This window comes from Mirounga angustirostris, unplaced genomic scaffold, assembly GCF_029215605.1.
Source record: "Mirounga angustirostris isolate CCGP_5_RB_7025 unplaced genomic scaffold, mMirAng1.0.hap1 SCAF_1, whole genome shotgun sequence".
NCBI classification, from domain to species: Eukaryota; Metazoa; Chordata; class Mammalia; order Carnivora; family Phocidae; genus Mirounga; species Mirounga angustirostris.
Genome location: NW_026991709.1, coordinates 66,573,005 through 66,697,240, shown reverse-complemented (window position 1 = coordinate 66,697,240; position 124,236 = coordinate 66,573,005). Strand labels below are relative to the sequence as shown.

The 124,236-nt window shown below is 40.9% G+C and overlaps 3 protein-coding genes and 1 long non-coding RNA gene across 14 annotated transcripts; 1 reads left to right on the top strand and 3 right to left on the bottom strand.

Annotated features, from left to right (window-relative positions):
* Positions 1–23,212: 23,212 nt before the first annotated feature.
* On the bottom strand, positions 23,213–46,186 carry PARP15 (poly(ADP-ribose) polymerase family member 15). Its single transcript, XM_045902994.3, has 9 exons — positions 45,402–46,186; positions 42,677–42,826; positions 40,010–40,072; positions 37,598–37,765; positions 34,844–35,050; positions 34,610–34,756; positions 30,018–30,151; positions 26,159–26,333; positions 23,213–25,847 (listed from the first exon to the last, which is right to left on the bottom strand). The coding sequence occupies exons 1-9, from the start codon at positions 45,553–45,555 to the stop codon at positions 25,558–25,560; spliced, it is 1,488 nt and encodes a 495-aa protein (XP_045758950.2). The 5' UTR covers positions 45,556–46,186; the 3' UTR covers positions 23,213–25,557.
* An 8,992-nt stretch (positions 46,187–55,178) lies between these two features.
* Positions 55,179–73,089, bottom strand: LOC123863445 (uncharacterized). Its single transcript, XR_006795555.3, has 3 exons — positions 65,433–73,089; positions 64,332–64,567; positions 55,179–57,277 (listed from the first exon to the last, which is right to left on the bottom strand). It is a non-coding gene; the product is annotated as an uncharacterized LOC123863445 (long non-coding RNA).
* Positions 73,090–79,967: 6,878 nt separating this feature from the next.
* On the bottom strand, positions 79,968–89,129 carry DTX3L (deltex E3 ubiquitin ligase 3L). Of its 2 annotated transcripts, none has more exons than XM_045902992.3 (5): positions 88,946–89,129; positions 87,457–87,668; positions 84,013–85,563; positions 83,356–83,573; positions 79,968–80,325 (listed from the first exon to the last, which is right to left on the bottom strand). In XM_045902992.3, the coding sequence occupies exons 1-5, from the start codon at positions 89,127–89,129 to the stop codon at positions 80,256–80,258; spliced, it is 2,235 nt and encodes a 744-aa protein (XP_045758948.1). In that variant the 3' UTR covers positions 79,968–80,255. The 2 variants fall into 2 exon arrangements, with proteins under 2 accessions (XP_045758948.1, XP_045758949.1); XM_045902993.3 differs by lacking the exon at positions 88,946–89,129 and adding an exon at positions 88,613–88,932.
* Positions 89,130–89,147: 18 nt separating this feature from the next.
* PARP9 (poly(ADP-ribose) polymerase family member 9) lies at positions 89,148–117,899 on the top strand. Of its 10 annotated transcripts, none has more exons than XM_045902984.2 (12): positions 89,148–89,285; positions 91,961–92,174; positions 92,270–92,381; positions 93,174–93,210; positions 95,053–95,900; positions 98,533–98,757; positions 99,920–100,138; positions 102,874–102,934; positions 106,840–107,220; positions 111,586–111,722; positions 112,370–112,544; positions 117,090–117,899. In XM_045902984.2, exons 3-12 carry the CDS (start codon positions 92,358–92,360, stop codon positions 117,455–117,457), a joined length of 2,475 nt encoding a protein of 824 aa, XP_045758940.1. In that variant the 5' UTR covers positions 89,148–89,285; positions 91,961–92,174; positions 92,270–92,357; the 3' UTR covers positions 117,458–117,899. The 10 variants fall into 10 exon arrangements, with proteins under 10 accessions (XP_045758940.1, XP_045758943.1, XP_045758942.1 ...); XM_045902987.2 differs by having other exon boundaries at positions 89,157–89,285; positions 92,047–92,174; XM_045902986.3 differs by lacking the exon at positions 89,148–89,285 and adding an exon at positions 89,408–90,364.
* The last annotated feature ends 6,337 nt before the right edge of the window (positions 117,900–124,236 follow it).

The window sequence follows — 124,236 nt, the reverse complement described above, 5'->3', positions numbered from 1 at the left end:
TAGAGCTTCCAAGAGTCTTCTCCCAGGGGGGTCACACAGGATATGCTTAATTCCTCAGGCATTGAATTGTGAAAATGCCTATGAAATGTTGTCTACTAAGGAAGCTCATTGGAGACTCGGTGCCCAAGGTTTTTTGGGGAGGCTGGTCATGTAGTCAGCCTCTGCTAAGCCCGCACCAAAATTCCAAATACCCTGAAGGAGAGCAGATGTTCAACACAAGCCATCCTGTTTGTACAAACAGTTTAGGCACTCTGTGAGCCAATTCTCTTATCAGTGAGGAATTGGGGGGAACGCTCCCCAAATCTAAGTTCAGAGACCAGCCAGGGGCCACCCTTGCAATCAGGTCTTTCTACAGATAGCAGGATAGCTCTTTTCTACACGAGCATGTTCCTGTCAAGTCAATTGGACTAAACCATATTCTTCAGAGTAGTAATATAACATGATCACCTGGGATTACAAGTTTTCTATAATTAAATCACAAGATACAGGAAAAGTGGCTTTTGACAATACAACATCCAAATCTTTTTTTAAAAATTAAATCCTGTGTCCTTAATAATTTTACTTAAAATTTTTTTTCGGGGCGCCTGGGTGGCTCAGTCGTTAAGCGTCTGCCTTCGGTTCAGGTCATGATCTCAGGGTCCTGGGATCGAGCCCCGCATCGGGCTCCCTGCTCCGCGGGAAGCCTGCTTCTCCCTCTCCCACTCCCCCTGCTTGTGTTCCCTCTCTCGCTGTGTCTCTCTCTGTCAAATAAATAAATATTTAAAAAAAAAATTTTTTTTTCAAGTCCAGTGAGCAGTAAGAGATGTCAAATCCAAACTCAGCCAAATAAAAAGTCATAGATATGCAGTTCACAGTCAGACCCCAAAATACACTCATAGCCTTGAGTTGATACAAACTTTGCCCAGAATTTGGCCACATAGCCAAAAACTTTAGAATAATTCAGAGGTTCATAAAATCCTCCCTAAAACTCCATGGAAGACTTTGTCATCTTCTTGAGTCTCCTTTTCTCAAAGATCAGTCAGTTCCACTTGAACTCATCGCCCTGGTTGGAACCCTGGTGTTTGTAGTCCAAAGTCATACTTAGAACACAAAATGGATGATCCACACTAAGACTAAGTTTTCATCTGTTTTGAAGCACTAAGCAATTTGTGGTGGTCACAGTGATGCACCACAGAGAGGGCTCTATAAGGGGGGACTTGTAGACTCAGCTGCTGGAAGTGCCATGGGCCAGCAGCCTTCAGCTCTTAGCCATTAGGAACTGTATCGGCTGCAGAGCGACATTGCCCAAGGTCATGCCCTTCCTCGGGCAGTCCCCATCCAATGACTGAGTCCAGTAAGAGTACAGAGGCTCAGCCCTTCCAGCCCAACATGGGACAACTCTGATGGGCCCTTTTAGTGCTCAAGCACCCCTTAGACTGAGGCTGATGTCAAGCCCACATGGCAGCTTGACCTCTTTTCCCAAACTTGCTTCCTCTTCTCCCTTCTACGGGTGCCGACCCCAAGGGTACTCCTTAATAAACATCCTGCACATTACATTTCACGTCAGAGTCTGATCTCTAGAGAAGCCAGCCTGTAACATAATTGGGTATGAAATTTTAAAGCAGCTTTTCATTCTCTTGAATGAAGGCAGATCAGCAACTGGGAACAAGGGCCATCTGCTCTAGCCATGTGTCTTTCACAGCCCAACCAGAGCACCTTCTGAAGAATTCACCAGGGTCCTTCCTCCTTGTAGTCTCAAATTCAAGGAATCTGGATGTTATATCTATCATCAGTCTGAAAGTACAATCTTGTGAGTTATTCTACGTACAATAAGGTGGATATCTCAAAGCCCTTACATTCTAGAAGTCATTGCTCTGTGAAAGAGGTTTGGTAAATTTTTTTCTGTTTCCATAAGTTAGTCATATGCCTGAATTAAAATAAATAAAACCTCCATCTGACATATCAGCTTCTTCCCTAAATTCCATCATCTGTCAGTGAAATAAAGACTTGAACATAAGGAAATCTCAATATAGGGGTGCCTGGGTGGCTCAGTTGGTTAAGTGTCTGACTCTTGATTTTGGCTCAGGTCCTAATCTCACGGTTGTGAGATCGACCCCTGCGTCAGACTCCACCCTGAGTGGGGAGCCTGCTTAAGATTCTCTCCCTCTCCCTCTCCATCTGTCCCCCTCCATCACTTGTGCATGCGCTCTCCCTCTTTCGAAAGAAAGGAGGAAAGAAAGAAGAAAGAAAGAAAGAAAGAAAGAAAGAAAGAAAGAAAGAAGAAAGGAAGGAAGAAGAAGAAAGGAAGGAAGGAAGGAATAAATAAATCTGGGGGCGCCTGAGTGGCTCAGCCGGTTAAGCACCTGCCTTTGGCTTAGGTCATGACCCCAGGGTCCTGGGGTGGAGCCTCCCATCGGGCTCCCTCTGAACAGAGAGCCTGCTTCTCCCTCTCCCTCTGCCTCTCACCCTCTCTCAAATAAATAAATAAAATCTTAAAAAAAATTAAAAATTAAAAAAAGAAAGAAACCTCAATATAATATAAATTACTCTCCTTTTATATGAGGCAATCAACCTCACTTTTAAAAATTCTTGGCACAGCAGGAGATGAGTACATTATTCCAGTTATCTTTTGCTGCTTAACAACCCTCCCCAAAATTTAGCGGTATAAAACAACAACAACCACTTATTACTACTATCTCTCAACATTCTGGGCTCGGCCTGGCAGTCTCTCTCAAAGTCTCTCATGTGTTGGCAGTCAGACTGTGACTGAGGCTGGCATCATCTCAAAGACTATTTTCCTCACACCTGTCTGGTTGCTAGATTGGGACAACTCAAAACAACTGGGGCTGGACCACGCTGGAGCTCCTCTGGCATCTTTCTCAGTATGTGGGCTCACCTCGTGGACCCTCCAGCATGGCGGCTCCAGGGAAGCTCAGCAACTAAGGCACGTCGAGACAGGGTGGGGGCAGGCAAAGAGAGAGAAACAGAGAGAGACTAAAGCCGTGTCATTCTTTATGACTTAGCCCTCAGAAGTGTCGCTTCTCCAGCATTCTATTCCTTAGGAGCAAGTCACTAGTCCAGACCATCCTTGAGGAGAGGAGAATTAGACTCCATCTCTTCATGCAAGGCGTATTTCAGACCTTGCAGGTGTGTTTTTAAACTATCACATCACCCACACCTTTTCCTTTTGAGCTGAAAAGCAGCTGAGCTTCCTTTGTTTCTTTCTCGGCAGGTATTCCATCAGGGCCAAGTGGTATGTTTCCACATGTATTCCAGAAAATGATAGCTAGTTACAAGAGCAACTTTACTGAGGGCTTACTGTGTGCTAGTCATTACTCTCAGTTCTCAAGTTCTCTATTCTGTTTGAATTATTCTTCACTTATAACCAAATAAAATACCCCAAGTCCCCATCCAATGCACTGCAGGAAGGTCCAGAACCCTTCCAATGTATTGCTTTCCAAAGGGCTACATTTTTCTAGAGAAAGTCCACCTTGAAATCTGCTTTTTGGTTCCTATTTCCATACTGTAGAAACCATTCTTAGCTTGCAGGCAGCGGGCTGGATCTACTTTGCAGGACAGAGCTTACCAACTCCTATGACAGGGGTAGGACTCCATATGAGGTGCTTTCCTACAAACAATGAATCATGGATTTTACCACTGCCTTGGAAGCCAGGAGCCAGCGGCAGTCAGTTTTTTGTTTTAATTAGTATTCCTACCAGACCATACATATTTAGTCCCTGTCTTGATTTCTTAGGGCTGCTGTAACAAAGCACCACAAACTAAGCTTAAAACAATAGAAATTTATTCTCGCACAGTCCTAAAAGCCAGAAGTCTGAAATCAAGTTGTCAACAGGGTTGGTTCCTACTGGAATCAACTCCCCAAGGAGGGAAAACCTTCCCGTGCCTCTCTCCTAGCTTCTGGTGTTTGCCCCCAGGCCTTGGCATTCCTTGGCTTGCAGCTGCATCATTCCCATCTCTGCCTCCATGGTCATATTATGTTTGCCCAGTGTCTGCCTGTGTCCACAGTCTTTTCTTCTTCTTCTTCTTCTTTTTTTTAAGATTTATTTATTTGAGAGAGAGAGCAAGAGAGAGAAAGAGAGAGAGCTTGCACAAGAGAGGGGAGATGTAGAAGGAGAGAATCTCAAGCGAACTCCCTGCTGAGTGCAGAGCCCGATACGGGCCTGGATGTAGGGCTCAATCCCACAACCCATGAGATCATGACCTGAGCCAAAACCAAGAGTCAGATGCTTAACACCCTGAGCCAACCCCTCGCCGCCCGCCATCTTCTAATTAAGACTCCCGTCATCAGGTTAGGGCTTACCGTAATCCAATATGAATTCATTTTAGCTTGATTACATCTGCAAAGACCCTGTGTCCAAATGACACATTCACAGATATGCTGGTTAGGACTTCAACATATCTTTTTGGGGACACAGTTCCATCTACTGCAGTTCCACTTCTGAGATTACTTTCTGGCAGTGGCTAGGACTTAGCAGTTCCTCACTAACTAGAAACCGTTCTTTTTTGCTAACACTCTCAGTTGCAGCTGAAGGGTAGCAGAATATGCCACCCCAAAATATGATTGTGGGAATTCAGGACACGCCACTCCCAAGACATGCTGCTTTGGTATATTGATTATTTTGAACATTTGTAAAACAGTAAATGCAGGGAGGCGCTTTCTCTGAACTCCCCTTATCTACCTAAAGGCAGATCCTCCAAGAGGGACTCAGTTGTCATAAATCCCTTTCCCAGGACTTTCATCAACCAGGGAAGATTGACTTCACAGGAGAGGAGACTAGAAATCAACACCATACCCAGAAAAACTTTGCCACAAACTATCATACCTTCCATGGATTCTTCTAAGGGCCCATTCATCGTTCCTAAATAAGTCATTTACTCTCTCCTAAGAGACCTACATTCCCCTAACCCCTTTCCCTATTAATGATATTTAAATTTGAATTCTGAGCCACCTGGGGTACTTATTCATTGTCCCTCGGTATCTCCCACGTATACATGATGTATACATGTTAATAAAGTTCTGCTTGCTTTTCTGTTGCTAATCTTTTATTACAGGGGTCTCAGCGGAGAACTCAGAAGGGTAGAGGGAAAATTATTTTCCTCCACTTTAGAACATTCCCCTGGAGTGGGGTGACCCACTCTGACCATCGTTTATCTCTGACTGTTTATCTGTGGAAACATAGCTTCAATAAGTTTCACGTAACTAAGTGGAACACCATCATCCTTCCATCTGTGTAGTTAAGCAGGCAGCAAATACCCGTATTTCTGTAAGCCAGTGAAATGTCCTGCAAAGAAAATCTTTCTCTCATTATAACAATTGAAATGTTTAAAAAATCTAGTTTTAACGACCCTACAAAATAATTCACTATTAAGTCTGTTGATCTTAACTAGAAACATTCCCTATTCTTTTGCCTCCTTTACCTATACATATTCATGGTCATACAATAGTTATGATGGGTATGTGCACACAATTTGGTATTCATCCTTTCATGTAACATGATTTAACCAAATATTCTCTACTTCCTGTATCATCTTCATATTTTTAGTATTTTGCTAGCGTATATCATCTTGATATACCACAATTAACCTCTATATTTCTGTATTGTTGGGGCCTTCACTTTCTTCCAGTATTTTATTATCATAAAATAAACGTTGTGTATGTGTACTTTTGGTTTTTATTAAACATTATTTCCTCAGGATAAATTCTATCACTTGGTGAGGGGTTAGGCATATTTATGACTCTTTCAATAAAGTAGCATTTTGCCCCTCAGAAAAACTGGATCCATTTGCATTGCTATCATTAATGCAGGAGCATATCTGCTTTTCCTGAAGCCTTGCAGGCTTGGGGGTCTGTCACTTCTCAAAAGTGTTTCTTATTCTTTTTCAGGTACAAAATGCAACTTCACAGTAGGTTTAATTTGCAGTTATTTTACCAACAAGGTTGACTGAATATTTCAAAAATCATGGTTAAATTCATGTTTCTTCTTGTATGAACTGTCTTTTAATCATTTGTATAATGGGCAGCTGGTATTTTTACCCATTTATATGAACTCTTCATACTTTTTAGTTATTAAACTTCTGTGTTTATGTGCAAACATTGTGTCTGTTCTTCTGAATTTTTAAATCTCAGCTTTAATTGGTCTTCCTGCCATCAAAGCTAAAACTAAGTAATGAACCTGTCCATCTTTTTTTTATTTCTATTCCATCAACAGTCAAAAAGTGATTTCCCCTAGTGCTAGTCTGTTCACATACGTGGTTTAGTGTATTTATTTTTACTTTTAAGTATTTAACTTTCAATCCACTTGGAATTTTTTGGAGAGTAAACATTTTTTGGAGAGAAAGTGTGGGTCTTTTTTTCCTTTTTTAAAGATTGATTGATAGAGAGCATGGGGCAGAGGGGCAGAGGGAGAGGGAAAGAGAGAGGGAGAGAGGGAGAGAGGGAGAGAGGGAGAGATGGAGAGAATCCTGAGCCAATTCCCCGCTGAGCATAGAGCCCGACACGGGCAGATCTCATGACCCCAACATCACGACCTGAGCTGAAATCAAGAGTTGGATGCTCAGCCCACTGGGCCATGCAGGCACCCCAGTGTGGGTCTTCTGAATATTCTCATTATTGATATTCTTGTGTACTAAGGGTCTCAAATTGGTTATGAGTACATTTTAATGTCTGGTAGCCCAAATTCTCCTAATGGTCCCTTTTGAATCTGGCCTACTGTTTGACATTCTGGCCTATTTATTTTCCCATATAAAATAAAACTTCACATTAATTTTCTGAAGCATCTTATTTCTAAATAGTGGCTGGTCATCTGAATCCAATAATGTACCGTGCTAATTTGAGGTTGAGTTGCAGCCCTGTTAAGTCTTCAGTTTACCTCAATTTTACTCCTGTCTCTTCAGGATATTCAGCAGAAATCCCTCCCCGCCCCCCGCCCCCCTCCCCCACTCCCCCGCCGGGAAATCCTGAATTCTAATCTTTGTTTCTCAAGATTTCTGAAGACTCTCTTCTGCATTCAGAGGATTTCTGCTTTTATTTTTAAATTTAACATCCCCAGAATTTAGCAGATGTTCTGAAAGGAACTCCCAAATCTCCACCAGTAGCTCCACTGGTGTGTCTCTCTGGCAGTGGTCTTCTATGGGCCCATGCCCTGACTGAGTCAGCAATGACCTCTGTGTAAAGTGGTTGTGGGAGTCAGCTTCTCCCTCAAGTTCCTCCCTCTTTGGAGTCTGAGGTTTTCCTCTTTACAGTGACTCAGCAGCAATCCTCTGCCTTAAAATAAATGATTTCTCTATTCTGTTTGGACTTTCTGGTTGTTTGAGGTGTGAGCACTCGTCTGTCACTAGTTAATCCATCCTACTTAGAAACAGAGGCTCATTTCACCTGAAACACTCTCTTTTTATCTTCTTATATTTTATCTAAACTTTTTTAAAAAAAATATTTTATTTTTAAATTTTTAAAAAAGATTTTATTTATTCATTTGAGGGAGCGAGACAGAGAAAGACAGAGAGAGTACAAGGATGGGGAGAGGCAGAGGGGGAAGCAGGCTTCCCGCTGAGCAGGGAGCCCAAGTCCTGGTTTGATCCCAGGACCCTGGGATAACTACCTGAGCCAAAGGCAGATGCTTAACCATCTGAGCTACCCAGGTGCTCCTATTTTTTAATTTTTTATTTAAATTCAATTTAATTAACATACTGTATTATTAGTTTCAGAGGTAGAATTCAGTGATTCATCAGTTGCATATAACACCCAGTGCTCATTACATCAAGTGCCCTCCTTAATGCCCATCACCCAGGTACCCCATCCCCCACCACCTCCCCTCCAGCAACCCTGTTTGTTTCCTGTAGTTATGAGTCTGTTATGGTTACCTCCCTCTCTATTTTCCTCTTATTTTATTTTTCCTTCCCTTCCCCTATGCTCATCTGTTTTTATTTTTAAGTAATCTTTATACCCAACATGGGACTCGAAGTTACAAACCCAAGATCAAGAGTTGAATTTTCTACTGACCGAACCATCCAGGTGCTTCCCCTTCTTGTATTTTAAAACCAAATCCTCTTTTTTTTATTATTATTATTGAGATATAGTTGACATATAACATTGTGTACATTTAAGGTGTATAAGGGGTTGATTTGATACATTTATGTATGGCAGTGTGATTACTAAGGTAGTGTTAGTAACACCTTTAAAATTTTATTTCTGTTTGATATATTCCTGTAGGGGAGGAAAAGTCTCCTCCTCTATTCATCTTAGGTTTTCCACCTATGGCCCTGTTTATTGGACTGTAGAACAAACAAGTTTATTAGTCTGTGCATCATGAATGTCACATATGGATGTACCCAGAGATGAGTAACTCAAAGGTTTGGCTAGAACTTGAGTTTATACAGCATCTTAACAAAGGAACGATAAATTTTTAAGAAGTAATAAGATGAAGGAAAAGGACCTTTAGTCTCTATAAATAGCAAATCATGGGATGGCAAATATATGGGAAACTAATGGTAGATAAAGATTATTTAGTATAATTTGATGTTTTAGATTCCTCTAGTGCTACCTCCAGGCTGAGAAGGGTCTAATGTTGTTTCCAGTGACATGGTAGACCTGGTATTCCTGGTAGAGAGGGGAGGGACACCTTTGTTAATTTATATCCTGTTTTTTGGCAAATAGGGAAAAAAGTAGAGAGTTTCTTGTACTTGCTGCTTCTCAATTGCCTTCAGCTCAAGATAATTCTCATGTCAAAGGGCATATTTTTGGGTGACACTCTGGTTTCCTTCATTCCTCAGGAAAGCCTCCCCTGACTTCTCAGACTCAGTAAAATCTTCAGTTAAGTACATCTTATAGCACTCTTTATTTCTCCTTTAATATTGCAATTTTGACTAATTAATTCTGTAGTTATTTCTTTTTTTTTTAAATTTTATTCTTATGTTAATCCCCATACATTACATCATTAGTTTTAGATGAAGTGTTCCATGATTCATTGTTTGTGCACAACACCCAGTGCTCCATGCAGAATGTGCCCTCCTCAATACCCACCACCAGGCTAACCCATCCTCCCACCCCCCTCCCCTCTAGAACCCTCAGTTTGTTTTTCAGAGTCTATCGTCTCTCATGGTTCATCTACCCCTCCGATTTCCCCTGCTTCATTCTTCCCCTCCCGCTACCTTCTTCTTCTTCTTCTTCTTTTTTTTTTCTTAACATATATTGCATTATTTGTTTCAGAGGTACAGATCTGAGATTCAACAGTCTTGCACAATTCACAGCGCTTACCAGAGCACACACCGTCCCCAGTGTCCATCACCCAGTCACCCCATCCCTCCCACCCCACCCCCCACTCCAACAACACTCAGTTTGTTTCCTGCGATTAAGAATTCCTCATATCGGGCGCCTGGGTGACTCAGTTGGTTAAGCTACTGCCTTCGGCTCAGGTCATGATCCTGGAGTCCCTGGATCGAGTCCCGCATCAGGCTCCCTGCTCGGCAGGGAGTCTGCTTCTCCCTCTGACCCTCCCCCCCTCATGTGCTCTCTCTCATTCTCTCTCTCAAATAAATAAATAAAATCTTAAAAAAAAAAAAAGAATTCCTCATATCAGTGAGATCATATGATACATGTCTTTCTCTGTTTGACTTATTTCACTCAACATGATACCCTCCAGTTCCATCCACGTCGTTGCAAATGGCAGGATCTCATTCCTTTTGATGGCTGCATAATATTCCATTGTATATATATACCACATCTTCTTTATCCATTCATCTGTCGATGGACATCTTGGCTCTTTCTACAGTTTGGCTATTGTGGACATTGCTGCTATAAACATCGGGGTGCACGTAGCCCTTCGGATCCCTACTTTTGTATCTTTGGAGTAAATACCCAGTAGTGCAATTGCTGGATCATATGGTAGCTCTATTTTCAACTTTTTGAGGAACCTCCATACAGTTTTCCAGAGTGGCTGCACCAGCTTGCATTCCCACCAACAGTGTAGGAGGGTTCCCCTTTCTCCACATCCCCGCCAACATCTGTCGTTTCCTGACTTGTTAATTTTAGCCATTCTGACTGGTGTGAGGTGGTATCTCATTGAGGTTTTGATTTGGATTTCCCTGATGCTGAGCGATATTGAGCACTTTTTCATGTGTCTGTTGGCCATGTGGATGTCTTCTTTGGAAAAATGTCTGTTCATGTCTTCTGCCCATTTCTTGATTGGATTCTTTGTTCTTTGGGTGTTGAGTTTGATGAGTTCTTTATAGATTTTGGATACTAGCCTTTTATCTGATATGTCATTTGCAAATATCTTCTCCCATTCTGTCGGTTGTCTTTTGGTTTTGTTGACTGTTTCCTTTGCTTTGCAAAAGCTTTTTATCTTGATGAAGTCCCAATAGTTCATTTTTGCCCTTGCTTCCCTTGCCTTTGGCGATGTTTCTAGGAAGAAGTTGCTTCGGCTGAGGTCAGAGAGGTTGCTGCCTGTGTTCTCCTTTAGGATTTTGATGGACTCCTGTCTCACATTGAGGTCTTTCAGCCATTTGGAGTCTATTTTTGTGTGTGGTGTAAGGAAATGGTCCAGTTTCATTCTTCTGCATGTGGCTATCCAATTTTCCCAACACCATTTGTTGAAGAGACTGTCTTTGTTCCATTGGACATTCTTTCCTGCTTTGTCGAAGATGAGTTGACCATAGAGTTGAGGGTCCATTTCTGGGCTCTCTATTCTGTTCCATTGATCTATGTGTCTGTTTTTGTGCCAGTACCATGCTGTCTTGATGATGACAGCTTTGTAATAGAGCTTGAAGTCCAGAATTGTGATGCCGCCGGCTTTGCTTTTCTTTTTCAATATTCCTCTGGCTATGCGGGGTCTTTTCTGGTTCCATACAAATTTTAGGATTATTTGTTCCATTTCTTTGAAAAAAGTGGATGGTATTTTGATGGGGATTGCATTGAATGTGTAGATTGCTCTAGGTAGCATTGACATCTTCACAATATTTATTCTTCCAATCCATGAGCATGGAACGTTTTTCCATTTCTTTGTGTCTTCCTCAATTTCTTTCATGAGTATTTTATAGTTTTCTGAGTACAGATCCTTTGTATCTTTGGTTAGATTTATTCCTAGGTATCTTATGGTTTTGGGTGCAATTGTAAATGGGATCGACTCCTTAATTTCTCTTTCTTCTGTCTTGTTGTTGGTGTATAGGAATGCCACTGACTTCTGTGCATTGATTTTATGTCCTGCCACTTTACTGAATTCTTGTATGAGTTCTAGCAGTTTTGGGGTGGAGTCTTTTGGGTTTTCCACATAAAGTATCATATCATCTGCAAAGAGTGAGAGTTTGACTTCTTCTTTGCCAATTTGGATGCCTTTGATTTCTTTTTGTTGTCTGATTGCTGTGGCTAGGACTTCCAATACTATGTTGAATAGCAGTGGTGATAGTGGACATCCCTGCCGCGTTCCTGACCTTAGGGGGAAAGCTCTCAGTTTTTCCCCATTGAGAATAATATTTGCTGTAGGTTTTTCATAGATGGCTTTTATGATATTGAGGTATGTACCCTCTATCCCTATACTCTGAATTCAGAGTTTTGATCAAGAAAGGATGCTGTACTTTGTCAAAAGCTTTTTCTGCATCTATTGAGAGGATCATATGATTCTTGTTCTTTCTTTTGTTAATGTATTGTATCACATTGATTGATTTGCGGATGTTGAACCAACCTTGCAGCCCAGGGATAAATCCCACTTGGTCATGGTGAATAATCCTTTTAATGTACTGTTGGATCCTATTGGCTAGTATTTTGGTGAGAATTTTTGCATCCATGTTCATCAGGGATATTGGTCTGTAATTCTCCTTTTTGATGGGGTCTTTGTCTGGTTTTGGGATCAAGGTAATGCTGGCCTCATAAAATGAGTTTGGAAGTTTTCCTTCCGTTTCTATTTTTTGGAACAGTTTCAGAAGAATAGGTATTCAATTCTTCTTGAAATGTTTGGTAGAATTCCCCTGGGAAGCCATCTGGCCCTGGGCTTTTGTTTTTTGGGAGATTTTTGATGACTGCTTCAATTTCCTTAGTGGTTATAGGTCTGTTCAGGTTTTCTATTTCATCCTGGTTCAGTTTTGGTAGTTGATACATCTCTAGGAATGCATCCATCTCTTCCAGGTTATCTAATTTGCTGCCATAGAGTTGCTCATAATATGTTCTTATAATTGTTTGTATTTCTTTGGTGTTGGTTGTGATCTCTCCTCTTTCATTCATGATTTTGTTGATTTGGGTCATTTCTCTTTTCTTTTTGATAAGTCTGGCCAGGGGTTTATCAATCTTGTTAATTCTTTCAAAGAACCAGCTCCTAGTTTCGTTGATCTGTTCTACTGTTCTTTTAGTTTCTATTTCATTGATTTCTGCTCTGATCTTTATGATTTCTCTTCTCCTGCTGGGTTTAGGCTTTATTTGCTGTTCTTTCTCCAGCTCCTTTAGGTGTAGGGTTAGGTTGTGTACTTGAGACCTTTCTTGTTTCTTGAGAAAGGCTTGTATTGCTATATACTTTCCTCTTAGGACTGCCTTTGCTGCATCCCAAAGATTTTGAATAGTTGTGTTTTCATTTTCATTGGTTTCCATGTATTTTTTTAATTCTTCTTTAATTTCCTGGTTGACCCATTCATTCTTCAGTAGGATGCTCTTTAGCCTCCATGTATTTGAGTTCTTTCCGACTTTCCTCTTGTGATTGAGTTCTAGTTTCAAAGCATTGTGGTCTGAAAATAGGCAGGGAATGATCCCAATCTTTTGGTACCGGTTGAGACCTGATTTATGACCTAGGATGTGATTTATTCTGGAGAATGTTCCATGGGCACTAGAGAAGAATGTGTATTCCGTTGCTTTGGGGTGGAATGTTCTGAATATGTCTGTGAAGTCCATTTGGTCCAGTGTGTCATTTAAAGTCTTTATTTCCTTGTTGATCTTTTGCTTAGACGATCTGTCCATTTCAGTGAGGGGGATGTTAAAGTCCCCCACTATTATTGTATTGTTGTTGATGTGTTTCTTTGCTTTTGTTATTAATTACCTTATATAATTGGCTGCTCCCATGTTAGGGGCATAGATATTTAAAATTGTTAAATCTTCTTGTTGGATAGATCCTTTAAGTATGATATAGTGTCCTTCCTCATCTCTTATTACAGTCTTTGGTTTAAAATCTAATTTGTCTGATATAAGGATTGCCACCCCAGCTTTCTTTTGGTGTCCATTGGCATGGTAAGTGGTTTTCCACCCCCTCACTTTCAATCTGGGGGTGTCTTTGGTTCTAAAATGAGTCTCTTGCAGACAGCGTATCGATGGGTCTTGTTTTTTAATCCAGTCTGTTAGCCTGTGTCTTTTGATTGGGGCATTTAGCCCATTTACATTCGGGGTAACTATTGAAAGATAGGAATTTAGTGCCATTGTATTGCCTGTAAGGTGACTGTTACCGTATATTGTCTGTGTTCCTTTCTGGTCTATGTTGCTTTTAGGCTCTCTCTTTGCTTAGAGGACCCCTTTCAAGATTTCCTGTAGGGCTGGTTTTGTGTTTGCAAATTCCTTTAGTTTTTGTTTGTCCTGGAAGCTTTTTATCTCTCCTTCAATTTTCAATGACAGCCTAGCTGGATAGAGTATTCTTGGCTGCATATTTTTCTCATTTAGTGCTCTGAATATATCCTGCCAGTCCTTTCTGGCCTGCCAGGTCTCTGTGGATAGGTCTGTTGCCAATCTAATGTTTCTACCCTTGTAGGTTACATATCTCTTCTCCCGAGCTGCTTTCAGGATTTTCTCTTTGTCTATGAGACTTGTAAGTTTTACTATTAGATGTCGGGGAGTTGACCTATTTTTATTGATTTTGAGAGGGGTTCTCTGTGCTTCCTGGATTTTCATGCCTGTTTCTTTCCCCAAATTAGGGAAGTTCTCTGCTATAATTTGCTCCATTATACCTTCTGGCCCTCTCTCTCTTTCTTCTTCTTCTGGGATCCCAATTATTCTAATGTTGTTTCGTCTTATGGTATCGCTTATCTCTCGAATTCTGCCCTCGTGATCCAGTAGTTGTTTATCTCTCTTTTTCTCAGCTTCTTTATTTTCCATCATTTCATCTTCTATATTACTGATTCTCTCTTCTGCCTCATTTATTCTAGCACTTAGCGCCCCCATTTTTGATTGCACCTCATTAATAGCCTTTTTGATTTCTACTTGGTTGGATTTTAGCTCTTTTACTTCTCCAGAAAGGGTTTCTCTAATAACTTCCATATTTTTTTCAAGCCCAGCTAGTATCTTTAAAGTGATGATTCTGAACTCTAGATCTGACATCGTACTAATGTCCGTATTGAGTAGGTCCCTGGCAGTCGGTACTACCTCTTGTTCTTTTTGTTGAGGTGATTTTTTCTGTCTCGTCATTTTGTGCAGAGGAGAATAGATTAATGAGAGAACAAAATGCTAGCGGAGTAACCACGTCCCCAGAAAATATACTTTAAACAAATCAGAAAAGACCTGAAGCAGTGGGATAAGAAAGGGAAAGAGAGAAAAAAGAAAAAGAAAAAAAAGAACAAGATAAAGAGAAAAACAAAAACAAACAAAACAAAACAACAACAACAAAAGAAAAACCAGAATGTGATCAAATATGATCAGGCTGGTATATAGATCAGTGCCACACACTAGATTTGGGGTGTATTTTGGTCTTTTAGAAGAAAGTGCCTCCCAAAATTTTAAAGAAAGAAAAACTTATATATGTACAAAAATAAGGGTTGATATGATGAAGGGATGGAATATGACTGTAAAAATGGAAATTATAAAAAATTTTATAAAAGGAATTGATAAGAAGTTGTTTGAAAAAAGAAAGAGGAGGGGGCGCCTGGGTGGCTCAGTTGGTTGGGCGACTGCCTTCGGCTCAGGTCATGATCCTGGAGTCCCTGGATCGAGTCCCGCATCGGGCTCCCTGCTCGGCAGGGAGTCTGCTTCTCCCTCTGACCCTCCTCCCTCTCATGCTCTCTGTCTCTCATTCTCTGTCTTAAATAAATAAATAAAATCTTAAAAAAAAAAAAAAAGAAAAAAGAAAGAGGAGGATTTAAAAAAAGAAAAAAGAAAAAGAAAAAAAAAAGGGAGAGGATGTGATTAGGCAGGGGAATAGAAAACACCATATACTAGAGATTTAGGGTATATTTTAATCTGTTAGAAGAAACTATCTCAAAATTTTAAAGAGAGAACAACTTATATATATAAGCCAAAAATATGGGTAACTACTATGAAGGGATAGAATATGACTCTAAAAATGAAAAATAAAAAATTTTTTTTTTAAAAGGGATTGATAAGATGTTGGTTGAAAAAGGGAAAAAGAAAAATTCAAAAAGAAATAAAAAGACAAAAAGGACAGTTAAAAAAAATTAACTTTAAAAGACTAAAGAATCATGGTAAAAAAGCCGTGAATTCTATGTGCAGTAGTCTCCTAGCGCTGGAGTTCTGCCGTTCTCATTGATCGGTAAACTTGGTCTTGGCCGGCTGTTCTCGCTGATCTTCTGGGGAGGGGCCTGTTGCCGTGGTTTCCAGATGTCTCTGCCGGAGGCAGAATTGCCCCGCCCTTGCCCCCTCCCGGCTAAGTAATCTGCCCGGGTTTGCTCTCCAGAGCTTTTGTTCCCTGCGAGCTTTCCGTACAGCTTTGGAGGCGGAGAGTGAAAATGGCGGCCTCCCAATCTCCGCCCCCGAGGAGCCTAGAACTTGGGGCCCCGCTCCTCAGTGAGCCCCCAGAGAAAAGCCGTCAGTCACTCCCGTCTCCCCGGTCTCCAGCCGCACTCCGTGCTCACCCAGCCTGTGACCGCGCGTTTCTATCTCTGGCACCCGACCCCGGGTGGAGTCTCCAAACCCAGCAGATCCCTGCGGTGCACTCCCGCGTGGCTCCTCCCGGGGGAGGAAGGTGAGTCTCCCCAGATCTGCCGCTTGTTGGGTCCCTGCTGGAGGAGCAGGGGCCCGACTGTGCCGCGGATCACGGTTTATGGCAACCCCGAGCTGAGGGCCCGCTCCTCGGCTCCATCTCTGCAGCCGGCTTCCCCGCTCTGATCCCTGGGAGCTCTGCCGCACTCAGGCACCCCCGTCTTTCTGTGACCCCGAGGGTCCTGAGACCACACTGTCCTGGAGGGTTCCACCCCCCGCTTAGCCACCAGAGTGACGTCCCTCGGCGGAGCAGACTTTTAAAAGTTCCGATTTTGTGCTCCGTGGTTCTATCAGTTGCCAGAAGCGGCCGACGGAGGCCCCCTCCCCCACCATCTATCCTCCCAAATATCACCTCGGATTCACTTCTCCGCACGTCCTACCTTCCAGAAAGTGGTCGCTTTTCTGATGAGAGAGTTGTTGCTCTTCTTTTCTTCAATCTCCTGTTGAGTTTGTAGGTGTTCAGAATGGTTTGATCCCTATCCAGCTGAATTCCTGAGAGGAGACGAAATCCAGGTCTCCTACTCCTCCGCCATCTTGCTCCGCCCCCCTGTAGTTATTTCTTTAATGTCTCTCTCAACTGCTAGACTATGTGCGCCTTGGAGGCAGGAACTTTATCTATCTTGTTTATTGTTAGATCCCCAGTGCCTAATATAATGTCAGAGATACAGTCAATAATTGTTAAATGAATCAATGAATATCATTTGTTGAATGAATGAATGATATTCAGATAATTTAAAAATAGTTTTATTTCTTTCAATTTCTTCACACATTTTGGATTGTTTCTTCTATTTTCTTGCCTTATGCTTTTGCTTGTTTTTTATAAATTTAAACTTTTTATTATTTCCTTTGCCATATATATTTAGTAATCATTAAAGATCTAGTTTACTGCTTTTTGACTTAAAAATATATTTGTATTTGATAGCTATATTTGATCAACTTTTAAATTTTGGCCTCTCTTCTCTCTCTCTCTTATTTATGTAAACCCTAAGCAGCAAATAAGTTGGTTTTGTGTGTGACATGGCAGTCTTCCCCTCAACCAGTCAGAGATGGCAAATTCAGGGACTAGCTTTGATTGGCTATTGTGATGATTAATTTTATGTGTCAACTTGGCTGGGCCATGGTGCACAGGTATTTGGTAAAACATTATTCAGATTATTCTGTGAGTTTTTTTTTTTTTTTTTTTGGATGAGATTAACATTTATTTATTTATTTATTTATTTATTTATTTATTTATTTTTAAAGATTTTATTTATTTATTTGACAGAGAGAGACATAGCGAGAGAGGTGACACAAGCAGGGGGAGTGGGAGAGGGAGAAGCAGGCTTCCCACCAAGCAGGGAGCCCGATGTGGGGCTCGATCCCAGGACCCTGGGATCATGACCCGAGCCGAAGGCAGACACTTAATGACTGAACCACCCAGGCGCCCCTATTTATTTATTTAGAGCACAAGTCGGGGGGAGGGGCAGAGGGAGAGAGAGAATCTTAAGCAGGCTCCATGCCCAGCACAGACCCCAATACAGGGCTTGATCTCACGGCCCTAAGATCATGATCTGAGCCAAAATCAGGAGTCAGACACTTAACTGACTGAGGGGTGAAATTAACATTTAAACACACAGACTTTAAGTAAAGCAGATTGTGCTCCATCATATGGGTGGGCCTCATCTAATCAGTTGAAGGCCATAATAGACAGAAGACTGACCTTCCCAAAGCAAGAAGAAAGTCTGCCATTAGACTGCTTTTGGACTCAAACTGCAATGTTTCCCTAAGTCTCCAGCCTTCCAGCCAACCCCATAAGATTTTGGACTCACCAAGCCTTCACAAGTGTGTGTCAGTTCTTTAAAATAAATCTCTATATGTATACACATCCTGTTGGTTCTGTTTCTCCAGAGAACCCTGACTAATACAGTAAGTACCTTCCAGGCTTTTTAATAGTAAAGGGCTTTTCTAACCTTTGTAACTGAAAGGTAGGAATGACTGGAAGCTCTTTTAGCAAAATATGGTCTAAAAGTTATGACAGATATGAGACTTATATATATGGAAAAAATTAACTCATGCCTAGATTTAAATTTTTTTCTTTTTCTTTTCTTTTTGAAAAATACTTCAGGGTGATAGATAGATGAATGGGAAGGAGGGAAGGAAGGAAGGTAGGAAGGGTGGAAGTGTTTGGTGTTTTAAATAGATAATACTTTGCGAGATTCAAAATTTGTAAAGTATGGAGGTATGCAATGAACAGTCTCCTCCTTATCCCATCTAGTTACCTTGCTTGCAGGAAGTCAATGCAAAAATGATATGATGCTACATTAAGTAACCTTGTACATATATCATTCTTTGCTTTTATCTGTATGACAAATTCCAAGCAGTCGGATGCTGGGTCAAGGATAATGCACTTGTGATTTTGATAGTCATTGCTTCTTGTGTAGGATATCCTTCCAGAGATATTCCATGCATATCCAAACACGTGTGGAAATTTGGAAGAATTTCTTTTATTTGCACAGGTTTATATTTTCCCTTGCATTGTCATCTACAATGACCAAAAGGCTCTTGCCCATATTGACTGCTAGAAATCTCTCTATTAGAATTTTGAAAGCATTTGCTTCACTATCTTTAAGGTTCCAGTGTTGGTGTTGAGTAATCTGAAACCATTCTGGTCCTTGATCCTTTCAATGTTTTACTTTCTTCCCTCCAGAAGTTTGTCTTTAGTGTTCCTGAAAATTTCCAACAGTATACCTTGGGATTGGTCCATTTTTTTTGTATTGTACTGAGCACTAAGTACAGACTTTCAATCTGGAAACTCATGTCCCTTAGTTTGGGGATTTTTTTGAATAATTTCTTTTATTGATGATTTCTTCTTTGCTTTCTGATCTCTCTTCCTGGAATTACTATTAATCCGATGTTGGGCCCTTTGGAGTGGTCTCCTAATTGTATCCTTGTTTTCTTTCTTTTGTTTTGTATGCTTTTACTTTCTGAAAAATTTCAGAAATTATCAACTTCATCTTCTATATTTTTCATTTCTGCTATTACACTTTTTAATTTTAAGACCTCTTGTTTGTTTCTTAAATGTTCCTAGGGGAGCCTGGGTGGCTCAGTCAGTTAAGCATCTACCTTTGGCTCAGGTCATGATTCCAGCGGGAAACCTGCTTCTCCCTCTGCCTGCTGCTTGTGCTCGTGCTCTCTGCCAAATAAATGAATAAAAATCTTTAAAATAAAAAAAAAATGTTCCTTGTGGGACGCCTGGGTGTCTCAGTTGGTTCAGTGTCCAACCCTTGATTTTGGCTCAGGTCATGCTCTCAGGGTCATGAGACTGAGCCCCGCATCAGGCTCTACATTCAGTGAGGAGTCTGCTTGAGATTCTTTCCCTCTGCCTTCTTCCCATGCATGCTCATGCATATGCTCTCTCTCTCTCAAATAATAAATAAATAAATCTTTGTAAAAAATGTCCCTTGTAACAGAATTTTCTTTCCAATAATAGTTTTTTTCTTTAAGTTTTATATTCTGAGTTAGAGGCTTTCCTTAAATGTCTGATAAACCTTGGTTGTCTATTCTCAGAAGTCTAAAAAGCTATTGGAAGCTACGAGCTAGTGAATGGGGCTTATCAACTTTGGGTTTCACTGTATGTGTTTTGGTGGTCTGTACTGGGGAATCTCTGCTATCAGTATCTTTAGGGTAAAATTTCCTCTTGACATGGACAGGTGTAAAGTAGAAATGTCCAGTCTCTTGTCTGAAGAGTAAAAGTCTGGCTGCTGCTGTCTGGGGAGTCAAGTGGGGAAAGGTGGCTTTGGGAGAGATGTCCTCTCGGATTTAGTATTTGGTTTGCATTTGGCCACTGACTCCTCTCTTTTTTGCTATGGTACCTAAGACCTCATCTGTGCCTGGTGTCCTGCTTAGAGATTCTCTATTTTACCATCTGCAGAAAAGAGCCTCCAGATTTCCATTGGGGTAGATAAGAGGTATTCACCCTGGGCAAGGAGGGTGGGAAGAGTTATCTAGGGATTTAAGTGTTTCCTAAATGGCTTTCATCCTGTCCTTATGTTAGCACCTGCTCTTCTCAGCTTCACTCAGCTCCAGAGGCTCAGATGTTGTCAGTTCCTGAGATTTTCAAGGGTAAAGCAGATGGTTCTCAGCTTTCCTCCCACTTTCTAGCTTAAGGTTGAGCTGTCTATAGTCATTAGCACAGATCTATCTGCTTTCTAGCTTCTAAAATGCTTTTTGCTATCATCTTCTCTTCTATTCTCCCTATTGTTAAGGGCTTATGTGTCCTTTAAATCCCTTCACTGAGGCTTTCCTAGGGTTTGGGAAGGAAGCAAAATTAGGTGCATATATTCAGTCTTAACCTTAAACCCCAATTTTTATGTATTTATTTATTAAAGTTTTTATTTTTGTTTAAAGTAATCTCTATACCCAGTGTGGGGCTTGAACTCACAACCTTGAGATCAAGAGTCACACGCTCCTCTGACTGAGCCAGCCAGGAGCCCCAAACTCAAACCTCAATTTTTTAAATGTTAATGTAATCAAATATATTTACTTTGCCTCTATAGTTTGTACTATTTGTGTCTTGCCTTCCAATTTTTAGTTTAAAACTACAATATATATTTTTTTCAACATAATTTTGGTAGTGTCTTATTTAACCCTGGAGAGTAGCAAGGCAGGCATTATTATCTTAATGTGTTCTAGATTCTAAAATTCCTTCTGGAAGGGGTCTTTTTTCATTATACAGAAAAATTTTATTTTTTTTGTTGACCCCAGATTTGTTCAATTTATGTTGTTGATTTTGTGTTGGTGAGTACTTTCCTTATCTCAGTACTTTGGTGTTTTAGCAGAGTTAATATGAAAGAAACACCATCTTGCACTATGAACTACAAAAGCCTACAGAGAAGCATTTTCATTCTTTTTTAAAATTTTTGCAGAAAGTTTATTCTGGTATTATGCAAATCCTTTCTAGTGTATTCTATCTGACTATGTGGGATGTGAACAAGGTGTTGTGAGGTGAAGGGGATGCTGGGTTTGGGTGTGGAGAAACAGGAGCACGTTGGGCACATAAAAGGGAAGGTTTGAACTGAAGATGTGGGGGTGGATTTTGTGGAGGTCAAAATTACTTATTCAACAGGTCTTCGTTACAGAATTATAATTGTAGGTAACAAGGGGCTTTGGAGACATAAATTACTATGTTGAAAATGTCCTTTTTAACAAGATAAGGAAAAGAAAGTTAGAGGTTATTTATATCCTGGTGCCCACAAAGGTAAGATAAAGAGGGAGATGGAGCAAAAGATTTTTAAAATTAAGTTAGTCGCTAAAAGGTCCAGCATAGGGAACATAGTCAATGATGTTGTAATAGTGTTGTATGGTGACAGATGGGAGCTACACTCGTGAGCTTAGCATAACGTATAGATACGTACATACACGCCTAATGTAACATTCTGTGTCAACTATACTTCAATTAAAAAAAATGTTATTCACTCTGTGAGTTTAGTTATAAGATTTCCTTCATACGTTCACTAAGAGTGACAGAAAAGTCCAAAGCTTGTGTGAGATAATAAAAAATATACATTGGTTTCTGCCCCTGGTTCCTGGCTTAGAGCTCCTAAAAGCCTCGTAATTTCCAAGTTGATGAGAGCAATAGAAGCAAGCATCTTTTTTCTAAAATTTGGTCTTTGACCCTACTTCCCGACACAGAGTTCCTAAATGCCTTGGAATTTCTTGGGTGTGGCAGTATCTTTTGTTCTAATGAAGTGACTTTTGCGGGTCTCCTGGATGGGAACCAATCACAAAAAAGACCAAGCCATGATTAGAAGGTTGGAGCTTTGAGCTCCATCCCCCATTCTCCAGCAAGGGGAGAGGGGCTAGAAATTGAGTTAATGATCATTCATTGCCTACGTGTTGAAGTCTCCACAAAAATCCCCAAGGTATGAGCTACAGGAGCTTCCAAGTTGAAAACAGGTGAAAGTGCTGGGAGAGTGACATGCTCTGAGAGAACATGGAAGATCTGTGACCCTTCCTATGTGCCTTGCGCTATGTAACTCTTCATCTGCATCCTTTATCATATCCTTTCAGAATAAACAGGTGAATGTAAATAAGTGTTTCCCTGAGTTTTGTGAGCCATTCTAGCAAATGGTCAAACCCAAGGAGGGGGTTGTGGGAACAAGGATTTATAGCCAGTCAGGCAGAAGTACAGGGAACAACCTGGGATTTGCTGTTGGCATCTGCAGTACAGGAGGAGGTGAGACAGTCTTGTGGGGCTGAGCCCTTACCCTGTGGGATCTGACGTTATTTCCAGGTAGACAGTGTCAGACTTGAGTGAAATTGTGGCACCCCCAGCTAATGTTGCAGAGGATTGCTGAGAGTGAGGGGAAAACACACACATCTGGTGTCAGAAGTGTTGTGAGTGTGGAAGTAGTGTGAGTAAAGGAGAGACAGCAAGAGTTTTTCCTCCACAGCTTGGAAATAGAATAATCAGTTAAGCTCAAAAAGCATGTTTACTATAAGAAACTGTATTTGTTCGCATAAACTATTGAGAAATCAAATTGATTCATATTAGCTGTAAATGATCTTACCAGCATGTGATAATTAACCCATTACCTGTAAATGAATTCACAAACCCTGTGTTCAATTAACACATCAGCATATATACTACATGGGTTTTCTTTCTCTACCATAGATGAAGAAAAAAATTAAAATGTTTCCTCTGATTCAGAGTGTGTCCTCATTCTTCCACAAATGAGGGGAAGATTGGAGGGGAAAGAAAGGAATGAGGAGAAAAATGCTAAGTAAAGAGAGAAGAGGAGAGAAGATATATGGGACAGTAAGCCGTCGGACTGCCGGTCAGAACTGTACCTCAGGGTCTCTGGTCTCGGATCAGTCAGGTACCAGCAGCCAGAACTCTAGAAATCCATAGAAAAGAAACCTGTTTTGTCAGTGATTAGCAAACTTAAAGACTTCTAATTTGGGTTAACCTGAAACAGTGGGCTATTAGGAAAGAAGTAGAGACCATTTTAATCATATGGATGGAGAATGCCAAGTCAACTGGAAAGGAGATGGACATAAAGGGTGGAAAGGCATTTAGCTTCAGACTGATGGAAGGTGGAGTTTATAATAACTATATAATTATCAACTAGCTGCGGCACCTGGGTGGCTCAGTCGGTTAAGTGTCTGCCTTCAGCTCAGGTCATGATCCCAGGGTCCTGAGATTGAACCCCGCATTGGGCTCCCTGCTCAGAGAGTTCTCTCTCTCTTTGTCAAATAAATAAATAGATAGATAGATAGATAGATAGATAGATAGATAGATAGATAGATAAATAAATAAATAAAATAATTCTCGATTGGCTTATATTTTGTTCCTCAAGAAACCATCACAACTTTAATAACATGGATGTATTATACTCGAGACTTCTTTGTCTTCTAGTGAAGTAGGAGTACAGCAAAATAAATTGGGGGGGTGGTCTTTGAGTAACAGCATTGGAGGAGACAGAAGACAGCAGTTCACATTGCAAGTAAAAGCCTACCTAACCTAAGTAAAAACGGTCCTTCTATGTTCCAACCTGGCTCACTAGAATTCTACACTGGGGTTGGGAGCCAAGGCCCATGCACTAATAGAGCATTATTTAACCTTGCTTTGCTCTCTAGGACTGTTTCCCTCAAGAAGTTCAGGATGCGCTGTCTCATCGAAGGTAGATTATGCTCTTTGCATCTCATAATCCAACCATATATTTATTTAGAAATATAGGGCACCCTACTTTGACATGACATTTATGTGGAGACATACAACAAAATACTATGCAACCATCAAAATGATAGGTAAAATATTTAATGACATGGGGGAAATGATACAGATATATTGCAAAATGAAATTAGATTACTAAACTATAAGAAAAGATGATGACATTTTAAAAACTTTATAGTTATATATACATAAAAGGAAAATATATAGTGGAATAACTTGGCCATTAAGATGATGTTTACAGAAAAAATTAATAACATGAGGGTAACACTTATAATGTTAAATGAAAAAAGGTAGATACAATATTGCATAGTTAAGTAATAGAATAAAGTGTGACTTTGCCTTTGTTGAAGGTGGATGTAGAAGAAAGGAGAAGGGAGGACATAAAAATGTTGGCAGTGGTTTCCTGTGAGTGTTGCAGTTATGAGTGATACACAGTTTGGTGAAGGGAGTTATTTTCTTTAAGCTTCCCTGTACTCCTTTTAATGTGCATGTGCTTATTTATGATTATGTAAACACTTCAACTCTTGATAAGTGATGCTTCAGGATAAGCTGCTAAGTATTTCAAGAATTTACCTAACTCTAGTATAATAGAGGGAAGAGACGAATCTGAAGGGCCACCACATCTGTGAAAGGAAGGAGATGCTCTGTGTCCTCCAGAACATGGGACAGTGATCCGCAGGCAATAGACATAGAAGAACAGATTTCAACTCAGTGTAAGCAAGAGTTTTCCAATAGTTCAAGTTGTCTCACGATGGAGTGAGTGATCCTTAAGATGTAGAGTGTTAGAAGTGGTCAAGCAGAGGCTTGAGGGCTCTAAGCCCTGGGAGTGGGGGAGGGGGAGGAGAAAGATGAGGGGACAGTGGGCTCAGATGACCTCTAGAGTCCTTTTCACTGCTCACATTTTATTAATGTATCAGTCATTCACTCATTTATACAGCCTCTAAGATGGTCCCCAACGATCACTGTCTACTGGTGTCCAGGCCCTTATGTAATTCCCGTTTACGCTGAATGAGCTGATCTGTGGAACCAACAGGATACTGTGGAAAAGATGGAGTATGACTTCAGAGGCTAGGTCATAAAAGACATCATGCCTTCTCCTCCTCTCTCCCGAATTGCTGACTGTGGAGTACCATGTCATGAGCAAGCAGCCTAGAGAGGACCATGGAGAGAGAAACTGAGGACTCCTGCCAGCCAGCAAAAACTTTCTAACTATTTGAGTGATTTACCTTGGAAGCAGATCTTCCAGCCCCAGTCAAGCCTTCAGAAGACGGAATCCCCTGCTGACATCTTTACTCCAAATCAGGAGAGACCCTAAGTCAGAATGACCCAGCTAAGCCATGCCTGAATTCCTTACCCACAAAGCCACTAAATTTTGTAGTAATTTGCTATGTAGAATTAGACAGTGGTACAACACATTTTTACCTGATTTATTCCATAACAGATTTGATTCAATCATTCTAGCTGAGCTCTGGCTACTAAGTATTCCTTCAGGAGGCAAAATTCCCAGCTGTTACAGATGCACATTAGCAGCCTATTCATTTAATAGTACAGTTGAGCCCAACACAGTTTGATGTCTTAACAGGTTCTATAAGAACAATGACATCTTGGTTTTAAAGTGATTCATCTTATTTCTTCTGCTAGACAAAAGTAATGTGCTCTTTGTTCTCCTACACATTTGGTGTCTGTAAATAGTTGTAGCTATAATTATGTCATCCACATTTCTTAGCTCCCACTCATCAATATGCTCAGAAAAGAGGTACGCTACAAATTGCAATAGAGCATTTTTAAAAGGCTGTTTTCGGCATTTTAGCACCTAACAGAGAGATTTTTATCTATGTAAACAAGCCAAAGGCAAAGACAAAAACCCTATAAATTGTTCTTATAAATAGATGACTAAATCATCTCTTTGAGATGAAAAAAAAAAAAAAGAAAGAAAGAAACAACCTATTTTTTAGCACCTAAAAGTTATGAGATATTCTGGGTAAGCTTGATTATCAGAGAATACCACAAATAGCTTTGGATTTTGTGTATCATCTGTGACAGAGTCGAACAGATCCGTGGGATTGTGAGGGTTCTTTGATGGAGGGGTAACTAATCCTGCATGTCCACGTGTGTAGACTCCTGTAAGTACTCGTACAACATAAATATGCTTTCTTCCATTGCCATCTGGTCTGGAATATGTATCATGAGCAGAATAGCTGGCATCAACAGCAAAATAGGTTCCTTTTCCATAGGCTGCACCTATAAAGAGAAAGACAAAAGCCTTCCTAAAAAACATAAAATTATCACAGTATGTAGAACCATGTCCAAACCTGACACAACATTTTTTAATGCCATTCTTGCCCACCCAAGCCACTTTTCATCATTTCTAAAATTCACTCCATCTATCCTCAGAAGGTTGCCAGCCTCCTTTTGGGTGAAACACCAAGAGCTCTATCCTGATAATGACAAGATGGCTGCCATCTGTGGTCCTGCACTGCTTGGGTGTGAATAGTCAACACTAGAGTTATCATTCACCTCATTCTGGTCAGCCAGATTCCCTGCTTCCTTACCATTCTTCCCAGCATAACTGCGATTAAAGCCATGCTGATTGACATATGGCACCGAGTCCACATCTGTCCCATGGAACAGGACTCTCTCATTAGCTGTATGGCCATTCTTCAAGTCCATGTGCTTTTTCTTTATCTGGTAGCTCTGCCAGAGGCATATATTCTGTATCTTCTCAATCTGCAAATGACAAAAAGCAAAACATTTTGAAAATGACTTTAGAGCTCAGTATACCCTGTTTGTTGTGGATTTTATTTTATTTTATTTTATTTTTTTTAAAGATTTTATTTATTTGACAGAGAGAGAACACAAGCAGGGGGAGTGGGAGAGGGAGAAGCAGGCTTCCCGCAGAACAGGGATCCCCATGCGGGGCTTGATCCCAGGACACTGGGATCATGACTTAAGCCAATGGCAGACGCTTAATGACTGAGCTACCCAGGCGCCCCTGTTGTGGATTTTAAAATAGCAGTTTGAAAGAGAAGGACGAGGACTGGAGGAGAGGAAGAAGGAAAAGGAAAAGGAAATGCAAATAGACAACAAATTCAGAGAGTAGGTAGCTTTCTGCCTTTAGAAAAATGCTAGGTTATGAGTATCTATACTTTGTGATTGTGCTTATTATAACCTATTTTATATAACAGAACTTATAATTTATATAAAAATGTTTACCTATATATATTCCCTGGAATTCCTGGAGATTCACTCGCATTCAAATCTTACTCAAGGGGCACCTGCATGGCTCAGTGGGTTAAGCATCCAACTCTTGATTTTGGCCATGGTCATGATCTCAGGTTTGTGAGATCCAGCCCCATTTCGGGCTCCACATTGGGCGCAGAGCCTACTTAAGTTTCTTTCTCTCCCTCTCCCTCTGCTCCTAACCCCCTTCTCTCTCTCTTTCTGTTTCTCTCTCTCTCTCCCCCCTCTAAAAAAAGTAAGTAAATAAGGAGTACCTGGGTGGTTCAGTCAGTTAAGTGCTGACTCTTTTTTTTTTTTTTAAGATTTATTTATTTATTTGAGAGAGAGCATGAGCAGGAAGGGCAGAGGGAGAGGGAGAGAGAATCTCAAGCAGATTCCATGCTAAGCATGGAGCCAGAGGCAAGGCTCGATCTCACGACCATGAGACCACAACCTGAGCCAAAACCAAGAGTCAGCCACTGAATCTTGATCTCAGCTCAGGTCTCAATCTCACAGTTTTAGTTCAAGCCCAGTGTTGGGCTCCATGCTGGGCATGGAGCCTACTTAAAATTAATAATAATAATAAAATAAATAAATAAAAATGAATTTAAAAAATAAAACAAATTCTTACTCAAAAATTTGTAATCATTCAGTAATTATTTCCTTAACTTCTTCTGATCTCTAAACCCATTCCATTGACTTCTTCTAATACAGTTCTTCTGCATTGCTCTAATTATGGTCATAAATCACCTCATAACTGCCTAATCTAATGACTATTTCTTTCTAGACCCTCAATAGCATTTCAAACCATGAATCATCCCCTCCTTGAAATTTTGTCCTCCTTTAACTTTTTTTCAAAATATCATTCTCTACTGGTTCTCCTTCCTTCTAGAAAATGAATTTAACATACATTCAGTAATCACCTATTGAACATCTACTATGAATCAAGCACTGTGTTGGATCTCTGCCCTCAAGAAACTTTCAGTCTAGTTGGGGAGGAAGACAAGTAAAAAAATCTCTCCCTCTCAGAGTGATAAGGGATGGATTAGGAGAACACACATGGAGATTGACAGCATAAGAAAGGGATCCATATAATCTAGGTCTAGGAAGAGAGGAAGAAATCTGAAAGGCTGATGTCCTAGAAATAAAAGAAGAGAGTTCAAGAAGAATTGAGTGCACCCCCATATTCACTGCAGCGTTATTCACAATAGCCAAGACATGGAAACAACCCAAGTGTCCATTGATAGATGAATGGATAATGAATATGTGGTATATATATATATATATATATGCACATACACATAATAGAATACTAGCCAGCCATTAAAAAGCATAACATCTTGCCATGGACATTATGCTAAGTGATACAGAAAATAGATTGATGGTTGCCAGAGGCAGGGGTGGGGTGTAGACAACATGAGAGAGGGGGCCAAAAAGTACAAATTTCCAATTATAAAAGAAATAGGTCACGGGGATGTAATACACAAGATGGTTAATAATACCAAATTGCATATTTGAAAGTTGCTAAGAGAGTAGATCTGAAAAGTCCTCATCACAAGAAAAAAATTTTCTTGTAACTATGTATGTTGATGGATGTTAACTATACTTATTGTGGTGATCAATTTGCAATATATACAAATATCAAATTATGTTACATACCTGAAACTAATATTTGTCAATTATACCTCAATTTCAGTAAATAATTAAAAATAAATACATAAATAAGAATGGAGTGGTTACCTGTAGCAGATGTTGAGGAGAAGCCAAGTAATAAAGGCAGGAGGGAAAATTGTTTTGAGAGAGATGAAGACCTCAAGCAGAGTGTTGAAATTTTGCAATAGGGAACGCATGAGGGAGTTGACTGGAGGAAGCAATAAAGGATTGCAAGCACCTGGAGAGTCCAGCAGAGGTTGGGGACCATGAATTAAAAATGCTTTTATCTAGGCGCAGCAGGAGAGAAAATATATTATGGAATTAATCCAAAATTGAGGTGTTTCAAAATGGGTAAAATAAAAGGCCTTTAAGAGCCAAGAAAGCTGCAGATACTGGGTAAACAAAATTGAACCAGGTTCTTATCCTCTCAACAGCTTTTAACATCAATAAAGCATCTCCTCCTTTGAATTCTGTCCTTTCTACAGGAGTCTCTCTCTTTTGATTCTCTTTCTTTCTCAGGAAGTAAGTTCACTCAGTGGGTATTGTGTCCCATGATATGCTAGGCATCGGGCTGGGTACTAGGAAAGCAACTCCTACTTTAAGAAGCCCACTGTCTAGTGGGCGAGTCAGGCATGTGAAAGCTCATGAAAACACAATTTCTTGAGTGCTATAATGTGATAAAGCACACAGCTTTATGGAAGTAGCAGCTAGATTTTTAAATGACTAGGATGTCACACCCTGCTCTGATATACATGGTATGATAATGACCTTCTAATAAACTCCTGTACTTTGCTGGCTAAAATTTTTATGCAGCATGGTGGACATTGTGGGAATCCCTGAATATCCATTCCACTTCATCCGCATTGTACAGCAACTGCTGGTCTGGGTGGAGTTGGATTCACTTATAGTTCTCAGGTAGAGCCTAATTGGGTTTGACCAATCAGGGTAATCTCATGATGGATCACACAATGATGGCATTTGATAGCCCAGGTCCAAGCCAATCAGCATATGTAGCACTCTCCTGACATAGATTGGTTGGAGTGGTCCGCTCAACACAAAGCCTGGGACTCTTATCCAATGGTTGTGTCCCTTCCATGGGATGTGAATGGAGGAAGCAGAGACCCCCCTGATTGCCATCCACAGCTATCCTACAATTATGAAGGGAGTCCAGCCTTCAGATGAAGCTGACCCTGTGGATGGCAAAGCCAGAGAAACTGAATCTAACTGTTCCAAAGACCATCCTACTTCTGGACTTTCCATTAATTTCTCATACATTTCTTCTTGTTTAATCAGTTTGAATGGGTTTGTTTTTAAATTGTAAGTGAAAGTATCCAAACATATATATGTCACTTTGGGGAGTCTCCTTCATTACTGCTAATGAATGAACCATGATATTTGAAGTCTATGGAGCTTGAGTAAGTCTAATTAAATATAGTAAGGTATAAAGGAAGGAAGAGTGTTATGTTGGTTCCTTGTTAAACTTTCATGTTAGTTAGTTCTTTGATAGTTAAAAGAAGTAATTTTTTAACACAATGTTACCTTCTCTATTTTGTAGGAAAGACAAGTGTCAGAGAACTTGTCCTTTATGGTGTCATATTCTGACTGTCCGGGGTATAGCTTGATCACACAGGAGAGCTGCTTATTCATGTCAGTCCAGTGTTCAGGAAGATTACCTGGAAAGTCAGCATTTGGTGAAAACACAATATCCATTTCCAGGGATCTCTGAAAATCAGGGCACTTCCTATGCTTTTATTTCGCATTCATCTAATCCTGGTCTTTGAAAAAAACAAACAAACAAAAAACCCCCAAAAGCTACACATTTCACAGTTGCTTCTTTTATCATCTACAGATGAAATGAATGGTTCTGACATATATGACATATATTAATTAATGGCCTAGCTAAAATATTTAGGTATACTTGGTTCACTATAACTTGAAATTGTAATTTCCCCAGAAAGCTCTATGGAATTAACTCCATAAGAAACTGATGTGTAGGGGCGCCTGGGTGGCTCAGTTGGTTGAGAATCTGACTCTTGATTTCAGTTCAGGTCTCAGTCTCAGGGTTGTGAGTTCAAGCCCCACATTGGGCTCCACAGTGGGCGTGGAGCCTACTTTAAGAAAAATTTAAAAAACCTAATGTGTAAAAGTGAAAGCTGATTTATTGATGTTTTCATGTTTATCAGTTTTATTTAGTGTGCATTATTTTCTTCTGAAACATGATTACCTTGCTAAAGATATTTAAAGCACATTTTTCTGTACCTTATCTTCTACTTTTTAAGTAGAGAAAGCCCCATAATAAAGAAAACAGCAAAAATACTAAGTGAATACTTTCATATAAGGTGATAATGCTCAAAATTTTCCTTTGCTTTCCAATGGTTTCCAGAACCTTCTAACACATTGAGGCTACACATCAAGTTGCTGAGACAGCATGACTAGTAGAAATATGGACAGACTGTATTAGAGAAGGAAATGCCAGAAAATGGCAAAGCACCACAGGTAAAGGCCAAAGGATTTCTCCTTACAAAGCCAGAATTTACTCATTTTTAATGCAAGATATACAGGCCTAGGAGAGCGATCAGGCATTCTTCCTGTTTAGGAAGTCCATCCAGGGAACGAAGTTCTGTTCACAAAGGGAAGCATCAAACCTTAATATGGAAGCTCTCTTCAAATTCCACTGTAAAAGAGTTTTTTCTGGAGAAGTTTCCCACAGCAGGACATGTAGTTCGTGCAAATTAAATTCTTTCCTTTTTCCCACCGTCCACTCCCTCCAGAGCTTCTGGCCTAATCATGTCGAGTCCTAGGTCTTAGAGTCTTCTTGAACCTGCTACTTTCTTTTCTCTGAATACAGCAGGCAAGGCTGAGAAGGAAGTAGAGTTTTTCTTTGGGCTCTCTCTTCCTTTCATGTCATGAGGTTGCAGAGCAGAAAATACCAGTGCTTGGAATCAGAAGACCTGATCAGCCTCAACCTGTGACCAGCCAAAACGCATGGAATAAGTAATACCACTTCTGAGTGAATTTTCATTTTCTCTTTTATAAAATGGAACTGATAAAATCTGCTCTATTTATCACCTCATGGGATTGTTTCAAGTTTAAAATATAATAAAGGGTGTAAAAGCACTTTTAGGGAATCCTTTATAAACATAGTTATTATTCCTAAAAAACAACTAAACTTGATCTTTTCTACATCCCAGAGGTATTCATATTTAAAGAGGGAGTAAGGGGCACCTGGGTAGCTCGGTCAGTTGGGCGTCCAACTCTTGATTTCGGCTCAGGTCATGATTTCAGGGTCATGGGATAGAGGCCCATGGCAGGCTCTGTGTTCTGTGCAGAGTCTGCTTGAAATTCTCTCTCCCTCTCCTTCTGCCCCTCCCCACCGCTCGTTCAAACTCTTTCTCTCTCTCTCTCTCTCCCTCTCTAAAATAAAATGAATAAATCTTTAAAAAAAAAATAGAGAGTAAAGTTTAAAGACAAGGGTATTTTCTTGAGAGGAATAACTTAAATCACACCCTTAAACCACCCCAAACTGTGCTACTTATTCTGCCTGTGACCAAAGGTGACCCTAGATGGACAATTTAGAGATGAGAAAACCGAGTCCCAGGAAGGCTGAGTATTCGCACATTCAACGTGATCTAGTGACTTGCAGCCCAGTGCTTCATGGGAGGTAACATGATGGCTACCTTCCTTCAAGTGTTTACCACATACCAGGCACCTTCCTGAGTGCTTTTCCTATAAACCTCTTTTAAAAGATAAAGGTCACTCTACTTTCCCATACCTGATGGTTGGGATAAATACCCTCCTGCACCTCTCCTTGTGCATCCTGCCTCAGTTTCCTCTCCACAGGTAGAGGTGGGGTGACATACCAAGAATCCTGGCTCTGCCTTCAGCCTTCACTCTCTCTACCTTCATGGTCTCCACGGATAACTGGATCCACGCTCAATGGCTTCAACTCCCACCTACTTACACAACTCCCAGGTCTGTGTCTCTAGGGCCTGATATTCAATACGTGCTCAGTAAAAGCGCTCTGAATCAATGAATAGCTTTAACATGCTTTGGAAAAGCATCTGCTCAAATGAAACTCCAAGTTGTTCTCTGTAAGTTCTCTCTTAAAGAAGTCCACACGATAAATTCTTACTAAAATCCAAGTTTATCTCTGCCAACAAACTTCCTTTCATCTGACATTTTATCTGCATTATTCCTCTCATCTAACAACAAAGATTATGTAAGGTAGTTTTGTTGTTGTTTGTTTTTGCCCCAAGTGCCATTGGGTCACTGGTCTGCTCTGTTTAGTTATCTTTTTTGCTTGTCTCTTTAACTTTCCTGTCTTTTTTTTTTTTTTAAGAGAGAGAAATGGGGGAGGGGGGGCAGAAGGAGAGGGAAAGAGAGAATCTTAAGCAGGTTCCACGCCCAGTGCTGAGCCCAACCTGAGGCTCCATCTTGACCCTGAGATCATGACCTGAGCCAAAATCAAGAGTCGGATGCTTAACTGACTGAGCCACCCAGGTGCCTCTGTCTATTTTTTAAATTTCATAAGTCATTTTAAATTCTTGGTGTAAGCAGGGAATGGATGAACCAGTTTCAGTTAATTTTTCACTTATAAGGACTTATTGTTCTTATATTTAAATATAAATTTTCCTCTGCAAAAACCAAAGGGGGAAAATATTAATTTATATATCCCTAGATACTCTACTAGGTATGTATTTTTATACATAGGTATGTGTTTTATATATCCCTAGATACTCTAGTAGGTATGTATTTTTTTTTTATTTATTTTACTTACTTATTTGAGAGAGAGAAAGAGAGCAGGAGCAGGGGGAGGGGGCAGAAGGAGAGGGAGAAGCAGACTCCCTGCTGAGCAGGGAGCCCAATGGGGGGCTCAATCCCAGGACCCCCAGATCATGACCTGAGATGAAGGCAGACACTTAACTAACTGAACCACCCAGGTGCCCCTCTAGTAGGTATATATTATTTTTAACTGCCCAGCAGCCTTTTCCCCCTCTTCTGGTAAAAGCATCCTGAATTTCCTTTGGTGAACAACTCCTCCCGGTTGCTTCAGAGTGATCAATCCCCTTCAGTTCAAGGATAGAGCATGTGACTCTGGATTGGCTGATTAGTATAATTCCAGTTCCCTAGCTGCAACGATGACCTAAGCCGATTGTGTCAGAAGGAATTTCAGCCCTATGTGAACACCTCTGTTCCCAGGCATCATGTTCTTGATGATGAGAATATATTACCCCTGGATATACCCTTTCCTATTGGATCTGACCATGTAAGGATATGGTCCTGAAACTGTTAGCAGTCATCTTTCACCATGTGAAACCTGAGGATAAAGAAAACACAGCTGAGAAGAGACTGAGAGATGAAGAAAGTCAGAGTCTAGATTATATAATATGAGCACCTGGATCAAACTGGACTTGAAGCCAGATATGCCTGGACTTTATAGTCCAGTGAGTCAATTAATTTCATTTTTTCCATAAGCCAGCTTAAATTGGATTTTCTATTGCTTGCTGTTGCAAGAGCATTAACAGATCCAACTATTATTTTCATTTTTATTTACTGTGTGTATATTAGCTCTTAACATGTGCTGTGTGTGAAGGCACATTGAAAAGAATTGTTGTCAAGACGTAAGTGCAGAGAGAACTGAAATTCCTCCTGGCAGTGTCAGGCAACCATTTCCAGTTTAGGGAGGCTGCTGACGACAGGTACATTTCATCACTAGTAAAACTCACAGTGCTCTATGAGTGAGTGCTTAAAATGGGCAAAAACCGGGATTGCAAGAGGAGGCTGCTTTTCTAACTATTTTCACAGCAGTACAGAAGCCTCAAAATGGGGGAAAGAGGAGCAGGTCAATACAGATACTTAAACATAATGCACAAACACATACCTTACAGAGAAGCAACTGGGAATCTGCCTGCTCATGAAGTAGTACAACCAAATGACCCTGACCACTCCCTTCTTCCATCTGCTTCTATTCCCAGGCTAACTTCTCTAGCACTGGATAATCCATAAACCAATATTGGTCAGCCAGTTCACAGCTACAAGGAGCACTGAGGGTCAATACTAACCCATTAAGTCAATAATGAGATAACTGGCTAGGATGTTCAAAGCCTATCCCCCTCTTTCTGCTTCCTTACTTCTATTCTCTTTCTGTTCCTTTGCAATTCCTGTTTTCCAGGAGCGATTTTGCCCCACAGAAGAATAATCAGCAGTCAGGAGGCGGCGTTCCATAGTTCTTGTACTTTTCCCATATATTATAGGAGGCTGTCTGTAGAATCCTAAAACTGATAAAACAATGAGCATTAATATCGACACATCTGCTAAGTGATAGGAGAGATAACCACATGATTCTCTAAAGAAGATCATCTTACATGCAGTCTCAAAGCATGTGGACTGAAGGACAGGAGATGTGGAATTTTCTCTCTTTTTCATGTTGTCATAGAATACATTCAGCAATTCAGATAGAAAGATGACAACTTTCACTTTTTGTAACGACGGGGTGGGATGTTTCTGTGCAAAGTCTGTAATAGCATTGATCATGTCATCGGCGACTGTGGTTGGGTTTTTTCCAGCATTGCCTGAAAAAGAATCATTTTTTTAAGTGACCAGAAGAAGCTTTAGCTGGTGTTAGTCAAGTGATGAGATCTGGCAAATGCGGTTTTTGGTGCTGAGAAAGAAGCAAGCAGCCCGACAGCCAGAAACGGATCTGGCACTCAGAGCTGTGTCTTCATGTTCTCTGGCTGAACATAAACAATTTCATAGAACGTCATCCCATGGAACCACTCTGTGGCTGTGATGAATTTAGCCAAACACAACCACTGAATAATCATGTCTGACCACAGGCAAGAATATGAACACTATCCAAACCACAAAAATGGCCAAACATTCCCCATCTTGACTAATAGGAGCAAGTGCTGTTTCATTAATAATTACAACTTCAGCCATAATCTTCTCTCCTTCCAGGTAAGATATCCAATCATAGAACTATGCCGTCTTCCTCAAAGTATCCAATCCAGAGCAAAAACCCACGTAGTTGAGACCGCCACAAAGCTACCCAACACAAGCTCAAATCCATTAATAAGTCCTTAGTGACCTCTTGGTGAGATGCTGCATAGTTCCTCATAGTGTGTGTTCCCGCTGGTCTTTAACTGAAGGGCATTGGCAGCGCAGAGAACAGAGCAGGTTATCTGGGTGCAGAAGACCTGGGTTCATGTCCTGGTTCTCCACAGACTAGCTGTGTGATCTTGGCTAAGTCATTTGATCCCTCTTATATTAGTTTGCTAGGGATGCCATGACAAATTGCCATGACTTGGCTTAAGCAACAGAAATTTATTTTCTCACAATTCTGGAGGCTAGAGGTCTGCTATCAAGATATTGGAAAGATTGGTTTCTTCCGAGGCTTCTCTATGAGACTTGTAGATGGCTGTCTTTACCCTGTGTCTTCACATGGTCTTCTCGCTCTACCTATGGATGTTCTAATCTCCTAACTAACAAGGACACTGGCCATATTGGATTAGGGACCACCCTAATGACCTCATTTTAACTTAATTACCTCCTGAAAGACCCTCTCATCAAATACAGTCACATTCTGAGGTACTGGGAATTAGAGCTTCAACATATGAATTTGGCAGGGAGAATACAACTCAGCCCACACCACTTCCAAACTTCAATTTACTCAGCTATAAAATTGGGGTGATAATAGAAGGTAATAGCTAATAAATAGAGGGTAATGGGGAGATAAGAATGTGACAGCTAAGAATATAGTAATTAAGAGCATAATGGTAACAAAAACCAAGTAATGTAAAAAAAATGTAATGGTTGAAATGTGCAGACCAGGCTGCCTGGGTTTGAACCTAGTTATGTTGCTTACTAACTATGTGACCTTGTACATTAATACGTCAAATTCTCATCTGCAAAATGTTGGAAATTAAGAGTCAGGGGTGGGCCTAGGTTTTGCAGGGTTTGAAACCTATACATCTCAGAAAAAGAGTATAAAATAAAAATATAAAATTACACATAAAAGTGAATATAATCAAAAAAGAAATCACAATAAAGTATACATTTTGAAATTTTGGAAACCATATTCCCAACTCAACTCTTCTTAGCTATATTCCAAAAATGCTTGCAGCCTTTCCAATGCTCAGTGCCAGGAAAAGTCTGAGAAGTCAAAGTGGGAAGAAACAGTGATCCTAATCCACAGTGGTTAAAATAAGCTTTAGTAAATCATATAATCATGTGATGGCATTATTAGGGCCCTCCCAGGCCCTTTTAAAAAGCTTGTGCAACTGAGTGTGAATGAATCAGGGAGCAGATCATTAGCAACACCTTCAACTAAGAGCAAATTATTGTGTTCTATGATAGAGATGAGGAGGAAAGCGTTCCTAGAACCTGGGAGCAGGATGGACCTGAGCTTGTTGCTTAAGGATAGCAACTGCATCCTCTTCATGATTTTATGCCTAGGAACTTGCAGTGGGCCTGGGACACAGCATTTCAATCTAATGAATGCGCAAATGAGCCAGTGGGAGATGCAGCAGTCAATCCAATGGGGGAGGTATTAAGGGTTTGGAAACCAGAAGGAAGGGTGAAACTGAACAACCCCTCGGAGAAGATTTAGTAGAATGTGCTGACTGCGGGGTCAGGGGACACAAAGAAGCAAGGGCAGCACCACTGAAGGAGGAAACCAGAAAATGAGACAACTCAGGAAAGGTAGCTGTTTGCAAGGGATGATGAGGATGAGTTTGGATTCTGCTATAAAGTTTCTGGTAACAGAAATCTGCCAGAGGAGATCTGGGGAAAGAAGAAATGCTGATCTGAGAGTCAGTGCAGAAAGGGTAACCAATATAACAAGAGCAAATGAATCGTCCAAAGGAAAAGAATGAACAGTAAGAACACCGTGATGTTAAGGGTCAAACATGGAAAGATACCTGGGGAACATACAATAAAGAATAAAGATGTATGAAAGAAGCATAGGTCCCAGAGATGGCCCTCAGGGTCTGCAAGGTTGCCCACTCTCTGATTTACATCACTATCGCTGCCTGGACTCAGCACTGAATTCACGAACAGTGAGACTAAGTCTAAAGGAATGTGGGTTATTCAGAATCGCTGAATGATGAGAGGCTACAAACCTGTTCCGATGGCTGGAAGGGAAACCGAAGTGTACTTCCTCTGCTCACACTCTTCTAGAACAGTGGAAACCGTTTTCCTGACATCATTTTCCCCAAGCACATGAATTATTATCTTGCACATTAAGTATCCACCTTGTGTAATTATGAAATCTCTGTGAGGCTGTGCAGCTAGAACAAGAGGAAGAAAAGGAAACACACAGCACGTTACTTACAAGAAGCAGCAAGATGATCACCGAGACCCGAAAACATCTGCCATCAGGAAAAGCTGTGATGATTCCTGACCAAGTCCAGCCTCCCTCCATCTAGCTGGTTTCACTCACTGGGACTGTGACAGGCTCATTTTCTTTACAACCAGGCTTCTTTAACTCGACAACTACATTGTTGAATATTTGGGGTGTTATTCAAAAGCACTCTACCTGCCTTAATCTACTCAGTCCTCAAAACAGGCTATCAGGTAGGGACTGTTTCCTCCATTTCACAGATTAAACAGAAGCTCAGAGAGGTAAGGTCACTAGCAAAGATAGCCTGGGATTTGAATCCAAACAGTCAGTGTCCAGCCCTCTTAACCCCCAAGCTGTTGTCCAGAAGAGCAATTTATATGCTCATTCAGCTAGATTAGTTTTTCAAGGAAAGAAAAGCAACGCATTCGGTGGTGTGGAGGTCCCTCTCCCAGGTCCCTGAGAGCTCTCGAGCACATGGACATGATCAGGGCATGTTTTAAGGCACCGAGGAAGGACCTGAGGAAGGCAAGGCTAAGGCAAATGCAGGAGGAGAGTGAGCCCCTGCCCACCCACCCTGCCCAGGCACTCCCTGCGTCCCACTGGCTGGCCCCTCCCAGGCAGCCTCAGTAGACTTTTCCAGCTTGTCCAACCCCACTTTATTCTTTGCTTCTGCCTTCCAAGGTACATCTAGCTCTTCCAGCCCACAATTCCTGCTAACGTCCTCATGTTGTTGAGCAATATTACCTTCTGATCCCTCTCCAGGAATATATTCACTGAGGAGAAAATGTCTTAATCAGAGGAGAGCTATCAAGATAGGAGTTTCAGGCACAAAAGCAGGTCAGTTGGGGACTGTTTGTCAAACACGGGACCCTGTGACTTCTTTAAATCACACTCATAGCTGACTCTCTACTCAGCAAGGCATGAGTCCTCGTTTTGGAGGATAAATAGTCTATGATCACTCTTACAGGTTCCCCACTGTGATATAATAAAAAATAAGTATTTGATCTTTGTCCCTGGTTCTGGGCTCAGAGTTCCAAGAACCCTGGAATCTCCTGAGTGACGAGAGTGTCTTTTATAAGCGAATGAGATGATTCTTGAGGGTTCTGGAGTTAGTTTCGGAATGGAGGTTGGTCTCCAGAAAGACCAAGCCATGATTAGGGGATTGGAACTTCCAGCCCCACACCCTGACCTCTGGGGACCTCAATCACAAAATCCAATGATTTAATTAACTGCACCTACACAGTGAAACCTCCATAAAAACCCCTAAATAACAAGATTTGGGGATTTCCAGGTTTGTAAATACACCTAGGTGATGGGAGGGTGGTGCACCTGGGAGGGTGTGGAAGCTCCGAGCCCCCTCCCATACACCTTCCCCTTTGCATCTCTTCCATGTGGCTGCTCCTGAGTTCTATCCTTTATAATAAACTGGAAAATGTAAGACAAGTGTTTTCCTGAGTTCTGTGAGTCATTCTAGGGTACTGTCAAACCTGAGAAAGGGTTTTTGTGAATGCCTGAGTTTATAGGGGATGGGTCAGAAGTGCAGGTGCCCCCTGGGACCTGTGACTGGCGTTTGGAGTGGGAGGGGGTGTCTTGTGAGACTGAGCCCTTTAACTTGTGGGATCCAATGCTAACTTTACAGGGAGACAGTGTTAGAATTGGAGAACTGGTTGGTGTCAGAAAACACCTCAGACCCACCCAAGTTCCACCTTGACTCATGTCAGGTAGAGGATGTGTTATAGCAAGTAGAACAAGGTTGGGGAAAGTGAAAGATGATTTATACAGCACTTCATGCAAGTCTTCGCATTCATTGTCTTGATCCTCACAACCACCTGTGAGACAGCCATTACAATACTCCTGACTCGTGAGTAGAATCTAGAACCGTCTTACAGGTAAGAGAAACAAAGCTCTTACAGATTAGATGGCAGGCCCAGGATCCCTCAATAAGTGGTGGAGGCTGGACTATTAGGACCCACGCCCAGGTTCTGTTTAATAGTCAGGAAGAGCCAGGTGGGATGGTGGGAGGAAGGACCACTTCGCACAGCCACAAAGTCACACCCCCTGGATCTGCTCTCCCAGGGAATCAACCTCTTGGCTAAGCTCTCACCACCTACTCCTCTCGTAGGTCCTGTTATAGTATTCCCAGCCCTCTAATCTGCTATGGGTGGTAACCAAAAGCAGCATGTAACCATACCTAGTACAGCACATTCGTTTTCCACAGCTGGTCCAGCACCTTCTAAAATTGCTTTTGACACCCCTAAATAAGACATGTTAGTGGTAAAAAGCATTAGTTGAAATTCAATGCATGATTATAGCTTTTGTACATTAGGCTTTTGTTCAGCTCACCCCTTTGTGCATTTTGTGCATAATTCATTGATGCCCCCACAGAAAAACCCACCTTTTTTTTTATTAGTTTCAGAGGTACAATTTAGTGAATCATCAGTTGCATATAACACCCAGTGCTCATCACAACAAGTGCCCTCCTTAGTACCCATCACCCAGTTACCCCATCTCCCCACCCTTTTCCCCTCCAGCAAACCTCCGTTTGTTTCCTAGAGTTAAGAGTCTCCTACGGTTTGTCTCCCTCTCAATTTTCTATGGCCGCCGTCATTCGGTAGCTGAATAATAAACACTCTGAGCTACGACGTGACAGCACCACCCAGTGACCTACGGTCCCCCGTGTCTGCAGCTCTACGCGCTCTCTTTGTACAGGGATATTTGTGCAGTTACTTGAACTTTTTTGCATTCTACCCTTATTATTTTACAAAACTGAAAAATATAAAAATGAATTTTCTGATACTAATGAGAAGCATGGATCTCAAAACTGAAATAACATTGAGCATTCGACCTAAGTCCTGTGGTTCTAATGTTGTGCTGTTTTGTTTTTCACAGGTGGTCAGAGAGCTGGCTGCCCTCAGTGCAGGGAATCTTCCCATCAAGGCAGTAGCTTCACCACTCTGGTCACAGCTAATGACAGCTGGTTGAGTGGTCGAAAGCACAGACTATGCATTTGACAGCCTGGGTTAAGGTTGCCTCCACCACTTACAGGTTAACATGTGATTAGTCAGTCCCTCAACTATCATATAGAGGTTAGCACATTATTTCCCTCACAGGGTTATTTGAACATTAAAAGAGACAGTGAATAAAAGATGCTTAGCGCAGAACCTGGCCCACAGAAAGCACTGAATGATTATTAGTTATTTTATCATTATAAAGATCAATCAATCTATCTATCTGTCTGTCTCCTTGATTATGTATGTGTGTATTGTGAATTGTCTCTTTTTAAAAAAATTCCTTTTTTTGTGTGTTTGTTTTGGTCTCTGCAATAATGGAGGTTTTCTTCAATTATCAGATGATCTTCACCAGTCCATTCATATTTAGAGTGAGTTTGGGAGCACCATGTAAAGGAGGCTTGCTGACCAGTAGGCTTTAGTGTAAGGTAAGCAGGCAGTAAATACTAGACTTGAGGGCAGTTGGTTTCTCTCTGGAAGGACCCTCCCATCTCCTGTCTCAGAGGGCATAAACCATCTGCTGTTCTGGGAGATGCACAGGAACGGGGCTTGGCACTCACTGTTCAGCACAGGAACTTTCACTTGAACACTGTCCAGCTCCCATCCTCATCTCACCCGTGCCTGCTCCTCTACGTCTAGAATCTGTCTGGTTGGTTTCTCTACAGACTAAATAAACCTCCCATCTCTGGCCAGGGAAGAGCAAGGGAAGTTACTGGTGCATTGGATGGATGGAGGATAGAACAAAGGGGCGTAAGTGCTACTCATACAGAATTGCATCCAATTCTGTTTTCATCTCTTTACTTGTCCCCTGCCTTTCCAGGTACCTGCTGCCTCCAATTCTTGTGTCTCTAGGGGCTACCGTTTTCTCCTGCATATACTAAGTTTTCACCACTGGCTAGCTGCTTCTCATATTCTAAAAATACACTGCTGTCTCTTGTTCATTATTGGTTTCCCTCCAACTCTCTTTTTCCTTCTGGGTTTACACCCTTTTATTTCCTTTACTGTTGCTTTAATGGAATTTTAAAAGAAGGCAGGGACAAATGCCTATGTTCAATTTATCACATTTTACCTAATTGAATGTTCTTTATGTCTGCATTTTGAATGACCGATACACTGGATGGATATTCTACATATGCACTTCCTACCTAGTAAGTACCATAATATTTTGCAGTTTTGGAAAATATTTAAACTTCCATTTCTACTTATGTTTTATCTTACACTTTTAATTTAAAATTTAAGGCTTTGTAAAAAAATATATATTAACATAAGAGTACATGTATGTAAGTTATACACAAAAAGACATGTGGGGAGGGCTTGCTCAAAGTAGCTCCATCAATGGATGTGCTCAGACATTCCAGGAAAAATGAAGAAAAAGGGGCTGAATTTCATTTCTGGGTCAGTGTAACACAGGAAAGAGTTACAAGAAGTGAGATACGAGTGCCAGCTGAGTTACATAAAAAGGAAAATTAAAATAAAACTTAAACTTATTAAATTGTAAGTGTGGAATTTTGATAGTTCAGAGCTAGAAAGGGGATGAGAGCTAACACAGACTAAGTCCAGTGCATGGGTTACACCTCAGCTTTACATTGCTACGCCCCGTCTAATCCTCCTCTGGGAAATCCACGTTTGACAGGCAGAGAAACTGAGGCTCAGAGGGGATAAGTGATTGTTCCAAGGCCACACAACGGTAAGTGACATAGCTGGGATTCAAACCCAGGTCTTTCTGATCCCAGGGCCTACATATGTTCTGCAACACTCTCCATCTACTCAGGCAACATTAGCCACAATTTCCCTCCCACACGTGGGTCATGTTAGTAGTTACGATCATGTACATTGCTTAAATAAAGTACCTGATTTCAGATTAAATGTCCTTGTTGTTGAGTTTACAATCACATCTGCCTTTTCTTTGGTAATATCTCCGGTAGCAATCTGGAAAGTAACTGTACCAATTTTCATTTCATATGTTGTGAACCCAGGGTTGGAGCCAGGCCTGAAGGTACCTGAAAAGAAAGGAAGCAAATGAAAGAGTAGCTGGAGAATGAACCAAAAGAATGGGGTCCTGTTCTCTTCCCAGTCCTCTTTCTTTCCACCCACATAAACGCAAACATTACCATGCCTCCCAGCCTGTTAAGTGGCTGGGTTTTCCTTTTTAAGGAAATTAAAAAATAATGCCTTGTGGCAGCAGGAGGATCAATTTCTCAGTTAAATAAGATGAGGCAGAAACACCAGACTGGACCGTCTGCTTATCTGCAAAAGTTGCCGTAGCGTCATTAGAAAGGCGTGAGGAAGGACAGAAGGCAAAGTGCTCCCTCAGGTCGTGCTGACATCTCTGGGAGACTTTTTTTCAAGCTTTTTTGAAGTATGACAAATAAAAATTGTAAATATTTAAGGTCTATGATGTGACGTCTTGACATTCACATACACTGTGAAATGATTATCCAGTTGAGCTAATAGCACACCCATCACCTCACATAGTTACCATTTTGGGGGTGTGTGTGTGCATGTGGGAGTGGTGAGAACACTTGGGATCTACTCTCTTAGTAAGCTTCAAGAATACGAAACATTGGGGCACCTGGGTGGCTCAGTCATTAAGTGTCTGCCTTTGGCTCAGGTCATGATCCCAGGGTCCTGGGATCGAGCCCCACATCGGGCTGGCTCCCCGCTCTGCGGGAAGCCTGCTTCTCCCTCTCCCACTGGCCCTGCTTGTGTTCCCTCTTTGGCTGTGTCTCTCTGTCAAAGAAATAAATAAAATCTTAAAAAAAAAAAAAGAATACGAAACATTATTATTAACTATAGCCCCATGCAGGACATTCGGTCTCCAGAATTTATTCATCTTATGATGGAAAGTTTGTACCTCCAGGTGATTCTTTTATTTCCATTTTACAGAAAGGGAAATGGTCTCAGTGTCTAGGTCATTTGTCCAATTATTTTTTTGGAAGATTTATTTTATTTATTTATTTTAGAGAGAGAGAGAGAGAGAGCATTGGAACAGGGGGAGGGGCAGAGGGAGAGGATCTCAAGCAGACTCCCCACCGAGCATGGAGCCCAATGCAGGGCTCAACCTCACAACCCTGAGATCATGACCTGAGCCGAAATCAGGAGTCAGACGCTCAACCCACTGAGCCACCCAGGCGCCCCTGTCCAGTGTTAAATAACAGCTCACTAACTCCAAACATAAGCTTTTCCTGTTGCTTCACATCTCACTGGGATAGCAGTACCAGGGTTGCTCTGAGAAAATCAGCCTTATCGCGTCGGCATAATGTTACTGTCCACCCTACGCTCTGAAGCTTTACAACTTAGCTGTGCCATTTCTACTCATCCCTTAAACTCTTTAGCTCTCTCTTCCCATATGATGCAGTGGCAACAGAACCACCTGCCCAGGAGGCCACTGTATAGATTAAATAACATATATATTTTTTTCGTATTCATATTCATATTCATATATATATATGAAAGCAATCAGTGAAGTTCAGTGTGCCAACCACATTTTAGTTATCTGTATGTGTGCATGTGGTTTTTCAAAGAGCGGGAGTTTCCTTCTTTACTGGATGGTTCCTTCAGAACGGGAGGACACACATCCAGGAGGCTGGGGGGGGCGGGTACTGCTCTCAGCTACCCACACCTCTGTAGAAGGAACTCTGGGCAAGACACTGACTGCCCATGGTCAGGCTCCAGCAGGTCTCATATCCATGTGAGCCAACAGCCTGTGGAGGCAATGCAGCCTGTCCAGGGAGGCCCCCTCCATGGGTTCAGCCCACAGCAGCTGCAGGTAGGCCTTCCGCTTATCGCCACAGGTGAAGCAGTGCATGGGGATGATCAAGGAAGGTGCAGGGCGGTCGTGCGTCCCACCCCTGGCTCCTCCATCCTCAGTTATCTTTCATTATCATATCTCAGAAACTCTGGCCTCGTTACCAGATTTGGTTCACATCTGGTATGGTACACGTTGGATAGCTGGTTTGTGCAAGCACACCCTGAATGCCCCTGTGAATCACTGTCTTAAAAATCTAGAGATTCTGTCCTCCCTCTATATTCCCATCAAGCAGAACGTGCAAAGAACATGCTGTTCAGTGTTCAAGATCAGGGGCTGGGTTTGGGGGGGTGGTGACCAACCCCATACGTCTCTCATATAATGAAGACTGTCCAAGTGGCAGGCCTTGATCTCCTTGGAAACGCTGGCCATGCAAGGAGGGGAGGGGCCAATGATAGTTGCTATGATATAAAAACTTGCTGCATGTAGATCCTGGCAGCAGAGGCTGTATCCAGTTGGCCACTTCTGGACTCCCTGTGCATAAGCTCCCCCAATAAACCTATGTCTCCATCGGTGTCTCTGGGTCTTCTCTTTGGCCTCGCCGTACCATGACCCACCCTAGGCTTAGAGTCTGCTGGGGTGGGGCAGCACAACCTCCATATAATTTATTCTTTGTGTGCTCAGACAATAGAACGTGCTCTAACACCTCCTTCATCACTGATTTGTGCCTCATGTGAATTAGCTTTGTCTCCTACTGGACATCAGCTATCACTGAAGAGCCACTAAGCAGAAGGAAGCATTTTCTCAGCAGAACAATTTTGCCAGACCTTGGCTACCTCCAGCCATGAGAATCCTGTCCTTGTTGGGATTTCCACTCACCCATTCAGTGAATTTATGTAAAAATGCCTGGAAATAGAAAGAAATACGGTTACTGACTACAACAATGTTCTGTGAACATATTAATCCAGTTCTTTGGAGCATCGATCACCAGAAATCAACTAGGAACAATAGTCCTCCCTAGATTTCCTCTTACCCAGAGACTTTTTAATTACAGGATTGCCGTTCAACTTAGGAATTTTCTCAGTAAATACCAGTGCTGATTTACTTTATTTCATGGAAAGACCACAATTCTATCCCAAAGGCCTGAGAGTAACCAAGACCTTAGAAAAGAACATTATATTTGATATCTTTTTAAAGCACTAACGTTAGTAATTTATGCTACAAATTGTGCTATTGCTATGGCCCTTAAAGTCAGGTCACAAAAAGGTAGTAATAACTACTTCTGCAACCAGGTTTGAGGCGTGCTACGTGCTAGACACCATGAGAAACACTTCAAATACATCCTCTCTTATCCTCACATCGACTTCGAGAGGTGTTATTGCCACATTCACTTGACACATGATAAAACTGAAGTTCAGAGGTGGCCTCCCTCAGCGCCTAAATGGCAAAATCAAAATTCAAACCTAGCTGTACCTTTCTTCTTTGTACTTTTTTTTTTTTAAAAGATTTTATTTATTTATTTGAGAGAGAGAATGAGATAGAGAGAGCATGAGAGTGGGGAGGGTCAGAGGGAGAAGCAGACTCCCCGCCGAGCAGGGAGCCCGATGCAGGACTCGATCCCGGGACTCCAGGATCATGACCTGAGCCGAAGGAAGTCGCTTAACCAACTCAGCCACCCAGGCGCCTCTTCTTTGTACTTTTATGTTGTTTGCATTTTTGCTATAACTGTGCACAATTTATATAAAATCAATATAACTTTTTCAAGAATGAGAACCAGATTTTGATACCCAGACTGGGCCAACCAGCTAAGGAGTGCATCTGTAGGAATGCTACTTTACAAGGGTGATGTAGCTGGCTCAGTTCTTAGTACATGTGCTTTGAGTGCCCTCTCTCCTACTGAATGCTGTAGTGCTATTTCTAGCTTTAGACTCTCATAAACTTGTGTAGACTGGCTGTCTTCTATCCAAAAAAACCCCCTAAATTCTTGAGGTTTCTCTTATTTGGTCTTTTTCCTATACACAGAGCCATGCCTTGGCTTTCATTCAGTCAGTGTTAAAATATCTGGGCCACTCTTAATGCCAATAACTTTCTGCTTCTTCCTAAGAATTTATTAAGTACAAATTTTCTTGTCTCTTGCTAAACTGTCTAGGAAGGACTGTATGAGTTATCAGTGTTATCTCGTAAAGTCATGACAACCCCCTATCAGCAACCAACACTTATGGACAGGGAAGTGAAAACATTATTATTTACAGATCCATAAAGACATCTGGTTGCACTTAGGTTCACTTGTCAGAATGATTAGAAGAGATATGTAACCATACCTGCTGGATTTCATCATCACCTGGATATGCCAGAAAGTGAACTTTTTGTAAGGTTTTCTGCCAGGCACTGCTACTGAAGTTGAACACTTCTGAAAGGATTAGTTCAGCAAAAATAGCTTTGGGAAACCTCAAATTTCCTGTTCCGATCATGGGAAATGTGATTGATGAAAAAGATAACTCTTCTACAGCTGTCAAACATTTCTTGATTATATTCGCCATGATCTGAAATGTACAAAATACATTTATATAAGTTAGGGCTTAAGCTGGTGGGAAACAGAAAGAGCTATGGCTCCAGCAACTGTGACTAGGTCTCCTTGGCTATTCTTGGCTTTGTCTGGGTCCAGGGAGTCAGAAAGGGAAAACAAGGGGGGAGAGGACGTTCCAGAGAGATTCCAACTCATGCAGGAAGGAGGCTCCAATAGTATGGGAATGGCTACATAAACAGTGGTGTCTTATTGCAATCAAAAGCAATGTTTATGGACATTGGGTAAATGTTTATGTCAATTTTAAAAAAAGCAGGATTAAAACATGATTGAAAGGGAATCTTAACTAAGAAATAAGTATGTATAAAATTGACTTGAAGGGAATCAATAAAATGTTAACCAAATTTATCTCCAGGTGGCTGGATTATAATTTTTATTTTAGTGTTTCTACTTCCTGCATTTTCTTTAATATACATATGTTACTTTCATATTCTGAAAAAAAGAAAGTTGGGAGAAGAGGTGAGAAGTCATCAAAAGAAGAGCAATGACCCTTCATTCTTCACCACAGCTCTGGCTGCATCTCTTTGTTATACTGAAGGATCATTACACTAATTTTCAGATACCATTCCTGGAGAACCCCAAGAATTGTTACTACTTTTGAGGATCAATTATTCTGAAATAACTGGTAGCTTTGATGGACTGTTCATGGAATGTAATAAAGAATTCAACAAATAGACAAAGTTCAATCAATACTAAGGTTTCTCAGCCTCGGCCAGAAAAGTTTGTGTTGCAGGGGCTGATGTATGCTTTGTAGGATGCTTAGCAGCATCCCTGGCCTCCACTTCCTAGTTATCAGTAACTGTTGTAACAAGCCAAATTTCCCCTGGGGAATAAATTCACTTTGCTTGGGAACCACAGATCTCTACCATGCCAGAAGATTACCAAAGCTACCAATGAAGTAGAGAACTAAGGATTTTCCCTACCTGCTGAGAAGACCCTGCTCCATTATCCCATTCTGGTGCCACCACATGGAGGACAGCTTGGCAGCTCAGATTGCAGCCACTTGTCATGAATATGCTACCTACTTCCTCTTCTGTTCCCTGCCTGGTGGCATATAACTCTTCCTGGAGCTTTGGACCAGCTTTCTGCAAAAGAGCCTGAGATAGTGTTCCTCCTCCAAGTTGAAGATTCATGGGAACGGTGTTGACAATTACATCGGCCTTCAGGAAAACAGCAACATTTTGTTAGAGATTGAATCAATTAATAATTACTAAGCACCTATGACTTGCCAAGTATTGTGGGGTAATGCATAAGATATGTTTTGTCTATCATACTGACCTGTCAGCCCTACCCTCAAGGGGTTTACAATCTGTTCTTAGTACTTAGATACTATAATGAGTTGAGCTCTAAAACTTAGAAATTAAGGAAATACATCACCCATTACTGTCAAGTCAACATGTGATAAGTCAGGATAGGGCTATGAAAATGAGCAAACCAGAGACCACAGACAAAGAAGAGTCAGAATGAAAGGCAGAAGCAGAAAGAGAAAAATAGTGAGACAGATAGAGACAAAAACACAGACCTTTGAGAGAGACCTCTGAAAAGAGAAAGAGTTGCTTTTAGGCTGGCAGGGACTGAGAGTAATTGTTCTGACTTTATTAACATACCTAAAGAAAGAATGGGTCTGTCTGAAGGGGGTGGGGTCTGGTCAGTCCTGAAGACCTAGACAAAGGAAGGTCATTGAGGTGAAGGTAAGCAGTGTCCACTCAAGCCTGTCCAGGGGTATCAAGAATTCTCCAATGCCTGCTGAGGCCATCCCTTTGGTGAGATGGGGTCATGACCTGATGCCACTAGATATTAAATATTCAATTCATCCAATTCCATTTATTCTGATTTCATATTCAAATTTGGAGGGGAGAATGCTTTGATCATGTGGATTTTGAGTATTCTGGTTCTTTGGGGAGCACTTCCTCATCATAAGTTAAAAGGTGCCTATGGCTTTGGGCCATATAACAGTTTCATTTCTCACCTCAATCTTTTTTTTAATTTAATTTAATTAAATTTAATTATGTTTTGTTAGTCACCATACAATACATCATTAGTTTTTGATGTAGTGATCCACGATTCATTGTTTTCGTATAACACCCAGTGCTCCATGCTGTACGTGCCCTCCTTAATACCCATCACCGGGCTAACCCATCCCCCACCCCCTCCCCTCTAAAACCCTCAGTTTGTTTCTCAGAGTCCATAGTCTCTCATGGTTCATCTTTCCCTCCGATTTCCCCCCCTTCACTTTTCCCTTCCTTCTCCTAATGTCCTCCATGCTATTCCTTATGTTCCACAAATAACTGAAACTATATGATAATTGACTTTCTCTGCTTGACTTATTTCACTTAGCATAATCTCCTCCAGTCCCATCCATGTTGATGTAGAAGTTGGGTATTCATCCTTTATGATGGCTGAGTAATATTCCATTGTATATATGGACCACATCTTCTTTATCCATTCATCTGTTGAAGGGCATCTGTGCTCTTCCCACAGTTTGGCTATTGCGGACATTTCTGCTATGAACATTGGGGTGCATATGGTTCTTCTTTTCACTACATCTGTGTCTTTGGGGTAAATACGCAGGAGTGCAATTGCTGGGTCATAGGGTAACTCTATTTTTAATTTTCTGAGGCACCTCCACACTGTTTTCCAAAGTGGCTGTACCAACTTGCATTCCCACCAACAGTGTAAGAGGGTTCCCCTTTCTCCACAACCTCTCCAACATTTGTTGTTTCTTGCCTTGTCAATTTTTGCCATTCTAACTGGTGTAAGGTGGTATCTCAATGTGGTTTTGATTTGAATTTCCCTGATGGCTAATGATGATGAACATTTTTTCATGTGTCTGTTAACCATTTGTATGTCTTCTTTGGAGAAGTGTCTGTTCATGTCTTCTGCCCATTTTTTGACTTGATTATTTGTTTTTTGGGTGTTGAGTTTGAGAAGTTCTTTATAGATCTTGGATACCAGCCCCTTATCTGCAGTGTCATTTGCAAAAATCTTCTCCCATTCTGTGGGTTGCCTCTTTGTTTTGTTGACTATTTCCTTTGCTGTGCAGAAGCTTTTTATCTTGATGAAGTCCCAAAAGTTCAATTTTTGCTTTTGTTTCACTAGCCTTTGGAGATGTATCTTGAAAGGAGTTGCTGTGGCCGATGTCAAAGAGGTTACTGCCTATGTTCTCCTCTAGGATTTTGATGGATTCCTGTCTCACATTGAGGTCTTTCATCCATTTTGAGTTTATCTTTGTGCATGATGTTAGAGAATGGTCAAGTTTCATTCTTCTGTATATAGCTGTCGAATTTTCCCAGCACCATTTATTGAGGAGACTGTCTTTTTTCCATTGCATGTTTTTTCCTGCTTTGTCAAAGATTATTTGACCATAGAGTTGAGGGTCCATATCTGGGCTCTCTGTTCTGTTCCATTGGTCTATATGTCTGTTTTTGTGCCAGTACCATGCTGTCTCGGTGATCACAGCTTTGTAATATAGCTTGAAATCAGGCAACGTGATGCCCCCAGCTTTGTTTTTCTTTTTCAACATTTCCTTGGCGATTCAGGGTCTTTTCCGATTCCATACAAATTTTAGGATGGTCTGTTCCAGCATTTCAAAAAATGTCATTGGAATTTTGATGGGGATGGCATTGAAAGTATAGATTGCTCTGGGTAGCACAGACATTTTAACAATGTTTAGTCTTCTGTTCCATGAGCATGGAATGTTTTTCCATCTTTTTGTGTCTTCTTCAATTTCTTTTTTTTTTTTAAAGATTTTATTTATTTATTTGACAGAGAGAGACACAGCTAGAGAGTGAACACAGCAGGGGGAGTGGGAGAGGGAGAAGCAGGCTTCCCGCAGAGCAGGGAGCCCGATGCAGGGCTTGATCCCAGGACCCTGAGATCATGACCTGAGCCAAAGGCATGCTTAATGACTGAGCCACCCAGGCGCCCCAATGTCTCCTTCAATTTCTTTCATGAGTTCTGTAGTTCCTAGAGTATAGATCTTTACCTCTTTGGTTAGGTTTATTCCAAGATATCTTATGGTTTTTGGTGCTATTGTAAATGGAATCATTTCTCTTTCTACAGTTGCATTGTTAGTGTATAAGAAAGCAACTGATTTCTGTGCATTGATTTTGTATCCTGCCACATTACTGAATCGCTGTATGAGTTCTAGTAATTTGGGGGTGAAGTCTTTTGGATTTTCCACATAAAGTATCATGTCATCTGCGAAGAGAGAGGGTTTGACTTCTTCTTTGCCAATCTGAATACTTTTTATTTCTTTTTGTTGTCTGATTGCTGTTGCTAGGACTTCTAGTACTATGTTGAACAACAGTGGTAAGAGTGGGTATCCTGGTCATGTTCCTGATCTTAAGGGAAACACTCTCAGCTTTTCCCCATTGAGGATGATATTCGCTGTGGGTTTTTCCTAGATGGATTATATGAACTTAAGAAATGTTCCCTCTATCCCTATGCTCTGAAGAGTTTTAATCAGGAAAGGATGCTGTATTTTGTCAAATGCTTTTTCTGCATCAATTGAGAGAACCATATGGTTCTTCTCTCTCCTCTGATTAATGTGTTCTATCACATTGATTGATTAGCGAATGTTGAACCACCCTTGCATCCCTGGGATAAATCCCATTTGGTCTTGGTGGATGTATCGTTGGATCCTTTTAATGTATTGTTGGATCCTATTAGCTAGGATTTTGTCGAGAATTTTGGAATCCATATTCATCAGGGATATCGGTCTGAAATTCTCATTTTTGATGGGGTCTTTGCCTGGTTTGGGAATTAAGGTAATGCTGGTCTCATAGAATGAGTCTGGAAGCTTTCCTTCTGTTTCTGTTTTTTGAAACAGCTTCAGGAGGATAGGTATTATTTCTTTGAATGTTTGGTAGAATTCCCCAGGGAATCCATCAGGCCCTGGACTCTTGTTTTTTGGGAGGTTTTGATCACTGCTTCAATCTCATTACTGGTTATTGGTCTATTCAGGTTGTCAGTTTCTTCCTGTTTCAGTCTTAGGAGTTTATAGGCTTCCAGGAAGGCATCCATTTCTTCCAGGTTGCTCAATTTATTGGCATATAGTTGTTGATAATAATTTCTAATAATTGTTCCTATTTCCATGGTGTTAGTCGTGATCGCTCCCCTTTCATTCATAATTTTATTAATTTGGGTCCTTTCTCTTTTCTTTTGGATAAGTCTGGCCAGTGGTTTATCGGTCTTATTAATTCTTTCAAAGAACCAGCTTCTAGTTTCGTTGATCTGATCTACTGTGTTTCTGGTTTCTAATTCATTGATCTCTGCTCTAATCTTAATTATTTCTCTTCTAATGTGTGGCTTAGGCATCGTTTGTTGCTTTTTCTCTAGTTCTTTAAGGTGTAAAGTTAGTTGGTGAATTTGGGATTTTTCTGTTTTTTTGAGTGAAGCTTGGATGGCTATGTATTTCCCCCTTAGGACCACCTTTGCAGTATCCCATAGGTTTTGGACTGATGTGTTTTTGTTCTCATTGGTTTCCATGGGTCCTCCTCAATCTTATATGAGGTTAGTTAACATAAACTAATCTCAGGACCTGAGAAGCTCCCCACAGGGACAAAAGTCAGTGAGCTTGCCAAAAAACCAAGATCCAGCCCACCGTCACCACACTCCCTGCTTACTGATTCCTACACAGTTTGGGGAAGTAATATATTAACATGTAAAACAGTAAAATATTCTTAATGTTTAAATCAGTTGAAGATAATCAAAAGAAACTGTGTTAAAAATACAATTAGTAATTGCTATAGAAATTCAAAAAAGGCAGGAATCCTTTAAACTGGACTGGTTAGTAAAGTCTATGCAAAAAGGATAAGGGATGAAGCTGGGACAGGAAGAAAGAAGGCAGTAAGCATTCTGGGTGGGTGGATATTTAAGAAAACACAAAGAATTGAGAAAGGTCAGAAAGTAGTCCAATTTAGCTAATGGAGAGTGCTAACGGTGAGAGACAGGGCTGGAAAGAGATTTGGGGCCAGACGATGGAAGACTCTGAAAGCTCATACTTTTTTGGACTTTCTGCTACAGGCAGCAGGGAGCTTCTGATGAACATGCATCAAACAGCTATGGAGAGAACAGACTGGAGGGTGAGAGAGGTGACTGGGGGTGCTGAAGGACGAGTTGACTGTGGGAATGAAAAGGAAAGGGCATATACAAGAGAGAGTGTGCAAGGAGGCTGGGAAACTAGGTGGGATAAGGAAAGGAACTCAGAGAAGAAAGAGTTAGAGGACTCCAAAGTTTAAACAGCATCATCCAATGGTGAGAATAGGTATCCTGACTGAGTTGTCAAGAGTTTAATAATCAACTTAAGAGACTATGTGGTGAAAAGACCTGTTTCCTTGTCTATAAGATGAAGGTACAGAATATCTATCTCAACTAGATTGCAGCACTAATTGGGTCAGGTAAAACGTAGAGTAGTCTGTTGTAAGTGGCTAACAACGGTAGCTATCATTTTCTGAGTTTTTGCTATGTGCCAGGGAAGTGCTAAATGCTTTATGTGGATTATTTTATTTAAACCTCACAACACTAATATTGTCATCATCCATAATTATAGCTAAGGACACTGAGTCCAAGGGAGTTGTTGACTAAGATCAATGGCTGGCCAGTGGTAGAGTGGGATTTGAACCCTGCCAAAACTAGCTTTGTCATTGGTCTGCATAACCACTACACTATGTCTATTCCTAGACTGACAAAGAAACTTACTGTACTTCTATGTTACCTAGTTCTTTTCTGATCTGAGAATGCCCACCAAGCAATCTCATAATAGGCAGCTACAGAGCTTTTTTTTTTACCAGTAGCCATGGCAATTAGCTTCCTCATTGCAATTAAATAATTACAATTCTAGTTTTACAAATAAGTCTTTTGAGTTTGATTAGTGCCAGTTTAAGTCTGGGTAAAATTATAAGATTCACCTTTTCAACCTGAAGATCTGAGAACAAGGTCCTGAAACCATGTGACAAAGGAGTTTAAGGACTCTAGCTACTCTAGAGAACATGAGGAAAGTGGCTGCTGCCATCTCATTAGCTGCACAAAAGCAAAGAATATTTCCAGTGGCTCATAAGCCATGAGTCTCCAAATTTCTCAGAAGAATTCTCTTTCCATTAATCTTGAGTGTATGCCCTCTGAAGGTAAATAGCAAGTGTCAAAATGGTGGAAACTACAGAATTCTGAAGAAGAATCCGAATCAGTAATTCTCAGCCTTAGCAGCATATTAGAATCACCTGGAATTCTTAAAAAAAAACTACTGACCCCCCCCCCCCCCCGACCACATACCTGACCAATTAAAATCAGAATTTCTAGGGGTGGGGTCTGGGCAGCTCTATTTTTGAAAGTTTCCCAGATGGTTCTGACATGCAGCCAGGATTGAGTATCGTGAATGTCAACTATAGATAGAATATAGGGCTTGCATCTCCTGCTAACTAGTGATTCCAAGGGGGCAAAGCAATAGGAGAAGAGGCAAGTAAAAGCCAAGCTGAGATTTTAGTACCTGCCTTGGTAATCTTTCTCCTTTCCCATTCTGCCTTTGTCTCAGAAAGTGCTCAGACAGAAGTGACAGGGTACTTTTGTGAAGGGTGATATTATAAAATGATGTGTATATCTCCTCCCCATAAATGATGATTGGAATAGAACTGGGTTGAAAGTAGGTCAAGATAAGTTATAGAGAAATAAAAGAGGTAGATGTGCACACCGGTGTTTGTGGTCAACCTGGATCTCTTCACATGAGAACATGTGGAATACAGGGGATGGTTAAGTATAGCCGTGCTTAAACTTCAGGTGGGTTTAACTCCTCAAATTTATAAGATCTTAACCTTTGACCTTAAATTACAGAACTGGTGAATTAGGCCCCATTGTTTCTTATCGGATTTACTAAATAGCACCACTTACTTGGAAATAGATAACATCTCCACTTATCAACACGAGGTTTAGACCTTCTCTGGTTTGGGTTGAGGCTATCACATTACTGTTGGAAAGATAATTTTTCCAGCTGACTTGGTCTGTTGACTGTGGAGAAAACAGTAAAAATAATGACCCAATGCTATCTGGAGATTTTTCTCATATAACTCTGAGAAATAACCTTAGATTCCACACCTCTCTAACTCAACTCATAATCCAACCCTAAGACTCAAAAACAAATAATTTACTATCACGATTTTTGAGCATCAGCTATATTTAACTCCAAATGCCAGTGAGCTCTTTTACTTATTCCCCCAAGAATTGTAGCTTAGCAGACCCTGTTCATACCCTCTGGCTCTTACTACGTAAGGGCATTCTGGTCATATTTCCAGCTGTATTTCTTTTCTTTTCTTTTCTTTTTTTGGGGGGAGGGGCAGAGGGAGAAGGAGAGAGAGAATCTTAAGCAGGCTCCACACTTACACTGAGCCCTACCTGGGTCTCAATCCCAGGACCCTGAGATCATGACCTGAGCTGAAATCAAGAGTCTGATGCTCAACCAACTGAGCCACCCAGGCGACCCTCCCACTGTATTTCTTGTCCCAGGACTTTCTGTAGTGCCAAAGCCTGCTTCCCTTCAGGTGTAGCAGAGAGGAATTGCAGGTAAATTAAGCAGCCCTCCCACCCCCCTCAAGCCCTCATCCAATGATTGACAGGAGTTCGTGTAAAGCTCCCCAGCAACCTTGCCTCCCAGGTAGTACTCACTCTGGAGTTTCCTTAGTGGGATTAAGCGGTAACGGATTTGATCACACACCCTATCAGTACCTTTTACTTCCCTATTTAAATCATTGGCACTTGAATCCTGTCAAATGCATGATAATGCATTTGTAGTTTGACTATTACTCAGCCAAAGAATTTTAGAATTTAAAGGGTCATTAGAGATCATCTAGTACGGAAACTTCATTCTCCTGGAAAAAAAAAAAAAACGAAAAAACTGTACAAAGAGATGAAACCACTCACTCAAAGTCAAAATATTAGCTGATGAAGGCACAATCTGTGAATCTGATCTTCACAGAATCTAGGAAGAGGTGTTGATCTACCTGACTGTATTCTCACACTTACCAATGGTAATAACATGGCGCACATCACCTCCCCATCCCTATATATCTCGTCATCCACACCTGTGACAGACATTAATTGGTACCAACACTCTTTTTCAATCAATCCAGATAGAGTTTCAGAAACTTGCTCAACACAAAGCTGCAGGCAATTGCTTGGTAAGTAACCCATGAGATTCTCTCTCTCCTTCTCCCTCTGCCCCTCCCCCCCAAAAAAGAAGTAACCCATGAAATGAAAGGTATTTTTCATGCCTGATCTAACTCAAAAAGGTTATGAATTTTCTTTCTTAAAACAATGTTAGAGAATTTTCCACACTCTACTTCCTATAACAAATAGAAAACTCCAGAAGGACTGGGAGTGGGCTTCTTGAACAGTCCTTTTCCCTTGCTCAGGAATTTCATTCTTTATACTCTCCTGCATGTACTCTGGTATGTTTGGTGCAAGCATTATTAATGGCCTCCAACCCTGAGAATTCCTTGGGGTATAGACTTTTTCAAAGCATTGATGTGAAGAATAGAAAATCTAGAAGAACCAGCCACATTCTCTGTAAATTTTTTTTTCCTTTTCAATGTTATGGTAGGTGTCTTTAATTGTAGTAAGTTCTATTCACATCCTCCAAACAACCTGTTATTATGACTATCTTCTTGAATATATCAGACTCAATCAAAATCTTATCATCCTTTATGCTGTTTTTTATGTCTTCCCATGCCGTTGGCTTCACATTCAATTTGGTGACTTGATATTTAGAAATGATAGGCAGAAGTTTTTAGAAATGTCCTCATTCCAGGTTTTGATGACATTGATCTTTGTTCTTCCTTGAGTTCAGTGGCCATGGATTTGAATGTTACCTCTAGCCCCTTACAGCTGACTCGGGGCCATGTTACCTCACAGTGACATATTCCCCTTTTATAATTTATCATTTCAATCAGGTGATGCTTCTTCTGCAAGATCTTCCATATGAGAGGATCCAGAGCCACCAGAAATGGTGCTGGCAACTTTCTCAGAGGCTTCTCCTTTCCATACAAGGCAATGCCGAAGTCATGTAATATGGAAACACAGAGATGGGTCTTTCACTGAAGACAGGCTCTTGGGCCAAGGAGGCGTCCACCACTAAAAAATAAAAAGCAAAAGGTAGGTATTCAGACAAAATCTTTGGCATAAAAAGAAATCCTGAAACTAATGAGAGTCTGAAATATAGTATGTCTACCTAAAATAGTACCACTGTCAGGCAGCTCAATGAAAGATGTGAATGAATGCAACGGAGCTAATCCTCACCTAATGGAATAAAGTTTACTTTGCAGTGAAGGTTTATACAATTAATCTGATTTTCCCATTGACATTCATTATAATATTGGAGAGGTAATTTTTTTCAAAAAAAAAACTGGCTCTTAAAGATTCAATAAATACACACAATAATGCATAAGCAACTAAAAATGAACTGTTAGAAGTAAATACAATATTGGGGCACCTGGTTGGCTCAGTTGGTTGAGCGTCTGACTCTTGATTTCAGCTTAGGTCATGATCTCAGGGTGGTGAGATCAAGCCCCGCGTCAGGCTCGGGGCTCAGCAAGGAGTCTTCTTGAGATTCTTTCCCTCTGTCCCTCCCCCTGAGCGCACTCTCTCCTCTCTCTCTCTCAAAATAAATAAATCTTTTAAAAAAAGAAATACAATATGATTTTTTAAAGGAATAGTTATAATAGTCAAAAACATTAAAAACAATTAGGTGCTATAACCAAAAAGAGTAATAAAATTAGCTCTGATTCCCTAGAAGCAGAGCCTGAGATGAGGATTCATGTGCAACTGAATTATTAAAGTTGTAGCCTCAGGAAAAACGTGTAGGAAATGAGAAATAAAGACAGAGAATGTGGTTTAAGTAAAACCTGGTTTCTGCCTGATCTTGCAAGGACTTTGGAGTATATAAATTCATCATAGTATTATCCCAAACTTGAAACAGGGAGCTGGGTTTTTGTACCTCCATACCAGTCCGTTATTTGTCTATGGGTGATCCTAGTTGGGTGAAGAATGTAAACTCCCAGGAAACTCCAGCCTCCAGACCTTTAGTCTCCCGAAGGCAATCCCTCTGGAGAAGGTTGTAAAAGTGTGAGTCCTTCACAGCAATACACATAGCAGCTGGATTATGAGTGAACCTGATAAGTAAAAGAGACTCCAGGACATCTGGAGAAGCACCAAAGGAAAGGAAAAGCACTAAGGGAGGTCCAAAGAGTAACTGCACAAGTTTGGGAGAAGGATAATGTGGCTTAGCAGCTAAGTCATATAAAAATATCTAAGGGATTTTGACTGATGATAAACTCTGTATAAATCAACAGTGATGTAGCTGTATTTAAGAAGGGAAAAAAAAAAAGGTCACCAAACGCTGGGAAGAACATGGAGCAACGGGAACTCTCATTCATTTGCTGGTGGGAATGCAACATGGTACGGCCACTTTGGAAGACAGTCTGGTAGCTTCTTACAAAACTAAGCATACTCTTACCATATGATTCAGCATTTGTGCTTTGTGGTATTTACCTAAATGAGTTGAACATTTATGTCCACACAAAACTTGCACGAGTGTTTATAGCAGCAATATAGCTTTATTCATAATTACCAAAACTTGGAAGCAACCAAGATGTCCTTCAATAAGTGAATGGATAAATAATGGACAGGATGCCTCCATAAAATATTATTCAGAGATAAAAGAAATGAGCTATCAAGCTACCAAAGACATGCAGGAAATATAATGCCTATGTTTTTTTTTTTTTTTTAAGATTTTATTTATTTATTTGACAGAGAGAGACACAGCAAGAGAGCGGACACAAGCAGGGGGAGTGGGAGAGGGAGAAGCAGGCTTCCAACCGTGCAGGGAGCCTGACGTGGGGCTCGATCCCAGGACCCTGGGATCATGACCTGAGCCGAAGGCAGACGCTTAATGACTGAGCCACCCAGGCGCCCCTATAATGCCTATGTTAAGCAAAGGAGCCCATCTGTAAGGGTACATATTATACAATTCCAACTACATGACATTTTGGAAAAGCCAAAACTGTGGGGATAGTAAAAACATCAGTGACTGCCTGCGGTTTGGAGGAAGGAGGGAGGAATGAGCAGGTGGAGCACGGGGGATTTTCAGGGCACTGAAATTATTCTGTATGAGACTGTCATTGAGGACACATGACATTGTGCATTTGTCAAAACCCAGAAAATCATCCAACACAGAGAGTGAACTCTAATATAATGGACTTTAGTTAATAATAATGTAGCAATACTTTTTCATCAATTGTAACAAAGGTACCACACTAATGCAAGATGTTAATATTAGGGAAAAAGCTGTTTGGGGGTAGAAGGAATTCTCCTTACTTTCTGCTCAGGTGTTCTGTAAACCTAAAACTGCTCTAAAAATGAAGTCCATTCATTAAAAAAAAAAAGGGTAGTAATGAGATTTGGGGCTATAATAAGAAAAACTTAGTAATGAGAATATGTATGGTGAATAATAACCCTATTCTACTTTTCACTGGTGAAAACAGGCAATGCCTGGGGTATTGTACTTTGTTCAAGGTGCGAAACTTTGCACAGGGATTATGAAAACTGGCTATGGTGTTCAGAAGAGAGAAACTGATGCTGTAAAAGGACTCAAAACCACATTACATGAGGACATATAAAAGGAACTGAATATATTTAACTTGCAGAAGTACAGATAATAGGTAGGATGGAAGGCAGGGAGCCACACATCATAGTTGTCCTTAAACATTTGAAGGACCATCTTATAAAGGACTTATTTCTACAACTCTAAAAGGAAGAACAAGGATAATAAGTAAAACATATTTGGGCTTCATACATTGCTAATTTTTTTTTTTTTTTTGTGATTAGAACTGTCCCAAAGTGGAATGGATCAACTTGGGGGACAGTGAGTTTGCAGCCAAGCAGACTTAGTGGCCTGATCTTACATCTAAGCTAACTATTTTGCTTTTTTGTTGGGGGGCTGTGGGAGGGTTCTAAATGAAATTCACAAGCCTGTTTTCAAATGAATGTTACCCAGTAGAAATAGTTTATTACAGTACTTTTATGTCAGAAGTCATAACAAAATGAAGGACACTGAACTATCCAAACACCATTTAATAATAACACTTTACCCTGTAGCAGCTGAGACATATAGCTCTCTAAAGCACAATTCATATCTAGTATTTCTCATCAAATTAGTAATGTGTTTTCCATTCTTTCCTACTTTGATAATTATAATAACTTTATTGACTGAATACCTGTTATGTGTCAGACATTTCACAAATATTATCCTACTTTATCTTCACAGTGACTCTGTGAAGTTGATTTTATCTCGACTTTTTTAAATGAGGAAAGAGAATAAGGAAGTAATGTTACCATCGCTATCCAGCTAGTAAATTATAGAAGGATTTTAATATATACCTTTGGAGGTGCCTGGGTGGCTCAGTTGGTTAAGCATCTGACTCTTGATTTTGGCTCAGGTCATGATCTTGGGGTCATGAGATCGAGACCCATGCCAGGCTCCATGTTCAGCATGGAGTCTGCTTGAGAGTCTCTCCCTCTCTCTCTCTCTGCCCCTCTCCCCGCTCACTCAATCTCTCTCTCTCTCCCAAATAAATAAATAAATAAATAAATAAATAAATAAAATCTTTTGAAATATATATATATATATATATATATATATATGTATATATATGTATATACCTTCGGGATTTTTTTTTTAAGATTTTGTTTATTTATATTTATTTATTTATTTATTTATTTAATTTGACAGAGACAGAGATAACGAGAGCAGGAACACAAGCAGGGGGAGTGGGAGAGGAAGAAGCAGACTCCCCACTGAGCAGGGAGCTTGATGTGGGGCTCGATCCCAGGACCCTGGGATCATGACCTGAGCTGAAGGCAGACGCTTAACCGACTAAGCCACCCAGGCGCCCCTGGGATTCTTTTTTTTTTTTTTAAGATTTTATTTATTTATTTGTCAGAAAGAGCGAGAGCACAAGCAGGGGGAGCAGCAGACAGAGGGAGAGGCAGGCTCCCCACTGAGCAGGGAGCCTGAGGCGGGACTCAATCCCAGGACCCTGAGATCATGACCTGAGCTGAAGGCAGACACTTAACCATCTAAGACACCCAGGTGCCCTACCTTTGGGATTCTAAAGGCCAGTGGTGCTCTATTTCTATATAGAAGGCTTAGGTGTGACAACCCAGCTAGAAGCAGGGGGTGATAAATGGAATTTGTCTTGAAGCTGTACTTTCTTAGACTGTGTAAGTAAGATGGCACCCAATGATCCCTATGTCCTGGTAATCATGCCTTCGAATAGTTTCCTTCCATATTGTATCAGAGATGGTCTCTGTGACCAACAGAATATGGCACGAGTGATGCTATATCCCTTCGGAGGCTAGATTACAAAAGGCACTGCCGCCCTCCCCACGCCCTCATCTAACTCAGTGGGGGCAGCCGGCTGCCATGTCACGAACAGCCATATGGAGAGGCCCTCGTGGCAAGGAATGGAGGCCGCTGGCAGCACTTATGTGAGTGAACTTAGAAGAAACTCTCCAGTCCTCAGCAAGCCTTCCAATCCCTGCAGCCCCAACGAACAGGTTGATAGAAACCTCATCACAGATCCTCAGCCAGAATCACCCAATTAAGCTGCCCCCAAATTCCTGGCCTTCAGAAAGTATGAGATAATACGTGCTTGCTATGTGAAGCCACGAAATTTGGTAGGCAGCAATAAAAAACTAACACAGATTGTATGCTTCTTCAGGATGGCTTGAAGGGGCAGGCTGGTGGAGATAGTGGGGATAAAGTTAAAGCCCCTCTCCCCCACCCTTTGTGTCAAAGTCATTGCTGAAAGCCAACCTCTAATGACGATATCAGCAATATGAATTTTTAAGGGTCTTAAAAAAATGAAAAACAAAAAATAAAACAAAACAAAACCCCTCAAAACCCAACCAAACAAAACCAAAACAGAATAGAAAATGGAATATATCAGTTCCTTAGCAAGAAATGCATGCTGTAGCAAAACTTTTTTTTTCCAAATTGCAACAAATGTTTTTGTTTGCAAAGCAGATATGGGTTGGGATATAAAATATATAAATATTTTTAGGGTGCATTGTGGTTTACGAAAAGTTTGTAAACTGTTGCACTACGCTCCGTATCACTCTGCTTCCCCTGCTGGCTACCTTAGCTCACAATGGCTGGAGTGCAGATTGAGGCTCTCAGATAACCCAACCCGTACATGTTATCTCCAGAGACATTGAATATGCTTAGATATTAACCACTTACCAGAGTATACCCATAAAAAACTGTTAAAAAAAAAAAAAAGCTCAGGGCGCCTGGGTGGCTCAGTCGTTAAGCGTCTGCCTTTGGCTCAGGTCATGATCCCAGGGTCCTGGGATCGAGCCCTGCATTGGGCTCCCTGCTCGGCGGGAAGCCTGCTTATCCCTCTCCTGCTCCCCCTGCTTGTGTTCCCTCTCTCGCTGTGTCTCTCTCTGTCAAATAAATAAATAAAATCTTAAAAAAAAAAAAAGCTCTTTAGATGTCAACACTAGCATTAAGGACTAGGTGACAAGTATGTGAATGAGATGGGACCTTCAGATTTTGCAAATTTGGGAGGTTGGAATGAGTCCTAAGGATACAGTTTTAAACGTAGAAGTCGGCTAAGTGATGGATACTGAACGTTTGTCTTCTCACAAAGTACCAATTAAAAATGTCCAGTGGTATCAATTCCTTGCTGTACGAAGAATCAGATATTATTTCAGTCTGGTCCTAAGACTATTAGCTTCTTAAACCACTACTGAAAGTTGAGCTCCTTTTCTCTCCAGAGAGCATCTCAATTTCTGGCTTTCCTGACTGACTGGTTTCCTTCGAAGCTATGTGAGGAAGACCCTAATTTCTGCTTCTCTTCTCTTGACCTCATTCATTCCCTAACCCCCCACCAGTCTTCTATCCCCACCTATAGTTTCAGGGATGCTTTTTGGCTTCATCAACTCTTCTTAAGGATCATAGTTGGGAGGGGACGTGCAGGTGATGTATGGCCATTAAAAATGATATTTATTTGGTATTTATTTATATTATCTAAAATATAAACTATTTTGTGGCATAGGTTTTTTGGAGATTGTTACCACCCTTAAAGTGGTTCATTTAATTTTCTAAATTCTCATTGTACTCTTTGAGAAGTGACGATTCTGAATACATATTGAAGGTAGAGTGAATAGGGTTTCCTAAAGGATTGGGTATAGGATATGAGAGACTCCCAGGTTTTGGCCTCAGCAACTAGGAGGATGGAGTCCTCAGCAACTGACATGGGAAAGTCTGTGGATAATGCAGATTGGTGGCATAGGGTGAGGAGGATGGGGAGTTTTGTATTGGACATGTTGTCTTTATGTCATACTTTTAGACAATCAGGTGAAGAAGTCTAGTGGGCAATGAGTGTAGACATTGGAGTTCATGAGAAAGTCTTGACTGCAAATATGAATTGGGAGTCACGGATACAGAGACAGTATTTAAAGCCCCTAGAGCACCAAGGAACTGAGTGAAGATAAAAAGGAGAAAAGAACTGAGCTCTACCTTAAAAGTTGAAGAAGAGAAGGTAAATGAGGAAAGAATGGGAATGAGCAGCTACTGAGGTAGAAAAAAAAACAAAGTGTGGCATCCTAGCAGCAAGTGAAGAAAGGCATTTGGAAGGAGACATTGATCATTGAATCAAATGCTACTAAGAGATCAAGTAAAATGAGGACTGCAAAGTGGCTAGTGAGTTTAGCAACACAAAGATCATTGGTGATCTTGACAAGAGCAATTTTGGTGGACTGATGGGGGCAAAAACCTCTTCCAGAATGGATTTAAGAAAGAGTAAGAGGAGAGGAAATGGTATGTTTGAGACAAATTCAATTGAGAAATTTTCCTGCAAAGGGAAACAAAGAAATGAAGCAGTAACTACAGAGAAATTGAGGTCAAGAGAAGTTTTGCTGTCTGTTTTTTGTTACTGCACAAAAAACAATTCTTCTGGCTACATCTTCACAGAGACCTGTTCAAAGCCTTGAGTTAATTCATGGCATATTCCAGTAAGAATGGGTGGCTTTGATGGATTTCCTAATCATTTGTGTGGCCTCTAATTTGACTTCATTTGTGCATGAAATGGTTAAAGATCAAGAAAGAAGAGAAATTGATTACCTTTGTAGTCAGAAAACTCAACCAGGGCTGAACTCTTCTCTGGGAAAAGCTGCACATTGGTTACTCCTTCTCTTCCATTTGTGGGGTTCTCAAAGAAAGTTGTTACATAACTCTTATCAACACGAGGTGGCAGATTTTCAACCCTGATGGTTCTTGTCAGTTCCAGAAGTCTTGGGAAAATCTGAAGTTGCTGAACTCTATTGTGTCCAACAAAAACATAACAGATGTCCTGACATCTACAAATAAAAATCAGTTTGTTGGTACTATAATTTCATTTCATAGCAAAAGAAAACAGATTTGAAAGAGTAATTTGATTTAGAGGCTGTAACTAAGAATTAAAATTTAGATACTATATTTCTACATAAATTTAAATTTCACAGTGTCAACTTCAACCTATCCCACATTGCTTACTGTGAGTGCATGAGTGCACAGCTATCATTAACAGTGGCCTCCACTTAAGACCATTTTGGGAACATAGATCAATAGCTACCTTTCTAGATGAAATCAAGTATGTGCAGTCACTTTGTAAGCTGATAATAATAATGATGATGATTATAATACAATATTGTTTCCTAAATCTAATTTCTCTCTCCCCCACCCCCGCCTTACTTCACCATATCTTGGTCTCTATTTGGACATATCATTGTCATAAAAATAAACTCCTATAACTATTAAGCTCATGGGATTTGAGGGCACATTCACAATGGTTAAGAAAATACACTCAGAAGTCAGAATGTCTAATTTGGAATTCTGATTCAAATACTTACTAGCTGTGTGACTGTGACCAAGTCATTTAATTTTCTTGAAACCTGGATTTCTTCATCTGTAAAATGGGGATAATAATGTACCTATCTCATAGTGCTACATGTTTTGAGATGAAGTAAGTAAAAACTCAGCACAGTGCTTAGCATAGAGCAAGGCGCTTGATAAATGCTAGGTATTAGTAGTACCAGAAGGAATAATACACAATCCCTTGGCAATTATCTTACGGGAGTTAGAGTACAACTTTTAAACAAAACCCACTGTGGGATGCCTGGAATCTCAAAGTAGGATACAACCACAATTTGCAAATGAAAGGTTAAAAGGTATTGTCTGTCTTACCAGTATTTTTGGAGAAAAGTCATGACAGCAACTTTAATATTGGGTATTACTTCCACTCTGAAGTCACCATTGGCTTCTGACAGGCCACTAATCGACTCCATAAGCAAGGAGAGCACATTCTCCGTCATGGTGTCTTGGATATTGTGAAATGCAACCAAAAGGGAAACTTGTGAAGGGTCTTTTGAAAATTCACTTATGTCATCCACTTCCAGTTCATCTGTTTTATCCACTCTTCTGAAAAGCATTACTTTTGTACTGAGGTCTTCCAACTTAGCAATTTTGAGAGAGACAGAAACACTTAAGATGTTAGTTTTTACATCTGATTTGAGATTTGAAAGGATTTGGCCTTTATATTACTTTCCGATGTTTTAAATGCTTTGGAAGAAAATAGATTTCACTCATTGCCTTGTTAAAAAAAAAGACAGTCATTCTGGCTAAATGACTGCATAAAGTTAACCCTTATTCTTTGTTAAGTCAGATTTACTCACCAAATCACAGGGAAAAAAATAACAAACATGACAATAAATAATGATGTTCTTCCACTGACATAAATTACTAGAGCTACAACTCATTACTGAAAAGAAAGAAGTTTTTATTACTGCAAAATGAAAGGGCAATCTATAGATAACCAAAATAAAAAATGCTGCACATTCACAAAGAAGACTGGGTATGGGGTAGCCATTTATGGGGAGAGCAGAGATTATTACTTTCATTTTTCATTGTTCTTAACACTTGAAAGAGAAATAAAGGAACTTTTAGCACAATAAAGAGGCTTACTCTGAACTCAGAAGAGTAGTGAAAAAACAAAATAAAACAAAAACTAAAAATGTTCTCTGTTGCCACTTCTATTTGATATATTTTTCAAAATTCTTCCTGGCCATCAAAATAAGGTGGCAAAAAGAAATGACGATAAATATAGCAATGGAAAAGATACCAAAACCAATCATTTTTTACAAATACTACAGCCACATATTGTGAAAGATTTTAAAATCATCAACACCATCAACAAAGTGAAAAGACAACCCACAGAATGGGCGAAAGGATTTGCAAATCATAGTTGATAAAGGACTTGTATCTGGAATATATAAAGAACTCTTACAACTCAACAATAAAAAAAGCAAATAATCGAGTTTAAAAATAGGCAAAGGATTTGAATAGACACCTCTCCAAGGATGATATACACATGGCCAATAAGGACATAATAAAATGTTGAACATCCTTAGTCATTAAGAGAATGAAAATCAAAACCACTTCACAACTACTAGAATAACTAAAATTTTAAAAGATGGACAATAACAAGTGTTGACAAGGATGTGGAGAAATTGGAACCCTCATATCTTGCTGGTGGGACTGTAACATGGTACAACCACTTAGGAAAACAGTTTTGCAATTCCTCAAAAAGTTAGAGTTACCATATGACCCACATGTTTTTACACCCAGATAGGAATATACCCAAGTGACATGAAACATATGTCCACATAAAAACTTGTTCACAAATGCTACGGGCAGAATGTTTGTGTGCCCCCAAAATTCAGATGTTAAAGTCCTAATCCTCAATGTGATTGATGGTATTTGGAGATGGGGTCAGATGGGAAGTAATTAGGTTTAGATGAGGTCATGAAAGTGAAACCACCATGAAAGAATTCGTGTCCTTATAAGAAGATGAAAAGACCAGAGCTCTCTGCCAAGTGAGAAAATAGCAAGAGGGGTCATCTGCAAATCAGGAAGAGGGTCCTCACCAAGAACTCCTGACCTCATACTTCCAGCCTCCAGACTATGAGAAATCAGTGTTGTTTAAGCCACCCAGTCTATGGTATTTTTTCTAGCAGCCCAAGTTGCCTGAGACAACAAATGTTCATAGCAGCATTATTCACAATAGTCAAAAAGTAAAAATAACCAAATGTCCGTCAGATGACGAATAGATAAATAAAAAGTTGTATATCCATACAATGGAATATTATCTGGCAATAAAAAGTAGCAAAGTTTTGATATATTCATCAACAGTAAGGAAGCTTGAAAACATGCTAAGTGAAAGAAGTCAGTGGCAAAAGGCCACATACTATATGATCTTATTTATATGAAATGTCCAAAATACATAAATTCACAAAGACTAAAGTATATTAGTGGTTACCACGATCTATGGGGAGGAGGGAAATGGGAGTGACTGCAAATGCACTTCAGAGTTTCTTTGGGGTGATGAAAATTTCTAACAATAGATAGTGGTGAACACTGTGAATATACTAAAACCATTGAATTGTACACCTTTAAAGAGTGAATTTTACGGCATGTAAGTTATATCTCAAAACTGTTATTAAAAAACAAGAATCAGGGGCGCCTGGGTGGCTCAGTCGTTAAGCGTCTGCCTTCGGCTCAGGTCATGATCCCAGGGTCCTGGGATGGAGCCCCGCATCGGGCTCCCTGCTCTGCGGGAAGCCTGCTTCTCCCTCTCCCACTCCCCCTGCTTGTGTTCCCTCTCTCGCTGTGTCTCTCTCTGTCAAATAAATAAAATCTTAAAAAAAAAAAAACAAGAATCAATAAATCAATTCTTAGAGAAAATGTAGATAAGGATATATGAGATCACTTTAAGAGAATTATTAATGGTGAAAATAAAGTCTTGATATTCTCTGCACTTGCATAAATACATTACAAGTGATAATACTCTCCAAGTTATAGATATAATATATAAAATCTCTTAATTCAAGTCCAGTTAAGATACCAATATGGTAATTTATAAAATTTGACAAAATGAAAGTAAAATGTATTTTAAAAAATAAGACAATACCTGGGCAGAAGACATGAACAGACATTTTTCCAAAGAAGGCATCCAAATGGCCAACAGACACATGAAAAAGTGCTCAACATCACTCAGCATCAGGGAAATCCAAATCAAAACCTCAATGAGATATCACCTCACACCAGTCAGAATGGCTAAAATTAACAATCCAGGAAACGACAGATGTTGGCGAGGATGCGGAGAAAGGAGAACCCTCCTACACTGTTGGTGGGAATGCAAGCTGGTGCAGCCACTCTGGAGAACAGTATGGAGGTTCCTCAAAAAGTTGAAAATAGAGCTACCCTACGACCCAGCAAATGCACTACTGGGTATTTACCCCAAAGATACAAATGTAGCGATCCAAAGGGGTACATGCACCCCAATGTTCATAGCAGCAATGTCCACAATAGCCAAACTTTGGAAAGAGCCAAGATGTCCATCAACAGATGAATGGATAAAGAAGATGTGGTATATATACACAATGGAATATTATGCAGCCATCAAAAAACACGAAATCTTGCCATTTGCAACGACGTGGATAGAACTAGAGGATATTATGCTAAACGAAGTAAGTCAGTGAGAGAAAGACAAGTATCATATGATCTCACTGATATGAGGAATTCTTAATCTCAGGAAACAAACTGAGGGTTGCTGGAGTGGTGGGGGGTGGGAGGGATGGGTGGCTGGGTGATAGACATTGGGGAGGGTATGTGCTATGGTGAGCACTGTGAATTGTATAAGACTGATGAATCACAGACCTGTACCTCTGAAAAAAAGAATACATTACATGTTAAAAAAAAAAAAAAGGAAAGAAGATAGTAGGAAGGGAAAAATGAAGCAGGGGGGGAATCGGAGTGGGAGATGAACCATGAGAGACGATGGACTCTGAGACATAAACTGAGGGTTTTAGAGGGGAGGGAGGTGGGGGGATGGGTTAGCCCGGTGATGGGTATTAAGGAGGGCATGTACTGAATGGAGCACTGGGTGTTATTTGCAAACAATGAATCGTGGAACACTACATCAAAAAGGAGTGATGTAATGTATGGTGACATAACATAATAAAATTAAAAAAAAAACAAAACCAAGACAATACCAAATGAAATGCACTTTCACACTTTAAAATGCATCTTTTCACAGACTGGAAGAAAATATTTGCAAAAGACATAACTGATAAAAAAAACTGTTATCCAAAAATATAAAGAACTCTTACAATTTAACAATAAGAAAGCAACCTGGGGCACCTGGGTGGCTTAGTCGGTGAAGCGTCTGCCTTCGGCCCAGGTCATGATCCCAGGGTCCTAGGATCAAGTCCATATTGCACTCCCTGCTTAGCAGGGAGTCTGCTTCACCCTCTCCCTCTGCTCCTCCCCCCTGCTCATGCTCTCTCTCTCTCACGCTCTCTCTCTCTCAAATAAATAAATAAAATCTTAAAAAAAAAGAAAACAGCCTGATTTTAAAATGGGCAAAAGACCTCAACAGACACCTCACCAAAGAATATATACAGATGGCAAATGAATATATGAAAAGATGCTCAATATCTTACGTCATTGGGGATATGTAAATTAGAATAACGATGAGATACCACTACACACCTAGTGGAATGGTGATAATACCAAACGCAGGCAAGGGATGTGGAACAACAGGAACTCTCATGTATAGCTGGTGGGAATGAAAATGGTGTTCACTTTGCAAGACAGTTTGATAGTTTCTTATAAAACTAACATATTCTTCCCATACAATCCAGCAATCATGCCGCTTAAAGAGTTAAAAATTTATGTCTATACAAAAACCTACACATGGATGATTATAGCAGCTTTATTCATAATTGCCAAAATTTGGAGGCAACTAAGATGTTCTACAATAGGTAAATGGATAAATATATGGTACATTCAGACAATGGAATATTGTTCAGTGCTAAAAATAAATGAGCTCTCAAGCCTAAAAAAATGTGGAGGAAACAAATGCATATTACTAAGTGAAACAAGCCAATCTGAAAAGGCTAATAACATATGATTCCAACTATATAACATTTGGAGGCAAAACTATGGAGACAGTAAAAAGATCAGTGGGTGCCAAGAATTAGAGGAAAGGGAAGGATGAACAGCAGAGCACAGAGGATTTCTAGGGCAGTGAACCTATTTTGTATGATACTATAATGGTGGATGTATGTTATTAAACATTTGTCAAAACTCAATAGAATGTACAACACCAGGATCAAGCTCTAATGTAAACTATGAACTTTGATAATAATGTGTCGATGTAGATTCACCAATTGTAACAAATGCACCACTCTGGTGTGAGATATTGATAATGGGGGAGTTAGGGGCGGAGCAGGTGGTATATGGGAACTTTCTGTATCCTCCACCCAATTTTTTTTAATGCATCATTAAGCAGTAATTATAAAGCTAAATAGTTCTAAATTAAGAATAGATGATATGACAGGAGGTACAATAGAAATTTCAGATATAAACCTTAATCTATCAAAAAGCTTAACATGAAGTATTAAGAGGAATAAGAAAGTAAAGAGATGAATCATAATTTAATAAATATTGTTGGGATATTAGTTTTCATTATGAAGAAAATTAGATATAAATTCATATGTCATAATCAACAACTAACTACAATAATATTAGCCCCCAATGGGTTAAAAATGTTAATTTTAAACACTCCAAATGTAGGGACACCTGGGTGGCTCAGCGGTTCACCCAACTCTTGATTTTGGCTCAGGTCATGATTTCAGGGTTGTGAGATTGAGCCCCATGTGGGGCTCTGCTGAACTTGGAGCCTGCTTAAGATTCTCTCTTTTCCTCTCCCTCTACCCCTCCCCAACTGCTCATGATCTCTTGCTCTCTTAAAAAAAAAACACTCCAAAAGTAATAGATTAAAAGTTCTATATTTATATATTTCTATAAATCTATATAATATGTAATATTATAAATTTCAATATATCACTATAGATTCTATATTTATATATTTATACATGTTTATAAATATAAGAACTTTTATTCTACTTCTTCTGAAATGATAAACAGATTCATCGAGGGGAATTAACAATCCTAAATATATATACACCTAACAACAGACTTTCAAAACATACAAAGCCCAAATGGATAGAACTTCAAGGAGAAATAAGTCTACAATTATACTTGGGGATTTCAGCATCCTTTCTCAGTAATTGATAGTTCAACTAGTCATAACATCAGTAAGGATATGAGGACTTGAACAACACTTTCAATCAACTTAATCTAATGGATGCTGATAGAACACTTCACCCAACAACAGAACACACTTTGAACTGTCCATGGGAATGTATTTATCAAGATAGACCATATTCTGTCCAGAAAACAAATCTCAACTTATAAATTTAAAAGGATTCAAATAACACAAAGCATGTTCTCCAATCACTGTGGAATTAAATTAGAAAGCAACAGCAAATTAGCAATAGGTCTAACTACATGGATGAAACTCAACTGCATTATGCTAAGTGAAAGAAGCAAGGCTCAAAAGACCATGTGCTGCATGGTTCCACTTCTATGACATTCTGGAACTATAGGGACCAAAATTTGACCAGTATTTGCCAGGGACGCACCTTGAGTGAAGAGGTTGATTACAAAGGAACCAGTGGGAATTTGGGGGGGGGGGTTGATGAAACTTTTTAATATCTTTATCTCTTTTATCTCTTGTGGTTGTTACAAGATTGTATTCATCTGTCAAAACTCACAGAACTGTACATTAAAAAGTATGAATTTGCTGTATGTAAATTATACCTTAATTTTTAAAATGAAAGGAAGTCAACAGCATTCATATACACAAAGAGAAGATACAGTGAATGAAAAACCTCATGTACAATAGAAAAAAAAAAGATAAAATGTTTAGAAACAAACTTAACAAGAAAATATTCTATGTAAGAAAACTATAAACACTCTTTAAAGACACAAAAGTAAACCAGAACAAAGAAATGGCATCCTTTGTTCTTGGTTAGAACATCTCAACACCATCTCAAGATGTCAGCTGTCTGTAATTTATAAGTTTAATGCAAATCCAATACAAATCCCAATGGGAGCTTTTTTTTTTTTTGCCACTGATCATAAATCAGAAGTCAATCCTAAAGTTCCTAAGTAAAGATAAGCACAAAAGAATAGCTAGGAAAACAGCGGGAAGGAAGAGTTGTTAGGGGAACTAGCCCTGACATTAGAATATATAACAGAGCCTCTCTGCAACAGATGAATAAACATGTCAATGGAATAGAAGTTCTAGAAACAGTCAAAATACATATAAAAATCTAGTATATGATAAAGGTGGTATCTCAAGTTACTAAGGCAGTACTAATCTTTTTAATAAATGGTGTTGGGACAACTGGATACCCATTTGGAAAAAAGACAAAATTTGATCCATTCCTCAAACCATAAACAAGAATAAACTCAAAATGTATCAAAGATCTAAATGTAAAAAATAAAGCATTACAAATAAATGGATGACTATAACCTGGGTGATGGGGAAAGCTTTTAAAATATGACCAAAATTCCAAATGCAAGAAAATTAAAAAATTGGTAAATTTTACTATAAAAATAAAAACCGTTTGCATGGGGGAAAAGCCACCACCAGCAAGCTCAGAAGGCAAATGACAAACTGAAAGGAAAGAGCCATAACATATATCACAGATGAAAGATGACGATCTCTAATTTATAAGGCACTTGTAAAAACTGCGGGGAAAGGGACCAAAGATTCCATGGAAAACGATGCCCCGCACTCTACTCTCTTCCCGGACAAGTCAGGGTGGTAAGCTCCACCCCAGGGAGAGGGGGTTCGAGGCCCGTGAGGTCTCCGTGGGCTCCCCGTGCTGCAAAGTCCCGCGCCGCCCTCCGCACTCCCGCCCCTGGCGCCCCTCACCATCCTCCCGGAGGAAGGGCGCCAGCCAGCGGGGCGGGCTGCCGGGCTGCGGCCGACCTCACGCTCTTGCCTCCCGATCTCCTGCGCTCCGTGCACACAGGCGCAAGTTCGTGCCCAAGTTCTTCCGACGTCTGGGGCTCTGGGCCCGGGGGAGCAGGGTGCAGCCCTCCCCAGTTCCGCACCTCCACTCACGCGGCCCCGGCCCCACCCAACGGGCTCGTGCCTTTTCTTTCACTTTCTTTTCTCTGAAAATCACTACTGCCTACGTTGTGGTTTTATGGTCTGAAACAGCGCCTCAAGATTATATCACCCATTTGGGACAGACGTTGCTGTCAGACAAATTCTGGGCTCTGCGATTCATCAGGTGTGGAACCCCAGTGATTAAATCTGTGCAGTGGGTTTAGCTACTTCATATTATCATGGGGATTAAAGGAGGCAAAGTCTGAAATACTCTTCGGATTTCTGTCTGTCACAAAAGCAAAGTGGCAGTAAAGGCGAACTTTTGAAAAGGAGTTTGGGCAACCTGTATACTCAAAGTGGGTAATTGAAGAGAGTTTAATAAAGGAATTACCTTTATAGGTGGAAGCAAAGGATTAAGGGAAACCACTGAGAAATGGCGCAGCAGCCTCCCCTTCCCCTTACCGTGTAGGCTGAAGGGGCAGGGGAGGACTGTGTACTGAGCCTGAGACCTGAAGGCAAGTTCAGCAGCACTTCGCTCCAAAGGCCAATACTCCTGGTTGGAAAGGAGTATTAGGTTTTTCAGGAGGTCGGCCACCTGGGGAGAAGGCAGACTCTTGTCCAAAACCCAGCTTAGAGGTTTCTTTTCTTTTTTTTAAGATTTTATTTATTTATTTGACAGAGAGAGACAGCGAGAGAGGGAACACAAGCAGGGGGAGTAGGAGAGGGAGAAGCAGGCTTCCCGCGGAGCAGGGAGCTCGATGTGGGGCTGGATCCCGGGACTCTGGGACCATGACCTGAGCTGAAGGCAGCCGCTTAAGGACTGAGCCACCCAGGCGCCCCTAGAGGTTTCTTTTTAAAGAAAATTAAGGGGGCCCCTGGGTGGCTCAGATGGTTAACTCAGCAGGGAGCCTGCTTCTCCCTCTCCCTCTACTGCTCCCCCTGCTTGTGCGCTCTCGCTTTCTCTGTCATAAATAAATAAAATCTTTAAAAGAGAAAAAACTTAGGGCAATTAATCGGTAAAAAGGGGAGCACAGTGGTCTGTAACTCTTCTTGATTCCGTACAGACTCAGTGGCACCAGCCACCAATGTGCTGTTATCACTGTGCTGGGACGTTGTGTATTGGTGCGGGGTTGGGGGGGGGGGGTGGGCTGTGCAAGTGTGTTTGGTTCTAGGTGTTTCTAGAAAACAGTGCATGATAGATCCACAAAAAAAGGTTTAGTTAATCAATCAAGTGGCCTAAAAGTGCTTGCTAAAACTTAAAAGACTACTAAGTTGGCCAGAGGGGCGGAGGTGGCAGCTTCAAACCTGGTAAGAGCTTTTTACCTATAGGAGAGAGCCATTACAGGGAAGCCATGGCTACTTTCTGGAGACAGCAAGGGAAGTAAGTTCCCCAAATAAGTTCCCACTAGCTCCCCCTACCTTCCTGGTACTTTGCATTGCTGAACTCAACCAGCAATCAGGTCACAGGATGGAGCTGATGCAGTCCCAAGGCAGTGGATTTTGATATCACATTAATAAAGATATGTATAAAGTATTAGGAACACAAGAAAATAAGAGAATCAAAATTTGAAGACAAGATTGAAGGGAAGTTCCAAGAGTAGTGGCATTCGGGTGAGACCTGGAATGAAGAGTAGGACATTTCTAAGTGGAAAATGAGGCAGAGGGGTATTCCCGAGAGGACAGGTAGAGCAAAGGCCAGAAGAAGCGAGGTATAGACGGTGGCTTGGAAAAGTTGATAGTCTGGTGTGAGTGGACCATGGCGGGGCTTGGTGGAGAGAACAGGACATGAGGCGAGCAAAATAGAATGAGAAATCCCTGAGGGCCGTGCTGTGACATTTGAACTTTATAGTCTAAGCCAGTGATCCTCAAAGTGTGGTGCCCAGACCAGCAGCATCAACATCACCTGGAACTTACCAGAAATGCAAATTCTGGGGTGCAATCTCACATCTACACGGTTAGAAACTTTGGTGGGGGTGGGTCTTAGCTATCTGTGTTTTATTGATCCCTCTAGTGATTCTGACCCAAGATCAAGTTTGCTGTAGGCATCAGGGAGTTACTGAAGGCATATTTCAGAAGAATGATGAGATCAGAGCTATTATTTTTCTTTCTTTTTTTAAATATAAGTTTTAGATTTATTTATTTATTTTATTTTATTTACTTATTTATTTATTTATTTTTAAAGATTTTATTTATTTATTTGACAGAGAGAGACACAGCGAGAGAGGGAACACAAGCAGGGGGAGTGGGAGAAGCAGACTTCCCGCTGAGCAGGGAGCCCGATGCGGGGCTCGATCCCAGGACCCTGAGATCACGACCTGAGCTGAAGGCAGCCGCTTAAGGACTGAGCCACCCAGGCGCCCCTTAGTTATTTATTTTAGAGAGAGAAAGAGAGCACGAGCAGGAAGGGCAGAGGGAGAGAGAGAGAATCTGAAGCAGCACAGAGCCCGATGCAGGGCTCCATCTCACGACACTGAGACACGATCTGGGCTGAAACCAAGAGTCAGACGCTTAACCGACTGTGCCACCCAGGTGCCCCAGAGCTATTGTCTTTCAAAAGGCAGTTTGAAGTGACTTGAGGAAGGAGGGATGGGGACAGAGAGTCCATAGACGGTGTTTTATTCATTCTGGTGAGAGAACTATGAAGAAGCCAAGTGGGCAGTGAGATTTGAAGTGAAAGAGAGATAGGGCTGGTGATGATGGATATGCGGGGAGCAGGATAGGGAGAAGTCAAAGGTGCTACTAAGACGACATTTTAATGTGTTATAAATGTAATAGATTTTACATTGTCTGTTGTTTTCCCAGGAAATAAAACTGAGTGTCCTCCTCTATGAAATAAGACATTTAAAATGCTTTCTACAGTCTCTTTCAACACATGCCAAGCGAATGAACCTACTGAGTGACATGCTAGATCTTTTCAAGGCTCTCTCTGGCCAGGGTGGTAACCTGCATTGCATTGCACTGCTTCTTAGTTTGCCTGGCTTCCCTTTTTGTTTGTCCTTATCTTCCCTGACCTGGGCTTGCATCTCTGCCCCAAAATTGTTAACAATCGATCTTTGTCTTAAGGCTCTGTGCTTTGGAGGACTCAGGACCCCAGTCAGTAGTAAAGGAAATGCGCCCAACTCCCATAGGGAAATCAAAGTAAAAACAGTACTAATCCATAAGATGAGTGTAAGGAAGCCCAACAAAGGTTTGGTTTTTCTCCTAAGGACTGCTTTAGTGCTCTCTATATTGTGATTTATAATAAATATATATTTGGTCTTCGTCCCTGTTTCTGGCACAGAGCTCCTAAAAGCCTTGCAATTTCCTAATGGCTGAGAGTGATAAAGATGTCTTTTGTTAGTGAGATGACCTAAGGATGGTTGCCAGAGGAATCAACTACATGATCGGAGGGTTGGAACTTTCAGTCCCAACCCCTGATCTCGGGGGAGGTGGGGAGGCTGGAGGTTGACTTCAATCACAAGTGACTGGAGATTTGATCAATCATACCTATGTTTTGAAGCCTCCGTAAAATCCCAAAAAAGGACGGGGTTTGAAGAGCTTCCAGGGGAGTGAACAGGTGGAGATTTGGGCATAGTGGTTTGACTGGAGGCCGTGGAAGCTCCATGCCCTTTACCCATATCTTGCCCTATGCATCTCTTCCATCTGGAAATTGATGCGTTATATGCTTTTGTAATAAACCAGTGATGTAATGAGTAAACTGGCTTCCCAAGTTCTGTGAGCCGCTCTAGCAAATTAAGCAAACCCAAGGAGGGGGTTATGGGGAGCCAGAGATTTATAGCCATTCAGCCAGAAGCACAGGTAACATCCTACGCTTGCTTTTGGCATCCGAAGTGGAGGGAAATCTGGTGGGGATGCAGCCCCATTAGCCTGTGGAATCTGATGCTGTCTCTGGGTAGAGCATGTCAGAATTGAGTTTAATTGTAGGACCCCCAACTGGTATCAGAGAATTGCTTGGATATATGGAGGGAAAACCCACACATGGGAATTGGATGTAGAAGCTTTCTATCTTTAGAAAAACATCAGATATCTTAATACTGTTTTCAATTCTCTTTTTCCTTTGGAGAGAAGGTACCCTGATTTGCTAGTATCCAGTGGGCCATCTGGGTAATCCAGCACTGATGCTAGAAAGGTGAAAATAAAAACTCTAGGAGTAAGGAGGGGGCAAGTGCAGTTTGATAGGGTATGGCATCCACTTTCTCTAGAAGGAGAGAAGAGATGAAGCCTATAGCCTACTTTTATCTTGTAGTAACCTACGTGTGAAGGAGAAAACATACTAAGGAATGTGATTTTCACAGCTGAAATTGCCTGTAGTGAAGTCAATCCTGTTACATTTTACTGCGATACTACTTAGCAAATAGCTACACACAAAATCAACTACAGACATCTGCACACATGGTAGATTGCTCTACACTGTTGGTGTTGTAGAGAACTCCCAGAATCTCATCCTAAGGGAAGAGAAAGAAGGAGTACAGGGACAACACAGACAATCTGTTCCTATATGGATAGAACTTTCTTTCTTTGTAAGATTTTCTTTCTTTCTTTCTTTCTTTCTTTCTTTCTTTCTTTCTTTCTTTCTTTCTTTCTTTCTTTCTTTCTCTCTTCTTTCTTTCTTTCTTTCTTTCTTTCTTTCTTTCTTTCTTTCTTTCTTTCTTTCTTTCTTTCTTTCTTTCTTTCTTTCTTTCTAAATAATTTATTTGAGAGAGAGCGAGCCAGCAGGGGGTGGGGGTGGGGGAGCAGAGGGAGAGGGACAAGGAGACTCCTTGCTGAGCTTGGAACCCTACTCGGGGCTCCAACCCATGACAGAGAGATCATGACTGAGCCGAAATCAAGAGTCAGACACTTAACTGCAGGGCCCCCCCGGGCGCCCTCAGATATAACTTTATTTAAAGCAGATGCAGATGATAATACCTTCCACAGAACGAGAGCAGTAATCCAAAGGCTCACCAACCACTCGCACCATGAAACTTGCCTTTGCACACGCATTGCAATCAAGGATCCAGAACTTAGCAGGACCCAGACTGTTGCTTTTTTGAAGCAAATTCAGCTAAAAGATCAGTAGACACAAAATCATAACAGTAAAGAATTTAATGAATCATCAAAAACTAAATGTATAAACTGATTTTTAAAAAAGACCTATCACTTAACTTAAGCTTCCTTAACTCTCTAGACAAAGGAGAAGATTCTGGTTTTTTAAGTTCTTCAAATGGGACCTCCTTGGAAGAAATCTACTTTGAGCACTGTACAGGAATCCATTTCTGAGAGAAACCCAGAATAATGGGAATTTCCCAGCCAGCTCCATGGAGAAGTCCCCTGTAGGAGGCAGGGTAGCTCTGGGGTGTGGAAGCTTGGGGCCAGACTATCTTCTTCAAATCCCAGCACTTCTGCTTATAAACTATGTGACCTTTCTCAATGTACTTACCCTCTCTATGCATCAGTTTTCTCAGTTATAAAATGGGGATAGCATTAATAGTATTAATGATAGATATAAAGCTCTTGTAAAGAGGATAAAATAAATCCATAATAAATATTAGCTATTACTATCTGATTAACAAATGTATACGTGTGTGTATGTGTATCCTTAGGAAAAGAAAAAGACTTCTTGTTCATCTTCTTTTGAGAGAGGCTGGGACATGGATAACCAGATAATTTACTAGTATAATTTTCTTCAGACTTAGAGAACCATTTAAAAGTACATTTTGACATGCCATATATTCCAAAGAGTAGACTCAACTTGCCTTGTCTCTTGTCCACAGAGAGTATCATGGAGAGAGATTTTAAGGGAGAAAACAGGACTTGGTGGGACTTTAGTAAAAGAATGGAAAAACTACTATGGTGGGGGCTACACTACTGAGAAAGTGATGGTCTATGGAAACTAAAGTAAGCTTATCTGTTTAACTGGAAGAAGGGTATACTTAAAAAGTACAGTAATATCCATAGGAAAAAATGTTCAGAAACATGTAGCATTAGTATGACAGGGAAAATGTACCCCATATGGCAGATTTTAAGAATCAGGAGGGAGCAAGGATCAAATTAGAGGCCTGGTCAAAGCTCAGAGTTCAGAGTTCAGAAGCTAAGCGTTCTGGAGTAAGGAACTCAGTTTTTCCAAATCAGTGGTGAGGTCTCCAGAAATGGCTTCCTAACTCTTGCCTCTGTCAAAGATTTAGGGAACATATATCCCTCTGCTGGGCTATTAGCAACCTGAGTCAGGCAGCAAAAAATTTTTATGAAGCACCAACTGTGTATCAGGCTCTGTATTGTGACAAATAACAGCCTTACTCCATTTATTACCAAAGGTTGCCCAATCTCTGCTTCTGGCCCTTTTTCTGGCCATGAGGGAGGGAGGGGAAATGTGTGTCTCTAATTTTCCATAACCAAAGCCCCATCCCCCCTTCACACTAGGATTTTACTTTTAGGGTACTTAAGGAGCAAACAAAAAAACAAAAGTCTACCTCAGAGATGGCAATAAAAAGGATCAATTGACAGCTACTATTTCAAATGAAGAACACAGAAGATGATTTCAGACCCGCAGCACTCCACCCCCTCCCCCGCACCAAAGATGACCCAAGAATGAGGCACAACACCCACAAAATCACACAAATCTTTGGAGCTTTTATCTTCCATAAAAAGTAACACTCCAGAAATGACAGACTAGCATATTCTTACTCTTACACAGACCACTTCTTGAGATGAAAAAAAATTTTTTAAGATTTATTTATTTATTTATTTGACACACACAGAGAGAGAGAGAGAGAGAGAGAGAGAGAGCACAAGCAGGGGGAGGGGCAGAGGGAGAAGCAAGCTCCCCGCTGAGCAGAGAGCTTGACTCAGCGCCAGGACCCTGGGATCATGACCTGAGCCAAAGGCAGATGCTTAACTGTCTGAGCTACCCACGTGCCTCATTGAGATGAAAAGTTTTAAAAGGAGTCTCTTCAACTGTGTTTTTTGAAAGCTTGGCTCAAGACATCCCTCCAGCGGTCTTCTTACTCAATTCCTTTATTTTTCAGCTCCTGTTTGACACGTTTCAGATAACCAGGATCCGGGTAGCCATACCTGCAGAAGGAAAAAGCCCCTTAGCTTCTTCATAAATGCTCTTAAAGAATCTGTACAGTAGATCCCTGGCATTAATATTCAGTGTTGCAAACATTCAAAAACAATCGTGAAGGCAGATGACTTACAATCACTTGTAAGTGTGCAGATGTGAGCCATTTAGCTGGTAAGTTAGCCTAGCTGTCTGCCCAGGATCTGCCTTCCAATAAGACTTTTTAAAAAATTTTCAGCTCATGGTAAGCAGTGACTCTCCTAAAGTCATACCACACTATATATTATGGAGGGTAATCATATTCTACAGGAGAATTTTCTAATTTGGGAAATTTTCAAAAGTCTCAGGATGCATTCCCTTTTGAATACTAAGGGTCTGAGGCATTCTATTTGAATTTCATAAAGAGCAAGTAAAAAACAATTGGATTACCTATAATACAACTTCCATCACCATTAACTGAGACTTTTCCTAGAGTACTATTGGCCAAGGGAATTTATAATCTCTATGGACCATTGGGAGGGGAGGGTAAAAGAAAGGGTGATTTCAAAAGAAGGCAAAGTAAATAATATTGCTAGGATCTATCTTCCGAATAGACAGGAAACCCCAAATTAAATCACCTTAGATACCATTCATCCTAGATTCTGAAGTTCCCTCCCTTTAATGCAAAATTTAGTACCTGTGTGACATTTTGTGGTTTGGAAGGTAGAAGATGATAGAACCAATATTTCTGCCTTATGATATTATCATTCCAGACTAGCATCTCTCAAAATACCCTACCCTAATTAATAAATGAATTCAGTAAAGTTGCATGATAAAATTAGTATACACAAATCTGCTGTATTTCTATACACTAATAACAGAGCAGAAAGAGAAATTAAGAAAACAATCCCATTTATAATTGCATCAAAAAGAATAAAATACCTAGGAATAAATTTAACCAAGGAGGTGAAAGACCTGTACTCTAGAATTATAAGACACTGATGAAAGAAATTGAAGATGACACAAACAAATTGAAAAATACACCATGCTCATGGATTAGAAGAATTACTATTGTTAAAATTTCCATACTACCCAAAGCAATCTACAGATTCAATGCAATCCCTCTCAAATTACCAATAGTATTTTTCATAGAACTTCAACACTTAATCCTAAAATTTGTATGGAATCACAAAAGACCCCAAATAGCCAAAGCAATCTTAAGAAAGAACAAAGCTGGTGATGTCACAATTCCAGATTTCAAGCTATACCACAAAGCTATAGTAATCACAACTGCATGATACCAGCACAAAAACAAACACATAGATCAATGGAGCAGAATAGAGAGCTCAGAAATAAACCCATATTTATATGGTCAATTCATCTACCAAAAGGAGGCAAGAATATATAATGGGAAAGGCAATCTCTTCAATAAATGTGCTGGGGAAACTGGATAGCTACATGGAAAAGAATAAACTGGACCACTTTCTTAAGCCATACACAAAAATAAATTCAAAATGGATTAAAGACCTAAATGGAAGGCTTGAAACCAGAAAACTCCTAAAAGAAAACAGGTAGTAATCTCTTGGACATTGGTCTTAGCAACCTTTTTCTGGATGTGCTCCTTGGGCAAGAGAAACAAAAGTAAAAATGAACTGTTGGGACTACATCAAACTAAAGAGCTTTTGCAATAAAACAAAAAGGCAATCTACTGAATGGGAGAAGATACTTGCAAATGATAAATCTGATAAGAGGTTAATATCCAAACTATATAAAGAACTCATTATAGCTCAACACCAAAAAACCCCACAAATAACCTGATTTAAAAATGAGCAGAGGATCTGAATAGACATTTTCCAAGAAAGACATAACAGATGGCCAACAGACACATGAAAAGGTGCCCAATATCACTCATCATCAGGGAAATGCAAATCCAAACCACAATGAGATAGCACATCACACTTGTCAGAATGGCTAGTATCAAAAAACCAAGAAAAAGTGTTGGCAAGGATGTGCAAAAAAGGAAGCCCTCATGTATTGTTGGCGGGAATGTGAATTGGTGCAGACACTGTAGAAAACAGTATGGAGGATCCTCATAAAGTCAAAAACAGAAATACTGTATGATCCAGTAATTCCACTGCTGGGTAATTTACCCAAAGAAAACAAAAACACAGTTTGAAAAGATATATGCACCCTTATGTTTATTGCAGGAGTATTTACAAGAGTCAAGCTATGGAAGCAACCTGAGTGTCTACCTATAGATAAATGGGTTAAGAAGATTACATATCTATTACATATATATGTGTGTATATATATGTGTATTTGTGTGTGTATATATATATATATATGGAAAATACTAAGCCATAAAAAGTTGAAAGCTTGCCATTTGCAACAACATAGATAGACCTAGAAGTTATTATGCTGGGTGAAATAAGTCAGAGAAAGAACTATACCATATGACTTCACTTACATGTGGAATCTAAAATACAAAACACACACACATAGAAACAGTCCCTAAATACAGAGAACAAACTGGTGGTTGCTAGGGGAAAGAGGGCTAGAGTTGGGGGGATAGGCAAAAGAGGTGAAGGGGACTAAAAGATACAAACTTCCAGTTGTAAAATCAATGACAGATGGTAACTATACTTACTGTGGTAAGCACTGGGTAATGTATAGAATTGTCAAATCAACTGTTGTACACCTGAAACTAATGTAACATTGTATGTCAACTGTACTTCATGAGTATTTTTTTTTAAGATTTTATTTATTTATTTGAGAGAAAGAATGAGACAGAGAGAGAGCATGAGAGGGGGGCAGGTCAGAGGGAGAAGCAGACTCCCTGCTGAGCAGGGAGCCTGATGCGGGAATCGATCCCAGGCCTCCAGGATCATGACCTGAGTGGAAGGCAGTCGCCCAACCAACTGAGCCACCCAGGCGCCCGTCAACTTTACTTCAAAAAAATACTTTACGGCTATAAAGTCTCCTTCTAGCCACCTCCTCAAACTGCCATATTTTACAACCTCTAAATCCTGTTTAGCAATCATTATTTTTCAGAAGGTTCTCACATTTGTGGTCCGCCAAAAGTGGACGTTTTGTGGTGGATGTCATTCCACGTAATGACATTGGAGACTCCTAGTGCTCGAGAATCCCCCACTGTGAAAATCAGCTTTTGGTCAAAGGCCCTACGAAGCAGTCTCAAAACCTCATTTCCTTCCTCATTATCAGGCAAGTATGCTCTTCGTCGTACTCCAGAGTATTTCTTTCCTGGGTTTGGGTGCTCTTTCTGTATGAAGACAAGAAAGTATCACATGAAAACACTCCCAAGTCTAAATTTTACTACACAGATAGATGTGGTCATTTGCAGACAGAGCAAACTAAATATATATATATATATATCTAAAAGGTTTGCACATATTTCCAATAATTCATATTTCTCCCTTTCCCTAAATTCATGCTGGAAACACTATCCATCTTCTGATTTGCCCTATTCTAACACATAAGCACCACCACTCTTTCTCTGACTTAATAGACACAAAAGATACCTAAGTTATAAGCAAACATTGCTACCTTTATTACTGATATTATTATTATTCCTATTTAAAGCCCTTGCATATGGAAATATACATGGAAATAATTCCCTGGGATATCCAGTAATCGGCACCATAACAGTCTCTTGCTCTGATAATTCTAGCATACTGGGAAGAATGCTCAGAAACACTTACTGTTTGTATGCCTCCTTTCATGTTATATTCAATCACAATGGAGCCACAGGATTCATAACCTGGAAGTGAGCTACTTAGGACAGTGACAGCCATGGTCCCCTCTGGCTGATTGCCTTTCTGGATACCATAGGAAGTCTGGCACACAGGACAGACCGGCTTATAGGACAGGGCTTGGTTGATACAAGAGGTGCAGAATGCGTGCTTGCACTTGGATAGCACTTGTTTGTTACTAATGATGTCAATACAGATGCTACATACATCCTCTTCCTTGTCCACTCCCGACGCCCCAGAACTGGCAGAGTGCTGGAATGTTGGTGAAGTCATTTTTGAATCATTACTATCAATGTCCATGGGTGTTTCTTCGTCCTCATTCCTTTTATCTCCAGCTAACAGGAACATTCCCCCCTTTTTAAAGATACACTGCTTTGCCTTTGCAAGGTGATCTGGCAACCCAGTCAAAGTCACTGACTCTTCATTTAGTACAGAGTGTACATGTGGATGGTTTTTTCTAAAGTCATCAGCCAACATGGTCTGACATAAGTGCTTTCTCATTTTGCCCAGAGGTTTCAGTGAAAGAACTTCTCTCATCAGCTGACTTGACACATGTTGATAGGCATCGATGAAACTTGCATACGCATGGGCAGACAGATCGAATTCTTTGTCCTTAGGTTCAAATAGAATGTGGATTTTCTTAGTGTCTCTCCAAACCTGACATTGAGTATTGTACTTTTTTTCTATCTCTGTCATCTCCTGGAGTAATTCAGCTTTTACAAGCAGATAGTGAGCAGTGTCAACTTCAATTTCATTCATCGTGCATTTGAGAGTCGATATTTTCACAGGTCCCATGACAAGACTTTCAGAGGCTTTTGGGGCAAAAAAATATCCGGCAGCTGAAATGTCATCTTGGGTCCCCAGGAGAGTTAATTCTCCTCCTTTCTCCTTTATAAGGAGCTTTGTAAACCGTTGATTCAATTCTTGTTTGATCTTATTTGCCTGCTCACTGTCTGCGAAAGCAACACATTTCTGCTCCAGAGATGCTACGGTTTTCTGAAATTCACTGACAAAAGCCTCGCTAGCGGCTTTGAGATCACCTGATTGATTGGAGGTGAAGTCTAAATAGACAGTATTCAGAGAACTCTCCTGAATTGTTATTTTTATTTTTACACCAAATCTTCTCTGTACTGAGTCTATTTTATCAGGATGGCTCTTCTGGAAGTATTCAAAGAAAGGCAAAGGAATTTCAAGCTGGTTGCTTTTGTCTTCTGTCCTGGTTTTTGGTTCAAAGGGAGAAACACAGCTGTTCTGGTCCTGCTGACTGAGTGGCTCGCTCTCCAGTGTCAAAGGGGAAGATTCATCTTTGCGCCCACTTTCCTGGAGTTGCTTATTCAAGAAATGATGTATTTTTTCAATATCTCCAAAGGTACCACACACCTTCTCAATTCCATCATCCCCTTCCATCTTTTTGACCTTGGGGCAGATAGTGGTTATGTGTTCCCTCTGCTCTTTAGAGAACAGGTTACAGTTCAGGTCCGCCGTGACACTAAGAAAGATCTGAAATTTTAAAAGGAACAAATATAAGCTCTCAGACGTCAGCCCTATAGTCTCCTATCAAGACAATGCCTAGAGACCAGAGAAACAACCAGAGGGTGACTTCTTTCAAATCCTTTTTGCAGAGGATGCAGCATGCTACAGCCTAGAAGTTCTCAGCTCTGTCTGCACATTAGAATCACCTGGGGAATTAAAACAAAACAAAAGAAAAACAAACAAGCAGAAAAGCCAAGGCCCAGGTACATCTCCAGAGATTCTGTTGTAAATGTCGAGCCTGGGCACGAGCATATTTAAAAAGTGGTGTGGACAAAAAGTCTGGATTCTAGAGCCGTCCTCCGCTCTCTCCACTATTGGGGAATGGAGTGGAGGGAAGGCACGTCTGCTTTCTGGGCAAGTTGCTGTGGTTCTCACAAGAGTCTGTGAGCTTCGAGGGGAGCCATAAATCTGAAGAGGATGTATTTTCCTATTTGTTGTTTTTTCTCGTCTTCAGTATCCCCCCCCCCTTTTTAAACTAAATACCTAACTGCATGCAGTATTGCTAGGCCCTCTAAGTCCTGTCCTTTGGAAGCTCAAATATAGGACAAAAACGCCAGATTAAGCTAAAAATGACAGATGCAAACTGAATGTAATATAAAAGCAAGATTTCTATGTTTTGTTCTCCTCAAGATTTTCACACATGCTCTTTCCTCCGAATGTAACATCCTTCGTCCAGATCTTCCTTCAAATGTTTCCCCAATCCAGCCACCTCTCACACCTCCATCAGGACCACCCAGAGTCCAAGCCACCGTCATCTTGCTCCTGGCCTGCCACCACCCCTCCTAACTGGGCTCTCACCCTGTTTCCACTCTGGCCCCATTCTTACACTCAGTCCTCCACACAGCAGCCAAAGTGAACCTCTAGAAGTATAAACCAGATCACCCCAGTCCCTTAGCTCAAAACGGTCGGATGAATCCCCTAAGATGAAGTTAAAATGCAAAGTCCCTACCTTCATCCCCCAAAGACCTGACTTCTGGCTCCCTCTCCCTGTTCCTCGCCTGTCATTCTCTCTCTTCCCTACTGCCTTCTAGCCACAGTGGTCTCCCTCCTTGAAGCCCGTAGGGTTTAGGACAGAAGCTCATGTCTCAGAGCCTTTGCACCTGGGCTTCCCTCCGCCCCAAACATTCTCACCTCACTTAGTAGCTCCCTTACTTCATTCATGTCTCTACTCAAACATTACCTCATTTGAGAGGTTTTCCTTGGTATTTTATTTAAAATAATGGTCTGGGAAAAAAAGATGATATGTCACTGTCTATCATCTCTCCTGTCTTATTCTTCTTCCTAGCACTTATCACCGGCACACATTTTTTACATATCTATTTTTTTTTTTTTTTACCATCATTATCTGTTTGTTTTACTATCATTACCTGCTCTCAGGGTCTATGCGCCCAGCTATATCCCCAGTTTCTGTGACTGTGCCTGGCACACAACCGGAAGTTGATATTGATTTGCCAAATTACTACATGGCTGGCTCCTTCTCATCACTCAAGTCTCAGGCCAAATGTTACCTCCTCAGAGAAGTTGTCTCTGACTTCTGGTCAGAAGCAGCATCACCTCCTTCCCCTTCCTCACTTTGGCCCTGTCACCCTCTAAGGCAAAACCCCATTCTATTTTCTTCTTAGCACATATCACTGCCTGAAATTGTTTCATTTATTTTGTTTACTTGCTTGTTGTCTTTCTATGTACTTCCCCACCCAGCAGGGATCTTGTCTATTGCGTTCATTTCTGTGTCCCAATGCCCAAAAGAGGGCCTGCCTCCTAGCAAGTCATCAGCAAGTGGTGGTTGGATCAATAATGAAAGGTATGGTGAATGGAGTGGAAGGGGTAAGAATATACCCCCCCCCTTCTTTCAATCCTTACCTTTTGGAGACAAGAATCCATAACATCAGGAATATATTCTTTGTTTTGATGCTTCTCACCAGACCTCACCCCTTCCTGTAACTGTGGCAACGAAGATGTTCTTGGTCTTGCATTCCTCTCCATTGGATTCTCAGTGGGCTCCAGAAAAATAGTCACAAGTTTGTTGTCAATCATAATCTGATGCTTTTCTTTCTTCAAGACTCCCTCTTTAGCTTCAGTGGAGACATTATAGACATACATACACATGGGAAAGACTTTAAATAAACCTCTTATTCATGCATCTGTACCCTGCCCCAGCAGCTTCCCAAGAAGGCTGCTCCCTGCATCCTGGAATGATGGGTTGATGACAGGGCACTGTGGAGGAACTATTCAAACTCTTAACATGGGCAGCTTATGTTTTTGTTTGTTTTTAAAGATTTTATTTATTTATTTGAGAGAAAGCGCGAGCATGAGCGGTGGGGAGGGGCAGAGGGAGAAGCAGACTCCCCACTGAGCAAGGAGCCGGATGCGGGGCTCGATCCCAGGACTTGGGGATCATGACCTAAGCCGAAGGCAGACACTTAGCCAATGGAGCCACCCAGGAGCCCCCAGCTCATGTGTTACTGTAGAAATGAAAAGCTCATGATAATGGGATACACTCTTTAAAAGTCACGTTTCTGAAACTGTCTCCGGTTTTCCCATTTCAATGATACGGAATAATACTCATTATATAAATTTAAGTGAAAACAGCAGACATCAAAGGTACAGTCAGAATTTTGTAAATATATGTTGACTGACTGACATTCATAGAAAAAGACTGCAAAGGAATGTGCCATATTGGGCACCTGGGTGGCTCAGTCGTTAAGTGTCTGCCTTCGGCTCAGGTCATGATCCCAGGGTCCTGGGATCGAGCCCTGCGTTGGGCTCCCTGCTGGGCGGGAAGCCTGCTTCTCCCTCTCCCACTGCCCCCGCTTGTGTTCCCTCTCTCGCTGTGTCTCTCTCTGTCAAATAAATAAATAAAATCTTTAAAAAAAAAAAAAAAGAAATGTGCCATATTGTTTATCTCCAGGTGGTTTTCTTTATTCTTTTCCCACTTGGCTATAGTGAGTATATACCACTTTTGAAATTCTCGAAAACAAACCAGTGGAATAATTAAAACATAAAAACGGAGTAGTACCTAAATGACAAGAGCTTCCATACAGGTGTCTGGGGGGGAGGGAAAGGTGTCCTTCCCAGAGCGGAGAAACTTGAGCTAGGGTGAGGATACTGGGAAGCATCAACTTTACAATGCGGTCAGACCAGATCACGCACTGGGCACTTCTGGGCACTTCTGGGCTCTATCCTCCCCGTTGGGCTGTGTCTTTAGGCAGCAGCAGCCCCCGGTTCCTGTCCCCATCAGACGGTGCCGTACTTTCTCCAGCCATCTCTCCCAGGTCAGCATGAGCAGGGTCTGCCCGGAATCCCGCGGGGCCAGGCTCCTCGGCACCCGCAGCCCCGGCCCGCTGCTCACCTGCCCTTTCCAGGAACTTCACCAGGAAGGTGACCTGGTCCCTGTGGTAGAGGGGCTGGACGGTGCACTCCCCGCCGCCGGACCTCTGGCTCTGGAAGTAGATTTCCAGCTTCCAGCGTATGTGCGGGCTGGACTCGGACACCCGCACGAGCAGCGGGGACGGCGGGCGGAGGGTCGAGGCCATGGCTCTGGGCGCCGGGCTCCGGGGGCGGTGGGGCCGAGCTGCGCCCCGCAGTCCTGGGCCGCAAAGTTTCAGTTTCGCTTTCCCCGAAATCCCTCCCCGTGCCAGGCATAGCCGCTCCCCCTCCTCTCGGGCGCCCTTCCTGCCGCAGCCGGTCCGGTGAGTGGGTCCAGGCCCCGGGCCCCCGAGGGGCGCCGGGGGCGGCGGTGGGAGCTGTCGCTGCCGCTTCTCTCCTGCGGGGCCGGGCGGGGTGGGGGGTGGGGGGCGGGCGAGAAGCGGGTTCCCAGGGCCAGGTGTCCCCCGTGAGGGTGGGGACGGCTCAGAGGTTTAAGTCAAATTAAGTTTCTCCTGTGTTTATGATTCCTTTACATTCTCTTCTTGTTACTATTATTTGCAGCGAAAATGTAATTCACATTCTGAATGCAGGTGAAACGTACTCGTATTTCTCTTAAAATGTGAATTGGTTCGCCTGCATTATGAAAGGGCCACCAGTGACCTCCCTCCAGCTCTATCCTTTGGTTAGACTGGCTCTTGGGACTTTCCTTGGTTTGGCTAACGGCACTGACCTGGGTAATGCCCCTGTGTCCTAGGGAAGAAAGATGAAAGGCCCTGCCCTCAGAGGCTGGTAAGGGAAGGTGGACTTGTGAATAAGGAAGCCAAATCTCTTAAGGCCTCCAAGAGTAAGTTTGAAGCAGAATCTTAAAAAGAGTGAGAAGTGGGGAGCGTCTGAGGTGCTAGAAGCCCTGTGGTCTGAAGCAGAGAGGGAACACTTGGCCTTGAAGGAGATGAGAGGGGACAGAGGAAAGGTCTATCTAGATCAGTGCTGATCAATAGAAATAGAATGGGAGGGGCACATGTCATTTCAAGTGTTTTAGTAGCCATATTTTTAAAAGTTTATGCCCATTGATCAGTTAACATCTGTGAGAGGTGACCTATGTACAAAGTTGTTCTTTACAGCCTTTATTACAGTAGCAGAAGATTGGAAACTCCTTAAATGTCCATAAATAGGGGGACCTAAAAGTTTAACAGCTTATGGTGCATCTATACAATGGAATGCAAAGAGCAGTGAAAAGAATGAAGAAGCTCTTTACGTGCTAACATGGAAAGATCTCTAGGATACATGACACGAGAAAGGCAAGATGCCCAAGAGTGTGTGAAAGATGCTACCTTGCGTGTAAAAACGCCTCTGGAAGGATACAGGAGAAGCACATGACACTGACTGCATCTGGGAAGGAAAGGTAGTGGGGGAGGGGGGCGTAGGAGGGAGCCTTTCAAGCTTTTCTAAATTTGAACCAGTAAACATTATACCTATTCAGACAATAGGATGTAAAATTGGATACATCTCAATCCTTAAGAAGAATGTATGGCAAGAGGCTCTGAGGCCCAGAAATGAAATGGTGTCAGTGGGAAAGGAGGATAGGGGCATATTCGAAAGTGATTTAGGGGACTCCTGGGTGGCTCAATCAGTTAAGTTTTCGACCCTTGATCTCAGCTCAGGGAGAGTTGAAAATTGAGGATCAGCAGAAGCATAGCCTAGAGATATGTATGGGAGTCATATTTGCAGCTGGTGAGTTGGAGCTTTGACCTGGGTGGGGCTCCGAGCTGAGCGTGGCCACTGCTTAGGAGTCTCTCCCTCCTCTCTCCCTCTTCCTATGCCCCTCCCCCCCAGTGTGCTTGCTCTTTCTCTCTCAAAAAAAAAAAAAAAAAAAAGCTGAAGAGACTGAATGGGGCACTATGCTCCTTCTTTTTATTTTGGGGGGGTTAAATGAATGCTGCCCCCATGGCCAAGTCTCTCCCTAGGGCTTCAAGGAACATCCCCAGGTCTGAAGGGAAAAACAAGTGCAACAGCATCTAAAACAAAAGCCCGCTGGGCGCCACAGCCAAGCAGACGCGGAAGTTGTCCTTTTTCAAAGCAGCAGTGCCCTCTGGAGGCGAAAATGTATCTTGTCCTCGCATTTTAGGATCCTAACGGACTTCGTGCTTTTCCTGACCTGTAAGAATAATAGTGCTTTGCTGCTGTAGATAGTGGGGCAAAAGTTTTCCGCAAAAAAGGGATTAGAAATCATTTCCAAGGCCTCAAGGCAGCTATGTGGGTGACAAGGGCGGGCAACTGCATCTTTAAGCATTTTCGTCGGCATTCTCCTAAAAATTCAGTCTTTAATTCCTCCCTGGTAGATGGAGAATCTTAGGATATGTTTTCGCAGAGTTTCTCATTTTTCTCCAGCTATTCTCTTTCTAATTTGATCAAGGATGTTTATCACAAAGTCAGTGACACACGCCCTCCAGTGGTGTAAGCATGGCCTCCTCTTTCTTCAAATACCCTCCACGGTCTTCACTCACTCCTAAGGCTGGTTTTTCCTCATTTTTAAAAAGATTTTGTGTATTTATTTGAGAGAGAGACAGAGATAGCAGAGATAGCGAGAGAGCCTGAGCGGGGAGGAGAGGGAGAAACAGGCTCCCCACTGAGCAAGGGGCCCGATGTGGGGCTCCATCCCAGGACCCTGGGATCATGACCTGAGCCTAAGGCAGATGCTTAACTGACCGAACCACCCCGGCGCCCCGCTCTCCTTTTTTTTCTTAATTTTTTAAATTTTTATTTGAGAGAGAGAGAGATAGCAAGAGCAGGAACACAAGCAAAGGGAGTGGGAGAGGGAGAAGCAGGCTTCCCACAGAGCAAGGAGCCCGATGCAGGGCTCTATCCCAGGACTCTGGGATCATGACCCGAGCCGAAGGCAGATGCTCAACGACTGAGCTGAGCCACCCAGGCGCCCCCCCACCGCCCTCCTTTTTTAATGCTGTGCTCAGTACCTCTTGGTATCCTCTTCTTCTCCTAGATATATAAAAGCTTGCTCCGCGTCCTTCAAGGTCTGGCTCTGCCTTCACCTCCTCCATAAAGCTTTCCCTGCTGTTGTCTATATAGCTCTTTTCCTTCTCTGAACCGCCCTTACGGTTTCAACCGGAACCTCTCTGTAAAGGATGGAAGGTCAACAGCAACAGCAGCAAAAACAATGTGTGCATCTTCACCAGTGAAATTGAAAACTACTCAAGGTCAGGAATCATGTTTACTCTTCCTATGGTGTATTCTTACCAAATTCCCTAAGACACTAGTCCGTGTTTATTGCATCCTTTCTATTCATTCCTAGAAGCAGGCAACCATATTTGGGAATAACAGTTTACATTGGGAAATGCAAAACAGAGTTTAAATGTTTAAAGACCCCAGGGACCTGGAGGATGGACTTTTCCGAGGTAAAAAACGTAAGTGTGTATAAACGATGAACCTTGGTCCTCACACCAAGAGTTCTTCCTGTAACAGCTACAAACCTCGGGTCTTTAGTTTTACTTGGCATTCTTCTTTGGTTTAATAGCCCAATGAAAGTTTTTACCTTGCACCATGTGAGAGATGCGAAATCAAGAATATGCTAATGTAAGCAACAGAGTCAACATGAGGATGGGTGATTTTTTAAAAATGTCACCTGGGTATCTACTTATTCAACAATTCTGCCTTTGCAGGATGAGGGGAGGAGGTGGGAGGAGGAATGAAAACAAGGAAATAGAGAAAAGGCACCCCATTTGTTTAAATGGAAAATTCCATGTTCAGGCTTGTATCATGAAATAAGCAATTGAAAGTAGGTCCTTACTGGTAGATGGGGAGGTGTAGCTGATGAGGTGCATGTTCCCACGTCTCCTGTTCTGTCTAGAGAAACCCCACAAGGCTTTGGAGATTGGAGACCTCTCTGGGAGGTTGGGATCATTTTGGTCTGTGATCTTTGGGCCTTTTCAAGTGTTAATCTCCTACTCTTCGTCTCATCCTGAATTAGAAGTGCATTGACCTCCAGGGAAGTAGGGCAGGGTCAGTGTTTGCTGGGACATTTAGTATTTCAAGTTTGTCAGGTACACAGATCAAACAAACACGCGTCCCCCTTCCCCCTCAAACCTAGTGTTTTTTGCAGGGTTGTTGTTGCTTTGTGTCTATTAGGCTGTATTTGTTATCAGTACCCTGTAGTCATTCAGTCACAAATTTTTTTAAACCACTTTTATTTATTGCAGGGTTCCTCCAGAGCGGCTGCTTACAATGAGAAATCAGGTAGGGTCACCTCACTCCTGTTTCCGAAGATCTCTGCTCAGATCTTTCCTCCGTGGAGAAAGGGGACTATAGAAGCAAAATGTCTCCTCCCTCCCCAGGTGCTCAGGTGTGTGACTGCATGGCACTGGGGACCCAGTGCATGCATCACAAAGGAGACTGCTTCAGGGGCAGTGGGACACCAGCATCCCCAGTGATCCTTGCCTTTGCCCACACGATGTGAAATCTTCGGACCACAGCGCTAGAGCTGATGTTGGCCAGAAGAGGTGACCCACTGACTGTCCCTTGGCTTAGCAAGTGTTGCATGAGCCGAATGGAACCTGCCTGATCATAGGAGTGGCCAACTTGAGATTTTCAGCCAAAGCGCAGACCAGCTGGATTTGTCTATCCATGTGCTGCTTCTTTTAGGTCATTAAGGCCTCCAGAGATCTTTCTAGGTGGCTCAGATTAAAAATGGACGTTGAAGTAAAATGTCATTAATTACGCCATTTTATCGATTTTAGGACTCACAGTTTTTTCACATCTCTGAAATGGGGCTACTCCTTAGCAGTCCGTAGAGCGCCATGGTTTAATTGGCATCATTTTTCCTTTCGCAGTGGCATATAATAACGATGCCCTAAGCTCCGTGAAAACAGTGTCACAGGTTGGGCTCCCCGGGAAGCAGAAAGTGACCTGGAGTTAGGGGTGCACAGGGTTTATTGTGAAAGGACAAGAGAAGAAACCAGATTGGGTAGGTGGAGCCCTCAGACTATAATGAAAACCTGACAAAGCTCTGCCAGCCTGAGAGCGCTCATTTTGGGAGCCCCACGTTGAACATGAATGGCCTTGCTCAGCCACTGATGGGGGCCACCCCTGAGAATAGCGTGACCTTGGCTGGAAAGCTGAAATGGACCCTCAGTGGCTAACCACTAGATACTGTTGCCTAGCCATATTTCCCCTTCATAACTGCCTTGAAAGGGGGGTGTCTGAGCAGCACATCTTGTCCGCCACATACAATAAAAATAACTTTTAGTCAGTTTTAATTCCACCAGATTTGTGCCATGGAACTAGACTATGATGACGAATTATTTACTCAGCACCATCAGTGCTTCCCATACTTGCTGGACCATGCCCGCACAGGAGCATCCTCAACCAGTGACTGATGGCAGTTGGATAAATAGGCCCCAATTTTTTTTACCCCACTGGAGGTATAGCTATGAGACACATGATCTGCACTGCCCCCTAGCGGAGCTAAGCTTCATTTGCTTTGTAACACACCTTTTATTCATTTCCTTCCTCCTCCTGTCTCACTGTCCCACTCTGCCCTCCTCCTCCTCCTCACCCACCCCTGCTGTTTTCTAGGATCGCCTCCCAAATAAACTGACTCTCAAATCCTCATCTCAGAGTCTGCTTCTAAAAGAACCCCAAACTGAGACACTGGCAAAAGCAAACAAGTTAGGAATTAAAGCCTCCATATATATTTGACTCATAATTATGTCCTTTCCAGCAAATGGGCCTTAAGCATGGATGGTCCCAGAGTCACCATTTTTACATAGATTTTAAAAATCTGTGAGTCCCCACAAACATAGTTTTCTCGCCACCATCACTGTGGTGTAGTAGGTACCATTTAGTAGGTACTGTGTGCCAGGCACAAAACTAAGCACTTTACAGGTGACCTACCATGAAAAACTCTTGTATATCCTTGGCCTAATTACATGTCTGGTTGAAAAGGCGGATTAGGAAGGGGGCGAAAGGAAGTTCATCTCACTTTTGCACATGGGAAACTCAGTCTCCTAGCGTGAGGTCGAGTTACACCCTTTTCAAAGGAACCCAGGCTCATTTCTTTAATCTTCTCTACTTTTCCAGAGACTGCCACTCCTGAAGAAGACCACAGCTGGCAAATTCCCATTAATCACAATGACTTCACAATTTTAAAAACTAATGAGAGTCAGCTGTGTGAAGTCCTTCAGCATAAATTTGACTGTGTCTGTACCCTGGTGTCTCCATCCCTGGAGGGTAATGGTGAGTCTCAGCGAGTCTTCAGAGAAATGCTAATTCCTGGGCTCGAGTTATCTGTTTGGAAGGACGACCTCACCAGACATGCTGTTGATGCCGTGGTGAATGCAGCCAATGAAGACCTTATTCATGCGGGAGGCCTGGCCAAGGCCCTGGTGAATGCTGGCGGCTTTGAAATCCAAGAGGAGAGCAGAAGATTAGTTTCCAGAGTGGGTAAAATACCAACTGGTAAAATAGTTACCACAAAAGCAGGGAGACTTCCCTGCAAATTAATTATCCATGCTGTCGGGCCTAGGTGGACAGCAAAATATTATCAGACATGTACCCATAAGCTGCAAGAGGCCATTATAAGTATTCTGAATTATGTTACCTTTATCAATCCAGACATTGAGACGGTAGCAATTCCAGCCCTGAGCTCTGGGATTTTCCAGTTCCCTCTGGACTTGTGTACACAGATCATTGTGGAAACTATCAGCTTTTATTACCGAGAGAAGCAACCGGCCACTAATTTGAAAGAAATTCACTTGGTAAGCAATGAGCATCCTACTGTTGCTGCCTTTAAAAATGCTTCAGAAGTAATCCTAAGGATGAACAAGCTGGGATCCCGCACGAGTCAAGAAGCCACCCCTCCTTTCAAGACAATTATCGTGAACAATGTGACTCTCCAGATTGTCCAGGGCTACATTCAACTGCAGGAGGTAAGTCTTTGTTTCTATTCTCTTGCACTGCCAAAGGAGATCCCTGAGCTGTTTATTACCTATCAAGTAGTTTTAAATATATATATGCTATTTCAGATGCTATTTTTTTAATAAGATTTTATTTATTTATTTGAAAGAGAGAATGAGAGACAGAGACCACGAGAGGGAGGAGGGTCAGAGGGAGAAGCAGACTCCCTGCTGAGCAGGGAGCCCAATGCGGGACTCAATCCCGGGACTCCAGGATCATGACCCGAGCCGAAGGCAGTCGCTCAACCGACTGAGCCACCCAGGCGCCCTCAGATGCTATTTAGAAAGCATCTTGTTAAGGCTAAGAGTATGGACTTCAGAGACAGACCATCTGGGTTTGAACGCTAGCTTTGCCATTTGCTAACCGGGTGATCTCAATCGAGTTATTTTATCTTTTGGACCTTGGTCTCCTGATCTGTAAAATGAGAATAATAATAGCACTTATATCAAAGAGCTGGAATCAATACACATAAAATGTTTAGAATAGAGCTTGGCACATGATAACTATTTATGATTATTATTGCCATTATTCTTAGGCACCAGGAGGAAATAGAACGAGTTTTGATTCCAAGGAACTTAAAATTGATTAGACTTCTTTTATGCAAGAAAAAATTCGCAATTTGAAAAATCCCACTGGGGAAACAAACCATCTGAACATTTCTGAAGCAGCCTATCGAGAGTAAACAAAAAAGTCTTAATACAAAATGAATTCATAATATTTAAGAGTATGTAAATTTATGACAAGAGTGTAGGGCAGTGGACCAAGAAAGATTAATTCAGAAGACAGGAGGAGTTTTGAATCTGATCTCAAGTTATGATCGGTATGAACTGGGTGGTTAGTATGACTTGATCAGAGAGACATAGAAGTGGTGAGAGCCTGAAAATCACGGACTGGACCAGTCAGGAGATCTAAGCGGAGCTGTAAGTTGTATACTTAGGATACTGCTCTCTGTCAGCGGTTGGAGAGAATACAAAGGGTAACTTAGCATTTAGCCAGCGCTTATGGGGGGCCAAAGCCAGGGCCCTGGCAAGGAGGGGAGGGAATCAGGGTAACAGTGAACTTGGGTATTTCTGGGTTGGTGCAGTTCCCCTGCTAGGCAGAGCACCTTAAGGCTGGGGATCATGGCTTATTCATTTTGTATATTATTCACTTTGTAGCCCCAGGGCTCAGTTTGGGCATGCATCTGGGTTTTCAGCAAATTATTGATGCCAAAGTGAAGGGGGCAGCAGGGAAGAGAAAGAATATAAGGCTATATTCTTTTTATTTCTGGATCAGGGATGTCACACTTAAGTTTCTTCTATGGCCACAATCAAATAGACTTAATCGTAAGTGAAAAAATATCATTTCTTTTCTTTTTTTGTTTGTTTTTAACATTTTATTTATTTATTTGAGAGAGAGCGGGCGTGCGTGGGCACACGCAAGCAGGGGGAGGGAGAAGCAGACTCCTCACTGAACAGGGAGCCCGACCTGGGGCTCAATCCTAGGACCCTGGGATCATGACCTGAGCCGAAGACAGACACTTAACCATCTGAGCCACCCAGGTGCCCCCAAAATACCACTTATTTTCTACAAGACAATTAGAAAAGAAGACTAGGGGACCCCACATGATGAAACATTTATTCAATAAGTCATTAATATGCCACTTTAAAATTAAAGTGGAAACATCCTAGTTGAATAACTTACCCTTTAAACTTTTGTTGTATTTCTTTATTGCCAGCAACATTAAGAACCTTAAAAATTTTCAAGGGTGCCAATGCTCCCAAATTGGAAATTCTGATTGCGCTTTCAAAGTGAAGCATTCATTAACGTCCATTAGAAGTACCTGGGTTGCCCGCAAAAGGAACCAAAGCCATCAGGATGATTTAGGGGTGTTTGAGCACTGGGCGGGAGCAGAAGGATACCGTCCCCTGTAGCCCAGGTCTGAGGGCTAACTAAGGGTGATACTAGTGAAAACACAGCCCATGTGTATGCAGTCCATTTCCGAAGAGACAGATGTAGAACTGGTAAAAGTGGTTGCCTGCAGGACAGGTGGGTGCATCGGGCATCCAAGGAACCCAGCAGGAGGGAGGCCTGTTTCCACTGAATACTTTTTTGTCTCGTTTGTATTTTCTTTAACCATGTACTGCTTTCTTTAAGAAGAAAAGCATTAGGAGGTAGAAGTTTCCCAAGAAATTTTATTTCCACTCTCTTTAAAACAGAACAGAAAATTCACACAGAAATAGCAAAAAGTGATGGCAGTGGGGCAGGGGATGAAACCATGTATTGATAAAGGTTAAAACAAATCACAGGGAAAGCTCCAAATCTGGAATATGGCATTATAAGGCAGCAAGGGGCTGACAGACGTTTGCAGTCAGAATTGTATCATCCACACACTTCACCTAATTTCTGAATAGGACAAATGATTCATGGCAATCAAATGGAATTATGAGTTCTATCCACCGTTGATTGATACCTTGTGCAGAACAAACACACAAACAAAAGATGTCTTGTGAATTTAAGTTCTTCAAAAGCATTTTTTCAAAGCTCCTCAGCAAACTGAACATCTAGGAAAAAGTAATTTAACAAGGAATCCTGTCCGTCTTTTTTTTTTTTTTTCCTTTGCAGACAGATGTAATTGTTAATTCTGTAAATCCACTCTGTGGTCTTAGATATGGACCTGTGTCAATATCAATCCTACAACAAGCAGGAGATGAAATAGAATTGGAATTTGGTAAAAAAGTTACTGAGATACAAGATTCTCAGTTCGTATTGGTCACAAAAGGATTTAAATTGCCCTGTCAATACGTGTACCATGTGTTGTGGCATTCAAGATGTTGCAAACAGACTGAGGTAAGTTCACAGTAAGTTTATCTTTATGTAGTTCCATAGTCTACATAGTCTTTGTTGAAGTTCCATCATGTCGTTACATTTATGAAATATTGGTAAGTGGGATAGTCCTCATTTTCTACCACTCTGAAATACAGAAAAAGTGTTGTTGTCACAAGTTATCTTAAGAAATTTAATTTTAAATATTACCTAACCCATGTCTAAATTGTAAGCTGGCATACTGCAAACAGACCTGGAAAGAGTGGGCTCCCTCAGTCTACACACCTGTTTACCTCACCCCTCTGTGACCCTGTTGGCCTTTCCCTAAACGGGCCTGGAATTCAGCCTCTCTGTATTCCCCTCCATCAGTTAAATGCCAGGAGGACCTGGGATTTCCCTTCTAGTATTATTCCAGGTAAATCTATTACCTGTGGTGTCTTCCCACCAATGCCTGAGGTAGAGATTGGCAGATTGGCTTTCTGGCCAACTCTTCACCTGAGACACATAAAACATACACATTAAAGAGTGGGGGGACCCACTCAAATGTGGAGAGAGGGAAACAGTCCCCTTCTCTGTCTTTGTCTATCTTTATTTTGTCACCATTTCTGGTCCTTCTTTGACTAAGAGCCCTCTAATCCCAAACCCGTCCTCCAGTCACTACCTACCCCCCAGTTTTCCAAGGCCCTTCCACAGACAACCTTCCTGTACTTCAGTATGGATGTTGAAATGTTGATGGAAAGTTTAAATCTGCCAAATATATTAGCACTTCTCGAGAAAAAATTACATAGAACATTAGGACATATCTTAAAGATGTTGGATAAAGCTGCTTATGGATTTTTCCCTCTGTGTCCTTTATTAAACTTCCAAGAGCTGTTTGTTTCAACCTGGAAGTGGCAGGTAAATGGGATAAACTGATGGTTGGCTCTCTGACCTGGGGAGATGGACAAGGCTGTATAAACTGGGAGAAATCATGGCGCCCAAACAGACCCCTCAATGACTTCTGTTTCTCATCATCTAACCTTAAGGCTGTCATGGGTTCTCCACGGAGTGGAGCCTTTCCTGCTCTCTAAGGAGGCATGGCCATGACCCTGAGGGAGAGTAGAGGTTGGCATTGTAAGATGTGGGCAGGATCAAAGGGTGAGTAAAGTTTTATTTTGACTCAAAGGCTGATCTATTTTTCCTACAGATACTGAGAATTGCAGTGAGGGAATGTTTGGAGAAATGCCTTGAACTAAATAAAACTTCTATTTCCTTTCCTGCCCTTGGGACTGGAAACATTGGTATACAGAGCAGTATAGCAGCCAAGATTATGTTTGATGAAGTTTTAACTTTTGCCAAATGCCATTTGAAAAAACAATTAACTGTAAAGTTTGTGATCTTTCCAGAAGAACTGGAGACATATATGGTAAGTTAATATTTTAGAAATGTCCTATAGTTCATTCATTCATTCATTCATTCAATAACATCATGTAAGACATGAGCTAAGCCCTGTACAGCACAGTGATGTTCTAACTTGGTGAATTTAATTTTTTTTTTAATTGCCCACCTTTGACCTAGTAAAGACTGTCATTAAAGCAGCAATGTTACCCTGCTACCTAACTTCCCACTTTTCCTTTGTTGGCCTTTATTCTCCCCCTGCTCCTCAAAGGTAAGCAACCTTTTAGTTTCAGTCTGGGGTCCTCTGCCCCTCACTCTTCTCTCCTGCTCTGAGAACACAAGTATTCTTTTTTTTTTTTTTTAAAGATCTTATTTATTTTTTGACAGAGAGAGAGACAGCGAGAGTGGGAACACAAGCAAGGGGAGTGGGAGAGGGAGAAGCAGACTTCCTGCGGGGCAGGGAGCCCAATGCGGGGCTCAATCCCAGGACCCTGGGATCATGACCTGAGCCAAAGGCAGACGCTTAATGACTGAGCCACCCAGGCGCCCCGAACACAAGTATTCTTACAGTTTCTGCAAAGTCCTGTCTTCTGAGCCACCTTCAGACCCATACACCTAACCCTCTCTCATTTCCACTTGGTTATTCGATTGTCATCTTAAATCCAGCATATTTAAAACAAATTTTTTGCCTTCTCCTCTCCAGTTGGTCAACTTCTTGGGGCAAGTTAATATACTTTTCTGTGCTTCAGTTTCCTCATCTTTAAAGTGGGATAATAGGGGAGCCTGACTGGCTCAGTCAGTAGAGCACGCAACGCTTGATCTCGGGGTCGTGAGTTCAAGCCCCACTTTGGGCGTAGAGCTTATTTGAAAAAAAAAAAAAGTAAAATAAAGGGAGGATAATAACTACCATCCTCTGGAGCTGTTGTGAGCATTAAATGAGTTAATACACATAAAACACTTAGAATGGTACCAGGCACCCAAGGAAGCCCTCCATGAAGGCTGGCTGTTGGATCAGCTGTCATGAACTGTAATTCAGAGTGCTGACCTGAAGATGAAACCAAGTGACTCGTTTGTTATCTTTTCTTCCCAATTAGATTATTAATTCTTTCACACAGAGGTATCTTTGACCACTTTTGCCATGTCCCCAGTACTGTCCCCAAATTCAGTCAATTGTTTAACTTCTCTGTAGGTGACCCCGAGGGAAGTCAGTTGTGGTCTGATACAAAAGGGAGGAACGAGTGTGTAGGGGAGTGTGTCCGTGTGTCTGAGTGCAGAGATTTGTGTGTCCAGCTTCTTTAGTTTTCACTTCACCTCAGCTTTTTGTTTTACAGTAGGCAGATTAACCTGAGTTTCTAACATGTGAGAAGGTCCCTGATATATTCAGCATAATTAGTATATAGTGCTGTGCTGTTCCGCCTTTAAAGTACCATCTCTGGGCTTTAATTCTCGCTTAGCTGGCACTTCGAGAAGGGGCTGTCATGATGTTAAGGAAGAATAAAAAAGGAAAGGAATAAGATACAGCAACTTAAAATGGATTTTCAAGACAGGTTTCTGATTCTGCCAATGGCAACATCCAAGTGCTAGCGCAAGCTCCCAGGCGTGGGTCTGGGTTTTGGGTAGAAAGGGCCTTGCTCGGTGCCTGGCAGACAGAGTGGCTCTGAACACTAGTCCTCTGACTGCTCACTCTTCTACCTCACAGCCTGTCTCCAGGTGGATGGTTGCCATTTTCTCTCTCCCTACAAGAAAACAAACTCATACTTGTTCTGGCTTCCACTTTCCTGCAACAAGTGTTAAGGTTCTTATTCCTTTTGCTGCTTGACTAGGCACAGGGAGGTTTGTAGCGTTTGTTGATATTCATTGCCGACATCTCTGAAGGTGCAGTTAGGAAGAGATGCCCACGGTGAGCTCTCATTAGCCAATGTCAGCCAGCTCCAGGACACCAGTGTGTCTCTTCCACAGCTGACCTGCCAGCCAGTTACCCAGTGAAGGAGCTCACCTTCCAGACACAGTGAATCATCCTGTCTTGCAAATGAAGTTCCCCCTAAAGCAGAGCTCGATCGATGGGCCCAGATAGATGGCCCAAGCGCATCCCTGAACGGCTCAGGAAGTACCATCTTCCTACAAGGGGGATGAACTGCATCAGAAAAGAAGGTTCTTTCTCTTCAATACATAAACAAAAATGTATGTGGCAGTTCAAAAAAAAAAAAAATAGTAAGATCAACCACAATCTGAGGGCTCCCCTAGGTGATAATAATAAAGATAGCTGCCATATATTGCATCAGCCAGGCACTGTGCTAAGGAGAAACTGTAGAACAATCTTTTCAAGTGCATTTCTGTTTTATTAATTACAAGAGCATCTGCCTATTTTTGTCTTCTCCGGTGACATGGCCGCAGCCTTGGTTCAGTGCCTAATATGCAATAACCAGAGCATTAATATTTGTGGAATGAACGAATGGTTACATTTTGCCTTGGGATATACATATACATTCTTTTTTTTTTTTTTTAAACCAGGTTTTGGTTTTCCTTCCGGTTTTTCTATACTTGTTTCCCCTAGGTGTTCTAATAGATCGTGGTACGACGCAATTTGGTGCTGTGATTGCTGTTTCCTAGGACTTTCCAAAAGGCTGCTGTAGATCTGTGGCAGTGGGGATGGGGATTGACAGAGTGGATGAGGCCAAGTGTGGTTTATGCAGGTAGGAAGGGGGATTTTGATGACAATGGCTAAAAGCCCCACTTACGACTGCTCTGTTTTGCTTCTTATAGGTTTTCAGCGCTGAAGTGGAAGAGAGAAAAACCAAGCTACGTGATTTCAATAATTACAGTGGTGAGTAAGAAATTCACCGGCCTAGAAGTAGGGTCCACCCACCAGGGGCTCATCCTGTTCTTCATCATTTTAACTAATAGAAGGGACAAGAAGAAGAAATAAGCCAAATATATTTTCTCCTGTTCGGATACTAACTTGCTCGGTATCTGAACATGATTCTATTTTTGCCCAGTCCAGTTTCGTGATAGGAATAGAGAGAGGCTAAGCCACAGTGCGTAATCCACAGTGTGGGTAGTTCCTTCATAGATAGCTCTCTATAATTTTTCTCTAAGAAAAATTCTGCCCCTCAATAAGCTGACTAAGCCAGTTACTCTTTCCGCTCTGAATGGGATCACATCTAAATGGGGTTACTCATTAGCCATTATAGAAAACACATCTCAGTCATACCAGATAATAATAAATGAATTTACCTGATGCTACCCAAACCTGAGAATCACTAGGATCATGACAGAAACTTTAAACAAATAAACAAACAAAAATATGTATGGCCCCCAATTCTACATATTCTGACTCAGGAGCTCTGGATCAGGGCCAAGCATGCATATTTTTCAGGAGCTCCTAGTCAGTTTTGCTACTGAACCAGAATTGTGGATCACTGGACTTAACTAACCCTGGTTGATGTTGGAGAAAGATTGACTGTGTTGTATAACTCCTTTCCTTTAGTGGAGTTTGAGTTGATGGAATTGAAATGGCCTCATGACAACTGGGACGTATATACTTCTGAAATAGTCTTTTGATCTACAGTAGTCTATAAATGTTAAAAACACTAGACATTCAATGAGCAATAGAAGCTGTTAGGGTATTTCCCATGAGGGTCACAACAATTTGCTTATACACTTTAACAGAAGAGCTCATGTATGGACGTGCTCTGGTCCAGTGGTGTTGGAAATTAAGGAGGGGGTACTTGAAGAGCTGTGGTTTGTGACTGTGCCTCTTATGAACCTGTTCATTTATCTGTGAAAGGAGGATAATGACAGACTTTTGTCAGGATAATTGGAGATTATGTACGTCAAAATGTTCTGTAAATTGCAAAGCATTAAACGAAGGCCAAAGAATAATGAATGAGAGGCTGGACGAACTACCTAGAGGGCCCAGAGGAGGGGGAGAGTCCTTCTGACCTGAAGGGGTTGAGAATGGCTTCCTGGACGAGTGGTTCTAAGTTGGCCTTTGAGGATGGCAGGTTTTCAATGGCTAGAGCTGGTGGGGTGGGGCACCCAAGGCAAAGAAAATGCAGAGAAGCAAACAAATGCAGTGCATATGTGGGGAACAAGACTGAATCTAAGGAAGGTAGATAGGAGGCTTAGGTGAGGACAGTATGGAAAAGGAACATACACATGTCTCTATGTTATTTGTCTGAATAATAGGGCCAGGAGTTAACATTTACTTCAGTCATTTTTAAGGACATCTATAAAGGAATTATAATTATAGCGCAAGACAATAATTGACATTAATAATGGCTAATGGTGATGATCTCAGATTATCAAGGAAATGTTAAACTATTTAGGAAGGCAGGGAAATGTGTTTTCATTAGAAATATTTAACTAATAAATATTTACCTAATAAACTAAGTAATTTAACTCATAAATATTTAACTAATGTATTTGGTGCTAGAAGTGTATCCTTTAGTGATCTGAACAATTAGTTACCCAGAAGAACAATTCCCCCCCCCCCCGGTAATGATGGATAAATGAAGTATCACCATGTCTTGCTTCTATTTTCTCCTAAAAAGTAATATAAACTCCCAGGCAGAACAAGGGTTAAAAAACAAACAAACAAAATCCCTATGCCTCCAATTTAAGAACACGTGTCACTTCTATTGTCCAAAACATTGGCTTTTTTTTTTTTTTAAACTCAGACCCTCTCTTACTTCTGGGTCTCTCCTGGTACTGTTACCACCCATCAGGGGGAAAGATGCTAATTACCACTGCTAACCTCAGATCACTTACAGGGAGGCAGAATTATGTGAGTACTAGAGTCAGACTGCCCACACCTACTAGTCCTATAACCATGGGCAAGTTACTTAATAACTCTGAAGAAGTTTCCTCATTTGTAAGATGGAGCTGTTGATAGTACTTAGAAGGTTGCGAGGAGTGAACAGAATAATTTATGTGAAGCACTTAGAACAATGCCTAGAACATAGTAGTTGCTCAATTTACTTTTCCCCTTCAAAATATGTTTCTGAGATTCATCCAAATAGCTAAAGTTCACTCCTTTTCATTGCTATAATAATATTCCATTGCTGAAGGACATGTGGGTCATTTCTAGGTTTTTGCTGTTACAAAAGAGAAGGTGAGCTTTCTTATACCTATCTCCTGATACACACATACAAAAATTTCTTTACAAAATATAATTATGGGAGTAGTTTTTCCAGTTTTATATCCATCATAAATATATACAGAAGTTCCAGTTGCTCTATATCCTTCCCAACCCTTAATATCTCAGACTTATTGTTTGCCAATCTGGTGGATAATTTTTCATATCCCTGGTTGCCAGCGAAGGTGAGCATCTTTTCACACATATCTGGGCCATTTGTGTTTCCTTTTCTGTGCAATGTTTTGCCCAGCTGAGTACTAGGTTCTTCCTTTTTCTTGATAACTTGAGAGAATTCTTTATATGTTCTAGATAGTGCCTCGCCTGTGAATTTCCTCTCATCTAGTCCATTGCCCGCCAACTTTTTTTTTTTTTTTTTTTTTTGCAATTTGGGTTGAGAGTTATCCTAATCCATCAGAGAGTCTACTTTTTTATATATATCTTTGCTCCTTATGGAGGGGGATTGTAGAGAAGGGTACACGTGGGTGGGTTGGAATCAAGTTCCCTGACCTTTTCTGCTGGGAGATACCATGTCAAGCAGTAGAAGCTGCTAAGCTCCAAATTCCGTGGAGGCGTAAAATGTCCTATTACATACGGATAAGATATGAAAAGGAATTCCAGTTAGTAGAGTTATGGGTATATCTTCCTTTCATTAAACTTGGATAATTTTCTAATTTATCAAAAATAAATGTATTATTTTTATAATCAGAAATACATATTTTTCAAAAGGAATTTTCACTCTTTAAGCTGTATGGCTTTCAGAGATGTTTGATTTCAAACTCGGTAGTAGCAAGAGGTTAAGGAAAATCTCAGTCAGTGGGACATAAAGGCATACCTCATTTTACTGTACTTTGTTTTATCGTGCTTCACAGATGCTGCCTTTTTTTTTTTTTTTTTTTACGAATTGAAGGTTTGTGGCAACCCGACATCAAGCAAGTCAATTGGTGCCATTTTCTCACTTCATGTCTCTATACCACATTTTGGTGATTCTCACAATATTTCAAACTTTTTCATTATTATTGTGTTTGTTATGGTGATCTGTGATCAGTGATTATAACTCGCGGAAAGCTCAGATGATAGCATTTTTTAGCAACAAAGTATTTTTAAATTAAGGTCGGTACATTGTTTTTTAGACGTAATGTTATTGCATGCTTCCCAGACTAGAGTATAGTGTGGACACAACTTTCATATGCACTAAAGAACCAAAAAATTCATTTGACTTGTTTTATTGCAATATTCACTTTATACGGTGGTCTGGAACCCGACCTGCATCTCTGAGGTATAATAGTGGGTTAACATCCAGGTTGATTTCACAAGATTAACTCATCTGTGAACTGACAAATGCAACATAGCAGGGGCAAGGCATGATAAAACCAACCCCTTTCAGGCTAAACTCTGCTCTCAAGGAGACTGGAAACCATATATTTAGATTTCCTTCATATCTAGCACAGCAATCAGAGATAGGCACTTAATTGAAGCTGCTGTTGCTGGCAATGGTCATAATGTCCTCGGGGCAAATATTGGCCTTGGTGTTTTGTTCTGCTCTGGTTTAAAACCCACCTGCCTTCTGTGGATGTTTATGACAGTCTTTTCAGTCCCCCAGTTGACCAGAGAGGAGAAAAGAGAAAATGGGCTCAAAGCTAAATCTCCTGCCATCAGTCTGATGGGATCCAACCTGGAAAAGATGAAGGAGGCCCAAGCGTGGATCCAAAGGATACTGACCCCCCAGGACCACCATATCATTGAGAACAATCATATCCTCTACCTTGGGAAAAAGGAACATGACATTTTGACTCAGCTTCAGAATACCTTAAGGGTCTCTATCTCAGAGATTATCAGTCTGGAGAAGGCAATTTTAGAGATTAAAGGAGCCCAAGCTGACGTCATTGAGGTCGTTATGAACATTGAACTTATGCTGTGTGAAGTTCAAGAGGAGATGGCAAGAAAAAAGGAGCTAGCCCTTTGGAGCTTGTCAGGTGAGTAACTTCAAGTCGGAAAGTCAGCTCTTGCAACTATTCCTTATGGGTGTGAATGCGTCTGTATGTATGTGGGTCAGAGATAGCATGGAAGAGAGAGCAAATCATGCTGGTTCTGTGTTAAGCCATAACCTTTTATAACCGTTTTTTGGCTGTCTTTCTACCAGCAGGGTTAATTAGTAAATGAACACACACACACAACGCACACATGCACGTGCACACACATGACTGGATTTACTTATAATGAAATGGATTGCCTAAGAGGCAATTAAATGGAAAGCCTCCAGCAACGCAAGCCCAGGTTCTGGGGGGAAAAGTACATCCCTAATTCTACAAATGGAGCATTCAAATACAGACACATTCCACCTGATTAATTCATTTATTTGAGTTTTCTTGCATTTACGTATCTGCTGCTGGCAGCATTAGGAACCTTAAAATTACTTTGAGCTCTCTCACCAAAGTAAACTATTCATTCATGCTGTGAAGTACACTCAAGTATCTCCCATTCAATGGGGCAAAAATTCATCATGATGACTGGGAATTTGGGTCTGGAGAGGTCCTTTTAACATGGTCCTAGAGCTAACTAGGAAAATTACACTGTTGTAAATGCCACCTTGGGATACAGAAGCTTATTTCATTTATTTACTGGACTGATGTATACTGTATCCATGATATGTGCCAAGCATGTGGTGGGTGCTGGGGATACAATAATAAGATGGACATTGTTTCCACTCAAAATCTAATTGAGGATACTGAGAAGCAAGCAAGTTAATTATGAAAGAGGAGGGTGAAAATGCTCTGTGGGAGCACCTCGGACAGGCACTGTGATGTTGCAATTTAGAATATATACATTTCGTCATTCAGATGATCAAAACATTTGTCACATATATTTGGCCTCTATCCACATTTCTGGCTTACAGCTCTCAAAGCCCTTGGATTTCCTGAGTGTTGAGAGTGATAAGGATGTCTTTTGTTACATTAAGGAGGTGACTTTGGAAAGCGCCTAAGGATGGGGACTGGTTGCCGGGAGACCCAACTTGTGATTGAGGATTGGAACTTTCGGTATCCCCCAGCCCAAGCTCTGGGGAGGGCGCTGGAGGTTGAATCAGTTGCCAATGGTCAATGATTTAGTCAGCTGTGAGTAGCTAATGGACATCCATAAAAACCCAGAAGGACAGGTTCAGAGAACTTCCAGGTTGGTGAGCACGTGGAGAGCTAGGGAGTGTGGCTTGCTGGGAGAGAGCATGGAAGCTCTGCACTCTTTCCCGCTTCCTTCCTTGCTTTATGCATCTTTTCAGTCTGGCTATTCCTGAGTCATATACCTGTATAATAAACCAGTAATCTAGTAAGTAAAATGTTCCTCTGAGTTCTGTGAGCTGCTCTAGCAAATTAATTGAACCCGAGGAGGAGATCATGGGAACCTCTGACTTATAGTTAGCCAGTCAAAAGTACAGGTAACAACCTGAACTTGAAACCGGTGTTTGAAATCCAAGGAGCAGGTCATTGGAACCTTCAGTTCATAGCTAGTCAGCCGGAAGCATGGGTAACAACAGTCTGGCTTTCGACTGGTATCTGAAGTGTGTGTGTGTGTGTGTGTGTGTGTGCGTGCATGCGTTGGGGAGCAGTCTTGTAGGACTGAACTCTTAACCTATGGAATCTGATGCTATCCTTGGGTAGATAGTAGCAGAATTGCTTGGTTGTATATATGGGAAACCCTCTACACACACAGACATTGGAATCGGGTCTCAGAATACCAATTTAGACACCTAACCCAGACCTGGGAGGTCAAGGGGAGCCTTCTCAGAGGAGGTGTCATAAATGGAGAAGGAAGAATAGGTAGAAATTAGTAAGGTAAAGAAACTTTGAAGCAATCAGACCATGGCAGGGTCTAGATTATGAAAGACTTTAGAAATCACATGAGAGTTCAGAGTTTTTCTTGAAACAAGGGAGAGCCTTGAAGGATTTTAACAAAGATAAGGTGAGTTTCACTGTAACGTTGATGGGTTTGGTACAAAAATTCTGATGCAAATTTTCAAAGGACACCTCATTTTCACCTTGTGTTTGTAAAAATAATTCAGGTAGACATGGTCAAAGTGAGTGGGAGTTTACAGTAAGTGTTGTATCCACATTCCTTAGAAAACCCAATGTCAAAAAACATGGACAAAAATAATACACAAGAGGGGTGCCTGGGTGGCTCAGTGGGTTAAGCATCTACCTTCGGCTTAGGTCATGATCCCTGGGTCCTGGGATCGAGTCCCGCATCGGGCTCCCTGCTCCGCGGGGAGCCTGCTTCTCCCTCTGCCTCTGCCTCTCTCTCTCTACCTCTCATGGATAAATAAATAAAATCTTAAAAAAAAAAAAGAATGAGACCAAAGATTATGATTTCTACTTAGCTTTTGAAAGGTAATGACTGTGGGTATTTAAACTAACACCAGTATACTTCCCAAGAGAACAAGAGACAAACACTGGTCTATAAAGCTTGTAGCATGACTTTAAACTCACTGCACTCGTAGGGTTGACCCATTCTCCCGACTATTGGCAATTAGCCCTGTGAGTCCCTTGTTCTGCTGCAAGGTGGCACTTTTGATAGTTGATGACTAAGCATATCATTCCACAGCTGTGTTTCCGAGGCTCCTACACACTGATCCTCTCTCAACTAGATTAGGACCTTAGTTAACAAAATGGATAAATTTTCAATGAGTTATTACTACAAGGAACATCAACTAACTATCCATTAGAGCGATACAATTTAAATAATGGAAGTTAGGTGTTTCCTCTTTTATGCTGCCATTGTAATCCTTCCTGGGGAGTGCTTCTGACAGTAGGAGTTTGTGGATCTTTGAGTCTCTGGTGTCCAACCCAGCACTGGACAGGTAATAGGAGCTCAGTAAATGTTTGCTGAACTCAGGTGAACTGAACTCTGTTACTATACTTTATAAAGGTCAGCTGTTGCTCTCGAGATTTAATTTATAGTATCTTCCTTTGAAATTTCCTGGCTTTGGAGTTTCTCTGATATGGAATTTTGTCCCCCCTGTTTCCCAGATTTACAACTTGGCCCCTCTAGTGAATTTCTTTGGATTTATCATCTGCTTTCTGTGGTTAAATAATGTGCTGGGAATTATGTCATTTTTGTTTACTTGGGTTTAAGTCAAACTGAAAATAATCTGAGGGGTGCCTGGGTGGCTCAGTTGGTTATCGAGCCCTGTATCAGGCTCCCTGCTTAGCAGGGAGTCTGCTTCTCTCTCTCTCTCCCTCTGCCCCTCCCCGCTGCTCATGCTCTCTCTCTCAAATAAATGAATAAAATCTTTTAAAAAGAAAATAAGTCTGTTTGTTCGCCTATATGTATATTTATTCCAACAAGGATTTGCTAGGCAGTAACAGGTTGTCCCTTGAACTTAAAAAGGAAGGTAGGAAAGTTAAGGGAGAAGGGACAAAGGAAGGAAAAAAGGAAGGAAGGGAGGGAAGACAGGACACCATAAACTCTTAATCTCCAAAGTTTGCTCTTTGTGGTTGGGTGCATATGAGTGATATATGTACCAAATATTTTGCCTTGCCAATTGCAGAAAGCACCGGTGAAAGCCAGGTTTGTTTTAGCTGTGTGATATTGGGCAAGTCACTTAACTTCGAGTTTCAATTTCCTTATTTGTAAAAGTGTGTTAATTGTGTCAGTGGTGGTGTTGTAATGCTCAAATGAAGTTGAGATATGAAATCTTTTTGAAAATCTTGAAAAAGTTTTATATAAATGTCATACTATTTTTCATCATTCCTTAATGTGTTGTTATGCCCGTATCTTTTTGTTGATGAGCATCCTGGCCAGAAATATAAACATTTCCTATTAGCAACACAATTATATATCATCATTACAACATTGATGGGGGAAGTATATGCTAATGCTCCTTTTTCTCTCACTCCCTCAGCCTCTTAATCCAAATCATGTGAGGACAAATTTATTAATCCCCTCTTTTATCCTATGCCTTCTCATTATATTGTACTCTCCTTGCATGTCCTAAACATATAAGATATAAGCCATACAGTTTAAACTGGCTAATCCATTCCTTTAAATTTCTATAACTTGTTTTATTAAATTTCTTTTTTTCTTTTTTTTTTAAGATTTTATTTATTTATTTGAGAGAGAGAGAATGAGAGACAGAGAGCATGAGAGGAGGAGGGTCAGAGGGAGAAGCAGACTCCCCGCCGAGCAGGGACCCCGATGCGGGACTCGATCCCGGGACTCCAGGATCATGACCCGAGCCGAAGGCAGTCGCCTAACCGACTGAGCCACCCAGGCACCCCTATTAAATTTCTTTACAAGCATTTTTCCTCTCACAGAGCACTGAGACAAAGTTTTGTGTTACTCATTTTTAGGACAATGGACTGATTGGCAACCCCAAAACCAGGATGAAATGAAAAGGAATACATTTCTGAGATGCCTAAAGCTTTCAGCGGAGGAAATTCAGGATCAGAAGAAACAGTTTGAAAACTGTGGTTTGCAGGTTATAAAGGTATACTTAATTAAGGGAAGGATTTGACTTGTCTTGCTCTCACTTGGTTCTGTAACCAAAAGAAAAACTCACCTGCTGATGACTCTAAGCCAGCTGCTCATTGACCTGGACCCCTAGGATTAAGACTGAAAGGCGGGCAGGGGTGGGCAGGCACAAAGGGTGTAGTTGGAATCAGGAGGTAGGAATGATGTCAGGACATCACTGGAAGCACCGATCAAGTGTCAGGGCAAACTTCTCTGCCTATCTTGAAGCAACATGAAAAGAAATGGAATAGCATGTATCACACTGTATTATAATTGTTTACCTATTTTTACCTCTCTCTAAACTGTGAGCTTTTAAGAAGGCAAAGACTGTCTACACTGTTGACCATTTCATTACCAGTGCCTGGCATGTAGGGATTGCTCAGTGAATTTTTATTATATGGATTTATCAAAGAAGGGACAGGGAATTTTGAAGAGACAGAAGTCAAAGTAGGAGAGGGGTGGGGTCAGGAGAGACTCTTAAAACACTTTATATGAAAAGCAAGTTGCATGCCAAGTAATATGCACATAAGATCCTTTCTCTTTGAAGTAGAGTATCAAGCAATGTAAATAGTGGTTCTCACTTTTTCCTAGTTTTTTTCAGTTTTTCATATCCTTGGGTCATAGGTGGAGAAAATAGACAACGCGGTTCTCATGGCTGTCTTCCAAAAAAAGAAGAAAATGATGGAAGGGAGAACACATGGGAAGCCTGTGAGCCACAGGCTGTTTCAGCAAATTCCCTACCAGTTCTGTGAAGCGGTATGCAGAGTTGGCTTTCAAAGAATGTACTCGGCGCCCCGCGGTAGGTGTCAGCCCCTCATCTTCAGGGCCTCTGTATGTGGGGATTGGTGAGCAGACCTCAGCAGATGACTCATCACTCATAGTATTTGTTGCTGTGGTGAGGGAGACCCTTGCAACTGGGATATAGTGATCAAGTAATTTGGAAAGGGTCATATTTTTTGTTTTGTCCTTCATATGTTTTGTTGCTGATGCGTTTAATGTTGATGAAAGCTTTAGCGGTAAGATCTACAGTTCACTGTTTTTCTCTTTTCTGTGGTTGTGTGTTTTATCTGCAGAGAGCACCCAGAAGCTTTTTTTTGGCTTAGCTCCACAAAATTATTATCAACACTACCAAACCTCATCCCTTAATTAAAAGGGCATTTTCCTGAACTTCATAAGTTGCTCTTTTCTCTTCCATCTTCTTCATTTCCTGTAGCCTGCTAGTGAATGAATTAGAGAGCATCTGGAGGTGAAGTAAACAATATCTTAAGATCCTTTTCAGCTATGGGAGTTCTACTATGTGTAGCTTCCATGTCTCTTTTCAGTTGTACAACAATATTGCATACTTAATTGCTGTTTTGTCCCCTTTAGATCTCTCCAAAGGAGACAAAGATGTTTAGTAATAATCATGGAGGATACCTCGCCATGTGGCTTGATTTTGCCTGATCCATTGACTATGTTCTTGATCTTTACCTTTCAAAATATATAGCATGATCCTTGCTGAATGCTGTCAGGCTACTGACAGCCAGGCTTACAGTTTCTTCAGCAACACGGTTCCTTTAAAACCTCAGCAGGCATGAAGCCTGTTTACTTCTGGTCAATTTGTATCTTTAAAACCCAGCCAAAGGTCTTGTCTCCATCTAGTCTTTAAGCCTCAAGATTCGGGTCTTTTACCTACTGGCCTCTGTGCTCTGTCCATGTCCCTAGCTCTTAGCTTAAAGCCACTGCCTGAGGCGATTCAGATAATAAACTCATTGGGGAGATACTGTCCATAATGTGACTTGAGCCAACATGTCTGGTGAGCGTGCTTAACCAAAGGTGCTTGAGAACCAGGAGACATTTTATCACCACTGAAGTTGTTTTGCAACTCTTCTTTTTTAACCTAGTTTTCATATGGAGTACAAAGGTTCTTGGTTTTTTTTTTTACCCCTGCAAATTTCCAAATTATGGGACTCTTGGTCAATTTAGATGGCCAACTATAGGCAAAGGGGGCTTCTATTAATGAAGCTTTATATATTTATATTTTCTATCTTGGCTTGCATTCCAGCCAGTTCTGTATTCATCTCCTGCTTGTAGGACTTGGCTGAATAGAGCAAGAAGGAGCCTCCATGCTTGCAGTTGTTCTTACTGGGTTCATTCATTCATTGCACAAGTGTTTCTTGAGCACATTCTGTAAGTCAGCCCCTGTGCTAGGTAGGAGGAATACAACAGTAAAACACAAAGAGTTCCTGCCCTTGTAATTTATAATCTAGTGAGTCCACCTGTTGGGTGTTTTCTGGCGTTCTAAAGGAAGCTTTTTTTTTTTTTTTAACTCTCCTATGTCCACCTCCAGATGCTCTCTAATTCATTCACTAGCCTATACCTATAGCTTCAACTCCTACCTCTGTGATGGCTTACAGATTTGTAACTCTAACCCCCTTCCTCTCTCCTGACCTGTAGGTCCATATTTCCAACTGTCTTTTGAGTATTTCTGCCTAGATGTTCCATAGCCACCTCAGACTGACTTTTTTCCTTGGCCATACTTTTCCCTAAGAAACAGGTGCTTCCTCCCACCCCCACCCCTGATACTCCCTAACCTGACTAATACCATCACCATCTATATACCAAGTCCCCAACTGGAAAGTTTGTCATCTTCCATTCCTTCCTTCCTCTTACTCTAGGTTCAGGCAGTCACACAGCCCTGTTAGTTCCCTCTTGACGACATTCTCAGCCCAGCCTCACCTCTCTCTTCCTGTTGCCTTTGTTCTTCTTCCCCTGGGCCTAGATGATGACCAGGTCCTTTCCTTCCCTCAAAACCACAGCCCTATCCAACCTATCCTTTTCTCTGCTTCCATAATTGTCATGCTAAAAACATACATGCTTGTTTAATAATATCTGCCTTCCTAGTTGCCTACAAGGTAAAACTCCCACCTCATTGGCAGAGCATGTAAGGACCTAGCCGCCACCCCCCCACTCCACCCCTGTTATTTCCTCAACCTCATCACTCACTGTGTTCATCCACACTTCAGCCAGGAACTGCTCAGTTTCCTAATGTGCTGGATATTTCATGCCTCTATGCCTTTGCCTATGGAAATGCCTTCCCTCCTCACCCCTTTTTTAGCCCTGCAAAGTCCTACTCCTTCTTCCAGACGTATCTCAAATGGCGTCTCCGGGTGGACACCTTCCCTCACTCCTGCAGGCCCAGGAAGTCGCTTCCTGCTCTTGCTTCCGGACTTCCTACATTCCTTTGTTACCACATCTGTAACTCCTACAGGTACAAAAATCTACAGTTCCACAAAACTCAGGTGTGGGGCTTGTCTTCTTTATAGCTCTAAAATGGAACTTTACCTACCTTTCATGCTCCCATGTCTACAGAGGTGGAAAACTCCCATCTTGACAGCTCAAGATGAACTCAGTCATTTTCAGAGTTTTCTTAGTCCCTTTGGGGTTTAAACTCAGTTCCTGCAAGTTTTTTTCTCCTTCTTCTCTTCTGAGAGTGCTTTAGATGATGGGACAGGCACTGTGGGAAGAGTGGTCTCGTTCTGCATCTGTCTGTTCTCTGTCTCCAGATGTCCTCTGCTGGAAAAACCACCCTGGGCTTTGGTCATTAGCACCCTCCTGTGCTTAAATTTATGGTGCTCTTTGTTCTTAGTGTCTACACAGGGCACTCTGTTTTTCATGCCGAGGGAATTCCTTTCTGGGCCATTGTCTGTGCCCCTCCTGCAGCGCAGGAAATTTTTGTGTGTGCACATCCTCCAGGCTGAAATGCAAGGTCTTGTGTGGCATTCTTCACCTGTTCTGGACATCTTCTCCAGCCGTTACTGCTTTCCACTTAGCGGCCATGCTGGATGAGGGGGCTGCACCCAGTAGAGTCACACGATGGTTCCTTTTACTCTGGAAGTCCCCTACTCCCTGTTTTTCTGAGGTTCTTGTTGTTCTGCCCTATCTTGACTCCCAGGGCTCTCTTGAGGGAGTGGGGCAGTGAACTGAGTCCCTTCTCAGAGTCCCCAAGAGTTCTAGTCATGTCCTCTCTGTTTCTTTTCTTTCCACCAGGTGGAAGGAAGAACTTTTATTTATTTTGAAGTGACATAACTATTCTAAGAATATCTTTTATCCTTCTCTCCTCTGTTACATATGGCATAAACTCCATGCTCTGAATCCTTTAGGTTTTTAGACTTCTGGTTCAAAAAACCCTTTTCCTCTCTCAGAAAACCTTTCAAGACCATAATCTATGCTTTGATTAAAAATAATTATATATGCTATATGGGGTGTCTGGGTGGCTCAGTCGGTTGGGCCTCTGACTCTTGGTTTTGGCTCATGTCACAAGCTCAGGATCCTGGGATCAAGCCCCCGCATCATCTCGGGCTCCGTGCTCAGCAGGGATTCTCCTTCTCTGCCCTCTCTCCCTCCTCCTCTGCTCCTCCCGCTTCTCACATTCTCTAAAATAAATTTTTTAAAAAATTATATATGATATATATACATATATATATATCCAATTTATATATATTCAATTGACTTTGTTCTGAGCTTTATCTTTTTTACCCCTGACATAATAAGTAGCAAGAACTCAATGGGTGGAAGAACCAAGAGCAAGAGGAAATTTCCAGGAAAGAAATCTTTGATTTTTATCTCAAAATATTTTTTTCTCCACATAAAATTGTGCTGTACTTTAACTGTTTACAAGTGGGGAGTTCCATTTATAAAATTTTGAGAACAGAGGTCATGTCTTAGTCATTTTTTGAAGCCTTAGAGCTGTATTGTCCAGTTGGTAGCCACTAGCCACGTGTGGCTACTGAGCACTTAAAATGTGGTTAATCTGAATTGAGATGTGCTGTAAGTGTAAAATAGACACTGATTTTAAAGATCACTACCCAAGGAAAGAATGTAAAATATCTCCTTAATAATTTTTATATTGATTACAAGTTGAAATGATAACATATTGGATATCATAGATTAAATAAAAATTAGTAAATTAATTTTACCTGTTCCTTTTTACCTTTTTATCTGGCTACTAGAAAATTTAAAATTACATATATGGCTTACATTGAACTTCTGTTGTTCAGTGCTGCTCTCGAGTCTGCAACAATATTCCATTAAATCCGAAGTAAATGTAAAGAAAAAAATAGGGAGGGAGGAAGGAAAATTAAAAGGAAGGTAGGTGTATAAATGTAAGCTATTATTAGGCTGATGATACCAATGATAATTTGTTTCAAGAGAACAACTGTAGGTGTCTTTGCTACAGACAGGGACTTGGAACCAGGAGGTGGTGATTATTTGGAGGACTAGAGAGAGACTACATAGTAGTACCCACATAGGCAATATGATTCATCAGATCCTAATAATCTTTTAACTTTTTTTCTTTTATCAGACCCAAAATACGGAGTTGGTATATACTTCACCAAGAACCTGAAAAACCTAGCATACCAGGTCAAGAAAACATCAGCCATAGATGAACTGATATATGTGTTTGACGCTGAAGTACTCACAGGCTCCTTCTGTCAGGGTCATCAGTTACATATCGTTCCCCCACCACTGAGTCCTGGAGACACAGATTGCCATGACAGTGTGGTTGACAATGTCTCCAGCCCTGAAACCTTTGTTATTTTTAGTAACACTCAGGCAATGCCCCAGTATTTGTGGACTTGCACCCAGAATCATGTACAGCCACAGAATTACTCATCAGGACCAAGGATGCTGTCTTCACAGAATCCTTGGAGCAAGATTCTCAAGGGGTAGCACTGTTGATTTACCTCCACATTATTTTAACAACCGGCATGTGCTTGGTTTGGAGGAAGTCTCCAAATAATGACCATCAGTGAGTCAAAGAGTGGTTTGAATATGTCAGATGGGTTGTCCATATGAACCGATTGGGTTATTGAGGGGACCCACCACAAACTAGCATCTTAGTTCTTTCATCTTTGTCTTCACTTCTTGGGATTGGGGTGGGTAGATCCCAACCCAAACTCAGGACCGTTCCCTCTCCTTCAAGTTGTCCTTTTGTCTGTTTTACTACAGGTAACAGCAGAAATGTTTTATATGTGATGGGGTGTTTCTAGTATATAATCCAAGCCTTTTTATTTTTCTAAAATGATAGTGTAACAGCAGGATGATTTTATATTTTCCAGAGAATCTTGTATAGTGTTTTAGATATCAAAATAAACCACCTTTGTCTGAATAACTGGCTTTGAAAAGTTGTATGTAAAATGACATTATTCCAAGTGGAAGAACATTAAAAGGCTGATATTCTACTGATACCCTATTTGGATTCAACCATATCAAGCAATGCCACTCAAGCATCATGAGGCCAAATTATTTATTTTTTAAGATATATTTATTGTAGGGAGAGAGAGAAAGAGGGAGTGTGCATGATTTGGGGGGGGGTGAGGGGATGGGGAAAGGGAAACAATCTCAAGCAGACTCCTTGCTGAGTACGGAGCCTGGCGTGGGGCTCAGTCCCAGGACCTGGAGATCAAGACCTGAGCTGAAATCAAGTCGGATGCTCAGCCGACTGAGCCACCCAGGTGCCCCAAGGCCAAATTATTAATTTGCCAAATATTTCTTGATCACAAGATGTGTTTCAGTCATTTTCTGGGTGCTGGGGATATGATGCAGGACAAAACAAAAGTCTTCAGAAAGCTTCCAGCCTGAATAATCAGAAAGTCAGCTATGTGATTGACTATAACAAAAGAGGAATTATAGATTCATAATTCCTAATTTTAAGATTCTTAAAATTTAAGAGGGAGGGTGATAAATTAAAAAGGGGATGGAAGGAAGGCCTTCTAGAGAAAGTGAAACTCAAGCTGAGACCTGAAGTATGTATGAGTTAGATGAATGAGGGATGCAGCAAATCAGTAGAGTTGGAAGAGTATCTTATGAAGAGAGAATAGTTCTTATAAAGGCTGAATCCACTGTGACTTTGCCCAAATTTTACTTCAGAGTTCTAATATAGAGGCCAGCTAGTCTCACCATGTATCTCTTGCCTGTTCTGAACTCCATATTTCTCTGTACTCCCCAAATTTCCTGACCCTCATATCTCTGCACAGAATACTTCTTCTGCCTCATCTTACTGTAACCAGCATTCTTCCTTTTTTTTTTTTTTTAATTCCCTTCACCTATTTCACCCCCCGCCCCCAACCTCCCCTCTGGTAACCATGTTTATTCTCTATAGTTAAGAGTCTGTTTCTTGGTTTCTCTCTGTTTTTTTTTTTTCTGTTTTGTTTCCTAAATTCCACATATGAGTGAAATGATATGGTATTTGTCTTTCTCTGACTGACTTTGCTTAGCATTATACTCTCTAGCTCCATTCATGTTGTTGCAAATGGCAAGATTTCCTTATTTTGGGGGGCTGAATAATATTCCATTATATATATATCTCACATCTTCTTCATCCATTCATCTGTCAATGGACATTTGGGCTGCTTCCATAATTTGACTCTTGTAAATAATGCTGCAATGAACATAGGGGTGCATATATCTTTTCAAATTAGTGTTTTTGTATTCCTTGGCAATAGTGGAATTACTGGATCATTTGACAATTCTATTTTTAGAAAAAAAATCTTTTTTTCTTTTTTTCTCCATACTGTTATCCCCAGTGACTGTACCAATTTGCATTACATGAGGGTACCTTTTCTCCACATCCTTGCCAACACTTGCTGTTTCTTGTGTTTAAAAAATTTTTTTTAAGTTTTTATTTAAATTCAGGTATACAAATTGTTTCCTGTGTTTTTGATTTTAGCCATTCTGACAGGTGCGAATGATATCTCATTGTTGTCTTGATTTGCATTTCCCTGATGAATGATGTTGAGCATCTTTTCATGTATCTGTTGGTCATCTGTATGTCTTATTTGGAGAAATGTCTGTTCATGACTTCTGCCCATTTATAAACTGGATTATTTGCTTTTTGGGTATTGAGTTGTATATATATATATATACAACTTTATATATTTTGGATATTGAGTCATTAACAGATATGTCATTTGCAAATATCTTCTCCCATTCTGTAGGTTTTCTTTTAATTTTGTCGATTGTTACCTTTGCTGTGCAGAAGCTTTTTATTTTGTTTCTCTCCCAAACCACGTCTCTGCACTTCCTACTTTCCTTGATGTGGCCTCTTCTCTCCCTCCAGTTGTGCAGTTTGTTCTGTCAGTACTCAGGTCATTTTTATGGGTATTCAGAATGATTTGATAGTTATCTGGTTGTGCTCTAGGAATGAGAGGAGCATAGGGTCCTCCTACTATGCCACCATCTTAGCTCCTCAGAAGCTTCTTATTTTGATGTAGTCCCAATAGGTTGTTTTTGCCTTCGTTTCCCTTGCCTGAGGAAACATATCTAGAAAAATGTCAGAGAAATTACTGCCTGTGCTCTCTTCTAGGATTTTTATGGTTTCAGGTCTCACATTTAGACCCTTAATCCATTCTGAGTTTATTTTTGTGTATACTATAAGAAAGTGATCCAGTTTTATTCATTTGCCTGTTGCTGTCCAGTATTTTCCATTACCATTTGTTGAAGAGACTTTTCCCAATTGTATATTCTTGTCTCCTTTGTTGAAGATTAATTGACCATATAATTGTGGGTTTATTTCTGGGCTCTCCATTCTGTTCCATTGATCTATGTGTTTATTCTTGTGCCAGTACCATACTGTTTTGATTACTACAGCTTGTAGTATATCTTAAAATCTAGGATTGTGATACCTCCAGTTTTGTTCTTTTTTTTCAAGATTGCTTTGGCTTCTCAGGGTTTTTTGTTGTTCTATACAAATTTTAGGAGTATTTGTTCTGGTTCTGTGAAAAATGCTGTTAGTATTTTGATAGGAATTGCATTAAATGTGTAGGTTGCTTTGTATAGTATAGAACAAGAACAATACTTGTTCTTCCAATCCATGAGCATGGAATATCTTTCCATTTGTTTGTGTCATCTTCAGTTTCTTTCTTCAGGGTTTTATAGTTTTCAGAGTACAGGTCTTTCACCTCCTAAGTTTATTCCTAGGTATTTTACTCTTTTGGATGCAAGTGTAAATGGGATTGTTTTCTTGATTTCTCTTTCTGTTACTTCATTATTAGTGTACAGAAATGCAGTGAACTGTATATTGAGTTTGTATCCTGCAACTTTACTGAATTCATTTATCAGTTCTAATAGTTTTTTAGTGGAGTCTTTAGTGTTTTCTATGTATAGTATCATATCATCTGCAAATAGTTAAAATTTTACTTCTTCCTTACCAATTTGGATGCCTTTTATTTCTTTTTCTTGTCTGATTGCTGTGGCAGCATTCTTCCTCTTGAAAGAAGCATGCTTCCTGTCTCATATGGTACTGTCTTTGGATATGGGCAAGAGAGGCCCTGACCTGAACCTCTAATTTGAGAGGGCCCCACTCTGGCCTTCCTCTAGGTTTTCTCATCTTTACAAGGTGAGTAGTCTATAGGGTCAAGAAAATGTATCTATTTAAAGCCTGCATATTTCACTTCTAAACCACCTACTAGGTACCTGGAACCCCCAATTTCTTGCCTAAACAGCTCCAAGTCTATTTCCAGGGCCTAAATTGAACCTCTTTCTTGGGACTGTCCTCCTGAGGGTGGATTATGCCACAGTCTGCATCAAGAATGGCCAAAGGGTGACTATTTGCAGGAATGGGACTTGGACATTAGGGCTGAGTTGGTCACATGCCTGTGTGAGAGTTTGTGACATAAAGCTAAAATAGTGCCTAAATTATTTATAACCTTAAAGCTTATATTAAGAAAAAATAAAGGCAGAAATTATCAGCTAAGCATCCAACTTAAGAAAATCAGAGTAAACTTGAAAGTATAAAAACAGAAAATAATGAAATAGACACAAAAACATACAACAGAGAGAAATAATAAAGTCAATAGCTGTTTCTTTATAAAGATTTAAAAAATAGACAAATCTTTGGTAAGATTGATAAAGAAAAAACAAAAGGTACAAATAAAGAATTTGAGGAATAAAAAGAGGATGTAACTAAAATACATTAGAGATCTGAAGGTAATAATACTAAAAACAATTTTGTGCTAATAAGTTGAAAATTTAGAAAAAATATAGATTTTGTTATAAAAATACAACCTATCACAATTGACTGAAGAACTAGAAATCCTGAATCTTCTAATATCTATTAAATAAGTTGAATTAGCAATTAAAGTTTTACCTACTAAGTAAACAAATACAACAGGCTAAGATGATTTTACTAGTGAATTCTACCAAATCTTTAAAGAACAGATAATTCCAATTTTATGTAAAATCTTCTAGAGAACTTCTTAGATAAATAAGAGGGAACATTCCCCAACAAATTTTTCAAGGCTAGTTTAACCTTGATACAAAAAATAGACAACCAGTATAGATAGGAAAAATAAAGACTGATTCATTTATGTAAATAGATGCACAAAGCACAAATCTTAATCAAACTATTAATAAATATAATTCAGCTCTGTATAAATAAATAAATCATGGTCAAGTTGGGTTTATTTCAGAAATGCAATGATAATTTAAGTACATCTATTAGTGTAACTCACCATATAAGTATATTAAAGAGTATGCTCATTTCAATATATGGAGAAAAGTCACTTAATAAGCAATTCATAAAAGGATATCAAAATCTTAGAGCAAGCATTATATTTCATGGTAAAACATTAGAACTATTCCCTACAAAATCAGGAATGAGACAATGGATACTTTCTATCACCACTTACCTTCTGCAATGAGTTAGAACTCCTGTCCAACACAGTAAAGAAGAACAAATGAAAAACATGACTAGTGGTGGTGAAATAAAAATGTCATTAATCACAGGAAATATGATTGTCTATAGAAAATCCAAGGAAATCTGGAGACAAATTGATAGAATGAATAGAAGCATTCTGCAAGGTTGTAAATAGAAGTTATACATAAGTCAATTTCATTCTTAAGCATGAGAATGAATATAATGACTTTTTTGCCATTACAATAGCAACATCAAAAAAATAAAGTGACTAGAAATAAGTTTAACAAAAGATGTATAAAAATTTCATGAAAAAAATCACAAAATGTTATTCAAAGGCTTTAAGAAGACCTAAATAAATGGAGAGATATACTATGTTGTCATCAAAAAGAAGACTCAATATAATAAAGATCTCTATTCTCCAAAAATAAATCTTATCAATACAATTTCAATCAAAACCACAACAGATTTTCTTCATAGAAATTGATGGAGTAATTATAAAATTTATATTAAATAAAAAGGCCCAAGAAGAGCCAAGGTAATTTTAAAGAAGAAAAACAAAGTAGAGGTGACTTGACTATAACATATCATGACTTATTATACAACTACAGTAATTATGATGTGTTACTGGTGCAGGAATAGGCAAACAGACCAACTGAATAGAATAGAAAGTTCCAAAACAGACCTATGCCAATGTAGAAACTTGACAATATATATACATACATATATATCTCAAATATATATCTCTATATATGAGTTTAATACAAATAAAATACATATAAATTTATAAATATGTATATTTGAGAAATATATCTTTCAGGTTTATATATTATAAAAATTATATACTATAAATATATACTATTATATACTGTAAAAATCATATATCCTGCAATATTTATGATGTACCTTTTCACACTGCACGTTTAATGGTGTCAATTTTTTTTTCCTTTTTTAAGATTTATTTGAGAGAGAGAGAGAGCAGGAGCAAAGGTGCAGAGGGAGAGGGAGAAGCAGGCCTCCCACCGAGTAGGGAGCCTGACGCAGGGCTCGATCCCAGGACCCCAGGACCATGACCCGAGCCAAAAGCAGATGCCCAACCGACTGAGCCACCCAGGCGGCCCAATGGTGTCAATATTTTTATGGCACATTTGTAAAATTTTGCAGCAGATATTTGCAATTAGAAGCTTTGTACCATTTAAAAGTCAGAACTCAGCCTGGGTGACTCAGTCAGTTAAGCGTCTGCCTTCGGCTCAGGTCATGATCCCAGGGTCCTGGCATTGAGTCCCTCATCAGGCTCTTGCTCAGCGGGGAGTCTGCTTTTCCCTCTACCAGCCGCTCCCCCTGATTGTGTGCTCTCTGTCTCTCTCTCTGACAAATAAATAAATAAAATCCTTAAAAGTCAGAATTCACATGATACAGAATACAGTTGATTTCTTATTCAAGTTTCCATATCAAGTCAAAACTGGTTATTTGATGCTTGCGTTTTTGCTCACTAGATCTTACTTTCTGAGTATCATGTGACTATCTACATACATACTTTTCTCAGTATAGAGCTCTGAGTGTATGTATATATATGTATGACAGAGGTAAAACTGTGGCTCACTGGGAAAACAATGGACCAATCTCAATGAATGGTCTTAGACAACTGGTTAAGGACATGGAAACAATAAATTTGGATGTTGTTCTAGCTCTAGACAGGGCCTAAGATGGGGATTCTTGTTCAAGTGACTTATTGGGAGACTGCTTTCGGGAATATGGGAATAAAGGCAGCATAGGGCAGGGAGAAAGCTAGCAGGAGTACGGTCTCAGCTGAAGA

Bases quoted from the DNA above. Each gene is read 5' to 3' on its own strand.
- PARP15 (XM_045902994.3), bottom strand. From the start codon at position 45,555: ATGCTCCAAAGAACTGGATTAATATGTTCACAGAACATTGTTGTAGTC. The intron at 30,152-34,609 runs GTAAGGAAGCAG...CTGACTTTCCAG, and splicing joins GGAACAGAAAGAGAATAGAA to GTAATCTTCCTGAACACTGG. The intron at 25,848-26,158 runs GTAAGGAAGCAG...TTCTCTTTATAG, and splicing joins CAGTTATGCTGGGAAGAATG to GTGCAGCCTATGGAAAAGGA.
- DTX3L (XM_045902992.3), bottom strand. From the start codon at position 89,129: ATGGCCTCGACCCTCCGCCCGCCGTCCCCGCTGCTCGTGCGGGTGTCC. The intron at 87,669-88,945 runs GTGAGCAGCGGG...TCTCCACTGAAG, and splicing joins GAAGTTCCTGGAAAGGGCAG to CTAAAGAGGGAGTCTTGAAG. The intron at 83,574-84,012 runs GTAAGTGTTTCT...GTCTTCATACAG, and splicing joins TGAAAGGAGGCATACAAACA to AAAGAGCACCCAAACCCAGG.
- PARP9 (XM_045902984.2), top strand. From the start codon at position 92,358: ATGGACTTTTCCGAGGTAAAAAAC. The intron at 93,211-95,052 runs GTAGGGTCACCT...CTACTTTTCCAG, and splicing joins TGCTTACAATGAGAAATCAG to AGACTGCCACTCCTGAAGAA. The intron at 111,723-112,369 runs GTATACTTAATT...CTTGGGTCATAG, and splicing joins GTGGTTTGCAGGTTATAAAG to GTGGAGAAAATAGACAACGC.